Consider the following 144,179-nt stretch of genomic DNA (forward strand, 5'->3'; position numbering starts at 1 on the left):
TTCAGCTTTTCGAGCCTTACCACTCTTTAGTAGAAACCCTTCCTCTGGCATTAACTTGTCATGGTTTGTGAGTCATTCTCTTAAGTAAAAATGATGCATTAAAAAAGATGGATGGATCCACAATCTCTGGCACAGGTGCTGTCCCTGGAGATGGGTACTGTATTGCAACATGTGGCAAAGGCACTGTGTTGATATCATGCAAAATGTATGTGTTGTTTTCTTTTGGGACAAGGTCTCAAATGGGAGTGCTGGTTGGTCTGGAACTCTGCAGCAGGCTGGCTTTGAACTCGACAAGATCCTCCTGAGTCCTAGATTTACAGGCATGTGTCACCATGCCCAGCTCAGCTACATATTAAGACCATGTAGTAGTTGCCCTGTGATCTCTACATGTGTGCTGTGGCATGTGTCTCCCCGTCCCCAACTACCACAAAGCAAAATATGTGTAATAAAAAAAAGATGCCAATGCTTAACGTAATTATAGAGGTCACAAATGTGCCTTAATTTGGAAACCCGTGACTTCCCTACCATTCGAACAGCATAAAAGGCAAATCACCCTCTCTGCCAGCAATAGCTTTGTTCTGCATGGTTTGGGGGTATGTTCACTATACTTGCAGAAACAATTACCTTCCTGGGTGAGTTTTTGGCCTCCACATTCCAGCTGATGTGTGACTGGTGTGTGTGTGTTCCCTTCTACAATCAACACTATGGAAGACTACTCCAAGAGCTACTACTTTGGAATTCTGCCCCCATGAACGCTCTCAGCTTCAGTGATCACTTGCACAGCCTGATCCATTGACAGAGCACCGTGGGCTCCCCTGTCCCCCAGGATACTCAGGTGGTTACTGGTTGCTGAGGGGGATTTTGTTGGGTGGAGTAGCCACTTTCAAGCTGCCTATGCTCCTGTAGGTAGCCCCAATTAAACTCACTTTCTCCAATCTTGATGTGGTGAACTTTCTTTTGGGTCTGCTGTTGGACCCCGAGCTGGAGTGGCTTAATGTTTTTCTTCTGCCCCAGGAAAAGTTCATACAACAGCTTCTTAGCTTATTTTGAAAATTAAAAAAAAAAAAGGATCAAATTTATGTCATCCCACAGAAAGTGAGGCTAATAAAGAATACCACATGATTCAAACACTGAACAAGTGATTGTTTTATTATTTTTTTAATATTGTGGCATAAGTAGCCTTTTAAAAATTTGGGCTAGGGGCTGGAAGGCTGGCCCAACAGTTCAGAAGTCTTCCAAAGAACCAGGTTTCATTCTTAGCACAAACATGGTGGACCACAAACAATCACATTTTTTTCATTTTCAAGGAATCTGATGCTCTCTTTCTGGTCCCTTAGGTACCAGGCATCCTAGAGGTATATAGATTTACATTCAGGAAAACATTCATACACTTACAGTGGATAAATAAAAATCTTAAATGAATAAACAGATAAGCTGGGCTCATCCCAGGTTAACCCTGTGGTTTAACATTCCCACGGCAAGGTCCCCACGTAGCTGTTTTTTACTGAACTGCATATTCCATGCGGAGAACACACCGCACATTGGTCGCCTTCTTCTCTTCTCTCCTGTTAAACTTTCAATGATCACACGAATTCAGCGACAGAGCATTTTTTATTTATTTTTCAGCTACAAGGAATATGAATTGCTTCCTATCAGCCAAGAAGCTCAGAACAATATATGAAAAATGTATTAGGGAGGTCAAATGAATTGTAAAGATATTCTGAAACTGCTTATTTATCATTCTCCTTGGAGAGTTTCACTTTAAGCAAGGAGACACTCAGAAATCATGGCGAGGTTAAAAACCAGACGAGCTTTCAAGCCAACAAGGGCCGTGCTGACGGGTAGGCAAGGGCGCACTAAATATCCTGCCTCAACGTCTGAGGCATCAGTAAACGCAGAGCAGGATGGGCTGTGCTGCGAATGGCAGCACTGCTGACCTGCAGTTCCCTGAGCTCTGGAGGTCAGCGAGACTCCAAAATTTCCTAAAGGCGCTGAAGTCATACATTGGCTGGGCCACTTTGTAGATCATGGGACAACTGTGACACCCCCAGCCTTTGATACTTCTGTTGACCCATTTGTTAGGTTTGTTGAGATGGTTTTGCTACCTGTGGTAACTTTTCTCATTGTCCTTATCAAAACAAGGGAAGAATTATGTTTGCTGTTGTTTTGCTCTCCTGACACAGGGTCGCTCTCTTGGCTGGCCTTGAACTTGCTATGGTGAACAGGCTGGCTTGTGACTCATGGATCTGCCTGCTGCAATCAAGGGCCTGTACCACCAAGCTTGGCCTGAGAACTGTTTCTTGGTTCATGGTTTCAAAGGTTCCACAAATAGTCTTTAGGCCCCAGGTGCTTTCAGGGAGCCTCTGCAAGGACCTGCTTCCAAGGAAGGGACCCTGGACAAGATCTCTGCAAGGCCCTGGCTTCAGAGTCCTATTTCCAGAACCGGTTTCACAAAATAACACTACCAGCTGGTACCAAAGATCAACACCAGCCTTGGGGATGTGCCAAGCTGCACCACTGCACGGCCCAGGCTGGCCTTAAACTTGTAATCTTCCTGCCTCAGGTTTTGATCATTAGGATCACAGGTGTGTGTTACTATGCTTGACTCTCGTCTACCAGGGTGTCTGCTGTGTTTCTCCTGGAACTTTCTACACTAAAATAATCAGCTACAAAGTTGCAGTTTCCTAAATCCCTTTAAGCAGGGCAGTAAATGTTTAGCCATGGTTAAAGTAGACAAATTTAAAAGTTACCTTCTAGTCAACCCTCCGTCTGCACAGATGGACCTCCAGTTGCTTCATTCGCTCGATGTTTTCGATTTTAAAAAGTAAAGTCCTTGTAACCTCTGTCCTGCTGTGCCTGCCTTCTCTGCCGTGACAGTCATGAGTCCTAGGAGGAGCTGTTCTCTCATGGCTGCCACTAAAAATACATTTATTCCTTTCCTAAGTAGCTTTTCTACACAGATTATAAACCTTACCTCAATTTACTTCACCCAGATTTTGTCTCAACTGAGAAAACATGGTCCCTGAATCCTATCATTAAGTTAACCTGTTACTCTCAGAAACCTGGAAGCCCAGGACAAACTCTGCAGCAGGCAAGGCGCTGGGAGCCTTCTGTAGATGGGGGCTGGGAAGTACTGTTGTTAGCTCTGTGAGTGATCACCAAACTCCGACATGGGGAAGCAAGAGCCACTGTGTGCAGTTCAGATGAAGACTTTACAGCCGAAAGCCTGGGCATCCAGACAGGATGCACTGAGTACGAATTGCTCCTTGACTGTGCTTCTCACCACACTGGTCTCCTTCCAAGAGGACAGCAAGTACAGATGAACTCTGTGAGCTATACGTTCAGCCTTTACAAATGACTTAGGCTGGGCTCCATGATGGTGCTGGATGACTGACATGTCTCTCTATTTCTCTGGCTCAAAGCTCTGAGCAGTTCTGTTACACTTCTTCCGGGAGGAAGATGGGCCCTGAGACTAATCTTATACACATATCCACCCTAAGGGACAATTACCATGGGCCCTGAGACTAATCTTATACACTTATCCACCCTAAGGGACAATTACCATAAACTCCTCATGCTGCCCCCTGATAAAATCCCTTTCCCCTTCCCTATCTTTTGCCACAAGAACCCCAGCCTGAAGCCAATGTCTCACTATGTAACAGGCTGGCCTCAAATCACCGGGATCCGCCTGCCTCTGCCTCCTGAGTGCTGGGATGAAAGGGGTGCACCACCATGCTTGTCAAGGGGTTTAACACTTGAGAAATACTTTTTTAAATAGCAGAGAACGTTTGTTCACTGAAAGGAAAAAGGGGGGGGGGCTGGGGCATAGCTCAGTGCTGTTTTCCTATCATGTGTGAGGCTCAGGGTTGAATTCCAATACTGTAAAACAAAATAGGAAATCTGGTGGGTTATCCGCCTCCACTGAGTACAGTTCTTTGCTGCTGTCATCTTCATTCCACTCTTGTGTTGGAAGGAGCCAACACTGTCACCTCCATCCACTTACTGAGGCACTGGCCTGAACGCTATTAACATAAGCCTGCATCTCCATGAAGGGCTAGGAAAGACTATGCCCACATTGAGATCTGCAGCTGAATGGGAATCTACCTACCTCAGAGCTAGCCTGATCTCCTACTGACGTCCAGTTTGGGCAAAAACGACTGGCCTGCTGAAGCCATAATTTTCTTGACTTGTTAATGCCACAACTTCATGAAAACACTCAATGTGATGAAGAAACTTTTACTATTTTAATAGTTACACATTTTATTGGATATTTTTCATTTTTTCAACCTGAATATCATGATTTTACAGTACTAGCAGATGGATACATGGCCTTGGCACAAACCTGGTCTGTAAAGGCAGCATTTTAGATACCTCTATGCCAGCCTGAAGAGTAGTCTGTCACACCTAGGCTGTGCACTGAAGTTAGACTTCCCCACAATGCTAGGCTATGGCTGGAGAACACTGAGGGGTACAGCTGAGCTGCAGGTGAGTGGAGAGGACCACAGCACAGCCTCTGCAAACAGGATGTGTGAGAGCCGCTGCTGTGTCCCGTCCACTGGCTCCCTAGTCTTAAGATATCCTGATATTGCAGCAAAGAGTGTAACTAAAAACTGTTCCTCTAGAAAGGAAATCTACAGTGAAACACTGCTGTGTTGCTCATTATTAAAAACAAAATTTATAGTAAGAAACATATATATAATTTAAAAACCAGGACTATTACTGTTCCAAAAGTAAGCCAATTCAAATGACTCTCAGTCTAGCAGGAGAGGAAGTCTCTTCAGCTAATCTGGCCAAGCAGGCTTCTGTGACTAGGATCTCTAGGAGCAGAAGCAGTAGGAGGAAGGAGGGCACAGGCCTCCACTGAGCTGTCTGCTTTATTTGGGCTTACTACCCAGTAGCTGCAGGACCAGGAGCAGCCATGCTACAGCCCCGTGGAGCCTGCCCCTCCCGCTGACTGCCTTATCCCGCTTTAAAGACAGACAGTTGGGTGTGCTTCAGACTTTGTGGCAGCTGGAGACCATGACTGTCACTGGAGACTGTAAGTCTGAGTTGAACTGTTCAAGGTCAAGGTCACAATGAGGGAACGAGGATCCTTCTTGTTCTTGTGAACTGTGATCTTTCCTTTTAAGGCTTCACCTACAAAGAAAGGCACAGCATTTGATGAAAACAGGCTAGTGGAACACATACCCAGTGGTTCTCTTTCTGTGATCACGGGGGCACAAGACATGGCTGCTGGCCTTCAGTGTCCTGCCACTGTAAACAAGAAGACCCTCAGAGGTGCACCGTGAATACCCAACAGGTCTGTCCACTGACACCTGCAGCAGGGCAGAGCTGGGCTTTCCTGAAGACCGGAAGAAATGTCTACATGCCTGTTTAGTGTACAATCTCTGTGGAGTTACCGAAGCAGCAAAGTAAGGTGACAGTGACAGCCTCAGCTCCCCTGCTTTGATAAGATCACATCATGGATCCATGCACAGCCTCAACATGGACTGACCCAGGATGTAGGATGTAGGGAAGAATGTCTCTGTCTCTCTCTGTCTCTGTGTGTGTGTGTGTGTGTGTGTGTGTGTGTGTGTGTGTGTGTGTAACTGTCTGAACACTGAATATATGCCTCATTAAAAACGAAAGCCGTGGGGTTGGGGATTTAGTTTCAGTGGTGAGCGCTTGCCTAGCAAAGGCCCTGGGTTCGGGTCCCCAGCTCCAAAAAAAAAAAAAAAAAAAAAAAAAAAAAAAAAAAGCCGTGTACCATCTACTCCCCACCCAATACAAGATAAAATAAACAGAGCACTTGTTGGGATATGATGGTTTCATTACTCATATATTCCATGTGTCTTTGCAGTTAGGCAAGACTCAGACCAAAGGAAGAACCAGTGTGGCCAGGGCTCAATCCATTCTGCAAAACCTAGAAGAGACCTACATGTTGGTGTGTAAGTTAATGTGTGCCCGTGGCTCTGACACCTAATACTTCCTCTACGTTGTGATTGCTATCATTTGAGACAGGGTCTCACTCTATAGCCCAGGGCCAACCTGGAACTCACTATGCAGCTGAGGCTGGCCTCCGAGGCGTGAGCCAGCACAGCGGCCTTTTCTCTATTTCATTAAGAAAATGACATAAGTTGGCGTGCTCAAAACGACAGGAATTACCGTGACTCCTAGTCCTCCTTCTGGTTCCAGACACTCCGCCCAGCACGGGTTGATCACTGGTACATAACTGATGGGAATGTCCACTTCGCTTGTGCTCTGCACTAGGCTATCGAAAGGTGTTCACAGGTTCTCTTTCCCTTAACAGCTACAATACAGCTGTGAAGAAAGCACTGGCCCTCCTTTTTGGATGACATTCAGAGAGGTCAGTCCTGTCTCCAGGGCCACACTCTAGTCAGCGGGACAACAGGTTTTTGCTGTTGTGTTTTTCTGGTGCTGAGACTAACCCTACAGCTTTGCACTGCTAGGCCAGTGCTTTCCCACTGAGCGCCTACCCAGACCCAAGAACCAGCATTAATAAATGAGGTCATTTGCTTCTCAAGGCTGTGCTCCTCTGCTGTAGAGCAATACCTCACATCTATCTCAGAACAGTTGCTATGGCTAAATATACTAATGTGGACAGGAAACCCTCAGTTCCACTACCCAGTCACATCTTTCTGCAATAGCGTTTATATCTAAATGACACAACTGCATAATTATAGCAAATTATCTGTTGTGACATTAACCTAGGAAGAAATAAAGGCATTACTATCCTCACTAAATCTAAGAGAAATTGTAATTTAAAATGTATAATAATGCTGTTGGTTTATATGTACCTCTTGAAAACGTACTTGTGTGTAAGGAGACCAGAGGCCAACGTTGGGTGTCTTCCTCGACTGCTCCCCATTGAAACTGTTTTGTTTAAATGTTTCTTAGTCCTTTAGGAGTGTCACACAATATGTTTTAATCATATACCCCAATTCCCCCAGCTCCTCTCAGACCCATTCCCCCTTCCCTTCACACCCAACTGTGTGACCTTCTGATGTTGCTATTGTTCTTTTTGAGACAGGCTCCTAGAACTCATTATGAAAACTGGGTTGGCCTTGAACTCAAAGAGATCCACTAGTTTTGCTTTCTGAGCACTGGGACTAAAGGCATTGTTCTACAATGTCCAGCCTTTCTTTTTCTTATTCTTCCTTTTCTAAAACAAACAAACAAACAAAAAAACCAAAACAAACAACAACAACAACAACAAAAACAAAACAAAAAACCACCAAGTCCAATTTGTGTGGTTTATTTATCTTTAGATGTGTGTGGTCTTATATGGAGTATGGCCTATTTACTAGAAGTAAGAAAGCAAACTAACTGTCCTTCTCCCAGAAGCCATCAGTGGCCAGGCCCACTTAACTTTACTTTTGTTCTCTGAGACAAGGCCTCACTATGTAGCTTTAGGTGGCCTTGAGGCCATAGAGATCCACCTGCTTCTGCCCCCAACCCCACCCTATGTTGGGAATAAAAGAATGAATGCCCCATCCCTTCCGGTGCATCTTTATTATTTCTCTGAGTTGGGGAGTTCCCCATTATACCTGGAGCTCCTCGGTATACTGGGCTAGATTGGCTGGCCAGTGAGTGGCCAGGACCAGCCTGTCTCTGCCTCTTTGGAATTATGAGTATACGCGCTATCACAGCTGGCTTTTCACTTAGGTACTGGGGATTTGAACTCTGGTCCTCAAGCTTGCAGGACAGACACTCTACCAACTAAAAAAACTACTTTTGTAGTTTTAAACTGTTTTTAATACCAATAAAACAATTTATCATTTATTGATTCTGAAACTGAGAAGGTAACACCACTTCATGGTAAACAGGCTTGTTTTGGTACGTGGTAGATAGAAAATGGAACTTATACTATGTATTTATGTAAAACAATGAAACACTGCTACAGATCAAAATGAATGAGGAGGTGCTCGGGGATGGACTCAGCACTGTGTGGACCGCATTCTCCCCACGGATGGATCTACAGACTCAATGCAGCCTGCCCACACCCAGTGGAGTTTGAGAGCAGAAATGCAGATGCCTTTAAGATTTATCTGTAAAGAGAATCTGAACAAGTAAGAGGACCCAACATTTTATAAAGACGCTGTCTCCTGGCTTAAGGACAGACACATAGATCAAAAGAACAAAGTGTGTGCTGGGAAAGACGCCTGTATGCATATGGCCCATTAATTTTTGACAAAGGAGCCAAGGTAATTAAATGGGAAATGGACAGTTCTGTCAAGAAATGAAGATGGAACAACTGAAAGATGAATTACTAACTCTTAAAAGAACGCAAAATAGATTACAGACCTAAGTGTGGAGAGTGAATGTTCCAGAAGAAACACAATATCCTTGTCAGAATCAGCTCAAGTTTTAAGATTGGTACGCAAAGCACATGCTATCAGGAACTGACATGCTAAAATTCATTAAAATTTTCTATTTGGAAAGACAAGGCAGGAACTGGGATGAAGATATTAGCAATCTGACAAAGAACTTGTTTCCATTTACACAAACAATTCTTACAAGAAATTACTCACCTAAAAACCAAGCAAATGGGCAGGCAGGCTGTGGTAGCACCTGCCTCTTGTTAAGAACTTAAGGGGCAAAGGCATGGGCAGGAGGATGGCAAGTTCAAGGCCAGTCTGATCCAGCCAGGCAGGGATGCATAGTGAGACTGTCTCAAAGACCTAAGGTCTCACAAGATACAAATTCCAGTAAGAGATGAAATGCCATTACTAACCAGACAAATGCAATGATATATACAGACTCGGAGCGCTGCTGTGACCCAGCCATAATCCCAGCACTCAGAAGGCTTAGGCAGGAGATACCGGACCATAGAGATTGAGACTGTCTCAAAGACATAAAGCCAATTAAAAAAAGGTACAGATAAAATTATGCACCCAATAGAATTGTTAGAATAACTGGCTTTATTTGAAACAAACAGTTTCAAATAATAACAAGAACTCACAACACTGGTAGGAACATTAAACATGAAGTGCCTGAGATAAGAAGCAGACATGGCTGCTGCTCTCATGTTTGAAGATAAAACAAAAGATCTCTCTTCCATAGCAGTAATTTCAAAGATTAGGGTGCAAAATGCACATACTGAAGTTAATTAAATAGTGGGAAGGGTCACAGCGGTAAACACATAATTCATACCGCTGAGCCCCTTCAACTGTCCAAGCCTAACTAAAGTGCCAGAGCAGTGGCTGGCACCGTGGGCGAGATAAGAGTAATTAGTCAGTGTCAGGCAGATATATGACTGACGCTGCTAGGACTGCACAGCAAGCTCACTCTGTGTGTGTGTGTGTGTGTGTGTGTGTGTGTGTGTGTGTGTGTGTGCGCGCGCGCGTGCGCGTGTGTAAGAGCCTGAGCAAGCTCACTGTGTGTATGAAGAAACAGCCTGATCACAAGCATATTTTTTTTTTTTCTTTTTTTCGGAGCTGGGGACCGAACTCAGGGCCTTGCGCATGCTAGGCAAGCGCTCTACCACTGAGCTAAATCCCCAACCCCCACAAGCATATTTTTAAAACATGAAACAGATCGGGATTCTTAACACACAGTTGTTGTGTAAGCTGTGTTAACAAAACTGTGCACTATTTTCAGAGTGAAGAAACACTACACATTGAAAGGAAGTCTTCTCCAACTAAACCCTCCATCTGGGAGGCAGGCTTCCCACCAAGCTATTTGTAATTATTTTTAGAACTAGTTTGTAAATAAAACAAACAAAAACCTAGTGGATGTTTGTTCCTTAGTTAAATGGATTCTGAATGAATTCTTATTTCATACTTCTTAGTTGGAGAGAAATTTTTTTATTTTTTTAAGATTTATTTATTTTATGTGAGTACACTGTAGCTGTCTTCAGACACACCAGAGGAGGGCATCAGATCTCATTACAGATGGTTGTGAACCACCATGTGGTTGCTGGGAATTGAACTGAGTACCTTTGGAAGAGTAGTCAGTGCTCTTGACCATTGAGCCATCTCTACAGCCCAAGTTGGAGAAATTCTTTAGTCACACTTTTCTTTCCCTTTTTTTCCCCTTCCTTTCCTTCCTTCCTTTCTCTTTTCTTTTCCTTCCTTCCTTCCTTTCCTTTCCTTCCCCTCTTCCTCTGTCCCTTCCCTTCTCTCTCTTTCTTTTCTCTTTTCTTTTCTTTTCTTTCTTTCTTTCTTTCTTTCTTTCTTTCTTTCTTTCTTTCTTTCTTTCTTTCTCTCTCTCTCTCTCTCTCTTTCTCTCTTTCTTTTAAAATTGGATGCAGGGTCTCTCTGTCTAGTCCTGACTAGCCTGGACCTCTCTATGTAGACCAGGCTGGCTTTGAACTCAGAGATCTACCTGCCCCTCCCTCCCTACTGTAAACCACCAGGTCCAGTCATCTTCCTGCTTTCTAAGTATTCAGCCTATCCTCACATGGAATAAATCTAGTTTGCCAACATCACTGGCCATCGTTGAAGATATAAGCACAGACACACAGACATATGCACACAGAAACAGTCTAGGCAGAATAACTACATGGCTATGCTTACAACACATTACTTGATGGTATGATGGTGTACACCTGTAATCTCAGCACTCAGGAGGAGACAAAAGGTCAGAAATTCAAAGTCATCCTCAGGTAGTCTCTGAGTTCAAGGCAGATTGGAGGGTACTTGAGTCCCTGCTTCAATCAAACAAAAATCTTGCATGTTATATCATGGATACCAAAATTCATATATTTTAAATTTTCCTAAATAGACTCTTGGCTCTAACTTTACCTAAAAACCATGCCATGTATTGAACATAAAATCACACACAGAGAAATTATTTTCAGCCACACAAGATAAAATCCAAACAACCTGCTCAACTTCAGCAACGCAGTAAGAATCCCAAGCACACTGGAGCTGGCAAAATGGCCATGCAGCCCTGAGTCAAGCACCTTGACATGGTGCTACCCTCCACCCTAAGGGACTGAAGAATTCTTCTCTTACTATACTCCCTCAGCACAGAAATACTGATGTGACAAACACTGACATATAAAAACAAGAGGCTAAGGACTCGCGCCATGAGAACTCAGTACAGTGTGAGGGGATGTGGCAGCAGATCTGTGCACAGGTTGACCCGGAGAACAGAGTAGGGAGTCATTAACTGAGGACACCCAGTAAGACTCAAAAGCGAGCAGAGCTGAAGTGGAACTCACACAGAGAAGCCACAAGAGCTGTATATGTAGAAGAGTATCTGAAATAAATCCAAGAGAGTTCTTAAGAAGATAGGACAGTGAGCTAAGAAATGACCAGCCTAAGAGCTGCCGAGACATAGCTCATGGTAGAGCATTTCTAAAGGCTTGGGTTTGTTCCTTAAGTATCACAAGGCCCCAGAACCAGAAAATGTAGCTGGAGCATGAGTTAATCTGGGGGTCTTGAAAGGGTGGTGCTGGAAAGGAAGGATATGATTTCTTAACAAATGGTTTTGGGAAGAAATCTGAATTTTATCTGGACGAAACAGACCAATGAGGAGTTTAAAATTTTGATGGCATATACAGTTCAATCTTGCTAACATTCCCTTTCATAAGTCTGCCACTCCACAAGTCTCAAAAGATGATCTGTTGATCGTGTTTTACCGTTTAAGACTTTTACATTTACATCTCTAGGACTGACTGGCTATGGTGCAGGAGGGAAAAGCATTGCCACCAACCCTGGGGTCAACATTGTGGACTGAGAGAACAACTCCCCAGATCCTTTGACTTCGACATGAGCACTGGGCTATGTGTGCACCAATATACACAAACAAATAAAATGCGACAGAAGCTTCTGTTAAAAAACTGGTTGCAGGTTGGGGATTTGGCTCAGTGGTAGAGCGTTTGCCTAGCAAGCGCAAGGCCCTGGGTTTGGTCCTCAGCTCCGGGGGAAAAAAACAAAACAAAACAAAACAAAACAAAACAAAACAAAAAACCTGGTTGCATCTACAATCCACTGAGTGTGCTAAGTCTTTGTGTATAGTGCAGAGAAAGCACCAACCACACAGCGCACCTCTCCATCATTTAGGATTTAATTTCTCTCAATACTGACCTGTAGTTCTAAATGTACAGGTCTCACACATTTTTTTTTTCTTTTTAAAACTCCATCCATCCATCCATCACCCACCTATGTACCTATGTACGTATGTATGTATGTATGTATGTATGTATGTATGTATGTATGTTTGTATGTATGTATCTAATGTGTGTATGCAGGCACACATGTCTATCACTATGTGTGGTGCTCACCTGTGTTTGTGCACATGTGCAGATCAAGAACAGTGAGTTGATTCTCCCCTTCTACCATGTGGGACCCAGGGACTGAATTTAGACTGTCAAGCTTGGCAGGAAGCGCCCGTCCCCACTAAGCCATCCTGTCAGCTTTCTGATGTGAACCTGAGGCTTTTCTTTCTTCGTCCTCTCTATGCTTGGAATCTGGCTTATGAAGGTTTTTTATCTGTTGATCATGCTATTTGTTTTATGTTTGTGTTTATCTTAGGTTTTAATAGTCTTTAGTCTGTGTGTTCTGGTTATTATCAAGTGTAAAAGACTTCGCAATTCTGTCCTAACTATTTTCTGCCCTACTTCTCAGTGCTTCTCCCCAGGACTCCTGCTATTACACTGAAGACAGAGCACTTAGAACTTCCCTACATAGTGAGAAGCTCAACGTTTGCTAAATGGGCTTCCCCTTGTGTTGGCATTTATCATTCACCTACATCTATCAGACTTCTATCTATCTATCTATCTATCTATCTATCTATCTATCTATCTATCTATCTATCTATCTATATCTGCCTTAGGCATTTGCCAATACCCAGCTCACCTTTAGAGCACTTTCATTGACCGTCAAGTTTAATGACCAGTCCTGCTACTAATCCACAGCCTTCCACTAAGACACCTCTGTCTCCACCTCCACAGTGAGGTGTCTTCTCAAAGAAAACAGACCTATCTCAATGTGCGTCTCTGTTAATCCTGTCATTTCTGGGTCTTTATAAGTTCATTTTTTTCTGCATTTGGCGTATGAACAAACACCAGCTATTGAGGACTTAGTGTCACGTTTCATCATCCCCTCACGGTGCTTCCTGCAGTTCAGTCCCATGTGAGTCTCATTTCGAAGCTGTGTTAGCTGCATGCTTGGATATCACATTCCCACCACAAAGGGATGGTCCTTCTTGAGTCCCTACTGAATACTGCTCATATAGGCAGCACTCTGACTGACAGAAGTCTATGACCTCTGAGAACTTCTATGGCCATGGTAAACTGCAGTGCTCTGGTCTGTCTGTCTGTCTGTCTGTCTGTCTGCCTGTCTGCCCTTGTACACCCATCCTACATGCTCTCCCATAGCCTTCTACGCAGAATGTAGTTCTTGTTTCATTTGCTTGTCCTCTTTAGACCTCTACCCTACTACGAAGTTCTACCTTCTATTTATTACCACAGTAGGGGACAAGAAAGGGTTAAGTTGGTGGGGCTATAAGACAGCCTTAGCATCGCATTCCTGCTTCATGACACTAGGAAAAGCCCAGAGGTAAAGCATGGGGCAGTCAGCTTAGGGATTACTGGAAGAGGAAGCAGAATTTCAAACTCTTACCAGTTATCAAGTGTTGCATTGCAATTAGAAGAGAGAATTTGAAGGAGCAAGCCTAAAGGCTGTCTTCTCTGTCCATCGAGTGTAAATGATATGATGTGCAGGCCCACTGATAAAGTCCTGTGCCAGGATGGCAAGCTGGCTACAACAATATACCTTCAAGTTCCCATGCAGGGCTAACATGAGCTCCAAACATGACCGCTAAGCTGCTTCCAGGGCCTGGTCTGTGTTAGTCTCGGTTCAGCAGTGCTATGCGTCAGCTTTCTTCAGAGAAAATGACACCATCAAAGTCTCATTCCCACAGATTGCACTGAAACCTGAGTGAGAGGTGCCGGCAGGGTGCACAGCTTTCCCCTAACAGCCTCATCTGCACCCCATTATGCAGCAACAGTGAAAGCAAAGCCAAGAAGTGGAAGGAGACAGAGTTTAGCATTAGCATAATGGTAATATGCAGCCACCACTCGCTTCATCAAATCCTGACACTGGGACACAGATTCCTCAGTTTTAAAAGTAGCATTAAGTATCTCTGAGAAGCCACTTCCCATCTACACAACAGAACTCACCCACCTGTTGGACATTCAAGTCTGGATGTCCCTCCCCCACCTTTCCTGGATGTGTTCTCAACAGTCCCTCAGCACATGGTCACAGAAAAACAAGCTGAATGATGGCAGAGAAAAGGGCAGTAAGTATGGCAGCTGTGTGCAGGAAGAGCTAGAGCAGCCAGCATGCAGAGAGCTGAGACAGGAGGACTACTCTGAGCTTGAGGCCAGCCTGAGTTGCAGAGTGAGACCTTGTCTCAAAACAAAACGTGTGTCAGGTATGTAATGTGCATATAAACATTAAAAAAAACCACACACACACACACACACACACACACACACACACACACACACACACACACACACACACACGAGAAACTGAGTGTATAAAAGATTCCTCCAGGGCTAGAGAGATGGCTCAGTGGTTAAGAGCACTGACTGCTCTTCCAAAGGTCCTGAGTTCAAATCCCAGTAACTACATGGTGGCTCACAACCATCTGTAATGAGATCAGACGCCTAAATCTTTAAAAAAAAAAAAGATTCCTCCAATACCCCACATTTATGTGAGGTTTAAAGGTGTGAGTAGTTACATAAAAATAAGTGGAAAAGCTGAAGAAGCCACAGCACACAGAGACGACCACAGGCTTCCGCATAGATGCTTCCTTTCCTTTCCTCCATATGAAGTTGCCTTAAGTACAGTACCTCCTGAGTGAGTCTCACACATTAATTGCAGCAGTGGGTTAGTCACTAAGGAAATAACCATTTTCTCTTAGTTATGCATGTCATCACTGACTAGTTATCGACTAGAGAAACATTTCCTGGAGGCTGAAAAGACAGCTCGGCAGCTAAGCGCACTTGATGTTCTTGCAGAGGCCCTGGTCCCAGCACACATATCTGTAACTCCACTTCCAGGGGCTCCAACGGCCTCTTCCTATCTCCACTGGCATATGTACATATGTAGCCCACATACATATATCCAGACAAAATATCACATACACATAAAATAAAATAAATCTTATTTTTATGAATTAGTTTTAAGGTATATAAATACTCTATTTTAAAAAGTAAAAATTAGACCTTAGGGTGTCTGCAAAGGTCAAAAGAGAATGTTGGTGTTGGAGTTAAAGATAATTGTGAGCCACCAGATATGGATGCCAGAATATAAAATTGGGTTCACTTAAAGAGTAGCAAGTGCTACTGACAGCTGAGCTATCTTTCTAGCGCTTAAGGTATGTTTGGAATCGAATACTAGGATACTTTACACACATGCAGGGGGTAGCTCTGAGACCTCTAACCTCAGCATCTGCTATGTTCTAAGTAAGCAGACATGTGAGTGACCACCGTTTCCCCAGAATGAAGGCAATGTTTTGCCTGTGCCTGCTTTCTTACCTGCTTTAACGGGAAAAGGCTTTTCCAGAAGAAATATTGTCTGTTTCCAGTGTGTTTTGGTGCTCTGGGGGCCAGTAGAGAATACAACCTGCATTGGTGAAGTTCAGAAGGATCTGATGACATATATGATTCTTAATGTCATGGTACATTAATCTACTACATCAAATACAAGCCGCAATTGCTTACAACAGCAAAATGCAAACACCTTGGGGCACAAATCAAACACAGGACTCTGTATAATTAATCCTTATGAATAACTCATGATACTTACCCTGTTGTGACAGTTCTTCTCAAAATATATATCAAAGTACCCAGCAACCGCCTGCAATGTAAAAAAAAAACAGTATAATTGATCATTACAGTAATTACTTGATGTAGTCATTAACTACTCAGTCGTCTAAGACTTGAAAAACTAGAAACTATCTCAGAGCAGACACTGCACAAACTTGTCACTAGTTTTCCAGAAAAAGATGTTGTAAGTAAAATAAAAAATATAATTGGCTTTTCTCCATAGAACAGTGTAATAAGGCTAATCAAACAATCGATAAATGGCTTCTTATCAGAGAAATGCTCATGCCAGACTGTACAAGGTGAGAGGCTAGGAACAGAGGCCTGGCCAGCATGAAATGCTGGCAGACAGCAAGGCAGCCATCTTGCACCCTCCAGCTTGCTTCAGACTTTACACAGCTGCAGGAGGGCAAGCTGGGAAAGGCCAGAAGCAGCAGTCAGAATCTGGACCACACTGTGACTCACAGAAACCTGATCTACGGTTTGGTTTGGTTTACAGTAGAACTGCTCTGTCATGAAACTTTTTCTCATCTAGTTCACCCAGCTTTAAAGCAAATTACAATAGTTTTGTGATGGGATTATTAGGTACAATTTTAAAATGTTAACTATTTTTTAAAACTATAATGAACACAATGTGATTACATTACTCAAATAAAACCATGTTATGAAAATATCCTTTTATATATGAAGAAAAACATTAAAATTAACTCTAAGACTTACTGGGACAACACAAGAAAGTCTCTAGAAAAAAACTTAACAGATTTGGATAAATATATATTCGCCTTTGAAAAAAGATTTGTTTGTTTTATATGTATGTAGGATTGCATGTATGTATGGGGACCATGTGGTAATGATTTACATGAGATAATTATTGACAACCATGCTGATTAAGCCACTTGAAAGTTTTCAGTCTTTTTTATTGATGGTCAGGCCAAGGTGGGCTTGAGCCTTTGAAAAGTCTCATGGTGCCTAAACTCAGGAATACAGCATTTCTAAAGGCAAACCCATCCAGATACATCAACGTTCAGTGAGGGTAAGAGTAACTGAGGCATTCATTTCTGCACAGGATAGTAGTTTTAGACAGACTTTGCCAACATTTTTGGTTAATACATCTGGACCACACTCAAGGCCATGAAAACCTCAAATGTGCTGCCAAGGCAGACGTGACTGTAGAGGGCAGGAGGTAGAGGGCTGAGAACTGCCTAAGCAAACACCAAATGGAGTCAGACCAGGATGGCCTTACCTCAGTCATTTCAGTAGCTATGCCTGATGTCTGTGGGAACCAGAAGAGGGCACAGATCCCCTCAGCTGGAGTTACAGGGTATTGTGAGCTGCTATGTGTAACTGCTGGGAACCAAACCCTGGCAAGACCAGCACATGCTATTAACCACCGGGACATCTCTGCAGCCAAATTCCACCTCTGCTTCTTTAAAACTTAAATGCTACTATTCTAGTTTCCTTCATAATGGATTAGGTGGACTTAATCTGTTTTTAAAACTGGCATTAAATTAAACTTACAAAGTGCTAAAAACAGGACATTGATTATTGAAAATAATCACCACCAGGCCAATTTGTGTGCTCTGTTGCTTTTGTAAAGAATGTGGAATTTTATTGATCTTTGAGGGCTAATTCACACTGAGTCCAAAGCAAATCCAATACTTGACCTTCAAGTTCATTATATTTTAGACACTAAGAAGGGACGGAAATGCTGCTGAAACTTCTGCCAAACAGAATCACAGAGCACAGACTAGCCTAGAGAACCATGAGACAACAATGAGCTTCTATAACAAATCCCTGTGTCTCAAATACCTATGGTTCCTTCATGAATATAGCTAACTGCTTTAATAAATGTATTCCTGGACACTTGCCTTGTTCACTACTAGATCCTGGTGCCTGGTCCACAGAATCCAATAAAGATCAGCAGGGTGGCGATGAGCAGGTATAACTTGAGTCCACCACTTACCATGCTGATCACACTCTGTCCTAGCAGACTGCAGTCTGCTTAAGAGGATGGCTAGGATTTCTAGAATTCTCACCCAGTTCCATTTTATATACTTCTCAAACATTTTTAGTTCCCTGTTGTCGTAAATATTAAAAAATGCCTAACCTTTTGTTCCAAGCTATCGCTGGTACCCTTAGGGCCACGTGGCTCTGCTGGAGTGAGGGGGGGGATCTTGCACTCTCTCTCTAGTGCCAGCACCCGTGGGGCCCATGGCACTTACATGGAGCCAGATGTAAACAATCCTCGCCATGCATCCCTGCATAGATACAAGTTGTTATATTTCTTAAGGGATGGAGTTCTATAGGTCAATTTATCTTATCTAGGTGGGCAGTTTCTATCTTTAGCGATTGTGTGGATGGATTGTGAATTGAGAATTTAACATATAAATCTGACTGATAAATTACAGTTCACTGAGTCCTGATTTCACTGGGTAGTTGGTAGTTTATACCTTAACTACCAGGGGCTGGATTCCGGGACTGTGAGCAGAGTCCATGGCAGGACGCTTCGAAAAGACAGGCCGTGCTGGACTTCTAGAGCCTGATTTTACTGGCTAGCTGGAACCAGAAAGTTCGCGACTAGCAGAGAGCCGCTGGGAGAGATACTAATCAGAGATAAATTATGGTTAGTTCATATGGCCCCATGGGTGCTGGAACTTACTCCAGGGACCAGAGTGGCTAGGTGCCACACTGGAATGGCCCCTGGACCACCTCGGTCAGAGAGTACTTGGGGGCAGCATGGAGCCGCTGATAAGGATACCCCACAGTGCCATGTGGCCCCACGGGTGCCGGTGCTAGCACAGGATAAAAGGTTAAGCACTTTTTAATATTTACCACAGCACCCTGACTCTTGAACACAGCTAGCCTTACATAGTTAGGATAACTGACTAAGTCATTGTCCTTTGTACATTAAGGATTCATCAAAAGAGATAGAGATTTAAAAGCTGATAAAAAAAAATCAAATGGTTTTTGTTGTTGTTTGTTTTTAAAGCTGGTTTATTTAGAAAAGAAGGAAAATGACCAGGTACAATCTTCTCCTGGGAAGGGAGAGAGGGCCAGGGGCTGAGTTCAGTACTGGTAGTTTAAGATTAATCAACAACAAAATCTGCATTAAAAACCCCTAAGTAGGAGGCTGGTGGATACGTCTATGTACTGGGAGAACAACTCACACTACCTGTGTGACAAAGGCAGCTCGGGGGCTGCGGCCTTTCCACCCACTCTCTCTGTGTCTAACACAAGACTGGGAAAACCAAACTGCTGAGGATGGTAGAGCTGCAGTCTAGCATCAAAGGCACAGGAGAATGATCTCTGAAACGTGGGGCTATTCAGACGGAGACGTGGGGCTATTCAGACGGAGACCTTAACATGTGGAATCCGCACTAAGCCAAATACAGTAGTTCAGAAATTAAATCACAAGATATCTAGGTAGTGTCTACAATGGGAAGATTGGTGGAAACCTCAGATTGATGTTCAGTGTGTGGGCAGAGAAATGTTTTTGTTAGGTGACTACTGACTGGAGAAACAATCAGAACATACGACTAGGTGGCAGGCACACCCAATGTGTGACCACAATGCACCTGTGAAGATGCTCACCCAGGGTGGCAGGTGACAACTTTGTGCTATTCGTGTTTGCTCTATTTGTCTGTATTGACATTTCTAAAAGAAGCATCAGTTATAGGAAATAGGTAAATGTGAATATTATTCCTTTTACCTTAACATTACACAGACCTATACTTCAACCACCACCTTTGTGCTTCAGCTCTCCTCAAAGGCTAGACCAATCAAAGACAGTTTCCTATGTAGAAAAAAAGGGACTGACCTGAAAGAGTCACCTCTCCCCCAGTTAACACCACCACAATTACATTTTTCCAATGAAGAGAGAGCAGAAAGAAGGAGAAGAAAGTATAGCTGACACGGACTTTTTCATATCAAAGGTGCATTTAAAAAAAAAAAAAAGAAATCACAAAGAAAACCATTTCTCTAACTCTGCTTTTTATAAAAGCAGACTGTCAATCAATCACCTGCTGCAGTGATGCAATGACAGCTGCATCGCTGTCAGAATGCTCGTCTAAAGAGGGATCTGAAAGTACAGCATACCTTAGAACTCTCCGGAACCCCAGCTGTCTATGAATTTAACTTAAAAAAAAAAAAATCAAAGATGAAGCTAATCTTCCTACCCCACCATGAACAGTGAGGGAAATGCTGGTAAGTTTGGGAAACAGAACCGAGAAGGAAGAAGTATGGATGTTGTTTTGGTACCCAGCATTTGGAAGCCTTTGACCTGCTTGTTTTCTGGAAACTGCATCTTTCTCGGCTCCCTCAATCAGTGTGTCTTCTCAGTAGCAGTGGAGACTGAGACCACAAAGACATGGGAGGACTTAGGAAAAGACGAACAGTGTCTGCAGACAGCCTGCTCTTTAGTGAGCTTTCCCAGGACTGAAAATACAGAACACACTGGCTGTGGAAAGCTAAAGGGGGAGTTTCTGGGCTCCGGTTTGAGACAGGGTCTCATTATGTAGTGCGGGTTGGCCCTGAACATATGCTCCTCATGACTCAATCCAAGAGCTGGGACTGTATTTTGTTCTTAAATACATACAGCAAGATCTAGAATGTCCTTAGTCTCTCTTCTCATTGGCTATTTAGCAATCTGTCCTTATCATGTTTTTATTTATTTATGTGTTTATTTTAATTTCAGTGACTCAAGGTCAACTGTAATCTAAAAGTAGTAAATAAATCATTCTAGAAATAAGCAAACGTAAAGTAACTTCCTATAGTGTTCCCATAGTCCCTGCCATTGCTGCTGCCCTTTAATTATGCTTTGGATGTATTTACTTTACTGGAGACATGCATGGACGTGCAGACAGTACTTGGAATACCTTGGTTTGGGTACCGTCCAGGATTTCAGGCTGAGGGGGATTACTAGAGATATGATTCTAGAGATAGAAAGGAAAGACTCAACCTGAAATGCAATTAGGGAAGCCAGCTGGACTATGGCTGGACCTTGTATTTCTGCAGATCCATTTGGGCAGATTGTTCCTTTCAATCAAATGTCAGCTGGTTTGAGAATAAAACTATTGTCTAGAAATTGCTTTTCAATTACAGTTCCACCATCCTGTTCCTGTCATCATGGCAGGATGTCTTAGGTCCTCAAGTGCTAATCCCTCCTTCCCTTCTCTCTCAGATAGGGTTTCTCTATATAGCCCTGGCTGTCTGGAACACTCTATAGATCAGGTTAGCCTCAAACTCAGAGACCCTCCAGCTTCTACCCTCTAAGTGCTGGAATTAAAGGCACGCATCAGTACACCTGGCTCCAGGTGCTAATTTCAAAGAACCACGTTCTTCCCTTGGACGTCACTCAAACACAAGAATCCACCACCACCACAAAGAGTTGGAAACATGACTTTTAGGTAATAGCAGTAAATGACTGGAGCGAGCTTCGCAAGCACATTGGTAGATCAGGCAGGCACATAGATATCTTGTTAGCAGCAGCACTGGGGGCTGCTTGGGAGGAAGCATCATGAAAATCAAGTATCAAAGGTAGCTGACTAATCTACAAAGTCAGGGTCATAATTAAATCATGCCCCCCTGCCACTGTGCAATATCAGTCAGAAAAAGCTGATAAGCTTAAGCTATAAGTCTCTGAGGCTAAGAGGGAGAATGGGCAGCCACCAATAACCACCACAGTGAAGAGTGAGAAGGAAATGATGACAGAAGACATCATGAGAGGAACGATTGGCCTACAATGATTTCTAGGACGGTGACCACTCTTGACATTACCAGAATCTGAGTCTGACATTTGAGGCATGTGGGAAAGTAAAGTCAGTGTGTGGCCTTATAGTGCAGAACATTCCCGAGCACCAGAATACTGTTTCAGAGGGAGCTTCTCGTGCCTCTTGCGGGCGTCACAGAATAAGAGAATAAGGCAAAGCAGTTATAAACAGCATCATTTAAAGAAAAAAAAACCCAACACGTTTTAAGCCATATTTTTGCTTGTTTACTTTATATGCATAAAAGCAAACAGTTCATTTTACACTCATACATTTGAGGAATAATGACAGAATTAAACAAATGACTTTTTCATGTGTGTCAGTGCGGTGGGTCTTTTCACAAAGGGACACCCATGTGAGGAAGGAAGAAGACAGGAGCCAATGAAATGAAGTCAGTCTAGACTGTATGAGGAAGAAGGAAATTAAAAATCATCATGATCACTATCACCTGCAGGGGGTAATTCATCATTTCTGTTCCTCTCCGGTATCATGTTCCACCAGCGTGTGGGTACAGCTGATACAATTAGGCAGCTGGCCACAGACGTGGGGGATAATGTGCTTTTGATGGAGTTTATTCAAGCATAGAGAAACAGAGCTTGTAATCCATGCGGCAGCATCTCTGCAGCAAAAGCACAATTCATCTGCTGTGGAGTATTTCTTTCAAAATTTCAACACTGAATTTAAACGCCAACGGATGAAGGGTCTGAAGCAAGCGGCAGATAAGGCAGAGGGGAGGTGTTAGAGCTTACATTGTAATACACAAACACACAAAAACACAAACCAGGTGACACGGTGGCTGAGCAGACACGAGCTGTGAGGACCGGCACAAAAAGCAGCAAATGTGAGAGTTACAGCTTCCTCCCCAAGCTAACTATGCCTTAAATTATAGACACTTTCTTCTTCAATTAATTTCTATTTTATCCCAAGAGTGGATTTGCATCTCTGTTTGCTGTTGCGGTCCCTCTAGGGGACAATGCATGCTAAGTGCTGTGCAACTCCCAAGGGGCAGTGCCAGACCGAGTGGTGTTTAGAAATGGACTTAACAACATGGAAGACAGCAAACACACAAAAAGCCTAAGGAGACCTTTGTGCGAAAACTCGCTACAATACCAACTTATTCCAGACAATGGCTAGAAGGCCTTTCCAGGCTTAGATCATACCCTTCTGATTTTAGGAACAAATTGAATCATCTCTTCAGAGTCTAGAGTTGCCTTTTGGAAAAAAAAAAAAATCTGGCTATGTGGGCTCCGGTACTCTGGCTTCAGTCTCCTGAGTAGCTAGGTCCAAAGGCTCACCTAAACACGAATACCTGTAAGCTGCTACCTAAACACGCCTAATGTATATTCTTTTGCCTCTAAACAAAAGCTATTGTTCTGTATAGCTATTTTTACCTTTAAAATCATTTACTTTTAAAACACTATTACTATTTGGTTCTTTGGAAACAGGATCTCAGACAACACAGACTGGTCTTAAACTCACTAACTTCCTGATCCTGCTACCTCGATCTTACACGTCTGGGATTATGTCATCCATGCCTAATTTTGAAGTATCTTAATGTAGTATGTTCCTGCAGAAAAATGAACTGGAGCGCACAGTGTAGGGAGCTTTCAAGTCAACTGCAGCTGTGAAATTCAAATTCAATTAAGAACCAGGAGACAGCCAGGTGTGCTGGCACATGCCGTTAACCCTAGCACCTCGGAAGCAGAGGCAGGAGGGTCTCTGTAAGTTACAGGGCCGTCTGTTCCATTTAGTAGGTGCCAGAGCAGCTAGAACGACAAATGAGACTGTCTCAAGAAACAACTGAAAATGTCAGCATCCTAGTAGATGCTCTTGCACGTGTAGCCAGCCCTAGGCATCCCTGCGCCAAAAGAAACCACTGCCCTACTTTCCAAGTGCAGGCTAGCTTCTCCAGCAAACATATTCACAGAAAGAGGACCATAAATCATTTGGTCTTTTGTGTCTGGCTACTGTTCCCTGAGCTTGTTTGTGCTGCTATTATAAAATGCACGTGACATGGCTCCTCAGAATGGCTCCTGTGCTGTACTCATTTCTGTTCTCCTATGTTGACTGAAACCTTAGATGGGAAGACTTCAGATGAGGAGCTGGTGCAAGGATTTGCTCAGCCAGCAGACCCTCTGAAAGCTGTGAGGTTTCTCAGTAATGTAGCAAGTTGTTTACACTAATACTGGAGGCTGCTGGGTACACACTGGGCAGGCATTCCTACTGCTAAGCCTGGCTATCCCCATCACTGCCTGCAGGTTTTATCTGCACTGCACCATTTCTTCATTCTTTGAGACAGAATCCCCTGTAGCTCAGGATAGCCTTGAACTATGCAGCCAAGGACAGCCACGAACTCCTGGTCCTCTGAGGTTACAGGTATGCACCATCCCTGGCTTTCTCCATCATTTCCTGCATTTATCTCAGTTTGTTACTCATTCTTCCTGTGTGTTAATGATCATTTGTAGCTGTGGCTGACCTAGAATTCACTATGTGGAACAGCTTGGCCTCTAACTTAGAGACCCATCTACCTCTGCTTCCGGGTTGCTAGGATTAAAAGTATATACCACCACACCCAGCTGCTTTCTGTTTCTTAATTTGAAAATGAATTTCACAACTGTAGTTGGTTTGAGAGCTGCACTGTGTACCATCAACTGTGCCCAGTTGTGTACCATCAACTGTGAGATACAATAACCCTTCTTCCCTTGGGTGTTTCCAGGGTTATTTCATCACAGCAATAGGAATGGCAGCAAGGACACGTCTTGTCCTTGTATCTCTTGAGTTATTTTCTTTTGGCATAAAGCCCAGCTCACACATCCTTTTAACACTGCTGTATGCAGATCTGCTGCTAACTTGTACTCTACCAAGCTTTAGAATGCTGGTTCTTTTTCACATTGGGTACCTTATTTATTTATTTATTTTTTCTTTTTTCTTTTTTTCGGAGCTGGGGACCGAACCCAGGCCCTTGCGCTTGCTAGGCAAAGCGCTCTACCACTGAGCTAAATCCCCAACCCCGGGTACCTTATTTTTTTAAATATGTTTCAAACCCTTTTCTCCTGGACACGCCAAGTTTATTTGGACAAACTAGTACCTGCGGCAGCTAGAGCTGACTTTATTCCCTCCTGGTTCTTGGTCCATATTGTCTTCTATGTTTTAAAATCAGATTTCTTTAGATTATGTTCTATACACGGAATTTTTTAAAAAATTGCCAGTACACTGACTTTTTAAAAAATTGTCAAGAGAGATATTTTGAGGTATATAAGAATAATCTTCAAGAAAGTTTTTTTAAATTCATTTCAGATATGCCCTGGGGAACTAGCAACTCAATGTTGTTGTAGAGGGGATCCAGGTCTCCTGAATCATTCAGGGGCGTGAAGCTGGCTGCAGTCGTGACAAACCAGTCTCTGGTCTCTGCTCTGATGCCAGTCTTTCAGGATTCCCATCGCATAACCTTTGGAAGACGAGCACCCCTACTCTTTGCCCGGGCTCCTGTCTGAGGCCACGCAAGGGCAGCAGGGAGCTGCTCAGCGGCTTCCGAGCATCAGTGCCTGCAGGGCAGACACAGCCGAGTCCGACTCCTTTGGGTCTTCCTTCCCTCTCCCCATCACCCTTGTTTTCTTCCCACTCTATGTGACAGGCTACTGTAGACTGTCCTCAGACTCACTATGTAGTCACGGATGACTCTGCACTTCTCAGTCTTCTCTCTCCACCTCCCCAGTGCCAGGATGACAGCCTGGTTTATGCAGTGGGGATGGAACCTGGCCCCCTGTGTGCTAGGTAGGCACTCTACCAACTGAGTCACACGCCCCGTCCCCCTGTGGACTTTTTATTGAGTCTTGAATAGTCCAGTGAAACACTAATGCACATATAAAATCTTCCAGCATACAGTAGTTCAGACTCCCCCTTTTGTGCTGTTCTCAGAAAGAGGGTCTTCTGTTTCTAGTCCCTGCACAAGAGACAGAGTCTTCCTTGCATTGCTTTTCCCCACTTGAGGCTTCTACTTGTATCCCCCTCTCTACACTAACTCCTCATCGGTTATTGTCTCCGCCTGCACGGCCTTCTCTCACCACGATGTAGACCATGATCCACACTGACTGTCCTGTTCCCTGCATGAGCACTAGCCATGCTCAGCGCGCTGTTTGTTCAGCTGTAGGGACAGCGGAGACTCCTGTGCTCAGCTGTCCCCTGAGCTGCCTAAAACTACCACTGGGAAATGCTGAATAACTGTGCAGTTAGGACGTGACGATGTGCCAAGCCTGGCATGCTCAGGGGCCATGGAGGCTTCACTTTGGCTCATTAACTGTAGCCTAGCTGTCACTGGTAAACAGAGGCATGCTCAGGTCCTCCTAGCATGTGGGAAGGGAAAAAACAGCTTTGTGTTTCATATAACTTTCTATCTTTAAACTGATGTGTATGCAAACTAACTCACAGAAATAATCTCCGATGTCTAGACCAAAGAATCAGTGCAGAGTCACCACAGCAAATATCATGCTTGCAGAATTACTTACATAAGGACAACTAGCATGGATGTGCCAGCCACGAGTGGCATATTTTCTCATGAACCCCATTGTTTATTTGCATTATAGAACACAATGCTGTGTCATCTTCTGAAGACCATCTTGGGGACAGAGGCTATGTTTTCCCTTGTAGCACAAGACCCAGGATAGAGTGCAGGTATTCAGCACACACTGTTTGAATGGAAACTGCCTTGCTTGTGCTTGGGTTTAGTCTTGCAGCTCACTGCTACTCTAGGCCCCTATCTCCTGTTCCTTCTACATCATCAGTTTCTTGTGACTGTTACATTTTTCATGTTGGTCTTCAATGTTGTCCAAACACTATTCATGCGAGAGTCCACATTCTATGTCTAGCTTCTCAAATGGAATAAAATATCATCAGTGGTAGGGAATATTTTGTTTCCAACAACATAACTTACGAAGCAGAAGGTTGAGCTTAGAACCAAAGCAAGCCAAGTATCCTGGCACCGGCCTATGGTTCCTGTCCAGGAGGCCGAGACAAGGTTTGCATGAGGCCAGTTTGCAGGCCAGCCTGGACTACACAGCCAGGCTCTGGATGAGCATCACCATCATATCCAACACCCAAAGCATTATAGAAAGAACGTGGATATGGACTGTTGCAGGTCTTCAACAGAATCCACTAAACCTCCTGGGGCAGATGATCAAGTTCCAAAGATATTCAGACAGACGACAGGCACAGACTTACTTTCTTCTCCTTCCCTCCCCACCCCATCTCCTTTTAGAGAGGTCTTATTATGTAGACCAGGCTGGCCTTGAACCCACAGAAATCCACCAGTCTTTGCCTCCCCACCATTCTGGGTTTAGGATTTTCTTTACATGCCTTTGCCTGTGAAGACTAGTCTCTTGAGGTACTTAAGGGCAAATTATTTATAACTATTTAATCCAGATGGACTATTTAAATGCCATCTATGAGGTCACAAAGGCCTAAATCCCTATAAGCAAATTAATGTGTTAAAAATGAAATAAACATCAAAAATTCTTTATCTGAAAACATGGTATGAGCTGCATGAGATGGCACAGAATCATAAGCTAAGCACTCAGAGGGCTGAGGCAGGAGAATCATGGGTTGGAAACTAACTAGTCTTCTTAGTGAACTGTGGCTAGCGTGGGCAACATAGCAAGGGCCTGTGGAAGACCAGCAAATGTAGCCCAGCAGCAGAGTGTAAGGGAACAACTGGATCACAGACGGAGCACTGTCCGTGTGCCCGGCACAGCGGAACGTGTGTGCATGTGTTCTGTCAAACAGGGCCTTGGAAGGAGCTTAGTGGCATCACTTCCACTTCTGAAATGAAAAGCTCAGAGAAAATGGGCCAAAAATGGGTAAAAGCTTAAGGTCTGCTCAGAACTACAGCATCACTACAGCTCCTTTGTGACAACAGAAAGATGGACTGACTCACTTCTGTAAACATTATAAACCACACCGTGATTTATCTGGTTCCTGCAACAGAAATTCAGTTTTCAATTCTTGACTCATTTTCCATGATGTCTGATGCTATTGTCAATACCCACATTCGTATGAGACATCTGAAAACATCAACATGCTACAGCATTGACATACTTGAGGGCCGATATTCGCAATAGTTTCTGTTGAGAAGATCCGAATGGGTAAGATTATTTTCCCATATCATCACTCTGGGGATAAGAGCCTCTATCCACGAGGAAAACACCTGATCAAACACACTCACCATCATAATCCAGCATTGCTCACAGGTGGCCTGAGGGAAGAGGCAGGGCAGGGACCTGCTGACATAAGGTGGAGCCTGCTACTATTGACTATTTAATAACTATTCCACCCTTACACTGAGTTTGAGCCCTTATGAATACTTTGACATTACTGAGTCCCAGTATGACCCTGTCCCACCTACAGTCAAAGTAGCAGCTTTCAATACAGAGGCTGTTTCAGAGCAAATGACGCTGTGATGCCTCTCACAGTACAGTTCTTCAGTCTGCAAATGTGACCCTCAGAACTCTACCCCGATTCCATAGACAAGTCATTGTCAGCTCCAGGGTCTTGTGGACTCTGCATTCTCTCGGATGATGTATCAACAGTGATTCAAACGCTGTGGGCTATTCTAGTCCAAGAGAACACATGGCAGAGTTAACATGATGTAGGAAAGACACCTGACCTTTTAAAAATTAAGATTGCTTATTACAGTTTCCAGGAGAAAACGTAAAAGCAGAGATGAACTGAGTGGCCTGAACAGTGGGCCAGCAGATGAAGTGAGGGACTTAACAATGTACCGTGCTGGAGAGTTGGGGTCAAGCATCACTCACCTGGCTCCTATGAAGACAAGAAAGGTGCTCTGATACAGAAGCATGTGAGGGATAAGGGATGGAGAAACGGCCACTGGCCAGGCTTGTTTGGGGCAGAGAAACCATCCACACTCAGAAGCTCCTGTTCCTGGGGACCCTGCTTACTTGGATGTTCAGCAGTTGCATTATATTTGCACACGATGCTGCCTAAACAGACTTGCCAACAAGAAACTCAGAGCCTCAAAACCAGCCCTTCTTCTTCTGTTTCTCCCCTTTTGTCTCTGTCGCCCCCTTTCCCCCAAAATAAACCTCTCCTACAAAACAAAACAAAACAAAACAAACAAAACAAACAAAACAAGCCCCACTTGGTAGGGCACAGGACAGCACTCCCCTTACACAGGTCAAAAGGCACATATCAGCAGCCAAGCCTCAGATCCTTGCCTCTCAGTCTGTTCCCCTGTTTCTGTCTCAGTGCTGCGGTCCTTCAAGCTTCACCCGGGGAAGCCGTCTGTGACTTTGTGCCTTCTGGCTCTGTGGCTTTATGCTGCCTTTCCTTCATCTCCATTACAGATGTCATCCTCTTGTTTCATCTCTAGTTACTTTTTGGATATGTTCAGTTTCCCACCACCTCCTTTCTAAACTGCCCATGTCAATCATGGTCATTTCTTGGCTATGGGAATGGGCTAGCCTACCCACCAGCTGTCTGCATCCACTCTGGTCCCTTCAGCTCCATATTCCGCTAAAGCTCTTTTCCAAGTGCCACTCTTACTACATCCTCTGGCTGACAGAGCATCTTAAAACACTTCTTATTTCAGTAAGAGGAAAGCACAATGCAGCAGAGGATCTGGAAGGTTCTCCACCTCTGTAAATACAATGGTCTACATGTTCAAGCTAGGCTAGAATTCTTTCCTAAAAATTAACACATTATTTTTTTTGCCTGCTGTGTTCTCTGGTGCATACCCAGCTGCCCTGAGTGGCCTGATCCTCTACAACCTCCATTATCCCACCACCCTACACTACCCTGTCACCTTCATCAGACCTGCTGAGGGAAGCATACAGGCTAGAGTCTCTTCCCACACTCATCTTCCCTGCCCACTGAAACCTCTAGGGCATCCCCAGCTTCCCTGAGCAGCCTGCTATCCCAAAGGACTTCCATTCTCCTGCTACCTCTCAGCCCACCTTCATCAAACCTGCTGATCTGAAACTATACAGCCCAAGGTTAGCCATCAGAGGCCTGCCACACCAGGACCATCTAGATTAGCCCCTCCCAATACTACAGCAGGAACATCCAGGGACTAAATCCATCTATTTGGCTAAAGGCCCTCAAAAGAACTCAATCAGCAAAAAATGAGGGCACAGCTACCCTTCTACAGCAAGTTAACACAACCAAAGCACAAGAAAATGACCTTAAATCCAATCTTATAAAGATGATGGAGGCCTTTAACGAGGAAATAAATAAATCCCCTAAAGAAATACAAGAAAATACAATCAAACAGGTAGAAGTCATGAAAGAGGAAACAACTTCCTTAGAAAAATACAGGAAACTACAATTAAACAGGTGAAGGAAATAAATACAACTGTTCAAGACCTAAAAGTGAAAATAGAAGCAATAAAGAAAACACAAACAGAGGGAATCCTGGAGAAGGAAACCTAGGGAAGAGAACAGGAACAACAGACGCAAGCATAACCAACAGAATCCAGGAGATGGAAGAGACTCTCGGGGTAGAAGATACCATAGACAAGATTGATGCATAGTCAAAGAAAAGGTTAAACCTAAAAGATTCCCGACACAAAACATCCAGGAAATCTAGGATATAATAAGCTGACTAAAGGAGATCAAGTAGATACAAATTGGAAAGGAAAAAGTCAAAATATCCCTTTTTGCAGATCATATGATAGTATATATAAGCAACCCTGAAAATTCTACCAGAAAACTGCTACAGCTGATAAACACCTTCAGCAAAGTGGCTGGATACAAAACTAACTAAAAAACAAACAAAAAAACCAACCCAGTAGCCCTACTTTAATTAAATGATAAATGGGCAGAGAAAGAAATTAGGGAAACAGTACCGTTTCCAATAGCCACAAATAATATAAAGTATCTTGATGTAACTCCAACCAAATAAGTGAAAGATCTGTATGACAAGAACTTCAAGTTTCGAAAAAGAAACTGAAGAAGATATCAGAAGATGAAAAGATCTCCCATGCTCATGGATCTGTATGTAGGATTAACAAAGTGAAAATGACCATCTTACTAAAAGCAATTTACAGATTTAGTACAATTTCCATCAAAATTCCAACACAATTTTTTACAGACCTTGACAGAAAAATTCTCACTTCATATGGAAAGAACAAACAAACAGAATAGGTAAAACAGTCCTGAACAATACACGGACGGAGGCATCACCTTCCGTGACCTGGAGCTGTACTGCACACATAGCGATAGTAATAAAACTGCATGGCATTGGTACAGGAACAGACAGGTTCGTCAATGGAATAGAACTGAAGACCTTGAAATAAACCCACGCACATAAGGAAACTTGATTTTTGACAATAAAGCCAAAACCATGCAATGGTAAAAAAGAAAGCATCTTCAAAAGTTGGTTTTAGTCTATCTAGATGTCTGCGTGTAGAAGAATGCAAATAGATCTGTATCCATCAGCCTGCACAAAACTCACATCCAAGTGGATCAAGGACCTCAACACTGAACTGACAGAAGAGGAAGTGGGGAAGAACCTCAAACTCACTGCACAGGAGACAGCGTCCCGAACAGCACTCCATGGCTCAGGCACTAAGACCAATGATGGATAAATGGGACCTCGTGAAACTGAAAAGCTTTTTGTAAAGAAAAGGACACTGTCAATAAGACAAAACAGCAGCCTACAGACTGTGAAAAGATCTTCACCAACCCCACATCTGACGGGGGGAGCTAATATCCAAAATTTGCAAAGAACTCAAGAAGTTAGACATTAACAACCCAAATAACCCAACTGAAAAATGGGGTACAGGGCTAAACAGAATTCTCAACAGAGGAATCGAAATTACCAAGAAACACTTAAAGAAATGTTCAAAATACTTAGTCATTGGAGAAATTCAAACCAAAAGAACTCTGAGGTTCCATATTTCACTTGCCAGAATGGCTAAGATCAAACTCTGAAGGGACAGCTCAGCTGGCGAGGATGTGGATCGAGGGGAACGCTCCTATTGCGAGTGGGAGTGCGAACCTTGGAGACAGACTTGGTGGTTCCTCAGAAAACTGGACACGGCTCTACCTCAAGACCCAGCTATAGCACTCCTGGGCACACACCCAAAAGATGCCCCACCACCCCACAGGGACACTTGCTCACCTAGGTTCACAGCAGCTTTGTTCCTAAGAGCCAGAAACTGGAAACAACCAAGGGCTCCTGAACTGAAGAATGGATAAAGAAAATGTGTGCATCTACACAATGGAATCCTATTCAGCTATTAAAAACAAAGACATCATGAAATTTCAGGCAGATGGATGGAACTTGAAAATATCCTGAGTGAGGTAACCCAGTCCCAAAGGACATGCATGGCATGTACTCACTTATAAGTGGGCATTAGCCATAAAATACAGGAGACCCACACTATACTCCACAGACCCAAAGCTGAACTAGAAGGAAGGCCTAAGCAAGCATGCCTGAACCTCACTTAGAAAGTGGGAATAAAACAGTCTTAGGAGGCAGATGGAGGGAGAGAACTGTGTGGACGAGGGGAATAGGGAGGGGAATGGGTGGGAGAGGGGAATAGGGAGAGAACTGTGTGGACGAGGGGAATGGGGAGGGGAATGGGAGGGGGAGTGTTTCAGGATCAGATGTGGGGATAGACAGAGGAGATGACTAGATGGCCATGAGAATGAAAGGAAATCTGCAGCTGGTGGGGGTCATCTCGAGGACATAGCAGATACCTGGCATAGGGGAGGCTACCAATAATCAAGGGGAATAACCTTAGCTGAGATTCATAGCAGGGGTAGGGGTGGATATGGAACCTGAAGAAACCACTTCCTGTAGCTAGGCAGGAACCCCAGGAGAGTCATAGGAACATCAACCCACCCACAAAACTTTGGACCCAAAATTTATCCTGCCTACAAGAAATTCAGTGGCTCGCTATGGAGCAGAGACTGAGGCCATCCAATAACTGACCCAACTGCAGACCCATCCCATGAGCAAGCACCAATCCCTGACACTATTACTGATATTGTTATGCTAGCAGACAGGAGCCTCATACGGCATCCTCTGAGAGGCTCCACTCAGCGGCTGACTCAGACAGATGCAGGGATCTACTGCCAAATATTGGAGGGAGCTTGGGGACTCTTAGGGAAGAGTTGGGAGAAGGACTGAGGGCCCTGAAGGGGATTGGAACTCCACAGGAAGACCAACAGAGTCAACTAACCTGGAACCTTGGAGCTGTCAAAGACTGAACCACCAACCAAAGAGCATACACGGGGTGGAGCTAGGCCTCCTGCACATATATAGCAGATGTGCAGCCTGGTCTTTATGTGGGTCCTGAACAACTGGGGCAGAAACTATCCCTAAAGCTCTTATGGAATTCATTCCCCTACCATGGCTGTCTTGTCTGGTGTCAGTGGGAAAAGAAGCACCTAGCCCTGCAGAGACTTGATATGCCAGGGTGCAGGGAAACACAAGGGGGACCTCCACTCTCTCAGAGAAGGAAAGGGGGGATGGGGAGAGGGATTGTGGGAGGGGCAGACCAGAAGGGGGGACAGTGATCAGGATGTAAAGTGAATAAAAATAATTATCACATTTTTGTCACACATTAATGGGGTTGAGCAGAAGCTATTTCCATACATGCATATGATGTACACTGATGAAATATACCTACTCCCTGACAGGGAACTTCTCTCCCATTTCCCTTCCACCAAATCCCCTGGTGTAAAAAAGTCAAGTTAATTTAGCCCAAAATTTACAGAATGAAACTTTCTCCTCAGTGTTCTGAAGTGAACTTTACTCTAATGAGACTCATGTGTGTTTTGGCCACTCCTATTTTCCTCATTGCTATGTTCTCATTACATGTAATTACCCTAAGTTCTGTTAAGTGCTTGGATTGTCTAGTTTGAGGCAAGAAAGCTACAATAAATATTCTTACATGCATAGGAATGCACTTCTGTTGTTTTACAGCTGTAGAGGTTGATGAGTTTATAGAAATAGGCCTTTCTATCTCTACGGTGAGCTAGCTCAGTCGGTAAAGGTGTTTTTGGTCAAGACTGACAACCTGAGTCAGAAACCTCATGGTGAAGGAGAAAGTCAACTTTTACAGTGGTTCTGCGGTGTTTTGTGAAAGCAGATAAACATCATAAAACAAGTGAAACCGCGAATAGCTTTCTCCTTGCCTTGTCATCCATGCTTCTCAGAATGCTACCCAGCACAGCACAGTGAGACACTTGAGAGCACTCTGCTATATACATTTTCAAATGCAAATACCATTATAGAACCTTCTGGCAACAAGCACCCAACATCAACCAGTATTTGGCAAGTTACTTCTAGACACACCCTTTTCCATTTTTGTGCTTAACTATTTTGAAGCAAGTGCCTCATAGCATGCCTCTCTAAACAGGACATGGAGGTAATGACAGTGCCCTTACCACAAGCTACCAAATTGTCAGGAATTCGTTGGTGTTATCTAATATTCATGATGTAAATTCCATATCTGACTATCAGTAATGGCTGTGAACACAGAACTATCTGTTCGGCTCACAACATACCCGATGTCTCCAGCTCTTTAGCACAGGTCAGTACCTCAGAATGATGCTTGGGAACAGATGACAGGACACTAGTCTAGGCTCAAGTCCAGATAGTTGGCATGGTCATCCTGACAAGGAGACCTAACTGCAGCAAAGGAGTTCGTGAGAACCACTCTCCCCCACAACATAAAGCTTCGTTAAAGCAGCCTATTACAACATCTGCCAGCTGTCTCGCTGAGATCTGTGACGCAAGTTTAAGACAAATCTGACCATTTCTAAGCAGCACAGATGTGTTTTAATAATTAGTTTGTTTCGCTGATTAGCTTTGCAAGGTCAAACTTAGGTCATCCTATGCCATGGAGTGCCAAGTGCTGATTTATTACCGGGGAATAAGTTTGGAATTGGCTGGTTACCACCATCAGACTTGTCAAAAGCCCTGAAAGAAGATTTGAAGAACAATTGCAAAGAAATGGGCTCCTTCCTTAAGTCATTAGAAAAATGTAAAGCTTGATTAAAAAATAAAACAAAATAAAGGACTGACTATGGAATCCCTGAGGTTTGATGGTAAGCATTTTAGAGGTTATTCTCATGGCAGTGTTATCTGCTTTAAAAGGCTGAACAGCTTGAAGGTTTGTCTTGACCCAGTACCAAGGTCAAAACTTGTACTCTTAAAATAGCTTCAAGCTACTTAATAGGCACATCATGGAGAACTAAACTGGGCAGGATAAGGTTCTGCTTATCCTGCTTCACGTACACTGATTTCTTCTAACCAGTAAATTAAAATTCTAGATATGGAGGTAGATTTCTGGCAGATGCTCTGCCTAGCCATACCGACCAATCACCTTTTTTTAAGATCACAGCTGAAAAGAATCCAGTGTAACACTTCCTCCAGGCAGCCTCACCGGCCTGCTGGGCCCAGCCTCTGAGGCTACAGCTGTGATCCCCTCAGCACTGCTACTAAGAGAGGAAAAGGAACAAGTCATTTACGGGAAGCAGAGGGTAAGTCCAGTAACAATGACCTTGAACTAACTCTGGATCTTGGAGTAAGAAACCAACTGAGTAGAAAACAAGAATGCTTTTCTTTGGACATTTAATAAACACTAAGCATGTTTTAAAAGGGCAACCTCTTCAGAAAATGAATTTACATATGAAGGGCTTATTGTATACATCTGAAATAACTAATGGAAAAAACTAATAAACAACTAATGAAAAACTAGAAAGACCCTGTATGCTAAGTCTAAACCATCTCCAGAGCGGTATGTTTCTATATCACATAGAAACAGACCAACATTGCCTTCTGAGCTGAGGACAAATGCCGGGGACCCACACCTGGGTCTCTTGGGAAATCTGGAAAAGCACAAAGGTAGAGCCTGTGTCCTCAGGTACAGGATGCAATTGTGTGGTTCTAGCAGTACTCAGACCCCAGGGCCCAAACCATGTGTTGTCACAATTCACTGCCACAAGGAAAGAGCTTCATTCCATTCTCCATGTCTTACAAGCTCTTCCAAGACAGATGTTAGTAACAGACCTTTGATTAGGTCTCTCAGAGCCTATTTATAAGTAGCAGGTTCATTAACTAGCCCACTGCAAACTTTGCCAGGACAGGGCTGCTGGGTATGGTCACACACTCCTGTACTCTGGTACTTGAGAGGTAACACAGGACCACTGTAAGCTCAAAGCCATCTCTTAGTACCCCTGACTCAGGAAAACGAGTGAGTGAGCAAGAAGGAGAAACAGGGAAGTCAAGTAGCACTCAGCCTTCAGGGAGCACTTTGAAGCTCCCCACTTGCCCTGCCTACCAACTCTTCAACAGTCCAGTGCTGGTGAAGACTTTTCTCTGGCTGTAACCTCGGCCTAGTGACATACCCTGCATACTCAGGCTTGGCATCCCTTCCACAGTGCTGGTCAGACTGTCAGGGCAGCAAATTGTCAGCCTGGCCTTATTCTACTATATAGTAATTACCATACTTTTTTTTTACTTAAAATTTGTTTTTATTTGTGTGTGTGTGTCTGTGTATGGTATTTGCACATATGTGAGTATGTCAGGTGTGAGTGGGTGCTCAAAGATGTCAGAAGAAGGTGTTGGATCTCTTGGAGCTGGAGTTACAGATAACTGTGAACTGCCATGTAAGTGCTGGGAGAGAACTCAGGGCCTCTGCAATAGAAGTAAGCACTCTCAACCACTGAGCTCCTCTTCTAGTTTGTTAATTGTATTAAGTAAGAAATAGAATTGGGAAACTCATAATTAGAAGAAAAGCAAGAGAAACATAGTCAGGGTTGACTTCGAGTGGCAGTAAATATAGTACTTAAAAATGACCGCAAACATGGTGAAAGAGGGACTGAAGAGATGTTAAGAGCAGCGTCACCAGTGAAGAGCACTGCACTGCTATTCTAGAGGTCCTGAGTCCAAGTCCTAACAACCACATGGTGGCTCACAACCATCGGTTATAGGACCTGATGTCCTCTTTTGGTGTGCACAAAGGCAGAGCGAGCATTCATTCATATATATATATAATATATATAATATATATATAATGTGAATATTATAATATATATAATATATATAATATGAATATTAAAGAGAAAAAAATAAAACTGGTGCTTTAAGAAAACTGGTTTTGTTTGAGGCAGATCTCATACCAGTTTAGGCAAGGCTCAATCTTGCTGTAATACTCCTGCCCCAGTCTCCTAAGTGCTGAGATTAAAGGCACATGCACCATGCCCAGCTGAGATGTTCTTCTACACTGGTGAGGAGTTTACAGAAACTGCATTGTAAACTCGCCTGGCACAGTAAGAAAGCGCACAGGTATAGGTACACAGTGACGTTAAAGGCAAACTGGAAGACACGGAGGAGGCTGGGGAGATGCTCAGCGGGACTCAGCACTTCATGTGCAAGCAAAGACCCGAGCTGAGGCCCTATTATTATGAAGAAACCTGAGCACTGCTGGGTACCTTTACAGTAGGCTGGGAGGTAGAGGTAGGTGGATCTCTCTTGGCCTCAGCCTAGCTTGGAAGTTGAGCGTCTGCTTTAATGAGATACTTTTCTCAAGGTACCATGAAGGCAGGTGACTGAGGAAGACACCAGTGCTCGAACCCCCACCCCTCCCCCCCACACCATATAGAGAGAATAAAAACAAACAGCAAAAAACTAGAATTCACAAGATGAAGCTATTTGTTTTAGTTTATACTCAACAAACTCTAGTAAATTAAAATTGCTTAGAAATGTTCATTCTGTGTGCATATGTGAACAAGAGAGGGGGTTGTGCAAAGAAAAGGTGTCTGCTCATGGAAGGTTCTAACCACCTTGAGCCCTATCAGCCTGAAGCACACGTGCTATGGAAATTAAATGCAAGGGGTATCCTTGTTATTTTGAAAAATCCAATTTTCTCTAGTTTTTTAATTAGGTCACAAATTTGGGATCTCAGGAGACAAATGGTTGTTCATATATTTAAACATGATTAACTTCTTAGAAACTGTCTCTCTTGTCACTATGTATTCTAGTTTCAGAACGAAAAATCCAAAGACTTTGCTCCCTCTACTTAAAAACAAGAAACAAACTCCTGCTCACTCCCCAGGCTGCTCCTTAGCCCTCCCCCTCCACCATCACTGGTCACCGGCATTGCCTGTCACCGGCTCTGCCCATCACCAGCACTGCCCAAATAGAAGCAGGGCAATTCTAACCAGATACCCACCCTCTGAAATATGTCTGCACTGACTTATTCTTCATGCGCACAGGGGATGTCTCAGAGACTGCGTTGTACCATAGCTCCACACTACAGAGGGGTTTGCAGACACAAAGGGGGAGCCAGGCTGTAAAGGACAAAGCTCATTTAGGTATTAGGTAGGGATGTCCTACTCATGGCAGGCTACTGATCACGTAAGCACGTTATGAAGGAACAGGTTTGTTGGAAATGCAGATGCCTATCCGAACATCTCCGTCCTCTCCAAGGGTTTAAAATCTCAAAGATCTATATTTTTAAAAGGATTTTCTTATTATTATATGAGTGCAAGCAACTTGAGAAATCAATCCCACCTTTTACTTCTATATGAGTCCTGAGAATTGAACCCTTTACCATCAAAGTCATGACCCCAGTCCAGGATTTCCTTAGTATTTGCTGCACAGGAGAGATGCATGGCCTACTTACTCGCTAAACCTAGCTGTGTCTCGGTCTGAGCGCACACAGATTCTCCGTTCAGTCTGTTCAGCGGCTGCTGGACTGCTGCTCACTATGTCTGGAGTGTAACTCACTTCACCTGCTTCAGATGCAGTTGGAGCATGGCTCCTGCACGCCTGCACTTCTATGTGTTAAAGCCCCCTCATGCTCTTTCGGTGAGTTGGACAATCCCACTGAGGAACAAGGCTTGTTAGGGGTCAGGGAAAAGGTAGAGCACTTTGTGCATGTAAAACGTGACAGCAGTTTCCTGTCCTCATCAGTACAATGCAGCATCCTAGGCCAAGCCAATCTAAATGATCATGACAACTGAGTGTCAGAATGTCCCATGCACATGTGCTCAAGGGCTGTCACACTCCTGTCATCACAGGAAGATGCATGTTATCATAAATTCTGTGATGAGACATTCTCGGAGGCATTAGCACCATAGGAGTACCTGCCTCTCTGTTGAAATGTCTCATGATTCCCTACAGCTTGGGCTCACATGGCCTGGCCTCCTCCACACAAGCATGCGGTCCCTGCAGAGACAGAACTAGGCTACACGGTGAGACTCCATAAACAAATAGACCTACATCCCGGGCCAAACGAGTATTTGGATCAAATGTTGATCATTTACATCTAGATTAGGTGTAAAGACCTACTGGAAGGCATACAGTAATAATTTTTGTTTTTGAAGATAAAATAGAAAGTTCCCCATTGAGTATGATAGATAATAACCAAAAAAGGAAAGAAAAATAAAAAACCAAGATTGCCCACGTCTGTGTCCTAAGTAAACAGACTGTAGGAGACAGGGCCGTCTACTGCGGCCATCCTTCACCTCCTGAGGACGGAGACTTCAGACATCATCAGCAGACCAGCTGCAGTGACTTTTCTGAATTCTACTCATCTATTAAGCAGATCTGTCCAGTGAGAGCAAAGGCAAAGACAGACTGTCAATGGCAATAGCTGTTCCCATTTATCACAAGCCTGGTAATTAATTCATTACTCTGCCAATCAACCGCATTGCCAGTGGGATCTGTGGAAGCGGAAGGGTCAGCTTACCGTGCACATGGCCGTCTTTGTGGTTCTCAGGGTAACGTCTGAAGAAAACTCCAAGTCTGAGATAGATGTGGTGTGGCAATCTATACGCTTCCCATTGGAAAGGAGAAAGAAAGAGATCAGTAAACAGGACTAGCAAAGCCTGGCTAACATAATATTCCCTAACTTCTAATCATATATGATTCTGAGGATTCTTTCCAAGCTAAAGGAAGAGTCACAGTTAATGTTTCTCTAAATCACGTTGCTGTCTTCTACTTGGATTTCCTATAAGCAATAATATCCATGAAATCACGCTTTGATCTGTCTGCCATTTTGCTGACACACTAAAGACCTCCAAATTTAAAATCTAGTGTTCTGTGCTTGACCCAAGATCACCTTACATATTATCACCACACACCACTCACATCTACTGTGCTTCTGGTTATGACATTAATCTTAGAGGAAATGGTAACTTGAAAACACACGCTGGTGAAGGGAAAGACTGTCAGGAAAAATTCATCTCTCAATATTTGAAGGTGTTTTTGGATAGAAGGAAAAGCCACAATAATTCAAACCAAAGAGCAGGACAGAGGGTTCATCTTGGACAGAAACAGCGTATTTCTTTGTGTCCTGTCCTGGCTCAAGTTCTCCAAGTCACTTTGGGAAGGGGTGGCAAGTGACAGCCTGGGACACTACCCTCTTTATGACAGATAGTTGGAGAAACATTTTAAAGACAGTTATAGTGTAGGGCTGTTAGGTATAGGAAGAATGAGAATAAACATGGCTGCACAGGCAAGCTCGGTATCACAGCATTCTCAAAACGCGCTGAGAGTCAGCCCTAAACCAGCTGCCTCAACTACTCCAGTAGTTTAAGGGATCAAGCAAAGCCAGCATCCCCTCCCCCATTTCCTCCTGCTCTGCCAAGGTGACAGCAACTTCCCCTCTGCTCTGATCCAAACAGCTCCACAGGCCTCTTCCTACCAGAGTACCAGAGCGTGAAGCAGACCCACAGTGCACCAGGGAACCCAGCAGCTCCACAGTTAATCAGGCTTGCTTGTTGAGGAGGCTCCTTTATGCAGAGAACAGCTATATATTACAAAAGGAAGGAGACACTGCCCTAACCCACAGCTGAAGTCCTCACACACTTCACTATGTGTGACTCCTCCTACCAAGCTATGGTGAGCCTATGTAAAATCAACAGTCCCATAAATCCATAGGTTAACATGACAAAAATAAACACAGAAGAACTTAATGAGGATATTTCAACATAGCCATGTGGTTTCAGGTAAATTCATGCTAATTAATCTAATGAGGCTGGAAGAAGTCTGAGTAAGAACTTGACAGTGGAATATAGGATGAGAATGATGATCTGTGAGAAGTGAAGCAGATGCCAGCACTGAAGATGCAGGCTTCTGGCCCAGGAGGCTAGACTATGTATAAGTGATTCAACCAGCTCCTGGACTTGGATTTGAAGGCTGGTAAATGGAGTAAGAAGTGATTCTAAGCACTGATGGCCTAGAAGCAAGTTTGACCCTGTTTTAGAGTAAATCAACCAGAGGAGGCCCACATGGAAAGTCAGGAAGAAGGCTGTCTTCTACTTGGATTTCCTATAAGCAATAATATCCATGAAATCACGCTTTGATCTGTCTGCCATTTTGCTGACACATTAAAGACCTCCAAATTTAAAATCTAGTGTTCTGTGCTTGACCCAAGATCACCTTACATATTATCACTACACACCACTCACCTCTACTATGACCCATGTCCTTGGATCAAGGCAACTGTGAACTAAAAGCATTATATTTTTTTATACCTGAACCAAGCGTGTGCAGAGGTCTAGCTTCTCAAATGCTGTAAACAGTACAGTTTACTACTTGAACAGCACTCACTTTGTAATAAATGTAAGTGAAGTAAGTGATAATTTAAAATGTGTGCAGGCCACATGCAGACACTCCCTCATTTTGCATAAGGGTTTTCTGCACATTTATTAGACAGTGGCTTATGCAGGGAGTCTTAGCATCAAACCCCACAGACACAGAGGGAATGCTCACACACCTACCTTGATATCACAAGGGTCTGAAATGAGAGTCTTGTGATCTACAACTTCCACAACAGCTTCTGGTATAACTGCTTTCTTCATGCAGGACATGTTGAAGCCATAGACGTCATCCCAGAAGGCAATTCTATCGGCGTGTTTGCTCACATCACTCACGGCCACAAGGCTGATGGTGCAAATGTCAGGGTAGACTAGAATAAAGAAAATGCCCATATATGGAGCAACTTCGTTTCAATGAGAGGATGGTTTTAAATGGCTAAATATAAATATCAAACCTATCTATATGGATTACTTAGCAGGGGGAGATCAATGAAGACAGAGACAGAGACAACCGAGTTACCCCAGTGCCTATGCTTGTGATGGTAAAGTCAACATTCCAACGATAGGTTCCTATTAAAATTACTCAAACACTCTTGAAACAAACATACTAATATTAAAGCTAAAATATGACAACTTAAAACAGCCCTCTAAACTGCTATTTCACATATTCCCCTAAAGTAAAGAAAACTATCCAGAAAAGTATGTAGCACCACAGGGGGGAAATCACCCTGGAGTTTTATGGGCAGGTAGAGGAGCAGCTCATACTATACTTTAATATAAAATGATCATTAAGTATCTTCCAATCTAAATTAAACACTGTGGATACAAATTCCTACTCTCAAGAAATTTGTACTTATCTATTTATTTTGAGATGGGCTCTCATGTCACCCAGACAGTCTCAGAAGAGAAGTACAAGGCACTGTGAATCACCTACCAAAACCAATAAATTCAGACAAGGCTTTAACAGGAGAAGCTGGCTACCATGTAAGAATGGACACCAGCTCAGGAGTGAGGATAGAAAGAGTCATCTAACAGAGTGAGAGAGTGTGTCAGTCACCATTACAGGTTGGCACTTGCATTCTAACTAGACAACAGAGGCGCAAGGCTTGAAAGGGCTCTGCAAACCACTGAGTGAACTGAACTTTAGTTTAAAAATGATAACTCAGGGAGAATTTTACCTAGGGTAGCACTATGATCAGATTTTGGTTTTAGAACAACCATTTGAAATGCTATGTGAAGAATGATGGGGAGGCAAACAGACAAATTCAGAAATGTAATGATTTGGGTGGTGAAAACCAGGTCAGGCTATGGCATGGGGAGGAAATGGAACTGAAAAACAGCTGGGAGGTGGCACTCAGGAATGGCCAGCTGAGATGAGGAGGAATCGGGAACAGTGCCTGGCTTTAGCAGTTGAACAGACTGTCAGCTTTTACAGGGCATCAATATGGGCAGACCCGGGTGAATGAGAGCATTGCTCTGGACACCAATGAAAATGCCAATGAGAAGATGAAACATAAGAGGTGGAATTATCTGGGTCTGAGACACAGAACTGAAGACCATGAGCATGCAAATGGAAACACAGCAGAAGCCTATGAGACCTAGCACCAGATGTGTCACCAGTGGCAGAGTTTATGACACAAGAGAAACAGCAAAGGGGGCTGAGCAGAGAAGAAGACAGCTAAAGTAGCACTAAAGGAGCACTGGGGAATGATTTAGAACTGGGATAAATTCTGTGGGACAGTAAAAACATGTAGTTTACATATATGACAAACACAGCTCGGAGCTTCTCTTTCCTGTGACTTACGTGGAAATTTCTTATAAATAGCTCATGAATCCAGAAAAAAAAAAAAAGTCAGTTACATGTTCCCATATCACCAGCTCATCTTCAGACTTAGAGACCACCCTTACCTCACCCTTAGAAACTGTATTATCCAAAGACAACAGCTCTAAGTTATCTTTAAAATAAAGGCCAGCATGGGATGTACATCAAAGCAGGACACAGGCCTAATGCTGCCTCAGTTTGGCTTCTGCACAAGTTGTGCCTGCTGCACGGGGCCCTGCTCTCCTCCTCCTTTAGCAAGGCAAGCTCACTAACTAGCTCCATTCTGAAGAACATAAATTCCTCAAAAAACCTACTTTGCTGCTAGGATCTGACTAAAGAGAGACCCACTGAGGGTGCTATAGTCAGTTCTGAGCCACATCCTTCACATGTGAAACAGTGAAGACAGAACGGACATTGAGGCAGTGATGGGTATCTGGCTAGCTTCTCATACCCTTTATAGGCCTTCATGCTAAGCTGCCGTTTCTTACACTATGGCCTGAGGAACGCAGTAAGGCACAGTCAGATGCTTTGGTGAAGCATCACTTTAGGTCTTGGAAGCCATTTGGTTTTCTTTTGAGGTGACCACTTTCTGTGGTTATTATGAAAGCCGAATGACTGTGTTCTATAGAGCCTTGTTCACAAGACAGGCAGTGGGTCAGACCCAGAGATCCTGCCAGAGAAAAGAGGTGCAATTTCAGGCTTGTTGACTGTCACTACTAGAGCACCACTGCTCTATAGGTCACTGGAACTAAACATATTGCAGCATTCATTATACATGGCGTGGATAATCACATGACTTAGTATAGTTCACGAGGCTCTATCTCAGAGCATGATCAAAAACCTTCACTACGTTGTGTTTTGATTTTTTTTTAAATGCTATCATTGGGTTTGGCAAACCACAGCTTATGCATCAACACAGTCTGCAGCCTGGGTTTGTAAACTCGCTGTATGACCACTGCCCTAGCGTCTACCCGTTACCTACAGCTGCAGTGTGCTACAGTGCCAGAGCCAGAGCGAGGGCAGGGATGTGGCCTGTCACACTGAAAATATAACCTGGACGTCTGCCACCCCCTCAAGCTGTGTGGTGTGCTAGGGACACGATGGCGAACAAAGATGGCACCTTCATAAGGAAAACTGTAAAGGACGATTAGAGAAAAAGCCAAGAGCAGAATGTTGTTTCAAGTGCTGAAGCACAATTTTTAAGCTAATTATATTTCAAAGGTATAAAAATCCTGTGTGTTTATTTTGAACTTAAAAATGGTTTTCTCATCTCTCAGAAAGACATGAATATTTATAAAGATCTGTAATCGACGCTAGGTCAGTGGGGCTCAGCGTCCACCTCGGCACAGCGGCCTAACCTTGGGCCAGGCCAGAACCCCATGAACTCTACCTTCACGTTCTCACACATTTGTCACTTTTGGTTTTTTGTCAGATAGATGCTATAATTGAATAATTATGCCTGCTTATAGGTGAAATGGGCCAAGTGCTGATTGGACAAAAGCAGCCAGTTACCAGACCATTTATAAATCCATGGCTTTGACATCTGTGTCCTTCTCGATTCACTGCCCAGAATTCATCTGTCACAGGCACAGCTCATGAGGTGAGCAGAGTAAGATGGGGACTCCTTTATCCCTAGGGAAGGCCTTACAAACTTCCGGGCCCTAAAGGAGGTGTACAAGAATCCAGTTCCCACACGTGAGCACACAGGAGTTAAATCATTGTAAACTCTTGCCATTTTATAGAGCAAGAGTAACTTAGAAATTACTCACTTGGGACTTATTCCTTTATATTACCTCAAAAACAGTGACCAGCTCCATTAGTTTAGGTAGACTTAATATGTGGTTGGAATATACTTTGAAGAACTATGTACAGAAAAAAGTAAATGACATTATCAGGATATTTCTAGAAAAAAGAAAAAAGAAAAGAAATACACCAAAATAACAAATGTGGTGAAAAGTTGGAAAGACCAAGTAGATAGTATAGAGACGATCCAAGAAATGTTAAGCCCCAGAATCAGCCTCCATGGCTTTGTGTACTGCCATCTACGTGCCAGTGTGACACTCAATGTGCTGGATACAGGTGTCATGCTCAAACCCCTTTCACCACTGTTTAAGGCACAGGCCAGTGCTGATCTTGTTTTCAGCAAGAACACAGGAGGAGACTTAATACACATTGAAAAACCACGTCATACCAAGAACCTCATCAAGACTTTGAGATTTTCTACAGCTTGGCAATAATTATAATCTCCATTGTACAAAGAAGGGGACTGAGGTAGGGAGGTAAAGTAATGTCAGGAGGAGCAGTCCTCATTTGCTAAGATAGCCAGACAGCTAAGCAAGTCTTGAGGTCTGCCCACAGACACCACAGACTTCCCACTACATGCCAGCCCACTGCATTGCTCTTCAAACACAAGAGTTCCACCCTTATAAAGCAAATGAGCACTTGTCAGAAGGGAAAGCAGAGAGGCACTGTCATAAAAACGAAGTGAGAAATGTGGGCCTGCTCACAATAAAGGTGACAGTGTCATCTTCAGGCGCCCACACAGTGTAATGTGTCAGCCACAGGTAGTAGCCTCCACTCTGCAGCTCACAGGTCCTACAGAGTCCTCTTTCTGGCTGCATTACTCCCTGCCCTTTAACAAGTCCTTTTTCCATTGACTGGGGTGATCTCAGTTTCTTACGAGTCTTCTCACCTCAATGATATAAAGGGAAGCACTAAAAATAAATTCTCAGAAGCAGGGCTCTGCCTCTGGACTGTGTTCAAAGGCCTCTTCCATGAAGGCTGAGCATCCATATTTTAAAAGCCCCTCGTGACTGTCCCTGTAAAGCAAATCAGAAGCAGGAAGCTGGCACGGGCTGCTAGCCATCCTGCTCAAAACTGTATAAAAGCCTGAAGAACCCAAAATGCAGTGGGATTTTTAGTAGGAGGGGACCTGCTTTTACTGACCTGGACCATGTAATGACAAGTCAAAAAACAATTCCTTTCTGGTAATGAGAAGGATGCTGCTAGCAACCGCTTCTCAGTTCTCTTCTACTATAATGATTTCAGAGTCTATCGCTGATTTTGAGCCAATTCCATAAGAATTACTTCTACATGCTATTAACAGAATATGATTTCAATCTCCTCTGCTCCCCGGCATGTCAGTTTTGATTTCCCACAGTGGGTGCCTGGGCTTCCTTACCTGAACTGACTTGCTTTGCCCTGCTGTAATTAGCAGCTATTTTACCTATGATCTTTGAAAGCTGGCTCACATCTCATTCTTAGTCAAGTTCTAATTACTCATTTAGTCATTTGTACTAAAGGACCGTCCATTTCTTGTTTTTATCAAAGGGTTACAGGTAAGAAACCAGGTACAGAAGAGTAGTATTAAGACTCTTTGCAGATGACTGATTGTTTACACAGGAAATCCTTTTAGAAATAACCACCAGGCTCAGTGAAACTATAGGCCATAAGCTTAGTTTAAAAAAAAAATAATAAAGGGGTTGGGGATTTAGCTCAGTGGTAGAGCGCTTGCCTAGCAAGCGCAAGGCCCTGGGTTTGGTCCCCAGCTCCAAAAAAAAAAAAAAAAATAATAATAATAATAATAATAATAATAAAGGAATTGGATGTTCTCTACCACCAGCAGGCAGCTGAAAACCACCACAGAGCTCTGCACTTCGAGGACAGAGGTAAACACAGGGCTCAGTGCTGAGGCTCACTATTTTCTACCTGTTCTATTTATCAGATCCCATCCTAATTCCAAGTCTTTGTGGATGCCATGACCAAAGGTCCAGTGAAAGACCCTGCCTCATGAAGTAAGGTGGAGAGAACTTGAGGAAGATACATCCAGATCTACCCTTCCTCCCCCTCTCACCCCGCCCTTTTTCTCTGAGGACCGTAAGGTGCTATGATCTTGAAGTGAGTTCTTAAGCCTCAGCGAAAGCACTGGCACTTCCAGAGGGAGGAGGAACACCCTGTGCCCTCCACTTAACAGAGGCAGCACCTTTGCTTGTCTTCATGCTTTTCTGGGAGCTGTCACTCATCCACTGATAAGTTAGAAATTAAACGGAAGTGGGAGCTGGATGGATTCCCTGTTTTATTGACTGCTTGAGTACAGTCTGCTAAATGACCTCAACTGTGTAAATCATTCTTTCAGGACTTCCAAATTTAAGTTCTTAGAACTCCTCTTCTCTCAAGTCTAATGTGTTTGTAATCTCTCTGATTCACTGGTTAAGTTTCAATGTTCAATTTCCTGTCCAGAGTAAACTGTCTGGGGAAGGTTGTTTAAAGGCTTTAGTATGTAGCCTTGGCTAGCCTTGAACTGCAAGGCCTAAGTATTCCTCTTGCCTCAGCCTGCTAAGTGCTGGGTCTGCAAAAATATACCATTGAGCCTAGCTGAACCTTGCTTCATTTTATCCCTTTCTTTCTTCCTTTAATGAAAGGTCTTATATTGCCAAGGTTCAAACTCAGTGGATATAGCTGAGGCTGGACTTGAACTCCTGATCTTCCTGCCTCCAACTTCTAAGTGCTGGGGTTGCAAGTGTAAGCCACCATACTTTGCTTTGTTTTATTTTTAAATAATTATTTTTTAATTTGTTATTTAAAATGTTTTCCTATATCATAACATGTTCTAGTTACATCTGTGGCTATACCAGATTTCCTATTTTCTTCAACTAGTCTCCCACACAGGAATCAGTAATGGTTTTATTACCCAGACCTCAGGACGCACTTAACACATGGCAGGGCTCTTCCTCCGGTCCCTGCCACCCAAGGGCCTTGCTACTTTAATGGATTCTTGCCATTTCTTGTGTACTTTTCCACATAAATTTCAAAATCAGCTAAAATTGAGGACAAACTTGTTCATGCAGATATCAGTACTTAAAATTCTACTGTAAAATTTTTAACATTAAAAAAAGGGAAAATACACAAATTCTCATCTACCTTTAATAATTAGTAGTTTGGGATTTCACCATATTTTACAGTAAGTTTGGGTGAGCTGACAACTTCTGGCACTAATTCTCTTTATCCAAGAACTTAGTATTTCTTTACACTTGATTTAAATCTCCTTCGTGGGAGAGAGGAGGAGAAAGATGAACTTAGATTTAAGTCATGGACCCATTATGCTCCTGTGAGCCTATAATACCCATGCCCTCTTCCATAATGCAATCATTCTCTCTAAAACGTTTGCATTACCAATCGCTTGGTAAGGATTCCTTCTGAAAAACATAGAGTAAAACTTTACAATACAATGAGCATCTGGTAGCAATGATGGTTCACTTCACGTTGCTCATACTTTATTTCTTTCTCCTAATTATATTAACACATAGCATTCCAAAGCACTGCTCGGGCAGCTGGATGCCAAGTCTTCCCACTGCACCCTCAGATGATCCTAATGTTAATCAGTTATATAAAAGATGGACTGAGCTAGAATCATTAACCTCCCTTCTACCCTTCCAGCTGCCATGGTCCCGTGGCTGTGGGGGCCTAATGAATCTTACTGAGCACTCGATTTAAATGCATTAGCTGCTGTCAGTTCTTCAGTGAGATCAATGGACACCACTGGGGAGATATGGAGGGGGGCAGCCCTAGAACCCCACAGCAAGAGTCAGATGTTTTAAACCCATTTTAATAAGGAAAACAAGGTTTAGTGAAAAGAACATGAATATTGAATAGGTCAGACAGATTTGAACTTAAAAACCAAAAAGAAAAAGAAATGCAGGCTTGGCTGCTTAATGGCATTGTCTTCCTGGACACCTTTTGAGACTGTTCCCCAAATCTCAAGGGGCTGTGGTGAGGATTACGTATAATTTAAACAAGGGTGATGGCAATGGCCGCTAGAGAATCATCAAGTGATATTATTTCCTTCAGTCATGAAAAGATCACAATAATCACAGACTAGCAACTGTTTCAGGGTAAATAAATCCTCTCCAGCCAGGCTCACAGCAGAGATCAAGAACTGGTTTAAGGTAAATGCAGGGAATAGATAACAATGCACCTTGAGAAAGAGGGAACACAGAGTGCTACTAGAGTGTTCCACTGTCTGGAGGGCCTGCCCTAACTCTCCTGGTTTGCCCTGAGGGCTTTTAAACATACAGTAACTGCCTATACAACTGAAGGGTACTAAGGGCAGGAGGCTGAAGCAAGGCCCAGCACTCTGGATAGTCTGATAGGTCCCTGTAGTCAGTCATCTCTGGGCAGCCATTGTCAGCTCTGAGAGCAGAGAAGGGAGGGGAAAGTGAGGAGGAACAGGAAAAGCAGATGGAAGGGAGGCACTACGATTCCACACATAAGCAGTTTTTCCACTCTGTGTTCAAGAAACCATGCATTTCCTCAAAATAAACACAATCCCTGTTCATAAGGACTTAAGTCTTCTAAGCACAAGGTCCAGAAGTGCAGCCCTCTACCAGGATGGAACAGAACAAGATAAGGAAAAAAACACAGACATGGAAGAAAAGCTCCAAGTTGATAGGGGTCTTACAGTAAACTTACAGGTGAGGGGTACTTAGAACCTTTCTAACACTAAACTAAAACACAGAGTAGAGACGCTCATAAGTTAGTGAGGTAAGGAAAATTTGCCATTTAAGCAAACAGTCTCCAACTCAAAATGAAACATGCTATTGGCCTTTGGCTAAAATTAAGCAAGGAAAACAGAGTAAATGACAAAAGGTTAAAAACTAAAAAGATGCTTCTGACTCATTTTAATTTGAATACTAAAAACTTCCCATTATTATTAAAAACATAGTCCTTAGGTTTTTATAAAACAAACAAAAAACTTTTAATAGATGTCCTAAGAAACTATGACCTTGGACTCCCCATATCTTAAGTGACAAGGGCTCTTTCCAATGGAAACGTCTTTTATCTGTACTCAGACTCAGCCATGTACAGTGTCTCAGTGTTCAAAGGCTCATTTGGTTGTACCATCTTGAGATCAGACTAATACTGAAAGGCGTACTTACCCGATCCCCCTTTTGCCAAGTATTTGCTCTTTGCATAAAGGACAGAATCCAACATCGACTCAAAAAGAAGAAAATAGCCCTGCACAGAAAGGAAAAGATGAGTGTCAGGAATGGGCAATGCCACAAGACACCAATCGGAGCAGCTAATAGCCCTTTCAACAAGTACCTTCTTTTGCTGTGTAACTCTGTCATTGTATGTATAGAAGTTCTATGGAGGGTACGCACTGGAAAGCCAGGTCTGGGTGTGAAGAGGACCCAGCTGGTTTTCATGGTGGCAAGTATAGAATCTGCACCTATACCCCACTTTTCAGTATACTCTTTCTTCCTCAGCCCTGCAGCCTCCTGGCATGTTACACGGGTAATTGGGAGTACTGGTCCTGATAGACTTTATCTCTCTCAGCCTCACAGTGGAGATGAGGGTGGAAACACTGCTGGCATCCTCTGGGTAGAGACACAGATGTTACCACACATCCTGGCGTGCACATGACAGCCCACCTCAAAGTGCCACTTCCCAAAGCATTCACTATCTAGAGAGCTTTCATTGGTGTGCACACAGACAGCACTACCAGAACTCAGCAGGTGAATTTAAATCAAGGAGCAGAATGAGCATTCATTCATTCAGAGAGGTTCACAAAGGAAACTAGGAGTTAATACAACACGGTGGCTGCCCATATTCTGAGTAAGTGTTACACTTTCCCACTACAGTTTGTCTTCTACTTGCCAGACACCAGCATCTTCAAGAAATGGTGGCGTGTTCAGCTCAAGGAGCAGGATCCCATTGCAACCAGATTTCAAGAAACACCAGTGAGCCCTTCCCAGGGAAAGGAGACACTCTTGGGGTCCTAACACGCCATATTCTATTGGTACACACACTGCGTACTGTCAGTCACATGCTGCAGCTACTCTTCCCCTCCAGGGCCACATCCCTCAGCACAGCTGCACCTCACACCAGCCCTCCAACAGAGACTGTTTCTCCCTTGTTCTATGTACGCATTATTTTCTGGTGAAATAAACACTTAATTCTTTAACCGCATAAACAAACAGAACAAAGAAGGCAGCAGACCCAAAACCATCCCCATAGGTGAGTAACCCAGAAACAGGTCTGATGACTGCCTCTGCCTTGGGACAACCTCCTCTACACAAACTAACCCATGGATAAGAGACTGTCCAGGCAGCCATGCTGAGTTGCAGATGTGCTTACACCACAGAAACAAAGGCTCAGAAGGAAACTCTGAACAGGTATATCAGTCGTATGCTAAATCCTAAACAGTAGCACCTGTTACTATGCTCTCATGTTCAGGGAACATGGGATATATGACATTCTACCAACACATACATATACATTCATATACATCTATGCACAGGAATGACTATAAATGGACATCTTTGCATTGGCGAAAGTGAATCATTATTTATGTCAAGGAATTCTTAAAAGTGAGACATCTGTTTACCCAAGATTTAAAAAGATTGCCTAAAGTTGGGCATGGGTGGTGCACACCTTTAATCCCTTGGAAAGCAGAGAAAGGCCAATCTCTAAATTCAAGGCCAACCTGGTCAACAGTTAAGAGTTCTAGGACAGCCAGGGCTACACAAAGAACTCATGTCTTGAAAAACCAAAATTCAAAATAAAATAAAGTAAAAAAATAGAAAGAAAGAAGAAAGAAGGAAAGAAAGAAAGGAAGAAAGGGGGTTGGGGATTTAGGAAGGAAGGAAGAAAGAAAGAAAGAAAGAAAGAAAGAAAGAAAAAAAAAAAAAAAAAAAGAAAGAAAAGAAAAGGGGGGAAAAAAAAAAATAAAAAGGAGGAAGGAAGGAAAAAGAAGAAAGGAAGGAAGGAAGGAAAGAAGGAAATAAATAAAGGAAGGAAGGAAAAAGAAGGAAAGAAAGGAAGGAAGGAAAGGAAGAAAGGAAGGAAGGAAAGAGAGAGAGAGAGAGAGAGAGAGAGAGAGAGAGAGAGAGAGAGAGAATTGAAGTCCTGGAGAGATGGCTCACTGGCTAAAAGCACTGGCTGATATTCCAGAGGACTGAACTCAATTCTCAGCCATGACATGATGGCTCATCACCATCACTAACTCCAGTTTCAGGGAATCCAATGCCCTCTTCTGGCACCAGTAACACATATGGTATACAGACATACATGGAGACAAAGCACTCATACATAAAACCTGCTTTCTTCCACAACTCCAGACCACCTGCCTATGGTACACTATTTACAATGGGCTTGGCCTCCCAAATCAATCATCAATTAAAAAAAAGTCTTGCTGAAGAGATGGCTCTTCCAGAGGTCCTGGATTCAATCTGCAGCACCCATGTGGCAGCTCGTACCTGTCTGTAACTCCAGTCCCAGGGGATCTGACACCCTCATACATACATACATGCAGTCAAAACACCAGTGTGCAGAAAAGAAAAGAGAATGCCACACAGAGAATGCACAGGCCAATCTGGTGGGGTTGTTTTCGCAAGTCAGGTGCCTTCTTTTAAAAGGACCCTAACAACTGTCAAGTTGACAAACTAGCCAATACCCTCATAATACATATTTCTTGAATTATTCAATCAAACTAGGCAGAAACATAAAATTTCTCAAAACATCTTTATAATTATAACCAAGAAATACAATTTTAAGCACAATAAAAATAATTTGCTCAAACTATCAGAATCAGTTCAACTTCCAACTCTGAGAGTCTCTTCTAAAGTAATCAAGGGATGCAACTACTTGTGCACAAATACCCTCCATACACACAGGATCCCGTTCTACTCAGTGGTTAATAGAGACTTCCAAAAGCAAAGAAGCCAGTGGTCCATACACAGCCCTAGGCATAAAGCACCTGGCAGCCATGGAGACCAACATATCTTTCACAGAGGCGGTGGTAAGGGCTTTTTTTTTTTGGTTCTTTTTTTCGGAGCTGGGGACCGAACCCAGGGCCTTGCGCTTCCTAGGCAAGCGCTCTACCACTGAGCTAAATCCCCAACCCCGGTAAGGGCTTTCATCAGTGCTGCATGGACAGAAGCAAACAGCTACAAACCACCTCTTCCCATCTCCACTTCACCTTCTCTCTCTATGGCTCTCTCTATAATCAGTTTTCCATTCTAATTCTGTTCCCATATGAGCTTCTATTATGCCAACATTGTTGGTACGCCCTAAATGAAAGAACAGGGGAATTGGTTGAGTGTGATGAGATGTACCTTTAATCCCAGCACTTAGGGGGATCTCTGTGAGTTCAAGGTCACCCTGGTGGACATAGTAAGCTCCAGGGCTGCCAGGACTACATAATGAAACATCACCATCACCATCACCATCACAAACACACACACACACACACACACACACACACACACATACAACACACACACACACACACACACACACAAAAACACAAACAAACACAACATTGGGGAGACAGCCAGCCAATGGGAAAACATTCTCTTAAACAACAGATATACATGTCTCAGTTGGAAGCTCTGTCATGCTACTGAAGACTCAGAGCTTGACAATTTCACTGGTTACTGGTTTTCCTGGTACTTATGTAATTTCTAAATTGTTAAACATTAAAGTAGATTTCTCTGATGCCACTATGTATGCTCCCTTCTTTGTCCTTCATCTGCATCTATTCCTTGACCATTTTTTCTCAGCCAATCATAAATGGCCCTGCAATGTCAGCTCCACAGCACATGGTCCACACTGTCTGAAGCAAGAGGTTCTGAATAAGAACAGCAACGTACGCATATATAAATATATATACATATATATATATATATATATATACACACACACACACACACACACACACACTGATAAAATAAAGGAAGCTTGCTTTTAAAATGTTCTGGCACAAAATAAAATAAGGTTACCTAAAGTGACAGTTTCTTTTTTAAAACCAAAACTGCTAGTAATGGTGTTGCCTGTGCTTTATAATGCTCACTTAACTATCTCACAAAATACACTTGCCACAGCCATCACCTAAAGAAGAAACCAACGCTTAGAAATGGAAACAGTTCAGACACACACACACAACCCAGTCACATCGATAGTGAATGAACTGAAGCAGAATGTGAACCTGGTTTGATGACAGAGGCCAAGGTCTGAATTTCTATTTGATTTGCCTGACTGGGTGATTACACATTTATATTAAGATGACATGGGTACTGCAGGACGGAAGTATTCTAAAATAAAATCTTCCCAGAGAACACGTTAAATGGGGTCAGAATTAAAATTATTACAGTGGCATCTTGGTAAGCTCAGAAACAGTGGAAGATTATGAGACATGCAGATTATCTGTAGAACTAATACGTAGATGGCACCAAGAAAATTAACACAGCTCATTGAAAGCGAGTGGGTGAAGACGGTGTATGAACTGTTAACAGCAACCATCCTTCCTCTTAACTTTCCAGTTTGCTGAACTTCACTCTACTAAAGGCTTCCCAGGTGACTAACAGCCTTTAACTTCCTGGGAACTGTCCTTGGTTCTGAACCAAGTCGTTTAGTACTGATAGCAGAAAGCTTGGCTCCTAACGCCCCACTCCTCTGCAGTGCAATTCAGAGTACAATTTCACAGGCTGCTGCCTCACCTGTGGGCACCATCTGGAAGGATTACACCTGGTATTGCCTCCTATGACGCTCACGGGGCAGTCTGCCTTCATAAAATTAAATACTGCGTTTGCCCTTCAAAACTTAAGAGCCACAAAAGAACACACAAAAATTAAACCATGGTTGCGGACTCACATTCCTGAAAACAGGAAGCTGACTCCTAACATGTTCATGATGTCTTCCCGATACAGGTTCATAGGTGATTTTAAAAAGGCAGATAGATACAAGCATCTTTCCTAATTTCAAATAACCAAATGACTAAAACACCCCTAAGCAAAACCAAGTTATGAGAGAGTTTAAAATAATCAGTTACACTGGAGAAAGACTGATGAGAGTCATCTGAAGTGATTTAGAGGAAAAAAAAAATAAAAGATTGCTTTCAACAAGTAACAAGCCTACAGGATCTAACCCATAACACAGCCATGGGACCTAACACATCTACTGAATTCAGAGCACATTCAACACTACACAGTTGGTGTCATCAAACTGCCCAGCAAAAGGCCCAAGAGTGGATTTAAGACTGAGTGTAAGGGGGAAAGGAATTTAACATCAAAACTCAGACCTCATAAAAAGGCACAGAAAGAGATATGGAGTATACTTACTCAAGTGGTGGGAGTAGGATCTAGTGTAGCTACTGTGGAAATGAGAAGGGCCTCAAAAAAAAATTACGTTTGAAGACTGGAGAGATGGCTTGGTGTTTAACCTCACTGGTTGATTGTGCAGAAAACCTGAGTTAAATTCCTACAACCCAAGTGGAGGCTCATAACCTCCTGTGACTTCAGCTGCATTGGATCTGACATTTTTTCTGGCTTCCATTGGCACTAGACATGTACATGTTACACAAAGACACATACATGTTGCATGTACATACAGACACGTGCATGTTGCACATATACACATACATGTTGCACATACATACAGACACATACATGTTGCACATACATACAGACATGTACGTGTTGTACATACATACCTGAGGCAAAACACCCATTAGCATAAAATAGATATTAAAAAAAACCCAAAAAACTAAACCATATCCACAATATGATCTAGCTATGCCCCTGCTATGCAAACACCAGAAGGATTTTTTTTTCTTTTTTCTTTTTTTTTCAGAGCTGGGGACCGAACCCAGGGCCTTGCACTTGCTAGGCAAGCGCTCTACCACTGAGCTAAATCCCCAACCCCCACCAGAAGGATTTTAAACATAAAGTTGACAAGTCATAAGCTGGGGTATATCTTATTTTAGGAATCATCTGTATTTTCTACATAAGATACCCACTTAAATATAGAAACAGTTTAAAGGGAAGGACTGGGGATGTGGTTCAGAGGTCAAGGACTTGCCCAGTGTGAACAAGACCCTCGGTTCAACCATCAGTATCACAAAAACAAAAATAAATGGGAAATGGCAGAAATACATATGGCATTCTAATATAAACATTGAAAGAGTCCAGTAAGACTAAAGAACCAAAACTATGACCATGAACCAAGCGCACTTCATCATGGGAGAAGCCACCTTTTATGAGAGCACAGAGCCACCCTGATGGATGTGCACGTGATAACTGCACAACACTGGAAACGACCTACAGAGTAAGAAGCCTCCATGGTTGACTTGAACATAAACGTAAGGCTGAAATCAATGTTATTCAAGTGACGCATCGCGCTCCATTTAAAGACAAGGAACACATGCGCCCTAAACCAGAGAAGGACAGTCCACACGGCAGATACACAATCATGAAGCAGGCGTGAACAAGTCTGAAGGAAGACAGTAGAGTCTGCTCCTTTATCACAAAGAAAATGAGAATCAATATGGTGCCCACAGGCCTCAGAGCGTTTGCTGAGAGTTGAAATTCAACACTGCTGCAGAAGCCACAATCACAGCAGAAGCCATGACCACAACAGAAACCAGGATCAATCACAGCAGAAGCCACAGAGGAACAGTTTGAAAGGAATACATTTAAAGGCTGTAGCTACAGCAGTCAGTAGAATCAACATGTGGGTTTAAAGAGATGTATATTTGAAAAAGGAATAGAAGAGTGTGCAGAGCACTGCGCTGAGCACAACTGCAGGTCTGTGTGCACGGTGCCCTGCTCTCTACTCTGCCTCAGAATGGAAGTTTAACGAATGAGCATTCCATGGGCTTGAGATGCACATTTCACCAGGGCTTCACAGATTCTGGTGGAAGATGGGACAGGTCCTGAATAACGGGAAAGATGAAGGGTAAGTTTTTAATATTTTTATATTAGCAGTAATCAAAAGATGGTGAAATTATACCCATGTGAAATAACCATTTGTCAGAAGAGCTACTGTTTCCTATTCCTTTAAGTGGTTACTACCTTTGTGTAAGGGAGAATGAACATGGCTACTCCTGCTAGGAACCTTGTATGTGCTGGCCACTGTCATGCAATACCAAGGCCCTCCTGCTGACCCCGACCACACAGCACTTACTCTCTAGTGCCATGGTGTCTGGAGAGCAAGGCGCCCCTCCTCTTCTTGGTGCTTCTCAGTTTGGAACCCTCTAAAGCTTAAAAACCTTCCTCCCACTAGATGGCACTCTGACCTGATCAGTACAATACCCTTCCCCTTACACCGGTGGTGTTTAGGAAACTATAAAAAAGCATCACATCTCAAGATCTCAGAACACATGCACCTTTACCCCAGACTCGGCTCTCAGGCTTAAGGCCATGACGCAAATCTAAAGCAAGAGTTCACACAGCAAATTCAGGGGAATGATTAATCATAACCAAGCAGCCCACACTTAGAGAACAACCAAAGTATAAGTCAGCACCTTTAATAAAGACAATCATATTAGAGAGACCTAGCCGAGTGTGCTAGGATCCAATGTGTCTCCCCAAATTCATATATTAAAGATAAACCAACAATGTACTGCTATGAAGTAAAATAAGAAAGGCAAATAAATTTTTCTCTCATATGCAAACTTTGTATTTAAAAAATTCATACATAGGACAAGAAAAATCGATGGAACTATAGAAGAGGGAGGAGCCTACAGGAGGGAGAGTAAGGATAACAGGAAGGACAAGTTCCGTGCTTTCTCTCACATGAAGTCAACCTGATTTACACACACACATTTACTTGTTATATGAATGACATGAGGCAGAAGGAAGCCACATAGAGGAGGAAAGGGACCAGTAGGAAGGCAGGCCACTGTGGGATTATAAGCAACATACCATGACATACATATGTGAAAATGTTATAAGAAAGCCATTTATTTTGTATGCTAACTAAACATTAATTGACTGCAGGAGCTGGAAGGAAAGCCAGACGTGACAGAGCATGCGTACAATCCCAGCACACGGCTAACGCAGGTGCACAGTGAGCTCCTGAGTTCAGGGCCAGCCAGGGCTATACTCTGCCAGTGTGAGGCCAGTCTGGAAGACCTCTTCTCAAAAACATGGAACTGGAGATTTCTATAAAGTAATTGAGCCGTGAGAAGGAAGCCTGTCACACTTGAGGTGGTGGGCTTGCCCTCTTCTATTCTCATCTATGTGAAGACAGTGTCTGTCCCTCTAGAGCACACACAGCAACAAGGTACTATTTTTGGCAGCAGACACCAGAACCTGACAGACATGTCCTTGACCGTGGCCTTCCAGCTTGAAACTGTGAAATTTTATAAAATTTTATTTTCTCTATCTATAAATTACTTAGCCTCTAGTACTTATACTATAATACCATAAACACACTAGATTACATACTAGATACACATGCATACACACACACAAACACACACACATACAATTTTAAGGCTAGAGAAAATGTTAACTAGCAGTATGATTAGAGAGTAAAAAGAACAAGACCTCAATTTTCTAAATACAACAAATATACAATAGGAAAAGGCCATCTTGTTAGATGCATCAATAAGAATCAATCCTAAGGGCATTTGCTAAACCTGGTAAAGAAGCTTGGGGTGCACTTCAGTGAGGACTCCAAAAAACAAGGCCAGACATGCAGTGAATTTAGGAGCCCACCCAAACAGCTTGGTACCCTGTGGTCAAACACTTCCTCCCCACTCCACCCACTTCGAAGGACTTTCAAGCACAAATCAGCCTCAGGGAAATGCAAAGCCCCAATTTAATGCTTGATGTGGCTCGAAGATCTGAGCCAAAGCCAGTAATCTATAATCCTGCCAGAGTCAATAAGGTAAATTCCTTGTGTGCTTCCTGTGTTTCAAGTTGACAAGGGGCTTTGTTCCACTGTGTGAGTGGAAGTTCCCAAGAAACTGTACCTACAAAGGCAGAATGACTGAACTCCAAGGATGTGGGAAGTAGGAATGCTGCAGGTCCAGAGCCAAATTAGCTTTGGAAGTATCAGGCCCTTAATAGCCATGTTACCTATCTGTACATGACTCAACAGTCTGTGAATGTTCATCTTAGGTAAATCTTTCAAATTCTTGAATGGAATCAAAACTTCAAAGACCTTTAGGGAAGGAAAGGGAGATGAGCCTTGAGTGCCCCTGACTTAGAAAGACACCACCCTCACACTGTTTCTTGGAGAGATGATCCAGGAAGGAAAAGATGGTCAGGAAGTCACCCACTCATCAATCAGAGCAGTCGGCAGAGTACATACATATGCAGAGGTAGAAAAACAAAAACAAAACAAAGCAAGGCACAACAGCTACACAACATTGCGTGGCAGTTCCATCCCATCATTTTACACAATAAATGAGAGAGAATAAGGTGCAAAAAGACATAGATTCCAGCCTGGTAAGGAGCACGACTTATGGGCACATGAACATTACTTATCATGAAACAGGAATGGAGTTCAAAGACAGAAGGTAAAGCAACAAGATGAGATGCTGAAAAGGCTTGAAAACCAGGGAAATGAATCAAGTGAAGAATTAGCAATCACCATATAAGACAAAGGCAGCAACAATCAGGAAGGACTTGGAGAAAAATGTAACCCAGAGCAAGGACTAGAAACTGAAACAAAACAAAACAAAAAACCTTACCAAGAGACCAGACACTCGGCACTTGGGGTCCTGAAGCAGAGGCTATGACAGGGCAGATGTGTCAAAGACAAGGCCTAAGATGATCAGACAACTGCAGCCCAAAAGAATATGGCCTCCAGGGAAACTGGACAGATTCAAATACATATTGATGAGCTACTTACATGAAAACAGTTATCTGCAGGGAAAGAACTCAGGCTGGAACCAGTTCTTCCCAAGACACTGAAAAAGTATGACCCAAGAAACTGCCCAGCAGCTAAGGAAAGAAGAAGATGTTCACAGCCATTGAATCAGGGATACAGGACTGAAGGGCACATGAAGGAGAACTTGTGAGTGTGCTCATGTTTAAGAGATGACTGAAAAGTGAAGCACGGAGAGGTTACTGTCAAAGGGCAGCTGGCACTGACATTCTGAAATACAGATTTGCTAAACAGTGAACAGTGGTTAAGAAACAAACACTAAGATCCCACAACATCTACAAGACAGCATGTCAGCCACAAAGAGGAAAGCACGGTGCAGGTGCCACTGTCCTCATCATCCAGGACACCAAGGTCACAGCTGCTCTCCAGAACTGAAAGGGGTTGGTAATAGCAGACAAACCTGGGATGACTCGAATGTCATGTCTGAAAGGAAGGAGAACAGGATGCATCCTGGCACAGTATCTGCAGGGCCTGCTGTCCAGTAGAGCCATCTGGGCAGTTACTCAGCCATCCCATGCTTCACAACCCAGTCTAGGGACTCATTCACTCGCTGTGTTACTGTCCGAAACCGAACAGCTGTTTCCAGAGCCATCTTGAGACGTCTGCAAGCAGCAGCTCATCTGATTGTCGCTGAAGCCCACGAAGTGAGTACTGCTGTTTCCTCATTTTACAGAGCAGGAAACCAAGGTACTGAGAAGCTCCATCATGCTCCAGAGGTAAAGAAAGGGGCTAAGCATTCAGGCCGACTCACAGCAACGCCCTCAACCTGCCATACGTCATCTGCCTTCGCACTTACACAGGAAATCACAAACACAACTGTGTCGGGGCCAATGAATTTCTGTCAGGACAAGCTCTCCTATGAGGAGAGGCCGCCATCACTTATTCACACTGAGACACGTGATGGGATCTGCCAGTACTGTGTGAATCGTGGCTCCTCCTCTGGAGAAACGAGGTTTCATAACAACAGACGCTGTGATGGCTGTGACAGAAGGTTCGACTAAAGCACAAAAGCTAACCATGTTTCAGGTCTGAAAACAACACACGAGGAACATTATGTAGACTGAGCACACGTATGTATCTAGCACACACTCACACGCACAACCATACACACCCACACACGGGCATACACAACTGGGACAGGTTGGAGAGATAAAAGAAGGGCACAATGATGTAATGATATAATTGCAATAACAATTTATAAAACAGAATAAAATAAATGGAGAAAAGGGCATGCGGGAACAGACGGCATGTGTCTCTAAGGAGCCGACAGCCAAGGCAAAGCACTCCCACAAGTGAAGCCACAGAGAAGTAGGAAATGAAAGAGACCAGCAGCACGTATAGGTCTTGTCTGTCCTCACCCTGACCACAGCAAGCCACGTGAGATTACTTCAGGAAACACAGCGATAAGCAAAGTGCGTGTAAATAGATGGGTGTGCTTAACAATCATTTGCATTATTACTTAAAAATTGTGCAGTGATAATGCATATATGAGTTTCCATCCCTTAGGGCAGAGGAGACAAGAGAAGAGCACTCGTCCTCACAGCGCACGCTGCAGGGGCGTCCCCAGCTGAACACAAAGCTCAACCTCCAACAGCCCGAGGGAGACCAGAGGGCTGCAGGGCCTGCCTCCCGGAACGACACGCTAGGCCACAAACATATGGCCACACCCATGTGACACTCCCTCCAGACTGGACACTATTAAATCCTAACACTTCAAAAGCCCCCAAAGTTACTATTTTGCTGTATTGTCACTATGCCCACTTTAAAAAAAAAAAAAAAAACTACAGAAAATTTATAACTTAAGCCATTTTGAAATTGTTTTGATAAAAAATTATCACATGACAATATACTATCATGTAATAATATCAAACAGACCTTTTAAAAAGCCTTCAATTTCCCACACAGGAAAGCTGCAACTTTTCAGATTTCATCCATTTGTATCAATATGTATCAATAATCCCTATCCACTGGTAACTACCACCAGTTAGCTAATCATATAGTTAGGTATTCTGCCCTGACCAAGGCTTTAACATACTCTATGAGGCTACATAACACAGGAGAGAACAGTGGGCAGGATGGAGACACTTGGACAGCCCAGCCCCAGCACATCCTGGTCAGTCCTCAGTTATCCCTACAAAGCTACCCAGCAGAAGAACAGGTCTGCAACAACTGCAGAGGCCACAAAGCCAGCACCATGTGAAACCAGCCACCACACAGCTGCTGCCATAGTCATCATCAAATATATGTGTAAAAACTCCTACCATGTTCATTTAAAAGTTCTCTTTTTACTTTACTTACCATCCACTCTGATATAATAACATCCACCTTTTCCACAGGAAGACTCACTTCTTCGATCTTTCCTTTAATTAGTACAATGGTATCTTCAAGTTTATTTAGCCTGAAAGTTATAATGAATTAGATTAGCCTGTTAAGTGTTTTACAAACTGTTTAAAGAAATATCATCATATTTTACTTAACTCACAAATGAGACACTGCACAGCTGGATTAGTGTAGCTGCTCCAACACTACCCACTTGCAAACTCTACGTCTCAGGGAACTTCTGCGGTTAGAAAGGCCATTCAGAAGCCAGAGGGCTTCACTCAGGGTTTCACACATTCACTATCAATTAAATTTTATGTACTTACACCACAGAAAGGAAGAAAAAACAATGATGGGGTTGATACTGGGGCTGGGGTTAGCTTAATGTCCTTTTCCACAATTCATGTTCTCTTACCTGCATTCTCTTTCCTCACCACCTAACATAAAGCTCTCTTGGTCTCCTTTCTAAGCTATACTATATCCACATATACATATAAACACTATACATTATAGGCTAGAGTCTACAATGAGAAAACAGGAGGACTTTTGTCTGAGTTTGTATCACCTCGTTTAATATTACGCTTTCCATCCATTTTCCTGTAAATTTTCTTTTTCTGTATAGATGAGTCATATTCTACTTTGCACATATACCACATTTCATTCTCTCTTCATCTGCTGGTGGGCATCAGAGCAGTAATGAACACGGGAGTGCAAACACCTCTGCAGTAGGCAAGTGCCTGGGATGAACGGCTGGTTAGACAGTAGCTCTACCTTTAGGTTTTTGAGCCCCTCCAACCTGACTTTCTTAATATTTGTACTAATCTGCACCCCCACCAGCAATGAGTAAGGGCTATCTTTCTCCGCATCCTCTCCAATATTTGTTGTCAGATTTCTTGAGGGCAGCTAGCCTGGCTAAGGTGAGGTGAGAGAAGAGTAGTTTTAATTTTTTAATTTGCATTTCTCTGATGCCTGGGGAGATGTTGAACACTTTTTAAAGTAATCATTGGCCAGTTGTATTTCTTCTTTTGAGAACTCTACTTCATTAGCCCATTTGTTGTCTGACAGTTTTACTCTTTTGGTGTTTAGTTTTTGCATTTTTTTTTTTTTTGTAAATTCTAGGCGTTAGCCCCTATGTGACTGACACTTAGCTAGCAAAGCTGGTCTTCCATTCTGTGTGCTCTGCTGATAGTTTGCTATGCAAAGGTTTTTAGTTTCATGTAATCCCATCTGCTGACATCAGGGACTAGTTCCCGTGCCACTGAAATTCTATTCAGAAAGTCCTTGCTGACCCTATGTGCTAGTTTGTTAAACAATCCCTGAAAGCTGGTTACATGCCGTATTTTTTTCCAGAATAGTCATGCTGTTTGTTGAACAAAGTGCCTTTTTAAAGTCCCTTTTCCTGTTGTGTTGGTTGGCTGATGAGTGCCCAAAAACATCTCTGATTAACAAGGCAGTAACAGTAAATTAACAACAAAGACTTCAGACTGAAAAGAAATCTGCATTTATGAAGAATATATGCCTTTATGTAGCTACATCTTTAAAAACAAAGAGAAAGAGGGAAAACAGAGCAGCAATGACAACAGAGGCAGGATTTCCCCAGAATTCAAAGCTACAGCAGTCAGGGAGTTAAAAGCCAGGGCCACAGCACCAAGACCTTCTTGGGTGGCTGCATACACTCACCAAACTCGATAATCTCCCTGGGCTAGTGTAATTATGGGGAGACGCTACACTAGCGCCTGGCCTGCTCACTACACACTTGTGAACACCAGAGACACATCTCAAACATGGCACAGAACAGCAAAGTCACTATGGTGCAGAGAGGCTGAGGATCTAGACCAGTCATAAACTATTTTTAGACACAGTATGGTGATACAAGTTTGCTATCATAGCACTCAAGAGGCTGAGACAGGAGGATTGCTACAAGTTCAAGAGGGGTTTGGATTAAAAACACCAAACAAAATCAACCAACCAAACAGAAAATAAAACCAACAGAAGGAAAAGAAAACTTATTATAACCTTGCCCTATATATATGCTTAATGACTAACATGTGTTTTCAACCCCCCTTTTCTGTGACTTAAGATGACAGAATTAAAATGACCATTTTGGGAAGTAGGCTGAAGATTAAGTTGCTATCTAATTAAACCAAGTTCTCAATTAGAGAACATCCATTTTAATTACATGGGAGTTTTTCCTGCATAAAGAAGAGATGCCCTAACATCATCAAGGCATTATTGTTACACCAAACTATTCATTTTAAAGTACATTTTTTTTTTTTTGGAAACACTTATACTTGGGTGGCCATAACACATGAAAGGCTGATTACTCATTTTCAGAAAGTCTATGTCCCTCTCCTCTCTCCTTCTTTCTCTTCCTCTCCTTCCCCCGCCCCTCTCTCCATTCCCTCCCTCCCCCTCTCTTAAGACAGGGCCTTGAATTTCTAGTAGACTTTTCCCTCACCCTTTATGAAATCTTGAGTCTACAGATTCATACTTGACTGGCTTCTTACAAAACGCAGGCCTATGTAGGTAGGTGGAGGATAAGAGGGCTTCCCATCTATAAGTTAGGTTTTCTGGAGGCTCTCCTACAGTGAAATTCAGACTATAATGTCATGGCTATCTTTAAAAAAATAAAAATCTATGGAAGGAAAGAAAGGACACACAAAGCAACAACTAGCTCACCAAGAGGGTTTAGCAGTTTTGAGGAAGAAAGGGAGCAAGGGGATTACATGGGCCCCTACAAAGGTGTACTTGTAACCCTGCAGATTCTTCAAATGAGAATTGTTATGTGTGACTGAGCCAACGCAGACCAGCATAACCACGTTGGAAGCCAGCCAAGTGAGCGCTTAGGACGTCAGCAGGTGCTCTCTCCTGATGACTCTCACTCTGCTCGTAGGTTTAGATCGCATAGACGTATGTGTGGAGTTGAGCAGTCATGGCAGCCTGTCTAACTGGGGAAGGGCTGAGGATGAAATGGCTTCTGAAGAGCAGGTGACGGTTAGGCTCTCTTCCTGGTGATGGTTACCACTGTATGTTAATTTTCCTCCATGATTATGAATACTTATGCATTCTATTGCTCGCTTATGCTTCTGTATGTTTATATCTATGCAGTATTTGATATAAAAATAGAAAGAGGAGAATTTGCTTAGTTTTGAGTTTTTCAAGGGAATCCTTAGAAATTACTATAGCTGCTCGCTAGTTTCTAAAATACTAAGGCCTTAGCAGCCATAAATACTTTATGCTTCTTAAGGGAGCAGGACCCACCTCCCCACACAGACACATCTTGGAAAGGCTGTGTGGAGACAAGGCCTGCTCTGAGAACAGCTGTCTGCTTGGCCCATTTATGATTTGCTGCTAACATCAGCAATTGCTTGCTTGGTTATGGACATAGAGAGAACATGATCCAAAAATACACAGAAGAGACAGGCCCATCGTTCCCAGGAACATGGGTTTGGACTGCTCCACACATTTTTCAGCACCAGCTAACTCCCTATTCGAGGAAGACCTGCAGACGAACCTAGATACCCAAGTGTGCCCCAGTCTTACTTTAGCCTAAAAGCATTCTAAATGAATCAATCTCTTTAGCCAAATCTGCTGCCCAGCTACCAAAGCTTCAATCTTTGCAAATATTTCCCTGTAGTAAGCCCTTTAAGCAGCTCTCGCAACTAACCAAATAAGCACTGAATTACCAGTTTGTTTTAGTGTAGAAATCATGCTACAGCAAAACCCTCTCTGCTTATTTCCTGTCTTCAAAGCAGCAGTCTCATCTATTGTATTAAGACACTAGAGGAGGGAAGGCAAGAGCTGCATACACCAGTGCCCTCAGGAAGACAATCAGAGGAGAGGAGGACAGTGAGCAGCACAGGGTACAACGGGATCTCCATGACGGAGCTGGCTCTGGTAGAAACCCCCATATTCATTCAACTTCCAGTGTTTTGGGCAGAAAACACACTGATTTGATAAAGAACTGTATCAAAGAGCTCTTACAGGGAGCTGAAAGGTGCGGTTAATGAAGTCAGATTTTCCTTAATGACAACAAAGAACCATTTGTGTACCTTTAGAATAAGTAGTACACAATTAAGTTTGCAATTCGGTTTGCCCAGTGACTGAGATAAACAGACCAGTTCACATTTTAAGAAACATGAGAAAATACACAGGTAGAGAGCACAGAACAGGGTTGGGATTTAGCTCAGTGGTAGAGCGCTTGCCTAGGGAAGCGCAAGGCCCTGGGTTGGTCCCCAGCTCTGAAAAAAAAAAAAAAAAAAAAAAAAAAAAAAAAAAAAAAAAAAAAACAGCAGAAAGAGAGCACAGAACATAGTAGGAATTCACAATCAAATGAGTGACTTTTAAAAGTGGTGACAAGTATCCTAGAAATCACAGAAAAGAATATCGGTATGCCAACAAAAGCTGAAAGTGACAGTGTGAGAATACTGTAATAGGTACAGCCCTCTTGGGATTTCAATTCAGTGTCCAAACCACACATTTGATCATCTTTTGTTATCCAAGCATATTGAATGATAATAAATTAAAACTGTAATACAAAAGCAGAGATATTATAATAGGTATCAGACCAAAAATTCTGGTAATTTGGTGGGAGAATAAAGAGCGAATCAGATCAGCAGGCCGGTTCATGCATTCAAGTGCACAGCACACAGCAACACAAGCCCCAGAGGGGAGCACAGAGGTGCACAGGGTGGGAGTGCCAAAGGGGCTGAAGCAGGACTGCAAGAATGATTCCCTGACTAGGACTCCTTCTCCACCCCAGACCTCAGACACTCCCCAACTAGTTTCCTTAGCCATGGACACATAATCAATTAAAAACAAATACTATATGGTAGATAAAAGGGGGGAGGGGAGATATGCAGCTCAGAGCAGGGCATGAGCACCCCACTCAGTGCATCCATTTGCATGTGGCTGTGGAACAACAAGGTAACTAACCTCTGCTACAGTAAAGACAGTGCTGAAAAGAATCATCAGATTCACGCAGATAAGGGTCTCAGGCCCCCGAGGAGGACAACTTAACTGACTGAGTATGTGATGTGCTGCTAGGTGTTGAAAATTCATTAATCTACTCACTCACCAGGCAGGCGTTCACAGGAGCCACTCGTGTCCCTGCCAAACCAGGGGGAGCTGGCATTTCAGGAAGCTTTTATCAGTTCAAAGCCTTTGCTAACAGTCCATCATCGATCTGCTTTGCAGGTGTTAGGGATAAAAGATGAGAGAGCTCTTGTCTTAGTCTAGAAGGCACTTATATTAACGTGACAGCAGGTCAAAACAGCCCTTGGTTTTGTTTTTATTCTGTTTGTGGTGCTGGGGTCAAAGCCAGGCCTCATATATGCTAGGCAGGGGCTTGAGTGCTGGCTGGGCTATCCTGCCTCACTAGGTTTTTCTTATCTTGTTAATATGCTAGACAGAAGCATCTCTGAATGTGAAATAGATCATCTCTCTCATGACAACTCTCCATCTATGTCAAAGTCTGAATGATGAGACGAAATGGCAAAATACATCCAGCAGAGATCTAAGAGTAAACGCAGTACATAACTGTCTGGCAGCTGAATAGCTTTCTATCCTCAGCTAAGTTTATGTTTCTGAATGATTACTCTCTGTGTAGTTAAAAATATAACAACAGGAAAAAGAACTCTCTTGCACGTTTTAGTTTTCTTGCCATCAACAACACTCCTGAAACTCTAAGTATATTTTTTTCTATCAGCAGCCTCAGAATAGCTGGTTGGATGGACTATTTTAGATTTAACACAATTTAATAAATAACTAAAATATTCCTCATTCTAAACTCAACAGAAAGAATAAAGGAATGTTAGCAATTTATTGTTAAGTGGAAGACCCCAGTTTGAGCACTGTTAGTAAGCTGTTATTAAATAATTTGAACTACTAACATTCAAATTCATGATTGACTGATAACCCATTTACCAATTCCATATATTAGATTATGTTAAAATGAACGGAATAAATAACAAGACAAGGCTGTGATAGACAAGAACATAGACAGAACTCCTGCAACTGGGCGTGTGATCCACACGTCATGTATGGCTGAAACAGGAGTAGGCTACACAGCTGAGAGTCTCAAAAAAAACCAAAAGTGCAAGTTTTGGAAAACACGCCTGGTTTCCTCTCTAATAATTACGGCACTAATAAGGAGTAGCAAACAATTTCCTCTATGTAACTTAAGCAAGGCCACCTAGCACAGTGAGACAAGGCTTCACAAGCATCAGTACTGTCATACAAATATTGCCTCTGATAATTTCCATCAGAAAAAAACCTACACAGTGACAAGGTTTTTCATTCAACAAGCAACTAGGAGCAGTGGCCTGCCACAGCGCTAAGAACTGTGGTGGGAGTTACTTCATTGCCTTGGATGTCCCCCTACCTCTCCTCTGATTGAGAAGAGGAGCATGCACAGGGTCACCACACTCTAAACTCCACTGCCTGTTCCTGGAGACATCACTGCCACTCTACATGAGTGACAGGGCAAGTGTCGAGATGGTCATGAAGGAAAAAAGACTTTCTGCTGTGGTGCAGTGGCTGTGTTACCAGCTAGCTCTGCGAAAGTGCTTGGGTAATGAAGGCACAGCATTCATCAATGGGTAAATCTACATCACGATGTCACGACAACACGGGACTAAGAAACATGTACTAACTGGAAGAAACAGGTCACATTTTGAAGAAGAGAGCTTGCCCTCTGGTCTCCCCTGACCCATGCCATCAAGGGAGGTTTCCTCCACAGTATCTGCTTCAACACCAGCACAATAACACAAATCTAGGAGACCCTGAGCCACAACCTCTGAAATACTGAACTGAATTAAACTCTCCTACAGAACAGAGCTCATCACACAACTGAAACCTGAACATATGCACAAAAATTAGGGTAGGAATGATGGCTCCGCAGGTAAGAGAACTGGCTGCTCTTCAGAGGACATAGGTTCAGTTCCTAGCATCCACGTGGTGGCTCGCAACTATCCCTGGTACAGTTCCAGAGGCTTAAAAGCCTTAATCTGGCACACACACACACACACACACACACACACACACACACACACACACACACACACACACACACACACACACACACACACAGGCACGCACACACACACACACGCACGCACACACACACGCTAACAATCATATACCTAAATTTAAAAAAAAGTAAAAAAAAATTTAAACCATTTTTCTAAGCTTTAACACTATACCTTTGAGTTTTAAAGTTCAGATACAATGGATGTGAACTTGATCATAGGCAAGCATGCTTCTTAAACCCTTGGGAACTGGAACAAACTTTTCCATTGTTTCAATAAAATACAAAATTCAACCGAAAGCATGGGTAAAATCAAGCTAATTGCTAGCTCACCTGCTGAGCATGGCTCATGCTCTAATTTTTATGTATATGTTCAGGTTTCAGTTCTGCACGAGAGCTGTTTCAGAGGTCATGACTGAGGGTCACCTTGGTTTGCGTTACTATGCTGGAGTTGGTGCAGAACACTGTGGTAGAAGGGTGTAGATCAGAGGAGAAGGGACAAGGTCTCTTCTTCAGGAGCAGGTCTTTCACACCAGTTGTTTTGCCAGGGAACTTCTGGCAAAAATGCCTTTCCATAATCTTACTACTAACAATGAGTTTTTGTTAATTTTTTTAGAACAGTTTTTCACTCTCACGTGGCTCTCATGTTTGTTTGCGAGATGCCTGCTAAGGAACCCTAGAACGGCAATGAGGTTTAACTGTGCACCATATAAATGGGAAATAAAAACCTTTATAGCCTGACTTCAATTTGCTTCTAACCATTCCAGAATTAGCATAAAGGAAGAAGGCTGATGTCAGAAAATAAAAACATAGGCTTTAGTCTTTGTTATTTGCCAAAGAAGGCACTCCTGACAGACCTCCTCTGAGGAGTGTTGTGTTAATACCATTCTATAACGGCTCCTGGTCTTATACTATAATCATCGTGCTCTGGGTCAAAATAGCATAAGAACAATTCCAGGACAACTGTCAGGATGACTCAGCACACGACTCCAGCACACCAGCCCAACACAACTTAAGATTGTATTATGCTGGTAGATTTTTACAAAAAGACAAATATCTTGACTATTTTTTATTAGATAGTTGCTAAAAGGTAGGAAATATATAAACTTTCAAGTTCAAAATTAATTATAAATTGAGCCTTAAATGTGCACCTACCTTATGATATCCATAGCCTGGTAGAGGATTTCAGACTGGTCAACTGCAATCACTTTCTTCGCCCCAGCTTTGGCAGCAAACATGGAGAGAATTCCAGTTCCACAGCCAACATCCAGAACAACCTGAAAGATAAAGTGGCTACTGTTGGAAAAACCCCTATTTCAAACTGCACTCATGTGGGAATATTTGAGATAGGAGCAACTTCTAATAAAAGTTTAACTTTGTTGATTAAATATTGTAATTTCTATGTGCAAAAAACAGCATGTTATGGGTTATTTAAAATTAATAACATTATAGTTGGCCACAGTATTCTGCAATTAGGCCAACAACGCTAAATTAAGAGACACTTTTCACAAAGCAAGCAACTCTATGGCCAGCATAAAGATACTTTACTCCACTTATTGCTAGAGTCTAACTGAGGCTCAATAAATCTGCATTTGGGCAGAAACATACCTTTTGAGTTTGAGCAAAAGGAATTAAAGTAGACCCAATACAATTTAAAAACAGTTACAAAGGCAAAGGGGAACGTGGCGTATGAGGGGAGGTGACCAGAGGGAAGGAGTGGGACGTCAGTTGGGAGAGGAATCTACCAAACACTTCAGTTAAGAATATCATAGTGACAGCTAACAATGCCTTCTATGCTAACCTGAGAAATACCAGAAGGTAACCTGTGTGCTCTTTCATTGACAGTGACAACTCACAAATGCTATAAATTTGTCCAAATATGCACCATTCCAGAGCCCATGTATATTAAATACCTGGTTTTTATAAGCACTGGGATTATAGGAACATACAACCATGCCATGTATGTTGAACACCCAGTTTTATAAGCACTGGGATTATAGGAACATACAACCATGCCATGTATATTAAACACCCAGTTTTATAAGCACTGGGATTATAAGAACATACAACCATGCCATGTATGTTAAACACACAGTTTTATAAGTACTGGGATTATAGGAACATATAACCATGCCTTGCTCTCCTAGTCTTTGACTTAATAGTTAACACAAACTCTTTGGAGAAATGAACAATAAATGAATAAAAGAATATAAAATGCCAGGCAGTAACATAATAAAAAAAATGGGATGAATATTAGAGCAGGGGGAAGGGGATATACTCTTTTAAATTGTAAATAGAGAATCGCTCTGACTCATACGATTAGAGAACTGAGACTGTGCAGTATAGGACTGTGCTATACAAAGATCTGAGGACATAACCAAGCTGAACTCCACAGGGCTAGTCCACTCACCACTACCTAGCAATTTCCTCTGAGGTAAGACTATGGAACACACACTTAGGATGTGTACCAATAGCATCCTCTGTGTTTATTTATATGTGAACTATATAACAGTATTGTTTTCCATTCTTTCTGTTCCCATTCTCTTTTCTTTCCAATGTATCCACATTGTATCAGAGTTCTGGGGTTCAGAGATATAGTTCAGGAGGAGAATGCGCACACAGCACTGCCCTGGCTACAATATCTCATAACAGAAACAAAACAAATTCTTTAGAAGTTAAAGATTATTTACAACATGACTCAGCTGTTGTGGGAGAACTTTCCCTGAGGAACACAATTATATTTAATCCCCTTCTTGAGGACACCAGCAACAAACCAAAGTTCAAAAGTCCAGCTTGGGGAGCAGTGAGTTTATGGTGCTTGCTTACAGGGTATGGTAAGTCCTCCCCCACCCCCCACCCTTCAGTTAGTTAAGCTTTTTTTTTTTTTTTTTTTTTTTTTGGTTCTTTTTTTCGGAGCTGGGGACCGAACCCAGGGCCTTTGCCTTCCTAGGCAAGCGCTGTACCACTGAGCCAAATCCCCAACAAGCTTCTTTACTCTATATGCTCTAGCACCTCCCCCAGACCACAAGGCCAGTGCGATTAGAACAGAATTACCATACAAATGTCAAAAAGATACAGGAAGGGATGGCTGAAATCTCAGTGAGGGCCCAATGACCCTCCCCACTCCTTCCTCCTATAAGGCAAAATCAGTAGTCTCTAAGAATTTCCTTTTAATGTACAATCAATAATATCATTACAAACAAATTCTGTTAAGTTCCACATAAAATATAATAAACCAAAACAGAAAGAAAGCAGTAAAACACAAAAAGTACAAATGTATAGTGTGGCAAAAGCTCCCAGAGAATCTCATTTTTGTGGTGGGGACTAAACCCATTTCATTGTCCAAAACTCATTACAATTCATAAAATGAGAAATAAAAATAAAAGCTTGGGACCCGCAGATCCCGGCCCGCAGCAGCTCTCTGCTCCCAGACCCCGTGGGACAGAGACCTCACCGCCTGGTCAGGTGGGCACTCCTGAGGCTGCAGAGCGGAAGAGACCACTAACACTGCCCACCCCTGCCCACATCCCTGGCCCAAGAGGAAACTGTATAAGGCGTCTGGGTTCCTGTGGGGGAGGGCCCAGGAGCGGCAGGACCCCTGCCTGAGACACCGCCAGAACCTGAAGGAAACAGACCGGATAAACAGTTCTCTGCACCCAAATCCCGTGGGAGGGAGAGCTAAACCTTCAGAGAGGCAGACACGCCTGTGAAACCAGAAGAGACTGCTCTCTGCACACATTACTGATTCCAGAGGAAAACACCAAAATCCATCTGGAACCCTGGTGCACGGAGGCTCCCGGAAGGGGCGGCGCAGATCTTCCTGGTTGCTGCCACCGCGGAGAGCCCGTGGGCAGCACCCCTCAAGCGAACTTGAGCCTCGGGACCACAGGTAAGACCAACTTTTCTGCTGCAAGTGACCTGCCTGGTGAACTCAAGGCGCAGGTCCACAGGAACAGCTGAAGACCTGTAGAGAGGAAAAACTACACGCCCGAAAGCAGAACACTCTGTCCCCATAACTGACTGAAAGAGAGGAAAACAGGTCTACAGCACTCCTGACACACAGACCTATAGGACAGTTTAGCCACTGTCAGAAATAGCAGAACAAAGTAACACTAGAGATAATCTGATGGCCAGAGGCAAGCGCAGGAATCCAAGCAACAGAAACCAAGACTACATGGCACCATCGGAGCCCAATTCTCCCATCAAAACAAACATGGAATATCCAAACACACCAGAAAAGCAAGATCTAGTTTCAAAATCATATTTGTCCATGATGCTGGAGGACTTCAAGAAAGACGTGAAGAACTCCCTTAGAGAACAAGTAGAAACCTACAGAGAGGAATCGCAAAAATGCCTGAAAGAATTCCAGGAAATTATAAAAAAACAAGTAGAAGTCCATAGAGAGGAGTCACAAAAAATCCCTGAAAGAATTCCAGGAAAACACAATCAAACAGTTGAAGGAATTAAAAATGGAAATAGAAGCAATCAAGAAAGAACACATGGAAACAACCCTGGATATAGAAAACCAAAAGAAGAGACAAGGAGCTGTAGATACAAGCTTCACCAACAGAATACAAGAGATGGAAGAGAGAATCGCAGGAGCAGAAGATTCCATAGAAATCATTGACTCAACTGTCAAAGATAATGTAAAGCGGAAAAAGCTACTGGTCCAAAACATACAGGAAATCCAGGACTCAATGAGAAGATCAAACCTAAGGATAATAGGTATAGAAGAGAGTGAAGACTCCCCAGCTCAAAGGACCAGTAAATATCTTCAACAAAATCATAGAAGAAAACTTCCTAACCTAAAAAAAGAGATACCTATAGGCATACAAGAAGCCTACAGAACTCCAAATAGATTGGACCAGAAAAGAAACACCTCCCGTCACATAATAGTCAAAACACCAAACGACAAAATAAAGAAAGAATATTAAAAGCAGTAAGGGAAAAAGGTCAAGTAACATATAAAGGCAGACCTATCAGAATCACACCAGACTTTTTCAGAAACTATGAAGGCCAGAAGATCCTGGACTGATGTCATACAGACCCTAAGAGAACACAAATGCCAGCCCAGGCTACTGTATCCTGCAAAACTCTCAATTAATATAGATGGAGAAACCAAGATATTCCATGACAAAACCAAATTTACACAATATCTTTCTCACAAATCCAGCACTACAAAGGATAATAGATGGTAAAGCCCAACATAAGGAGGCAAGCTATACCCAAGAAGAGGCAAGAAACTAATCGTCTTGGCAACAAAACAAAGAGAAGAAAAGCACACAAACATAACACATCCAAATATGAATATAACAGGAAGCAATAATCACTATTCCTTAATATCTCTCAACATCAATGGCCTCAACTCCCCAATAAAAAGACATAGATTAACAAACTGGATACGCAACGAGGACCCTGCATTCTGCTGCCTACAGGAAACACACCTCAGAGACAAAGATAGACACTACCTCAGAGTGAAAGGCTGGAAAACAACTTTCCAAGCAAATGGTCGGAAGAAGCAAGCTGGAGTAGCCATTCTAATATGAAATAAAGTCAATTTTCAACTAAAAGTCATCAAAAAAAGATAAGGAAGGACACTTCATATTCATCAAAAGAAAAATCAACCAAGATGAACTCTCAATCCTAAATATCCAAATACAAGGGCACCTAAATACATAAAAGAAACCTTACTAAAGCTCAAAGCACACATTGCACCTCATACAATAATAGTAGGGGATATCAATAACAACACTCTAATCAATGGACAGATCAAGGAAACAGAAATTAAACAGAGACGTAGACAGACTAAGAGAAGTCATGAGCCAAATGGACTTAACAGATATTTATAGAACATTCTATCCTAAAGGAAAAGGATATACCTTCTTCTCAGCTCCTGATGGTACTTTCTCCAAAATTGACCATATAATTGGTCAAAAAATGGGCCTCAACAGGTACAGAAAGATAGAAATAATCCCATGCGTGCTATCTGACCACTACGGCCTAGGAAGCCCAGGGTCCTGCTAAGACTGAACCCCCAGTGAACTAGACTGTCGGGGGGAGGGCGCCAACGGGGGGAGGGGTGGGAGGGGAACACCCATAAGGAAGGGGAGGGGAGAAGGGGATGTTTGCCCGGAAACCGGGAAAGGGAATAACACTCGAAATGTGTATAAGAAATATTCAAGTTAATAAAAAAAAAAAAGAAAAAAAAAAAAGAAAGCTTGGAAGGAGACTGAGAAGTTTGATCACACACTGCTTCAGCTGCTGATGGAAGGACAGGCTGGCACCAATACCACTGGAGAAGACCCATTACGACCCAGAGTCCACTTTTTAAAATTTCTGCCACACACGGATCAAACCCAGACCAGATGAGCACCTAACCTTTGGTTTTCTGACACAGGGTCTTGCTAGGTAGCTTGCCGGATTGTCCTGGAACTTTTCATGAAGGCCACTGAACCTGAAAATTCCTGCCACAAAGTTGGATGTAGTGGCACAGGCTTTAATTGAAGCAAATGGAAGACGGGCAGGGGGCAGGGGGCAGGGGCAGGGGCAGGGGCAGGGGCAGGGGCAGGGGCAGGGGCAGGGGCAGGGGCAGGGGGCAGGGGCAGGGGCAGGGGCAGGGGCAGGGGCAGGGGCAGGGGCAGGGGCAGGGGGAATTTGAGGTTTGCCTGGTCTATAAAGCAAGTTTCAAGACATCCAGGGCTACACAAAGAAACCCTCTCAAAAACCAACACCAGTACCACCAAAAAGAAAAGGAGCAAGAGGAGGAAAAGGAGGAGGGAGAAGGAAGAGAAAGAGAGAGTAAGGAAGGGGGGGGGGAGAGGAGGGAGGGAAAAAGGGAAGGAGGAAGAGGGAGGGAGGGAAAGAGAGAGAAAAGAAAGAAAGAAAGAAAGAAAGAAAGAGAGAGAAAGAAAGACAGACAGACAGACAGAAAGAAATTAGTAAGTTAATGTTGTAGCCTACTGAGTGCTAGGATTGTATATAGGCATACCTGCCACCACACTCAGCATGAATAAAAAATAAGTTATATTCTCACACACATACATATTACATGAAATAATATTCTAGTATAAATATTAAAACAATGTATAGATGTTCTTATATATGAACAACTAAAATGTATCAGGGAAAGATAGTCCACACTGCCAGTCACTGGAGAAATGGCCATCTGAACTATAAAAACCTCTCAGACCCATTAGAATTGCTACAGGACAGAAAACACATATCAGAGTTAGCACTCAGAAGTGGAGCCCTTGTGCATGGCTGGAAATGGAAGAGAGAAAACCCACTTTAAACAAAACAAAACAAACCACCAAAAAAAAAAAAACCAAAGAAACAAACCTATGTGGCATCTCTTCAAGGACTAAAAAGAAACTGCCACAGGATGTGGCAATTCCACCTCTGGACACACCTCCAAACAAGGAGGGCAGGTTCTGAAAGGGCATCTCAACATCTATGTTAACAGCAACAGTATCCCCAACAGATAAAGCGTGGACGTAAACTGAGCATCTTCAGACTGATGAATGGAGAACAGGGTATATATAAATGCAATCAGTTTACCCAGTCTTAAAAAGGGAATAATTCTAAGACATGCTCCAGTGAGAAGTCTTTGGAGCCACTGTGTTAGGTGAGACAAGACAGCTTCTGATTCAACTTATATAGTCACAGCAAAAGGAAAAATAGTGACCTTCAGAAGCTGAAGGGAGGGGAAATGGGGAGTCACCAATGGGTAGTCAGCTTTGTAAAATGAACACAATTCTGAAGATAAATGGTGTGATCAGCCATAACATTTTGACTATACTGACTACTACTCAACTTTTGTCATTTGTTACTTAATGACACTGGAAAAGGGGAGAAGGAATAATTTCTGTAAAAGTAAATGCATAAAAAGATTTAAGCTATATACACAGCACAGTTCAATTAAGACTCTGTTTGCAGGCTGGAGAGACACAGTGCAGTGGTCTCTGTGCTTGCTGTGCGGTCATGAGGACTAGCGTTCAGATCCTGGCAGGCCCAGTGTGCGGGCAGGCCTGCAACCACAGCTCTGAGAGGGGACAGGAGGGCTTCTGGGACTTGCTGGCTTCCATCCTAGCCAATAAACTGGGAGATCCAGGTTCAGAGAAAGACTCTGCCTCAGGGAAATTGGGGTGGGAGAGGTGGGGGTGGGGTGAGGAGTGGTGATACAAGAAGATACTCGATGCCCTCTTGGCCTTGGGGCCTGTGCAGACAGAGACATAGAGCACAGGTTTCTTTTTCTTCTCTCTCTCTGTTTCTCTCTCTGTCTCTCTCTCTCTCTCTCTCTCTCTGTCTCTCTCTCTCTCTCTCTCTCTCTCACACACACACACACACACACACACACACACACACACACACACACACACTTTTTATTTAATCCTCATTTCTCAAATGAGGAAAGTAAATTCCAAAGAGAGGAAGAAACATGTCCAGAACCCTACAGTTGAATCATACAACTGGCTTCTAGCACAGGTCAATGTGCTTCCAGAGCCTCATTATACTCTCCATTGAACTTTTGTAGTTAATTACATCTAGATGATAACTGAGTGATCAAGGCCGGCAAAACTCCACAGACTCAGAAAAAGTGGTGAGAATAACAAAATAAATTGATGGTATTCTATCAAATGATAACATAAGTTGATTTCCTCTTTTCTAACAAACAACAAACAAAGTGAACAAGCAAACCTTAGCTGTAGATAGAAGTCAGCAGCATAAAGGCGGCACCTGACTGGGGATTTCCTCAGTAGACTCCAAACAAATTAATTATGAGTATGTGAGAGGATGATTAAGTGTCACCCAAAGTTAAATTAATTGAGCTACCATATGGCCTCCACAGGAATTTTGAGAACTGAAGCAATATTAAGAAAGGAAACAAGCTAGGGAGGGAGCAGGAAGGAAGAAAAAGACCATTTTTAATTACAGCCACCTTTTAAAAAACATGAACACGACTGTCCTTGTGTGTTTGTGAAGATGTGTGTTCCACAGCAGGCATGTGGCCCTTGTTTGGAGCATCTCTTTAGACACTACTGTGCCTCAGGGAGCTTCTCGGAGTCTCTTGGCTCTGCCTCCCTTTTGCCAGAGGGGCTCTTGGGTTACAGACTTGCTACTTCGTGTGGGTTCTGGAGATCCAAACTCACTCATGCTTGCATGTGTAACTACTAGGCCACGCCCTAATCCCATAACAATAATGTGAAAGATACATCTCTACTTACTATGCACTATGAAGTATGTATGACATAGCATGAAGTCTACTTAGCACATAAAAGAGGAAAGTCATAAAACACAGTACGTCTCGTGGACTTTTAAAACAATGACCATAAATAGTTACAGGTAGCGAAAACCACATGTATATGTGTAGGTGGCCACACTGTAACAAGTCCTACCCTAACTACCACTCTCCAGCACTGACACACCCTTGCTCATTATGGAGAACAAGACCTGCAAGCACTTGACTAGAACTCAAAGCCTGGGGTTTTTAGTTCTGTGTTTTGAAGACATCAATTAGCCTCTCTGTTTAAAGTAAACGTAAAACAAAGCAGAGTTGAGCAGATAGCCCCTAGTTCCATGGTGTGACACAATGACCTATGCATTACCAAATGCACTTAAATGCATAGCACTGCATCTTCTACAGCCACAGCCACAGTGCAAGGAGATAGAAACTGCACTGATATTCTCAGTTACAAAAAAAGTATGCTTTAAGACCCTAATATTTTAATTACGGTGACTTCTGAGAAACCACAAGTGTCAAACAAAATTCATCATACTGGTAAAGTTAATGGCTACCGCCTCTGGCAAAGCAGCAACATAAGCAGCCCACCATAGCTTGCTATCCTTTCCTAGGTAGGCTCTCTCAGTGGCAGGATAGAATGCCATCAACTGACTTCACATAGTTTGCCATGGTTTGTTGATAATACAAACATGGTAATACAAACATGGAATGTTTGGTTGTGTGTGCATGTGTGTATGTGCATGCGTGTGCATATGAGCATGCACGTGTGTGTTCAGATGTGCATTTATGTTTATGTATGTTTGTACATACAGGCCAGAGATCAACGCTTGGTTGTCACTCTCGCTCTCCACCACTGAGCACAGAGCCTGATGATCCGGCTTGTCTAACTAGCACAGGGAACCCATCTGCGCCTCCAATGCTCCTGGATCACAGGTGGGCTGCCATATGGATGCTGGGAATGTAAACCCCAGCTTTCTGTGGTAAGTGCTCTATCACTGAGCCATCTCCCAGCCCATACACATACACAAAACACAGCACTGCAAGAAAGAAACTAGAAGCAATCCTGCTGTGAGCAGGTCCACCAACTTAGTAAGAGCTCTTCCTAATTACAAATACTTATTTCTAAAGACTAAAATTCTCTGTAACAAGTATTTGAACCTTTCTGGGATTTCCTTACTACAGGATAACAGTCTAGTCCAGAGTACACTGAGAGAAAAACCTCTAGCTCACCTCTTCAATCCCTAGGGCATTCAACAAAGACATGAGAAGATGCCTGAGACCTGAGGGTGCTCTGACAATAGCAATGTCATTCAGAAAGGACCTGAAGGAGTCTGCAAGTGAGCCACAAAAGTGGCTCTCACAGTGAAGGTCTCCATTCTCTGCTCCTCCAAGACAGAAAGCCCAGGAGATGTCTTACAGGAGCTTAAGATGTAGTGAGAACTAGAAATATCTACACATTCTCAGCGTAGAGCCTTGAAAGAAGAACAATTCTGGGCAAAGGTATTCAGATGGCAGAACTCATAACTAAATTAGTGGGTTCATGGCTAATAAAGAAAAATAAGGGGTTGGGGATTTAGCTCAGTGGTAGAGCGCTTGCCTAGCAAGTGCAAGGCCCTGGGTTCAGTCCCCAGCTCCAAAAAAAAAAAAAAGAAAAAAGAAAAAGAAAACATCACGCTTTGAGTAACCACAGCAATGGGGAAAAGGAGAGAAAAGACAGAGCGGGGAAAAGAGAATGTGAGAACTTGTGAGGAAGGACTATTCCACAAACACACAGCACATGTACACACACAAAGAAACACACACACACTCAGATGTGCACGAGCTCATATGTGCATGAAGAGAAAGCAAAACAGATACACACAAACACAAGCAAAGCATATGACCACCTTTCAAATAAAGAACATGACTGTCAAGATGGTTTACCAGTAAAGGTGCCTGCCACCAAGCTTGGGTCTGATCCCTGGGAACCATGTAGTGGAAGGAGAGAACAAACTCTCACAAGTTGTCCCTGAACTCCATCCATGCTCCATGTCACGCACATGCCTGTGTGTGTGTGTGTGTGTGTGTGTGTGTGTGTGTGTGTGTGCATTCACCCACACACAACAGGACTAGTGGCATGGCTCAGTAGACAAAGGCACTTGCTGCCAAGTCTGACAATCTGGAGTCTCTAATGTAAAGATAGAACCATCCTCAGACCAACACGCTGTGGTATGCATATGCCCACCCTGCCATACACAATAAACGAATTTAAAGGAAAAAAGATTAAATAAGTAAAATATAATAAATTGTAAATAAATTAGACGGTATTAAAACAAAAAACAAGATGTCCAATAAAGAGATATATTCACAAGGGACTAAACAGTACAGAAAAAATTCTAGCTTTCATATTTTACTCTAGCCAACATTACATATTTTTAATTATTCAACACGGAATAATAATTAAAAGTGTGCTCTGCCATGGGGCTTATCTGATACATTCCAAACACACAATCGCAATAAGTCAAAAACTGTAGTTTAGACTAACTGGATAGGGAACAGCTCCATCCGGTGATGAACGACTTTCAGCTTTATGAAAGGTGCCTGAATGGCAGCCCCATTAGCAGCTGGGTTATCAGGATGAAGCACCGGACAGCAGTTCATCTAAGGCTCTGGGAATCAAAACCTGAGTCAACTGTCCAGGGACGATTCAGTGACCATTCACTCACCTTATCTTTGAAGATGTGTGGATTTTGGTATATGAAATCTCTGTAGCTTTCTGTGCGCACTTTGTCCTAGGGCAGAGAGAGCAGACCACCATGTTTACAGGGACAGTTTGAGCAAATGAATTCTTCTATGAACTTATCCTACTGTATCACACACTGCTAGCTTCCACAGCTATATTCTGCCTGGAAATCTGAGCTACTGACTTTTTTTTCCCTCTAAAAGAAAACAATAAAGAACATAAATAGCAGGGTTGGGGATTTAGCTCAGTGGTAGAGCGCTTGCCTAGCAAGCCCAAGGCCCTGGGTTCGGTCCCCAGCTCCAAAAAAAAAAAGAACATAAATAGCAACAACACAGAAACCCTTTTATTAAAAAGTATCCGTGAATGAAGGATCTAGCCATTAGTTTGAAATGTGTGTGTCCTTTTCTTTCCACACTGGTCACCGATAGACTCAAGAGATGGTAAATGCTAAGTGAAGGTGCCCTTTAAGCCGAGCCTGGCTCCCGGCACTGAAGCTACAAGAACATAAAGAACAATAAACAAACAAACAAACAAACAGAGAAAAGAAAAGGTGAGGTGCACAGGGATCGTGAATCCACGCCAAGGAAGTTCTAAGAAAGTTACATCAGCATCTCGTTTACAGTACTGTTTGTTTCTAGAAATGTCTGCAGTTGGAAACTATGCCCAGAAGCACGTAGGTCTAGAAGGAAATCCTGTGAGCCCCACAGCACACACTACCAGAGTCCATGCTCTGGAGTGAGTCTCTCGTGAACTATGAGCATGCAGGCCCGCAGCATCCTCACATTCCTGCTGGCTGGTGCACCCTTAGGTCAGACATGCACAGCCTGCAGATGAGGTGGGGGAGGGCTCTGCAGCCAGTAAGGAAAACTGCATATAGTAAAAACAGGTGCCACCAAGAGAGAAATTCTAGCTTTGGTTTTCACATAGAGATAAAATAGTCACCCTTCTGTTACCTATGGGCCTCACTTTTATAGATCCAGACAAATAAGGATGGAGAGTACCTCAGACACATAACCGCATCTGTCCTGAGCCCTGTCCAGAGCCTGTGTGACCTTTTACCTTTCCCTGAACAATGTATGCCACAGTGACCTGTCTTCTCATTTTCCCATAAAATAAACAGAAAACCTACAACAAAAATTCCTCTAAGGTCTTCTCCTCCAAAATTCACTTCCTTTTTTTTTTTTTTTTTGGCCAGGGATATATATATATGTATATCTGTGGGGGTGGGGGTGGGGGGAGTATTAGGGGGGGTCACTAAGTCCAATTTCCAATTAGTACTGGGAGTGGGGCAAATTAGGGGAAAAAGGTGGTGGGTAGGATTATGTTTTCGTTGTATACATATACAAAGTTCTCTAGAATAAAAAAAATTATAAACAAAATGTCCCTTTAAGTGAACACCATTTTGTACATTTTCTGCTGCAACAAGAGAACTCAGAGTGGGCATGAGTCACGGGTGCAGCAGCTCAGAATGCTCTCACCCATCACCCTGCCTCTCCACCCTCTAACTCAGCAGCATTCCAACTTCAGTCCTAACAGTACACAATGCTACCCAGCTGAGCTACGCTCTTCCCAGTGCCTCTCGTCATATACATCTGTATCTAGCAGAGCCTAAGCTGAATAACTCATGTTTTGCTAGAAAAAAACCCACAATCATGAACAGGAAAGCTACTAAAGAGATCGCCTTAAAAACCATTTCCAAGCCAGGGTGGCAGCACATGCCTAAGATCCTACAATCCAGGCAGTGAGGGCTGAAAGGTCATGAGTTCAAGGTCATCCTTGGCTACATAGGGAGTGTGAGGTTAGCCTATGCTACATGAGAACCTTTCTCAAAATAAACAAAACAACAACAAAGGAAGGCCTCAAAACAACAGAGTTCCAAAGATTTACTCTAACAAAAGACTAACGTGAAAATACAGAATAAACCTTGGAAGCTATCTTTCATACAGATCAAACACAAAGTAACGAATTACAGCTATGATACAGGAGCTGTGTGTACATCGGAGAGGAGGATCTCAGCTCTATCCTTCAAAACAAAACCACTGCAGCCCAGCCTCAGGCAGAGAAGCTGCACACTACAGTTTTCATCCACACAAAATACCTCAAAGTGCACCACCTAGGCAAGGTGACTAAACTGACAGAGACTTTAACCAACCAACCAGGCTTAGACTAACACTCCTTTCCCACAAATAGGAAGCAAGCCCATTTCCTACACAGATTTCCTCACTTATATGATTTATTGTCTGTAATGCTATGCCAGCATCACCCAGGGGAGAGCAACTGTGGTATAGCATTAATAATGCCATGACATTGCTTTACAGTCCTTGGGCTTCCTTTACGCAGAATAATCTTGGGAGGGAGGATTCAGAAAAGGAATTTTATTGAACGATTTTAAGAAAAGAGAAGGTAGCATCTAATATTCCTGGAGGTAAACATTTAAAAATTTTTGTAAATCTTACAATTCAACCTTTATTTTATGTTATGCTAGTCTGGGTATAGTCAGTTTTGCTGAGTTAAAACTTACTATTGTGATCGGTAATATCTGATAAAATGTACAGTCAGTAGATGAAGTCAGAAACTACTTCTATCTTACATGGGCACGATCACTATGACTGTTAAAACTGAAGAGACAAAAGCATCAGGTCTGACCGCACTAGGAAACATTTCCTTATGATCAGTGATTCTGTGGGTTATAAGTCATGCCACGAATACTGTAAGAACTATTTTAAATTAACCTTTATAACATCATTACTTGTGCAAACTAAGTCAGCACTACTATTTTAAAAACTAAACTAGTTTCTTTTCCATTGAAGAAAGTAGGCCTGCCATTTAATTACTGTGTAACAGAGAGCTCCTGGGAAGACCTGAGCCATCAAGCAGTTGTTTGCTCCAGTGCTCAATTTCAAGGAAAAAGTGGCTTCAAAAGAAAAATGAATCCTGATGTGCATAGGATTTATGGGGCTTTGACACCTCTGTAAGCTTCTCATTTTGGAACTACACACGCGCACACACACACACGCACACACGCACACACGCATACGACTATTAAGAAAAAGCCTATTCTGTAGGGTTCTCCCTTTGGCAGATGTGATGCATATGCACTCTGTCCAACCTTTAGCATTTCTTCATGTATCCCATAATGCCCATAGGAGCTGAAGTAGACGCCATCCTCGTCCTCCTGCAGGTCTGCAATGGTAGTCGTGGAGGAGCAGGTTCTGACATCTACGTTCATCACAAAGTCCTGAGCAAATTGTCTGTAATCAATTTGAAATACACCCTTGAGACAGATTTATTGGACCATGAGAAAAGGCAAGGCTGGAGGGTGATAAAGGGGAGGGGGAGAAGGGCAGTGTGCCCAGCATCTTACAGCCTTCCCTCTAGCTGAAGCGCCCCACAGCGCCCCCTGCTGGATCAGAAGCAATACACTACTTTATCAAATGTATTTCCCCTACTGTCCTAAATGTCCTTAATGGAGCCCATTTCAACTATGAATGTTCTTGAAATGGGTTATATAGGGTATAGGGAGAAAGAAGACCCTATCCTCTCCAGTTCTCACACCCAGGTGTGATCTACAAGGTACACAAGAGGGAGGAAGTCAAAAGGGCAGAAAGTCAAGCTAGGAACTAGGAACTCGGATGGACTCTGCTCTCCCTGGCACCAGACACTCTGGCCCGCCACCAAACAGAACTCAGGTACTGTCAAGCAGCTCACACACCCTGCAGGCAGAAGCTGGGCGGCACACATGCTACGGATACACATGTGAAGGCCTGGGCCCACCTCCACACTAACATCTGAACTCACAAGTTCCCCAGGAAATGAGGGACTCCAGGAGAATGCCTGTCAGTGGGAAAAAACTGTCCCCATCTGGTCCCTTGGTTAACTTCTACACTACTGCCACATTCACATTTTGGTTTTTTAAAAAACATTTCAACATATTTTTCCAAAACGTAAAAAAATAACAATCCTTCCATTTCTGAAATGCTAGGACGGTTAAGGTGAAGGAACCAACTAGAGACAAGGAAATCGAAGGGCAGACACGAGAACAGCCACGTGTGCAAAGCAATTACGAGGTTTCTACAAGTACAGAAAAATGCAATTCTACAGCACACCACGGGATGCCGCACGTCATCAATACTCCTAAGGTAAGCATCTACGCTGAGTGTCTGACACCCCAGGCGTTCCTAGCAGTAACTATCCCATGCGCCACCTAAAGCAGGGTTTGGCTGGATAAGAACTTACTTCATCTTCTGCAGATCCTCACGCGCCCGAGCCAGAGCCGCCTCAGCAGACAGCGCCCGGGCCTCCATGAGCTTCAATTTCTCAACAACAGATGTGTTTTCGCTGAGTCCATTGGGGTATGTGAAGGGAGCAGACACTGGCTCATAAAGATCTTCTACATCTAAAGGGTGAACGGACATTATTATCAGGCCACCTCACAGCAGCACAGCGGGGACACACAGGTTGGAAAGAAACAGGCCTAAGGGCCTGTCTACCATGGTCAAGTGAGAAAAAGTATTAAGAGCACGTTTTACATACTTGGTGTCCAAGTTCTTTGATTTGATATCATGGAGTAGGATAGTCTGCTTCTGATCAGCTAGCTAAACGGAACATATGCATGTATGCAAAAACTAAACCAAAAAAAACAAAAACCCTAATGTTTATCATAAGCTTTCAAGTGTGTACACAGTACGCCACATCTCATGTTCAAAACAACCTGAGGCGCAAATAATTACTCCTGTTTTGGACACAGGGAAAATAAATTTCAAAAAAGCTAAATGACCAATTCAAAGTCATATAGTTAGACTCATAGGTCATCCTGCTGGGTAAAAGAATGAACCTGGAGGGCAGTGTGTGAAGGATAACAGGCCAACACTAAAGGGGCAAATGCAAAAATCTCACTTACATGTGCATTTAAAACAGCTCTTACAGGGGCTGGGTCTGTAGCAGAAGAGCCAGCAGCAGGGTGAACCAATCAGGCTTAAGACCCCACAGCTGTGCCCCACTGGAGCCATGATGATGTGTGTGGTACATATTACCACCAAGAGCCATGTAGATGTTATGGTTTGTGCTGCAGCCTGAAGACACATTATCCACAGGCCGTGCTGCCACTGGGGGCATAGTGATGTGAGTAGCCTTCGCTGCCACCTGAGGCCATGGTTATGTCCAGTTCCTTGCTGCCAAAAGGAACTGGGTCTGAAGCACTACTGTAGCTGGGGTCTGTGTTGATGTCATATCTGGGTCTGAAGCCCTACTGTAGCTGGGGTCTGTGTTGATGTCCATGGTCCAAGTTAGCACCAAAGGCCTTGCAGATGTCCTGAGTTTGTCCAGCAGCCTGAAACCATGTTGATGATGTCAGTAGGCCATGCTGCCACTGGAGGCCATACTGATAAGAGTGGCTTGAGCTCCTTCCTGATTCCAGGGTGATGTCCAGGGTTCAAGAAGCCTCTAAGGCCTTTGTGTAGGACCATGGTCCTACTGTGGGTGAGTGGTGGTGCATGTACATGGTCTGTACTAATGCCAGTAACTGTGTGGAAGCCCATGATCCATTCTCCACTGACTATGAAGAACATAGAGGCTACTTTGACTATTTTTGCTATGATATTGATGACTTTAAACACATAGTTAAGAGGGACATGGAAGGCTTCTGTGACAATCCCACTTCCTCTCCCTCTCCCCTACCTCCACAGTCAAGCTAGCCATAAAAAAAAAAAAAAAAAAAAAAAAAAAAAAAGCCACCAAAGAGACTCTTAAAAAGGATGATGGGATGCTCCCTATAACGGAAGGCTTCTGACAGAGGTGGGAGGGGAATGACTCCGTTCAATTTAAAGATCAGAGTACAGAGGGTACAAGTGGGGGACCAGCATAGGACTGGGATGTGATGTGATATATGATGTGGAACTCCCAGAGAATCAATGAAAATGTTGTGGGGGTGGGGAAAACAGCAATCAAGAACAAAACACAGACCTGACAGAGAGAGAGAATTGAGAATTGTGCTGCCACAGGCTAGGGCTGTAAACTTTCACTTCAGACCAGTACATTCAGAACGTCTCACCAACCATGTGACGACAGGTAATGCCTTGGTGTGTGTGAAATGTGCCAACGCAGCAGAGCAGAGTGATGTGCTCTTAGCACAATAAAAATGGTGGTGGCTAAATTGCTGGATGCTAATTTGCTTGACTGCAACAGCCATTTCTCAATGTCTTTGTTCACAGGCTCATAACCCTGAACCAGAAGGTCACATTCAATCACACCTTCATCAAATACGGAAGAGAAGCCTTTCCTTAAAGAGAGAGTACAGATAAGGACTCCTATATATCCAACACCTTCCCATCCCAGGCAAGACACAAATATTCTATTATTGATCCTACAACACAGCCAAAATCTTAGGTTTAAAAAAAAATCTCGATTTTCAAAATTTCATCATTAATTTCTAGTGTGTAAATAACTCTGCAAACAGAGATGGAACCAGTGAGTCTTAAGAAATCCCAGATTCAGCAGGAGATTTCATTAAGATTACCTAAAGCAACAAACACTGCTGACGCTGTTTCCTCCTCTGTGCAGCACTGGGACAGTGCCTACCCTCATTCAGGCTCTGTAGTAGTGATCTTTATGGAAACTTCAAGGTTGGGACACACAGCTAAGCTAACCCATACACACTGCTCCTCTGGGAGGCTAGAGCCCAAGCCGCACCAAACACACAGTGCAATCACTGACCTCCCTTCACATCCGGACAACAGAGCTATCTCACGTTTGAACACTCAATCTCCAGCTGGTGCACTGTTCAGAAAGCTGTAGAACCTTTAAAAAAGTAGAACCCAGTGCAAATAACATTTAATTTTTATTTATTTGTATTTGTGTATGTGTCAGCTAGTTTGCATGCGGACACACACACACACACACACACACACACACACACACACACACACACACACAAAGGCCAGAAGGGAATCATAGCCCTTGGAACAGGAGTTATAATTGTTAGTGGGCTGCATCTGAAAGCTGGGAACAGAACTGGCAGTGTGTTCTTAACCTCTGTGCCACCTCTCCAACCCTACCTAAGCCCGCCTGCTATGCACTCTAGGCTTTCTGCGTAGACCCAGTGTAACCAGCTGCCTACGCAATGTCTTCCCTGCCAGTGTGGAAGCAGAGTAAGTCTTTCCTCCCTTCATTTGCATCTTCTGGGTATCTGGTCACGGCAACCACAAAACTAGTACAAATCCTTACTTTGTACTTTGTTTCCAAATTCAAGCTAGTGGGCAAACGGTTTTATTTCTGCTACAATAAGAATCAGTCATAATTTAACATTAATATGCATCGCCATTCAGTGATGTTAATCTTACAAACTGAAAGGGAGAGAGGAGCAGTCCCAGCCCCTGGAAGGTGTGGTCTTTACTGCACAAAGCACTGAGCTCTGACAATCCTCTCAGAGTCCACAGGGATGCCTGTGCCCTTCAGAGGGATCTACTGCGCCAATGCGGATGCCCACAGTTTACCCTGCCACTCATTTCTGAGACAGTACGTAGCTCCCTTCCCCACTCTGAAATAAGCTACAGTGCTGTCTATACTCCGTCTATGTGTCTGGAATTGGGAGGGTCAGTCTATACCCTGACCATGGGCATCGAGAATGCAGTCTTGCTGAGGCTGGGAGTACTTCGGGGTCAAACCTACAACTAGTTCATGGCAGGCAAGCTCTCATTGGCTCAGCTACATGCCCAGACCTGTGATTCATCTCTGTGTGAATGCTGAGGTCTTTAGAGATGAAGCCCTTATCCATGGAGGATGGATCTGTAGTGGATGCCTAAAACTGAACCGGCTATGACCCATGTTTTCCATCATAAAGTTTAATCAATATCCATCATACAATGTAATCAATAAGTTGAATACAGAAAAAGACTTAATGATTAACAATAACTATTAACAAGATGCAATAGGAGAAAGGATATGAATACAGTCTCCTTGAACATGAGCATGTGGTGCTGCAATAGTCAATCCTGTAACTGCGACAACAAAGTGGGCACACACAGGAAGCACACGTCAGGAAGAGACAAACTGACACAATGCTTCATCAGGCCTCCCAGAACAGCGGCCATCTTAAAATTTATAAACTGGCTACTTTCAGAATCATCTACTGTTTAATCAACCACATAAAAATGGAAAGCAATTTGTTGAAAGTCTACCACTTGATAAAGGTGAGATGTGGTGCATGCTTTTATCTAGAGTTTTATGTGGAGTTCAATAATGAAAAATGCCACTTCCCACTTTTGCAATAACACCAAGCAATAAAATTCTCCAGGTATAAAAAAAAAAAAAATGGAAAGCAAAATCACTGCTTGAAGGGGAATGACTAAGGTCCATTTTCACAGCACACTTCATTTGCTGTAACAAACAGCCTGAGGCTAGTTAAAGCAGTTAGAGAAGGTTCATCTTACCAAACTGAAGCAAAAGGTCATCTTCCAACACTGGCTTCAGGTACTCATCTTTTTCCCAAGGCACAGGGTTGTATATGGAATTCATGTACTCAACAGTAGGATTCTGGGCATGAAGATAAAGCACATTGTATTCACTGTATGCAATGACAAAGCTCCCAAAGAAAGAGTGAGGAACTTAAGCAAAAGAGAACTCAAGTCTGCACAAGACTGGTGCACCTGTGTTTACCCGCCATTTTAAATGGCTACGGTCGTTCTTACATTGTCTAATGCTGAGAGAGTGACATCAGTTCAAACATTCATTTCAATAAGACAAAGAACAAAACATTTGAAAAAAATTAAACAATGCAGGACGGAGAAATGGCTGAGAGGTTAAGAGCATTGGCTACCCTTACAGAGCAGCTGCGTTCAATTCCTTGCACCCACATGGTGGCTCACAACCATCTCTAACCCAAAGTCCAGAGGATCCAGACATCCTCTTTTGGCTTCTGTAGGCATTAAGCATGCAGGCAAAACATTCATATACATAAAATAAAATAGACGTTTAAAAAAAGAATAAACTGTGAAAAAAATTTTTTAAAAAAACCCAATATCCAAAGTACTTGAGTCAGACTAGAAATTATTTGATTTTACTGATAGTTTTCCTTTTATCTGACACTGCTTTGTGCACAGTACTGATCCACTTAGTTAAACACGACAGGGGACACCTCCACCGGGAGCTTCAAGGCACTCTTTCTTTCTTCATGCCCACAATTCCCACAATATGAACAATGTCAAATTTTGGGCTGGAGAGATGGCTCGGGGTTAAGAGCACTGAATGCTCTTCCAGAGGCCCTGAGTTCAATTCCCAGTAACTACATGGTGGCTCACAACCATCTGTAGTGAGATCTGATGCCCTCTTCTGGTGTGTATGAAGACAGCTACAGTGTACTTCTATGTAATAAATAAATAAATCTTTAAAAAAAAAAGTGTCAAATTTGTTAAATAATCAGCACAGCGTCAGTCTCTATGAACTCTAAAAATTCCTAAATAAAATTATTAGGTTTCCAACTTACCTTAAGTCTAATAAAATTTATTAGTTTAATGTATCCATAAAATTCCAGTCCTGTGGGAAAAGAGATAATTCACTGATTTTAATACAATGTTTTAACTGATCTTTAACTCCTCTTCCAATGAGGTGTCTCTGACCTCTAAAGTATCACTTATTATTTGGACTTTTGCATTAAGGATTAGAAACTGCAACTTTGATACTTTTAAATACTTAATATGAGAACTGACCACAGGTAACAAGTTTTAAAATGCTTCTTTGTATTTCATTAGAAAAAATTTTTTATTATTAAAATGTATGTAGGGGAGGGAGAGTGTGATGTGTGTACATAGGGTATGCTACAGTACACAAGTGGACGTCAAAGAATAGCTCTGTATATTGGCTGTCTTCTTCCACCTCTGTGTGAGCTCTGGGAAGCAAACTCAGGTTGTCAGACCTGTGGCCGAATGGGTAAGAGTGCTCACACAACAGCCATGAGGACGTGATTTCGATTCTCAGCACCATATAAAACACCAGGCCTAGGTGGTAGCCTCTTGTAATGCCAAGGCTTGGGAGGCAGAAGCCAGGGATCTTTCTCAAAAGCTGGCTACCGAGGCCAGCTGAGTCAGAGAGCTCCAGGTTCAAGTGAGAGGCCCTGCCTCAATACATGAGGTGGAGTACAACTGAGGGAGACACCTGACGCCAACTTCAGGGAAACACACGCAAAAAAAATAAAGGGTCTGGAAAATTAAAAATTTGAATCTATATTTCACAAGAAAACTTGTCTTTACTCTAAGAGATACTCACCATGTTTGTGGACCATACCATCAATATTAAATTGATGCTCCAACTTACAGTGTGAAAACGTTTCCTCAGCAGATGTGAAGAGCCTGAAGAGACAAGCAATAGCCTCATGGGACAGTCTCAGAGGTCGTCAAAATACTGGATGTTAGCACTTCCTCCAGGCCCCGCCCAACAGTTACCTAGCAACAGCCTCCCCTTTCCCTCTCCCTCTCTCACCTCCTGTCACCACCTTCTCTCTCTCTCCATGTTCTCGTGTTTTCTCTCTCTGTCTCTCTGTCTCTCATATCCCATGTGTCCCCAGCTGTCCTTTTCCCCTCTTCTTCTTTCTGTCCTCCTGTCCCCCTTTCTCTGCCTCTTCCCCCTTCCCCATGTCTCAGATAAACTCCCTTTTACACTAAGCCTGTCCTATGGCTGATTCCTCAGGGGGATGCCTCTGTATGGGCCCGCTGAGGTACTCCCTCCCTCCTGTATTACACTGCAGCAGCTGGTTTATAAAACCACACTGAACATCCCAAATTTACCCCGAGCCTTCTGGGTAACAAAGCTCTCTCTGATATATTTGGTTTCTCTAAAGTCACAAAAGTCCCCTACTTGAGCGAGCCTCCTTCTTCTCCCTCTGAACCCAGCATAGTGTTTTTAGACACAAAGCACACAATTATGCAGCTGGCACACTGCCAAAGTGCCAGATTTCAAGTGACCTTGGTTGTCCCACAGCACCTGCATTACAACTTGAAGAATAACACTTCTTTTGTACGTAACCTCCAACACTGAAGGACACGAACGAATAAACTGCAGAGACTCCGCACTTCTCTTCTGTATGCCTAGCACACAGGCAACTCTCAACAAACGTTTGTCAAGATAGGTCATTTGGATCCTCTTCGCAGCCTATCACAGGGCATTGCACCACGGATGCGCAATAAATATGAGTGGGCAATCATTCCTCCAACGAGGTGCCACGTAGGAATGCTAATATGCTACCAGCCAGCACCATACAACCGACACAAGGGGCGGGGACTCAGCGCTGATCAATGTCAATCACTCCTTTTTCAACAAAGTCACTTCAATCTAAAATGTAAGGTTTCAAGTGAAAAGAGGTGTGTCCTAAGACTATAAACTGCAGCTTCGTGACCTTGAACAAGTTGGTGGCTCTTGCTGCCTCATCTCCCCTAAGTGCAAAAGGGCATCAATTCCTCCCTAAATCAGGGAAATGATCTAGGCCTGTTTAAATAGCTCAATTGAATGTTACATGAGAACATTACTGGTCATATTATAGGATGGCAGAAATGGAAGCGCTCTTCCAGACCATGCGCCTTCAAAGTCTGGTACCCAAGGAACAGAATAAAAACCACCCAGACAGTGTCTTCATGGAATCAAAGGACTGCATCCCTAATTTAGGACTAAGGTGTGGAGTTCAGATTTTTGGGGGGTGTTTTCGAAAGAGTCTAGCTAGGTGACTCAGGCTGGCCTGGGATTCGTGACCATTTTCCTGCCTCAGCCTCCAGAAAGATGGTTTGCCAGGCCTGGCTTGGTATCTGGAGGGAGAAGGGGTGAGAGGTGGGGTTGACTGGGCTGCAGAGGCAAACCCAGTGCGGTTCGCGGCTCCGCCCCCCGGACCACAAGAACAGCCCCTTGTCAATCAGTCGTCACGCGAGGGCCGGAACCTCAGGCCCGCCACGTGCTCGCTCGCGCTGCGGCGCGCTTCCCACACGGGCACGAACCTGTCACAGAACAGGCAGGGTGTGTGCTGCCGGCCCTGCGCGGGCTCAGCGTCCGCGTCCTCGTCCTCCCAGCCCGCGTCGTCTCCGCTGTCCGACAGCTCCAGGGGCTCCGGCCCCAGCTCCGCGCCTTGTCCTGCAGAGCACACACTGTCAGCACCGGGACCCGCGCCCACCCACCCTTGCCCCGCAGCCCACGCGAGGGACCCACCGTTCCCCGCCGCCAGCGAACACATGGCCGCCGACCAAGCGCGCGACCGCACAGCGCGGGACCGGAGCTGGGAACGAGCGCGGGCGCGCGGTAGCCCCAAAGCAACCAACACGCGGACCGTGAACCGGCTGGGAAGCGCTTCCGGGTCACGTGGGCCTAGGGGGCGGGGCACCGCTTCCCGGCATCGACGCTTGCGCAACCGAGGCAGCCAGAGCTTGCAAGGTTGAACGCTACTTGTCGCAGCGCCCTCTGGTGGCCAATGCAGGCCAGGCTTGGAGGCTCAGGGAAGATAAGGAAGCTCCGTTAAACTGTATGCTGATGTCACGTGAGGCCAAGCCCCAACCGCTACTAAGGGTGCTAAAGTGATGAGAACCACTTTTGTCTTTACAAACACCCCTGAGTTTGAACCGCATTTCTGAATAGCTAGAATTCTAAAATAAATCTTTTTTTTTAATTAATTTATTTTTTTTTCTATTTTTCGGAGCTGGGGACCGAACCCAGGGCCTTGCGCTTGCTAGGCAAGCGCTCTACCACTGAGCTAAATCCCCAACCCCAATTTATTTATTTATTATGTATACATCATACAGCTTTCTGCCTGCATGTATACAACTACAGGCCAGAAGAGGGCACCAGACCTGACTATAGGTGGTTGTGAGCCACCATGTGGTTGCTGGGAATTGAACTCAGGACCTCTGGAAGAGCAGTCAGTGCTCTTAACCTCTGAGCCATCTCTCCAGCCCCGAATTCTAACATGAGCAGGTAGCCTGCCTTCTCTCAGCCTTAGCTTCCTGACTGATAAAACAGGCTCATGACTGCAGTAGCCTGTGTGTGAAAAGTTTGGCATTTGCTTGAGCCCATATCATGGAAACAGGTGGACTATGTGTGATGCGTGCCAACAAAGGATGCCCTCTGCCTGCCTGTGGGTTAGGGAGCATACCAGGGTTCCTGCTTCTTAGGCTGATTCCTCTCTAATATGCCTAGTATCTAACCGTGGAGTTCCCTCAGGCAGATGGGCAGCAGTAATTCTGGGTAGGTAATGCCTCCAAGCTGCAGCTGAAACTGGACTCTGCATGACCAGTTAGGTCTGCATAATACCTGACAGCTCAGCTCAACTTCCCACCATGCACATCCTCAAGCCATTGTACTACTGATCATTGAAGCTCTTCAGTGGGCAGTTCCTCCTCTCCCCTCCCCCCACAGGATTTTGCTCACATCACCATTTTAAGAAGTATTTTTATTGAGAACCCCATACAGTGTATTTTGATCATATTCTCCCCACCCTTCCCCTAATTCCTCTCAGATCCATCCATCTGCCCCCATGGTTTTAACCCTCACCTTTGTAGCCTTTTAGAAAAGTAACATGGATTCCAGTTTCTGGGGTCCACATATTCTGGGTGTGGGGACAACCACTGGAGTATGGCCAACCTACCAGAGGCTACAGTCTTAAAGAAACTCCCTAAGAAACATCCACTGCCCACGGCTCCTCAGTTAGGAGTGGGTGCTTAAGAATCCCCAGCCACTCCATGTTAGAATGTTGACTGCATATCTTGTGCACACATCCACGGCTGTAAGCTTTATGAGTGCAGAGGTCCTGGTATGTCCAGAAGACAGTTTCCCTTCCAGTCCTCCCCATCTCGTACAGTCCTCCTACCCCTTGTGATGGTTTGAATAAGTATGACTCCCACAGAATCATGTGTTTGAATGCTTGACCCATGAAGAGTGGCACTATGAGGGGGCGTGGCCGGGTTGGAGTAGGTGTGGCCTTGTGAGAGGAGGTGTGTCATTGTGGGAGCAGGCTTTGAGGCCTCCTATGCTCAAGCTCAAGGAAGCGTAGAGTCCAATCCCCTTCTACTGCCTTCGGATCAAGATGTAGAACTCTCGGCTCCTCCAGCACAATGTCTGCCTGCACACTACCATGCTTCCCACCAAGATAACAGACTAAGTCTCTGGAACTGTAAGCCAGCCCCAGTTACATGTTTTCCTTTATAAAAGTTGTCTTGTTCATAGTGTCTCTTCACAGCAATAAAACCCCAACTAAGACACCCCTCTTCCCTGTCACATCACCACGTCTAAAAACAGGTTATGTTGCTCCAGGCACAGCCCCGTGTCTTTTTTTTTTTTTTTAAATCGGATATTTTTTTATTTACATTTCAAATGGTATCCCCTTTCCCCACCCACCCACCCACCCTACCTTTCTTCCTTACTGCTACCATTTATTACCTTCTTCATCTCCTCTCCCTCCTCTTCCTCTCTTCTTTTTCTCCTTTCCCAAGTACCACATTCCGCAGTCCGGCTCACAGAAGAGAACAGAGTCTATCACATGTCACCTTCTGAAGCTCCCTGACATCCCAGGACATTGCCAGAAGTCTGCTGGCCCTCCTTGGCTAGCAGACTGCTCACTGGTCTATTGCCATCTTGATAAGCACCTCTGAACAAAGTAATGAATATACAGCCTTTCTTATCTGGGTCCATCCAACTCTCCTTGCATAAACTTCTTTCCCTAGCAACCGCATTCTTCTGCTGAAGGAGCCTGCTGAATCATAGTGATGCCCAAATGTTAACGGTGACAGTAATGCCAGTCTGGAGGGCGAGTGGGCCAGAACCCTCTGTGAGGCTGACATCTCCCGACAGTGTAGGGCTTAGGCGTGGGCTATTTTTCTCTCCTAAACATGAAGATAGATCCTTTTACTTTCACTCTACTCTGTTATTGAGATCTGACTGTGGACTTGCTCTCTCCTGAATGTTTGATGCGCAGAAACAGTAGAGAGAAATTTAAAACTGGCCACCGACTCTAGCCGCCTTCAGAGCCCCCAAGGCTCAGTGTATTCTTACGGGTATCCCCAAAGCTTCTCAAAGCCCAAGACTGTTATGGTGGAAACACATCCAGGCTCCTCCAAGCCCAGCCACAAGAGAGCCCCACCAGCAGGAAGAAAACTTCTGTTTTTGAGATGGGGTTTTACTATGCAGTCCAGGAAGACCTTGATCCTCCTGCCTCAGCCTCCCTAGTGCTAGGATCACAGGCATGCATCCAGCTCTGCCTCCTTGAAGCTCACATGCCAAGATCCCAGTCTGCTCGCGAAGACTGAACACTGGCAATGTCCATTGTCTTCCAAGAATATAAAGCCATACCACAGGGAATGGTATTCACTCAACAGCACCCACCAGAAGTTGAGGTGTGATCGGGACAATAGACAGTCATTGAAGTCAAGTGACTTCGTTACCCCAGCACAGAAGTTGCACCTGTCCCATGATGGAACTGGCACAATGTGCTCCTCTGGGCACTGACCCCTCCCCTCCCTGTTTTCCTTTCCTGCCTGTTTAACATGGATCACCTCAGGCTGGTAACATAGTTCCATTGGTAGACTTCTTACCTAGCCTGCATAAAGCCTTGGGTTCAATCCCAGCGCTACAGAAACCAGGCATAATGGGGCAAATCTATAATCCCAACACTTGGGAAGTAGAGGAAGAAGAGTCATAAGTTAAGGTCATCTTGGACTGCTTGTTGAATTTGAGGCCAGCCTGGACTACCCAAAACACTCCCCCAAAGAAAAAGAATAGAAAAGTGCACCACAGGGTTCCTCCATTTTAGAGTCTTTCCCAGTTTAGTGTCTGAGAGTTTTAGATTAACCACTGTTTGCAATTGCAAGGGCCTGGGACCAAGAGAGAAACACGAGAATTTCAGTTTTATGCATACACAATATCCTAAGTTAACTGGAAACCTCTAGAAATAGATGGACATGGGGTACTTTAACAGAGTGGTTAAAGAAGCAGCTGCAGGGAGCTGGGTAGATGGCTCAGTGGTTAAGAAGACCTGAACAATGTGTTTCTAGCACACACATAGGTGGTCTGTAACTCCAGGTCTGGGGGATCTGATGCCCAATTCTGGCCTTTCTGGCGCGTGCACACACACACACACACACACACACACACACACACACACACACACACACACAGGCACGCACGCACGCACGCACTAAATACAAGCAATGGGATCAGGCTGAGTGGGGTTTATCCCGGCCCTGCCACTTCCTAGCTTTAGAGCTGTGCCTCAGACTCCCCATCTGCAATATAAGGATAAGAATAGAGATTTAATAGAAGTTTAAATGAGAAATAAAGATATGAGGGTAACAGTATGGCTTTAGAGGATTGCTGCAGAATTATTAGAGAACATACAACCTAAAATTGTACAGACACCTGCTCTGTTAGGGACTGTGATGCCATCCCCAGGGGCCTTCACTGTACCGTCCCCACTAATACCCCCACAGTTTTTGGCACTGAAACAGCACGCAGGGTTTCTCCATTTATTTTTATTCCTCAGTGAACTACAGAAGCTTGTTTAACGGCCTCTGTGTTGACACAGAGTCGAGGCACAGTGTTCACTCAGCCACATGCACCATCAGCACCGTGCCACTAGGAGACCAGACTGGTAACAAGCTTGAGCATCGCTCACCTGCCTGGAGTGCCAGGGCCCCTCTGCTCAGATGGCTCTGTAGGAGTGCTTCAAAGTTGGTCTTACAACCAGAGAACCAGAGGCACCGCACCTCCGGAGATTCCTGTTTGCAATCTACAAAGTATAGGCATGTGATATAAACCTGTTCCCCAGAAGCTTCCTGGGTGACTTACATGAACAACGGGACTCTCAATAACTGATGTGGGGCACTGCCATTTCCTGATGGAGCTGCATGTCTGAGGAGAGGGATACCACCAAGGACCACAAAGAGTCTTTTTATAGACCCCAAAATAACTGATTTGGTGACAGGCACTGAGGTTTTCACGAACGTCCTCCGGCATGGTCACGGTTTGGGTCCATCACTGTCTTTCCCCAGGTGGAGGATGGCCTTATTTTCCAGAAGTTCCATTTGTCCACTGCCGGGACTCACCAGGTTGTTCAGCATCGCTCTAACCACCGTCACCACAGGCACAGCGTACCCGCTGGCCCAAGAGTCTGGCAGAGAGCCGAAGAATTTCCTAGCCAGCCATTCGCCTGGACGAGACTCTTGCCTGTCACACAGCAGGACTCTAGGAGACAGAAAGGTAGAGGAAGAGAGGGCATGTACATTTGGACCATGTTGGATACTTCAGACTGAGGCCTGTTCCCGAAACCTATCAACTGAAGCCCAACCCCCAAGGTACCTGTATTTGGGGATGGCCCTTATGGCGGTAATTAGAGTTAATTGATGTTGAGGATGGAATAGGGCTGCTGTCCTTCCAAGGAGAAAGGACATCAGATATCTTTCTGTTCATGCACAAGCGAGGCCATGTGAGGCCATGTAGAGAAGGTGGCAGTCCCAGTGAGGAGGGGCACCTCGGCAGACACCAACCCCACTGACACCGCTATCTCAGACTTCCAACCTCCAGACTTCAAGAAAAACACTAGGCTCATGCGGTGGTTGGGAAGTTTGATTTGGTACAAAGAGACAAAACCCGTGAAGTGAATAAAATTTAACATGTAAGGGGGAAAAAATGCGTGTAGAAACTACTTCCAGGAAGTTCCAGGTGATTCTAAAGCAGCCCCAAGCTACTCTTTTTGTCTTTTTTTTTTTTTCCCGGAGCTGGGAACCGAACCCAGGGCCTTGCGCTTGCTAGGCAAGCGCTCTACCACTGAGCTAAATCCCCAACCCCACTACTCTTTCTTTCAAAGCTGACGGCTGGGTCCTTCAGAGAAGCCATTCACCACTAGCTGACCTTGTTCACAAATGGATGAACAAGATGTTCTCAGCTGTCAGCCTCCCTGCTTACTCCTGGCAGCATAAAACTTACCCTGGCCGGAACACTGACAATCGATCAAACTTTAATTCTTCAACCTTGGCTTCCACTTCTCCCTGGTAAGATTCAAAAAAAGAATTTTTTTAAAAAAAATAAAATAAAATAAAACCGGTGTCTGACTGAGACCAATGCACTCGGATAAAGCCTGACAGGGAATCACTGGGCTTGAAGATAATCTGCCTCTGCAGCTTTCGAGTCTCACGTCAGACCCAACCGACAGCAGCCTGAGCCTTAAGTCCAGACCTGACCAAAGAGACCATTTGATCCTGGAGCAATGACGGTGAGCTGCTATTGGTCCAAGTGCAGAGCACAGCTGCCAATGGAATGTTCAGCTGCAAACGGGACATCGGCATCACCCCCAAACCCCCAAGGCTCAGTGATCACAGCAGGGGAAGGGAGGCAGGAAGACTGTGAGAGACAGAGGTTCAGTGAGCAACAGTGTCTTTCGGACACGACAGCACTCAGCAGCTGTAGCTGCCTGCACAAGATCAAGCCAGGCAACATTCCAGCCTGGAGTTGGCTGCAGACAGCCCATGACTTCTCAGGGAGGGACAATGAGTCCTCTTTAAGGGTATGGCCCCTGGTAGGTCGGCCACACTCCAGGGCACTCCCCTCACTTATCAGTGTCAAACGAGATCCAGAGAGGGTAAATGAAGCACCAGTTCAACCCCTTTCAGTTCCTCCTCAGAGCTCCAGGCCTACAGCCACCTTTTGAGTGTACGGGCAGGTGCAATGGGTCAGAAAAACATAGCGGTCAGGAGGTGAGCCACCACCCAGTGGATCATAGATGACCCTCTGTGTCAAGCACTTCTGAGCATTTGCAACCTCCACCCAGATCTCAGAAAGTGAAATTATAAATAGAAGAGGCTTTAAATTAGAAAGCCATGAATTTTCACACCAGGGATGTAATCAAGAGAGGCCAGGGGAGTTATCAAGGTCCACTCAGTAGAGAGACCAAGGCAATGAAGGCAGTAGACATAGGAACCAATAAAATAAGGGGGCCAAGAATTCAGGGTGTCATGCCTGGAAAAAAGTGTAGTGAAGGCAATGAGGATCCCTCAGTGATGTCTATAACTACAGTGTGGAACTGCTGAGGGGCGTTTACAAAGCGTCCACTCCAGTCCAGAGGAGGACTTTAAACAAGTGCCTTTAACCTGGGTGGCCGGATGAAAGCCCCTTCTGCTGGAGGTATTTAGGGGAAAGGCAAGCGTGCTTCTGTGAAAGGATTCCACACTGAAAAGTCTGTGGCTCAGTAACCGCTAAGCACTGCTCTCGTCTGGAAGGCAGATGACCGTGTCCTGAGACACGGAGCCCAAAACCAGGTCTGCCCTCCTGCAGCAGCAACTCCACTTCAACATCAGCAAATGAAAACTTCTAGTTAAAGTCAGAACCAATCAGGCATTGTACTGGCAAAAGGCACAGATATTCTGCCCTCTTGGCCACAAGAAAAATGGAGGGCAAGTCTCCGTAGCTGAGAGGCCAGGGTTCCCTCTGCTCCACCCACTTTACTGAATAATCCATGGCGAAGACACCAGAAGTGGTCTCTTAAAGCATAATTGTCTTCTAAGAATGCTTCTCCCAAAACAGTTCTCACCGCTTTGAAAAATATACAATACAATGTGTGTAATGCTTTTTAAAAAATTATACTAGTTACTAGCATTGTCAATTTCCCCACGGCCATGGAAAACGGAACACTCACAAACCTTTACTTGTAAGTATAAGAAACTGCTGGACTTATCGGCCCCCCTGGAGGACAGCAAGTTGAAATGTTTGCACCCTCCTGCTTTCGCCAGCTCTGCAGACTTCAGCACATAATCTCGGTCGACACGGACAAATCCATCCTGGGGGCAAAAGGACCTGAGTTATTTCCTAATGCTACAGGCTGGGAGGCCTAGGGGAAATGGAGCTGTAAATAAAGTGCATTTAAGCCATAGTTGAAAGCCAGGCTTATACTCTGGGAAAGGCTCAAACTGCAATTCTCCAGATGGACCCAAGGGCTTCAACAGCAAAGATGAACGGCACAACATCACACAAGTGACACCACACGAGTGACACCACACGAGCGACACCACACGGATGGCAGTGAAACCCAGACACCAAGCAAAGCCACCATGAGCCGAGGAAACAGCACTGGCTCGGTGGCAGGCCTGCTCTGGGTCACACGTGCTCCTCTTCTTTCGTTATTATGTATTTATTATTTATCTACTGATTGATTAGTTGGCCGACTGTGCTGCTGCTCATCCCTGAACTCGGGGCCTCATCCACCACAAGCAAACCCTTCGCGTGGAGCCACAACCCCAGCCCATTTCTTTTAACAATTTTACAACTTTGCTTTTTCTTTTTTCTTTTTTTCCCCTGCATCCACCATGCTGGGTTCTCCAAAGTATCACACAGGAACACCTAGGCAGGATGAGAATGGGAAATTTGATATCCAGCTTATGTGGAGCCTTTACAAAATACTTCAGATTTTAGATGGCAATGCACTTTCAATTTTTTAAAAACTGGCAAGCGTATAATCAAAAAAAATGTTAGAAAGGGACCTATCAAAATGACTTAGTGGGGAAAGACGCTTGCCACCTTGAACCTGTCGATCTTCAAACCTGTGTGAAGGTGGGAGGAGAGAGCCACCTCTGCAGATCTGTCCTCAGGCCTCCATTACATGTGCTTGGCGTGCTCACTAACACACACGCACACACACACACACACACACGCACGCACGCACGCACACACACACACACACACACACACACACTTTAAATGTTTAAAGAGGGCTGATCTGAATCTGAAGACAGCCTGAGTTACAAGAACAAGGCTGGAAACTCCCTCTCCCCACACTGCCCTAGGTTCAGTAAGGACAGTGCTGAATCTTCATTCTTAAGTCACGTCACAGAGTCAGTGATATGAATTCAGAATGTAAGATATATTCATCCAAAAACAACTGAATAAAGAGGTAAATCCAGTTAGGATTAAAACAGACCAACAGAACCAAAAACAGACCCACAGGGTCATGGGGAAAAAGGGACAGGGTTGTCCCAGAGGCTCACTGAAAGATATTCTTTCCCACCCCAGAGTGAACTGAACCCAGGTCCTCAGGTGAGGTGGTGCGTGCCCGTAGTCACAGCGCTTGGGGAGCAGAGGCAAGAAGATCATGGCAAGTTTGAGGCCAGCTTGGTTTTCATAGCAGGTTCCAGACCAGCCAGGGCCAAGAGCAGGGACCATGTCTCCAAACACAATAAACAAATTAAAAAAAAAAAAAAAAGTGAAGCAAACTAAATTTTAACACATAGGGGAAAAAAGAGTGAGAAAGTTGATTTCTTGATTTCTCAAAATGGACATTTTAGATATGCTGAGAGTAAACGGGAAAAATGCCAAACTGAGAGAGAGCCTCCCTGGGTCTCATATTTATTTCTTTCCCTTACTCTAATTAAAACCAACTTTAATAACTGCTTTATTATTCACAATGCATATTTGGCTAGTAACATAAATTTTGTCTTGCCTTAGCACAATGCTTGGATTATTTTAGCTGTCTGTGTCCCAATGCCTTTTTCTTTTTCCAGCAGTTTCTTTAAAAATAAGAGAGGCTCAGCCAATCACAAGCCTCCAGACCGACGCTATCTCTCTCGCTTAATCCAGGGCCAGGAGAGGGATAATTTGATTAAACTGAGACCCTAATTTATTTGGCTTTAGTTCTGGATCAACCTCCCCTTAATAGAGTGCTGTCGCCCCCAATTGTTTGATGGGAATTAAAGTGACATAAATACCATGGGACTCTTTCAAGCTGATTAGTGGGCGAAGGCATATCAATACCACCCCAGCCAGCAGGCTCTGGCGTCCTTCCTTTCACCAGCCCAGCTAGCAACTGACAACAGCCCCTTGAAGGACCAGCACCCACGCCAACGTGTGGAGCCCCGCCCCCAGCCCATCATCCCGACTCAATGGGCTCTGGTGACAAGGTGCCCACACCTTTCTCCAGGGCCGTTCTCCAGACAAAGCTAAATATTGTTTTATTAGCAATCAATGGCTGTTAATCCCAACCGACTTCACAAATCCTCTGAGCCCTCAAGCTCATTATAAATACGCACTTTTCCAAGCACACTAAATTTTAAATTTCACTTCCTTCACACTGACGGCATGGCCTTTTAGCTGCTGAATGAGATGCTAAAGCGAAAGGGTCAACGGCTTCCAGGGACTCAGAAAACAAGCTCGCGGAATGCTTGGGGACACCGATGTGTGCTAGGGTGGGGGAGGGTGGCATAAGGAAGATTCTAGCTGTACGCAGAAGGATTGATTATACGTGGCTTTAATATTATACATGGCTTTATTTAATATTACTCTCTACTGCTCAAATTAAAAGCAGTAAAAAAAAAAAAAAAAACAAACTTCAGAAGCTACTCTGTACCCTAAAGACAGTTTTGTGGAAAAACTACCTCACTGTCTAACCACACACACAGAGAATTCAGGCCTCTCCTCAGAGAGTATTAATTCCATTATGCTAGTGAGTCTTCAAATCCCATGGCCAATGGTCCTACTCCAAGATGGAGAAACTTTCTAGAATAAGGAATTAAGTTTCCACTGTAAATTTCTTTCCCAGGATCTACTCAAAAAAATAAACAAACAAAAATGCATACACGTAGGCAGAGATGGGCTCAAGGACCACGCCATGAGCATAGACAAACTGCCCAGATACTCTTGAGTCTTAGTAAAATACAAAATTAAAAAAAATGCATCTTCACTGGCCATGCTAGTGCACCCCTTTAATCCTGGCACTTGGGAAGCAGAAGAGGTGAATCTCTGTGAGATCGAGGCCAGCCTGGTCTACAGAGAGTTCCAGGACAGCCAGGGCTACATAAAGAAACCCTGTCTCAGAAAAACAAAAACAAGCAAACAAACAAACAAAAATGCATCTTCTAGTCTTTTTTTACCAATATCTGAAAAACTAATTAACAACACTACAATTCTGTGACTCTAGAACAACCCATCTTTGTCATTTTCTTCTTGCTTTGAGATAGGATCTCACGTAGCTCAGACTGGCCTCACACTCACTACTCATGTAGCCAACAATGATGTTGAAGTCCTAATCTTCCTGCCTCTACCTCCCAAGTGTGAGGATTCCAGGCCGAGAACAACTCATGTCAGGAAGTGGGATGGTTTGAGTGAGAAACGTCCCCCACAGTTTCAAGCATTTGAATACTTGGTCTCAAATTGGTGGCACTGTTTGGGATGTGACCCTTTTGGAAAAAGTCTGTCACCGGAAGCAGGGTTTAAGGTTTCAAAGTCTTTCACAGTTTCCAGTGGGCTGTTTCCTGCTTGTGGTTCCAAACCTGAGCCCTCAGCTTGCTGCTCCAGCCTCCAAGCCTGCCACCTGCTGCCTCTGCTGTGCCACCATGGACTCTAACCCTTTACAACCATAAGCCCAAATAGTCCCTTCCATGAATTGTCTCAGCTACAATGTTTTACTGAAACAATAGAAAGGTAACTGATACAAGATATCTAAGAACGGATAGTGTCAGAGAACATTCTAGTACAGTCTCCAGGCCCTTCCTGAGGAGGAAGGCCTATCACTGTGTAAATGGTCTCAGCTGTGATCCTGTTTAGGGTTCTTGCTCCTTCACCTCTTCTCAGTTCAACCCTAAATCGGAGTGAAAAACAGATGCCGATAGAGAACCGTATCATCCAAAACCCCGTGCGCATGCCCTGGATGGCCTCTCCCTATCTGATGTACAGAAACGAGAGACAGCTCTTTCTATGAGGAAAAGCACAGAAACTCAAGCCAAACAGCCACTGAGGATTCCTGAGCCCATCACTGCACTCATTTCAGTCACTGCAGGCGGGAGGGAGTTGTGTGCTGGACAGGAGGGGTGCTCGGCTGACACTAACCTGCATACTCTAGGCTACACAGCTACCTGTTTGCTCAGAGGACCTGTGATCTGAGTCCTTGGCACCATCAAGGACTTTACCATTCCACAAGCCTCCTCCTGAACATCAAATATAACAGTGGTGCTCCCAACAGGTCTGGGCATCTTATCCTGGAAAGGAACAGGAACAAATATGCTGGCTATGAGGGCTCTGCTAACTCCCATCTGCCATTACTGCACAGAATGCTATGGATGACATGAGGTTCAATGAACCTGACTGTGTTCTAAACAGGCTTTATCCTTGGAAACTAAAATTAGAACTTACTGCGTTTTCATGCAGCATAACATTTAAGTCAGCCACTTAAGACCCATCTGTCATCCACAGGCCATACAAAAATTGATGGTAGGTGGCACTCAACGCCCAAGCTGGATTATCAGAGTATATTATCAGGATCAGAAGCCATGAGCGTCTACAGATGCCTAGTAAATGTTGCAATGGCTGCATTAATCACTTTAACAGGATCAAGAATATGACAATCTGGACTGCTAGAGTCTACTGCTAATAGGGGAGACACATGGGTGGTGGGGTAGGGATGAAACCGCCCAAACCTGATACCCAAATCCTTCTCATACTGTACACGAGGGACCTGCGTTATTCCCAGCAGCGTCTTTGACTTTTGCTCTTAAAGGTACATTCGCTTCCCAAGGGTACCCCAGCCTTCACTTGACCAAGCAAGATTATTAGAACTACAGCTCTTAGAAAAGCAGAAGAATATAGCTCCATGGGCCCCAGCAGCAAGTCCAACAGGGGAGCAAGACCAGCTGTACCAGATCTCCCAAGGAACCTGCAAAACAGACAACACGCTTCTAACCCCAGAGACGCTCATCCAGCACGTCTGGATTAGAGCCGAGTCAGAAAGCCACTGCTCCGGCTACACAGCTGTGGCCTGTGAGTGTGGAAGGAGGGCAGCATGTAAGCAGCCACTGATGAAAGAAACTGGTTCCCAGACAGCTACAGAAAGCTAAGATGTCTGCCTAGCGTCGGTGCTAGTGGAAATCCATAGGTTTAAGAATATTCTAGGGGTTGGGGATTTAGCTCAGCAGTAGAGCGCTTGCCCAGCGAGCAAGGCCCTGGGTTCGGGTCCCCAGCCCCAAAAAAAAAAAACTAAAAAAAAAAAAAAAAAAAAAAGAATATTCTAGATCCTAACCCTGGTACCTGAGCACGCAGTCTCACTTGGAGAAAGACTCATTGCAGAGTCAATTTGTAATGATGAGGCTGGGCTGAGTCAGTTCCCCCTCATACGATGTCAACAACTCCTGTCCTCATCACACAGGACAACATGGACACAGACACACGCACTAAGGTCTTACAAAGACAACCATCAGAAGACAGGGGGAGAGCCCAGAAGAGAACACTTCCGTTGAGGAGCCACCCAGTGACGCCCTGGCCTTAGACTTCTAATCTGCAGAGCTGAGAGGCCACACAGGCTGCTGTTTACCCAATGCGAGTTCGCTAGGAGCATCTTGGGAGACTATTCCACAAAGGCTCACAGAAGGACTTAGCCATCTTCTCACAGGATCTGAACAACACTTCTCTGACCAACAATCTGACCAAGATTGTTGAGGCAAAAAGTATCCCTGTAACAAACAGCTCCTGAGAGAGATGAGGCCTGCCAGCGGCCTCGCAGTGTCCATCTGATTAACCACTTGGCCAGTCCTTCTCCAAAGAGGTCCAGTGACCCAGAATCCCAGCAGCGCGCAGAAAGCCACAAGCCCCTCTGAACCATGATTCCTAGCCATTTAAGTAACTGCAACCTCCAAACAGTGTTATAACTCTGAATCTAAATTAGCTTTTTTTTTTTTTCTTAAAGGTCTCTGTCCTTTGCTTTGGAGACAGGGTCTCACAAACTCCAGGCTGGTCTCACACTTACTATGTAGCCTTGGACTCTTTGGTCCTTCAGGTGCTGGGAATACACGTACATACCACCATACCAGGCCTTAAAAGACCTGGTAATCTGAGTCTGACACCTAAAACCTACAGGAAAAACGAAACAAAACAGATGAAGCTATGCCGTGTATTACTAAGGTAAGATAGGACGCAGAAACAGGAGAATATCCTGGAAACTTGGGAGGCCAGCTAGCCTGAAGTGTGGTAGACAAGGTGGGAGAGATTCCTAAAAGTTGTCCCTTGACCTCCACATGGGCACCCTAACACATGAATCTGAGCATGGGTCGCACACACACACACACACACACACACACACACACACACACACACACACACACACACACACACACACACACAATCTTTCTAGAGGTAGAAACAACTTACTACCCTGCCAGCATCCTTTTGATCCTTTACCTACTAACTCATTTCTGAGGCTAGTCACCTGGCTGCTCTTTGCCCTTTTGTACTCATTAATTACCTTTATCTTTTCAAGCTGATTTTAAGGACTGAGTGGCCTGTGGGAGCCACCTTGATTAAACTATCTTCTTCTGATTAGAGCTACAGCTTCAGCGCGACATTTAACATTTCCCCTAATAGCGTAGATGTTTGCCTCGCCCTCTGCTCAGTGCAGCAGTTCTCTTTGCTGAGTCATCGCCAAACCCAGGCTTGAGCCTGAGGCTGAAGGCTGCAGTGAGCGTGCTTTAGGAGGCGCTTATTATGACTGACAGGACAGAAAGGACCACACCAGCTGAGCAGGAACATGATCCCTTCTAGAGGAAGAAATGCATTCAGGAAGCAAACTTCCCTGTAATCTATCTAGTTCCTACCCCTGTGCTTCCAGGTTGGACGTGTAAAACTGCCCAGGACACAAATGTCCACCTGTGCTGGAGACATTTATAGAATTGCTTTCTCTATCACCAAGAGGCCTAGAGAGACACAACCGAGCCGCTATTCTGCTGGTCGAAACCCACAGTTCACAGCCACAGCATCTACTGGTTCATAACAGCTACTGTAAGTGGGGCTTGGAGAAATGGCTCAGCAACGAAGGGCAGGTTCTTAGTCTGGGTTTTCAGAGGGCCTGAGTTCAAGGCCCTCTGAGAGGGCCTGTCCCAATACCCACACCAGGAGGCTCACAACTGCCTCTAACTCTAGTTCCAGGAAGCTCCATACCTCTGGCCTCCATGAGCACCTGTAAACACACACACATACACACTACACACACCACACCACACACACACACACACACACACACACACACCACACATACAACACACAAACACACCACACACACCACACACACAACACACACACACACACACATACATACACCACACCACACACACACACACACACACACACACACACACACACACTTTGAAAGATAAAAATGGAATCTTGAAAACAACAACAACAACTGGTATAAGTCACTGAGTCACTGTAGAGGTTAATGCTGTCAACTCGATCTGGGCATGTCTGTAGGGCATTTCTAGATTGGGTTAATTTGAGGTGGGAATCCCACCCTCAATGCAGATGGCACTATTCCATGAGCTGTTCCAATGAGAACAGAAGGAAGAAAGTGAACTGGGCCCTGGCATCATCTTTCTGTTCCCAGACTAAAGCTATGATGACCATCATGTTCCCACCACCAGGTCTTGCCCACCACGCTGGTGAGCCCTCGGACTGTGAGCCTCACCTTCCTTAAGTTGCTTTGCCAGGTACTTTGTCACGGTGATGAAAAAAAGCAGCTAATACAATCATTACAGCGAAATCAATGTCCCACATATTTAATAGATATATGGACTCCAGCAAGCAAATCCTGCCGGAGGAACAAACCATATTCAAGATCTAAACTGAAAAGGATGTATAAAACATTTGCCCAGGATCTATACTATAAACAATGACTTTTAACTATGCAGTAAACTACAGCTTCTGGATAGGGGCTGACTCAATTTCGTACACCATTAAAGAGAAAATAAAAATATGTATTAAAGCAGTTTTGCGTCAGCGAGGGCTGAGTCATGCCTGGGCTGAATCACTGCTGGTGGCTAAGTCATCACGGGGGCTGACTGAATCGTGCCTCCTCTGGGTTCTGACGATCTAGCTTCCAAGTTTAAAGGATGGCTGGAAAGCAGGTTGGAGCAAATAAGAGAGAAAATGCTTCAAGCCTAAAACATTTATCATGGAGAGAAATATAAAGCTTGCCGCCCACAGCCTGAGCCAACTGCGTTTGCCCAGAGACTGTCGGCTGCCTCTCTTAGTCAGGGGACGTTGTGATGATTACAATGTCTGCCATCGGCTCATCACCTAAGTCATGCATCTGACATTCAGCCTTAATTCAGAAGCTATTACGTAGAGATGATGACCCTATCGGAAATACCCCATGTATAATACAGACGGGACAGCAGATGGACTCTTAAGCACATCTTTACATTTAAGCACTGCAGCATAAAAGAAAAAGAAAGAGTAAGCAAGAAAAGGATCCTTGAGGCTGTCGAGATGGCGCGGCAGTTGGGATCTCAGAGTGCTTCCGCGGAGGACCCACAGTCCCAGTCCCCCTGCCGGGTAGCTCACCAACACCTGTAACTCTTCTGAAGTCTGTGGGCACAGCCCCACCCCCCTATACACACTCACATAAAAGAAATAAAGCCAGTCTTTGAAAGGAAGGAAGGGAGATATCCTGAGTCCTGGCCAGTAAAGAATAGGGTTAATTTCCTGCTCACCGCTCCGGCTTTTCTCCTGGTGGTACCCAGGCAGCAGAATCCAACATCGTGACCTTGAAAGGCAGGGGCGTACTCATCCAGCTTTTCGAAATCCACCACCTCTTGATTCTAGACAAGGAAGGGCACAATGGCATGTAACTTCATACACTTCCAAAAAGAGGCAAAACCCTTTGAGACGTAAAGAAGAGATGGCAAATGATTGCCGGAACCTCTAAGCTCGTGACATCAGATTTGCCAAATTCCCCTTTTCCTACAAAACACAGTAATGCGGAGTTGAGTGTGGATGGCCACTCAGGCCAAGTGCTTCCAAGACACGCGTGAGGCCCTGGGCTGGGTACCAGGCGATGAAAATAACTCCATCAGAACTGATAATCAATGATTCGCATGTACGTCCACAGAACACGTAACTGCAGTAGGGCGAGTCGGATTTCAAATATCAAGGTCATGTGTACCTTACCTTTGGGAAAACAAAGTATACCATTCTGTGCCTTACCAGGAAGGAAACCATTTGGGTAGGATGTGGAAACAAAACGGTAATTAGAATCTCAAAGAAGATCCAGCTTCGGATCTTAGGCCTGGTGCCCACAGATGTGCAACCATGGCAGAACGTTTATTGTTTTCTTTTTTTCTAAGTTTGTGTGTATGGGCACTTTGTCTGCCTCCATCCACGTCTGTGTACCACATGTACACACTGTCAGAGGGGCCCGGAGGAGGGCGTTAGATTCTCTGGAACTGGAACTAACAGATGGCTGTGAGCCACTATGTGGGTAAAAGCGGCCTGTGCTCTTAACTCCGGAGCCATCTCTTCCAACCTGTGGCGAATCGCTGATCATGTGTATGTCTTGGTTTTGTTCAGCCGTAATGTCTAGGGGCTACTCTTCAATTCAGTTCATGGACTACCTTCATTGGAATGATCCAGAAGGAAGCTGAGACAAAGGCATTTTCTTAGGACTCTTGCCAACACCTGTGAGTCAGCCTCTGCAGCTGTACAGCTCCGTCCTCGTCCTCGGTGTCTCTCCCTCTTCCCTCTCCTCCCTCTCCTGCTCCCTCCCTCCTTTTCTTCCTCTCTCTCTCTCAAGGCCAAACCGGCCTCAATCTTCCCACGTACCTAAGGCTGACCTTGAGCTTCATCCTCCTGCCTCTACCCCCCAAGTGCTAAAGTTGCACGTGTGCTCCACCATATCCAATCGCAGAGTTCGAGGGACTGAACCAGGGGCCTTAACCGTGCTCGGCGTGCACTCTATCAACCGAGCTGCATCCCTAGTGCCATGCGTTCTCCTCTGTGGCATTTCTAATCTCCACTGAAATTGGCAAGTTAGAAAGGAGCCAATGGCAGAAACAGAGGCAGGGGACCTGAGTTTAAGGCCAGCCTTCCCTGGTTAAGGAAACACTGTCTCGAACCTAAGCCACCTATATCTAAGAGTATAGGAGTGCCATCAAGGGTGCACTGTTATGTCACACTGGAGTTCAGACGAAATCTTGGACTGTCCCTACCTTCAGTTCCTTCTGAAGGATTTTCCTGGCATGGTATATATGACACTAAAGAAAAATTAAATTGAATTAAGTACGGCCTGGTTAAGAGGTGTACCACCTGCTCTCAAAGAAAATTGCAATCTTAGACTCTACTTGCCAGGAATCTCCCCAGGGTTCAGGAAACTAGACCTTGGAGTTCGCCCGGCACCCACCTTTGCCCAAGCAGAGATGTCTATTTTAATCAGCCAGTTCTGATGCACCAGGCATTTGTAAAACAAAACAACCAGGAAATCAACCACCTGCATTTGCAAGTGTGCACACCAGGCAAAAACATGTAGGGCCCATGGGAGACTGACTGCCTCGAGGTCCCAGCAGCACACTACACTCTTTAATTTGCTGCGGTTGATAGGTAACTCTTGTTTACTGAGAACAGAATGGCCACGACTCTCCAACTTAAGATACTTGGGCATTATTACCAGATGGAAGTCTGACATTACCATTTGCTGTTGACTTACAAATAAGGCAGTATGTGTTTACAAACACACAAGCCGGGGTTGGGGATTTAGCTCAGTGGTAGACCGCTTGCCTAGCAAGTGCAAGGCCCTGGGTTCGGTCCCCAGCTCCGAAAAAAAAAAAAAAAACCACACAAGCCTGGGGTGTCAAGCGAGGAGGATTCCTGCTTGGGAGAAATTTGGGAGAAAAGTCCTTGTCACACTTTCCCACTCTGACAACGTGAAGCACACAAGTAGGCAAAATGTTCAAGCGCTGCGCTCTAGAAACCATAAACAGCACCTTTCTCTGACTACCATACCCCATTCCAGTCTAAGTTCCGAACACCAGACAGCATTGCAGGATGCTATCGTAAAAAAGGCAGGCCTGCAAGCAGGCACAACCCAGGGCTTGATGGAAGGGCTCTTCTAGATCAATCATGCCCAATTTTGATCATTTCTCCATCCCCACCACCACCTGGCAACTGTCAGCCTTTGGATATGGACACCTTCCCCTCAGCAAAATGATTGAGGCTACATTCCCTTTTAGCCCCAGCTCAAATACCCACCACATTTTTATAAGCTTCCTCCTCAAATGTGAGCTTCCTCCGACCAATGAGCGTTACTTTGGAAAACAGGTTCTGTCCCAGGATTTCTTTTAAAAGTACTTTGCCGGTTTCCCCGCTGGCGCCCAAAATAAAGACGGATTTATTCTGCATCTTGAAGTCTTCCCGAAGCTTCAGCAGTGTTTCCTTGTCCGCCATGCTGGGGAAACAACACCCACCGGTACCTGTCTCAGAGCGCTAGGGGACACTCTTTACCCTGGGGGACAAGGGTTGTTAACTGTTGGGCAGAAGAGACTTACTCTACACAGTACCAACCCTGGGGAAGTGCTGAGTCACACAGCCAGTGACGGTGGCCAATCCGGGCACCTCACAGGTACCCGGCTGGATGCGCCCAGGTGTCTACACCACCCAGCCTCGCTGACCCTGGTAACCCAGCCCGCTTGGGCAGGGCTGCAGGTCCCGGCTCCATTCCCTACCCGGGGTTACCTGGGGGCAGCCCCGGACCCCTCGTCCCCACGCTGCAACAGTAGCATTGAAGCCACCAGCGCGGCTACCACAGCGCCCAGCACGGTGGAACTGAGCATTGCTCCGCCTGCAACCCCTGTCGTCTCCCCTCCTGCCAAGGAGCCCCCAGGAGGTCCAGCCGGAGCCTACCCGCCGGCGCCTTCCGGGTGACAGTGTGCTCGCGGCCCCGCCCCACCGAGGGCTGGAACCCAGCGCGGGCTCCGCCCCTGCGCGGGGGCTGCATCCAAGGCTCGAACCACTCCCTGGGGCTGAGCTGCAGCGGGGGCCGGGGCGTGGAGACCTTTCTTCTCATAGCCTGCCTTGCAACTGCGCTCTTCCTCTCTGGGGGCCAGAGCCTTCAGGTTTTAGCTAAAAGGCAACCCAGACTTGACCCTCGGTCCCCGAAGTGTAATTTCCATCACATATCGGAAGGCATCATCTCACCCCCACGTTAAAAATGAACCCCTTCTCAGGCTAGGGACGCAGCATGCAGCTCAGTTAATCAAGCGCTTGCCTGGCATACAGGGAACCTAGGTTTCACGCCCAGCCGTGGGTGAAGTTGGACGTGGTGACACAAGCATGCAATACCATCAGGTAGAGGTAGGAGGATCATCCTCCTTGGAAACTCTCAAAACAGATGTGGAAAAGGGTGTTGCCCGGGTGAGGAAAATCAAAATATATAAACATATGAAATTGTCAGTAAAGTAAACATTTTTTAAAATCCTAGCTCCATTTAAACACTATGAAAAACAAAACTATTTCTTGCCTCTTTTAAGGACACATACCCTATTCTCTCAAGCCACTAGTTTTCAGGTTGATCTCCCTGCCCAGATCCTGGACCCCTTCTGGTTGGTTGGGACAGGAAGAGTTTCCAAACCTGATCCTGTGATTTGATGTTCAATACACAACAGGATCAACGGTTAGGACACAGCAATCCACACTGGGCCTGCCCTGGATCTAATCTCTTTGGATGCAAAGAGATTAAAACGAATGATATGACTCTGAAATATTTTTTTAAAAGATTTATTTATTTTACTTATATGAGTACACTGTCACTGTCTTCAGCCGCACCAGAAGAGGGCATCAGATCCCATTATAGATGGTTGTGAGCCACCATGTGGTTGCTGGGAATTGAACTCAGGACCTCTGGAAGAGCAGTCCGTGCTCTTAACTGCTGAGCCATCTCTCATATATATTCTGAGGTATTTTTAAAATTGCATTAATTAATTAATCAATTAATTAATTAATTAATGTGTGTGTGTGAGTGTGTGTATACAGGCGTCATGATGGGTGTATGGAGGTCAAAGGGCACCTTGCAGGATTCAGCTCTCTCCTATGAGTGGGTTTGCATGGTCTAACTCAGCCTCTCCCAGCCCCAAGAGCCTGGTGATCCTGAGCAAAGATGGATTGGGCTGCGAGCATGCCAGCATGATGCTCCGTCGCTCAATCTAGAAGTCAAATGAAATGTATGTTGCTCCTTTTTGCTGGTTAGGTGTTGATATATGAACATCTGGCCTAGGCATGGCATTCAAATACTTCCTCACAGGTCTTTCCATTTTTGGGGAGCAATACAAAGATGCAATAAAGACTAGGGGGAGAACTCAGTTAGGCAAGGACAAGGAGCTCAGGATGACAGATCACATCCTGGGAGCCCCTGCCCAGGTTTGCCTGCCTTGACTGCTGCCTGTTTGCAGAGGCTGTACTGAGGGCTTCCTGTTTATTGTGCCTATGAAGTCCTTTTCTGACTCACTCCAGTCAGATGGACGCTGCTGCTTGCAGTTTAAAACGGAGGCAACCAAAAACACTGTTGTCCTTCCCCACTAGGCAGTCATAGTGCCAGGCTGTCAGAATGCATAGGCTCTGCCTTGCACCTTCTCAGAGACTGTCATATGAAAAGCCACCCTGAGATCTTGTCAGCTCACGTGGGGGACCCATGCATTAAATTTCTTCTAGAGATTACTGACCGTAGCAAGATCTTTCCTTTTCAGACTTGTAATACAATATACTTAAAACAAAATGCTTAGGGGGTTGGGGATTTAGCTCAGTGGTAGAGTGCTTGCCTAGGAAGCGCAAGGCCCTGGGTTCGATCCCCAGCTCCGGAAAAAAAAAGAACCAAAAAAAAAATGCTTAGGTCGTTAAGAGTTCAAATCATGGTTCTAGAACATTGTATAACAAGGCTAGGAACACGGCCCAGTTCAAGCTCTAGAATATGTGTTTGTTCTTCTACTGGGAGGCCAGAACTTTCCAGTCTGCTAGTTTTGCTTGCTCAAGAATCACAGGGCACCTACTCCTGTGTCTTAGGGTTTGGAGGTTTTGCTTTGTTTGTTTTACCTAGTGTACTGGCTGGTTTTGTGTGTCAACTTGACACAAGTGGGAATTATCACAGCGGAAGGAGCCTCAGTTGAGGAAATGCCTCCATGAGACCCAGCTGTAAGGCTTTTTCTCAACTAGTGATCAAGGGGTGAGGACCCAACCCATTGTGGGTGGTGCAGTCCCTGAGCTGGTAGTCTTGGGTTCTATAAGAGAGCAAGCTGAACAAGCCAGGGGAGGCAAGCCAATAAGTAACATTCCTCTATGACCTATGCATCAGCTTCTGCTTCCTGACCTGCTTCAGTTCGAGTCCTGACTTCCTTTGGTGATGAACAGCAACATGGAAATGTAAGATGAATAAACCCTTTCCTTTCCAACTTGCTTCTTGGTCATGATGTTTGTGCAGGAATAGAAAACCAGACTAAGACACCTAGTTTGTGTGTTTAATATCCATCGCTGTTTATAGGGCTGTATAATAAATTCCACGAGCCTTATTCATTTCACGGGGACATTCCCTTCATTAAAAACATACACACAGGGGGCTGGAGAGATGGAGAGATGGTTAAGAGCATAGTCTGCTCTTCCAGAGGTCCTGAGTTCAAGTCCCAGCAACCACATGGTGGCTCACAACCATCTGTAATGGGATCTGATGACCTCTTCTGGTGTGTCTGAAGACAGCAATACATAAAATAAATAAATGCATCTTTAAAGAAAAACATATAGCCTAGAATGATGGCACAGGCTTTTAGTCCCAGCACACAGAAGACAGAGGCAGGAGATTTCTATGAGTTTGAGGTCAGCCTGGTCTTTAGAGTAAGCTCCAGGACAGCCAGACTTCCATAGAGAAACCTGGTGTCAAAACACAACAGCAGAAAAAAACCATGTAGGGCGAGAGGGTTCCACATGCAAAAGCAGAAGCCCCTCATGGCTGAAGGAAAGAACAACTTGTCCTCTGACCTTCATATCTTGCCACTACATGCCTACCCCTTCCAATAAATAAATAAATGTCATGTGACCTCCCTTCCCTTCCCTGACCACAGCTACAAGGGATCTTTAGATTCTAGACTACATGCAGAGTAAAAGGCTAGTCTCAAGAGGGATTCCAGCATGTAACTTCATGAAGCCACCTCCCATGATAGGGTGCATCTCTGTGTGTGGTGATGCTGCCACTGGGAGTCACCCATACTCCTGCAAGTAACTCTACACCCAAGTTCTGTACCCCTTGCCCCAATAAACTCTTCAGTCTCACCAGGTTGGACTTTAGTAAAATCATACCTGCCCATCTTTTATGCCCTTTGGGAGTAAACAGAGAGGAGAAATGAATACTGCAGTTGTGTTCCACTCTTCCAGAAGACTAGATTCACCCACATCCCGCTTGTAAAGGTTAGGTCTGCTTCCATTTCTTTCTGTCATAAACAAGGATTTGAACATTTCACATTAGTCTCGCCGTGGTTGTGTCCTCATCGCTCTCCCGGGGCGGGTGCACCGCTTCAGATGTCACCTACTTGGTATCATCCTTAGTGGTTAGAGGCCAAACGGCTGCCCATCGTCCTTTTAGCCAGAGCTCTCCGTTGTGGCACAGGCAGATGCCCATTTTGAGTCTGCCTTTCCCAGGGTCACTTTCAAGCTGACCGTGTGACTAAGATCTCATCCAGGAGACGATCCATAGCCTTTCCAATGTTGGTTTTTTCCCATCAGTGGAGTTGAATGAGGACGGTGATCTCAGAGCCTCGGAGCTCCCACTGGATCATCGTGAGAGGGGTCCATAAAGCACCCACTCTGCTGTTCACCAGCAGCAGAGAATGGCCATTAGTAATGATCTTATTGCACTTGGAAGCTGGAGCACACAGTAGGGGTTTCTGCTCTGTGTACTTCAGGGCATCTCTTTAGAAAATAAAGCTGCCTGGGCTTGCCCATGACTGACTAGCTCAGGATCGGTAAGCGTTTGTTCTTATTTGTCTCCTGTTTCCAAAGTGTTTGTGTCTCTTTCTGTGTAGGCTATGTGTTTTTGGATGCCTGGAAGAAGACAAAAGAGGGCATCAGATTCCACAGAGCTGGTTACAGGCGGTTGTGAGCTGTCTGATATGCTCTGCTGCTTGGAGAGTTTCGTGTATTCTTTACCACTGAGTCATCTCTCCAGCCCAGGAGCCGCTGCATTTAAAGCTGCTGAAAGGAGTTTGCTACTCAGTTGCGAAAGAATTTCACCATGGGAGGGGAAGTCTTAAGGATCTAGTTCCTGTAGTAGCCTGAAAGAAACAGTCTTCTGCTTAAGGAGGGTGCATGGTGACTGGAAGAAAACTGGGCTTCAGGTCTTCCACTTTAAAAAAATGTAAAAACAAAATGCATAGTACACAGTACTGTTTAGAACTTAGAACTTGGGGATTTAGCTCAGTGGTAGAGCGCTTGCCTAGCAAGCGCAAGGCCCTGGGTTCGGTCCCCAGCTCCGAAAAATAGAAAAAAGAAAAAGAAAAAAAGAACTTAGAACTTTATATATTGCTGATTTAACACTTGTAGCATTTGAAGACGATTTAGAAGAGGGAGAAAGGAACCGAGAGAGGGGTGGAAAAGGAAAGAGAGGGAGAGGGAGAGGGGAAGGAGGAGAGGGAGAGGAAGAGAGAAGTGTCCTTTTAGAAACACACAGTAGACAAAATTCATTTTACAGGTTGTACAGGAAGGAACAGAAGGAAATTGAGACAGATGAGGGAAAGATCAGGGAAAACGGCTACGGAAGCCTTCACAGTTCTGACATGACACTGAGTAGCTGGAGTTCAGGCAGGAAAGCCAGGTCTCCAGGGCGTGCTCTGTTTAAGCTCCCATGCACCTGCGGGTACCCAGCAAACACATTCAGTCCAGCCTCAGCTGCTCTGGAGTAATTGCAGATATCAAGCAGCAGAGGGCGCCAGAGAAAGCTAAAATGCTCGCTCACTCAGATACCCAGGTGGTCCAAAATGCCTTCCAATCTCTATTTATAAGGAAGCTTGTGGTTCTCTGGGTTGTTAACCGATGAAACAATTATGCGTGCGAGTTTAGTGTCTAATACTTTCAGTCTGAGCAGGGTAGTTCGTAAGTAAATAAACAATGTGGGAGGATTCAGAAAACAAAGGGACGGCCCTCTGACGCATGCGTACATTCACTCAGCAGCTTTCTCTGCGTGCCTGGTGGTACTGTTAAATACCAAAGGATAGAAAGACAGGTGGAAACACATTTTCTGTTGAACCCGTTTGTAACAGATATTTAAAACTTTATGCTACTTTGCTAATTTTTTATTTGAAATTCTTACACCCTCACGTACTAGACTCTTTAGGGGAAGTGTGTGATGGTTGAGACAGGCAAGCTCAGGAGGAGGTGTAGGCTGGGACTCTATTTGGTTCGGGTTATGCAGTCCGCCCCCTTCTTCTAATAATGCATTGGTAGGTTATACCCTGACCCATAGATTCTATGTATACATCCTATCCAAACAAGTCGCCTAGCAACCACAGGACTCCCTCAAACCCTCACCTACAAATAGGAGGTTGGGGGTGAGGGGGAGCCTTTTCTCATCTATGAACAACATAAACATTTATTCACCTCTAGGAACAAGGTTTAAGCAGTTTCTGTTCAAATGTATTCCCAGTTCATCCCATGAAGAATAGAAGGTTCAATCAGGCCTAAACTAGCTATGGATGCATACACAATAAGGCAAGTATGCCCTTTAGTCACTTTTTTCTGGGAGAATCTCTATTTACCGTCAAATAGAGAGCCACCCAAACCACAAACCTTAGGGACCAGCATCAACCACCCCCACCCCCGTGAAGCAAAACAATAAAAACAATGGCTGGGGCCCTGAATATATTCACACACTTGGTGCTCTATCAATTTTGACAGTTTCTGATCTTTACCCAAGATAAAAATATCTTGCTGCTTTTGCAAGTCTCTCTTAGCCCTTCCTTTCAGTTCTTTGGCTAAGAAGCCAAGAACATGCCAACACCCAGGCCAGACCCTGAGCACAGGTGACAGTGACAGAGAGGCTTTGGCGGGAGACAGCTGGGCCCCAGTTTCACTTGTGCTAGTTTCTGTCAACCCCCCATATGTCCCGGGTTCCTCATCTGTGAATAGTTCCTCCTGCCCAGGGGCTGTGAAGATTGAATGAATAATCCACAGAGAGTGCTTGAAATTATGTCCTAGTTAAGAGTCCCAGGCTCCGCTATTCTTCAGTTTCGCCTAGGCTCAGAAACCCAGCTGCAAAGACTCACTACAGAGTGGAAGGGGAGTCATGCCGATCTGACCCATGCAGCTTACAGACAAGAAGATGGAATTCTGCCACCTGCTGGCTGTGTTAGCACAGTGAAATTTGTTGGTTTTTTTTTTTTTTAAATGTGAAAAAATAAATTTTCTTTTTTAATTGGATATTTTATGAATTTACATTTCAAATGTTATACCCTTTCCAAGTTCCTCTCTCTCCCATTCCCCCTCCATCTGCCTCTGTGATGCTGCTCCCCCTCCTACCCACGCACTCCCACCTCAACCCTACACTGAGGAAACAAGCCTTCACAGGACCAAGGGCCTCTCCTATTGATGACAGACAATGCCATCTCTGTTATATATGCAGCTGGAGCCATGGATCCTTCCATGTGTACTCTTTGGTTGGTGGTTTAGTCCCTGGGAGCTCTGGAGGGTCTGGTTGATCGACATTATTGTTCTTCCTATGGGGTTGCAAACCCCTTCAGCTCCTTCAGTCTTTTCTCTAACTCCACCACTGGGGTCCCTCAGTCTGATGGTTAGCTGCAAGCATCCTCATCTATATCAATGAGGCTCTGGCAGAGCCTCTCAGGAGACACCCATATCAGCCTCCTGTCAGGAAGCACTTCTTGGCATCAGCAATAGGGATTGGATTTGGTGGCTGCATATGGGATGGATCCCCAGGTGGGGCAGTCTCTGGATGGCCTTTCCTTCAGTCCCTGCTTCACTCTTTGTCCCTGTATTTCCTCCCGTGAGTATTTTGTTCCCCCTTCTAAGAAGGTCTGAAGCATCCACATTTTGGTCTTCCTTCTTCTTGAGCTTCATGTGGTCTGTGAATGATATCTTGGTTATTCCAAGCTTTTGGGCACAGGAGCATAGTGAGTTGTTTTGGTTTTTTTTTTTTTTTTTTATTTTTTTTTTATTTTTTTTTTTTTTTCTTCTAAGCCTCTAAATTTAATGAATCCTCAAAGCTGCTGCAGGAATTAGCCGAGGTAACATACACGAAGCTCCCTGCAGTACTCACGCCAGTGCTCACCTCTGGCTTAGTTGCTTTTGCATCATGGTCACCATAATTCCTGACAGAAGCAACCTGCTCCTGGCGCTAAGGGTTTCCAGTCTGCCATCCCGGGACGGTACAAAGGTGTGGCTCGGACCGTGGTGACTGAAGTGTGCAGCAATGGCTGATCACATCACAGCGGACCAGGATGCGGCGACTAAGGCCAGAGCCACAGTCTGGGCTACAACTTTCAAAGGCCAGTCCCTAGTGATCTCATCCAGCCGGATGGGTCACACCTCCTGAAAGTCCCACAGCTTCCCAAAATGGTTCCAGGGGCATGAGGCTGTGAGGGATATTTCAGAATCTAACTAACGTTCACTGGAGCAAACTATAACCCGGAGAAAAGCTGGTTCCACGTTGTACAATCACGTTTCTCATCAAATCAAACCAATGATAAACTGCCAAGTCTATGCCAGCAGCCCTGGAGGGGGAGCAGGGGCAACTTCACAGCTTATCTCCAATAAAGATGGAAACACCTATCCAATCCCCCCATGTAGTTTGGCTCGTTCTTTCCATTGAGAAGCATCTGGGGATTGTGAGGTAGACAAGCAAGAGGAAGGGCTGTGGAATGGCCCTTGAGGTTAAGAGTCCCTGTTAACTCTGAGGTGAGATTGTTTTCCTCGTAGAAGAGAAGGTGGAAGAGATCGAGAGGCTGGGTGTCCACAGCTCACCGTGAGCAGAAGCTTGTGTGGTGGGGAGTGCCTCTCACGAACTCCAAGAAGTTAGGACTGAATCAGGCACTACTGTGTGGCCACCAACCACACTGGTACCTGGCACTTAGTAGATGCTCAGTAAATATATCAGAGTATTCTTTACAGCGTAGAGAATGCAATGTCCTTGCAGGCAAAACACTTTTGGAAGTCGAAAGATCAGAAGAAGTCAAGGTCGTCCTTGGTCATATAATACAGCAAGTTCGAGAGTTAGTCTCCAGAAAACAAAAGCAATTTGGTTGAGGGAAATTGAGATTGGTTGACGGGAAATTGAAGTTAGAGCTAGTTGGCCAACTAGAAGTCTGGAAAGAAAGCTTAAGTTCCTCTGCCATTGTTTTACGTAAATCCCCTTAATTGACTTTAGAGGAAGGATCTTTTTATATCTTTTTGCCCTTTTCACCGTAAGGAGTCAGGGCTGAGACTGTATGTAGCTCCATGGTAAAATACCAGCTTAGCGCATGTGAGGCCCTGTGTTCCATGCCCAGAATTGCAAACACAAACAGATAATAAATAAATAATAAATAAATAAATAAATAAATAAATAAATAAATAAATAAATAAATAAATAAAATTCCTGTGGTTCTGATATTGCTGTTCAAGGATACCTCTGCTCTGAATCGCTGGAGGCCGCGCTTTTGAGCAGACACAATTCTTCTCAATAGATCCAGCTAACATTGAGTAGTGACTCTAACTGACTAATTATAAAAGTGTATTACCAAAACATAGGCAGTTCCTACACTTGATACTGTTTTCCCTTCAAACACCTGAGCTCTTAGAAACCTGCTGCTGCTTTGGAGTCTTTTTTTAAAAATCACTTTTATGCAGATTACTATTGAAGAGAGCAATGAAGGGGAGAGAGATCTCGGCGGGCAAAGGAGGAAGCGACCAAGCGGGATTCCCGCAAGGACGGAAGCGCTCTTATCTGTCTGTCAATAGCCTTTTAGAACTCTCCATTTAAATTTAAAACTAGCCAGCTAGCTGGACCGTTGAAGCAGGCGTCAGACTGGGTGGGAGGAAGACATTTTAATGAAGGAGTGCGGCTGTAAACTCTGCCTAACACTAGAGGGCAGTGCAGTGCTAATATTTCGGCAGCCAAGCTGGACTGACTCCTAGTGTTAACATGCAGTTACAGGGTACGTTTCAGATCATCCTATTTACAAGGTCGTTAACAAAGTTAATACCAGTAAGGATTTTATTATGAAAACATTATTCACAAAAGTAGCAAGAACCTATGCTAAAATTCTAACCCCACCTCCACCCCCGACACCCCCTTCATGTTTCTTAGTATGCCCCTTTCTCTAACTTGTGTCTGGGTATTCTATAAAGCCACCCCAGACATCATATTTACTTTGTCCATGATGGCTTCAGGGGCTACCCCTGCAAGGTACGAAATGTTGGGGTTTTTTTTGTTTTCTTTTGTTAATCAATGTTAATAAAACTCCTCTTTATGACCTACCAACCAATTTATAATTAAACGATTGCAATTGTCTCAAAATTCCCATTTTGCGGCTTTGTTTGAATCAGCAATCAAAGAAGAATATTCAGATACCCTATCTCTGAAGGCTATTTTAGTCTAGATAGACTAATGTTTACTCATCCCTTTTATGCTTACATATATATTATATTGAATATATTATTTAAACATTAAATATGTATACATTAATTTAAACAAACTGTTTAATATACTGTTATTATGCATATGGCATACATACAGATGTTCAGAAAGCACATAGAAATAAAATAATTTTAAAATATTTTAAATTTATGTATTTTATATGTCAGTGTTTTGTTTGAATGGGCTATACACCGTGTGGTGTAGTACCCCAGAGGCCAAAAGAGGGCATCAAATCCATGGAATTGAAGTTACGGACGGCTGCAAGCCAATATGTGAGCTGAGATTTGAACTCAGGACCTCTGGAAGAGCAATCACTGAGTCATCTCTCGAGCTTTTTATATTTCTAAGAATGAATCATTACGGCTGGAGAGATGTAGAGATGGTTAAGAGCACAGGCTGTTCTTCCAGAGGTCCCGAGTTCAATTCTCAGCAACCATATGGTGGCTTTCAACCATCTCTAATAAGATCTGATGCCCTCTTCTAGTGTGTCTGAAGACAGTGACAGTGTGTTCATGTATGTAAAATAAATAATAATCAATTTTAAAACGAATCATCCAATTTTCTTTTCTTCCTTTCTCTCTTTTTCCTTCTTCTTCTTCCTCTTTCTATTGTGAGGAGGAGGAGGAAGAGGAAGAGGGGGAGGAAGAGAGGAAGAGGAGGACTCACCTTGTGGCCTGATGGCCTGGAACTTGCTGTGTACACTTGTGGCAATCCTCCTGCTTCCACCTCCCTAGTTGATAACATAATGCTGTTAATGGAGCACTTTAGAATTAATTATTAGAGCATTGGGGTTATAGTTCTTGGTTTTACACCTTGTTGCTCTAACACTAAAGGATACAAGATTTGCAGGCCAAAAAAAACTGTGTTCAAGTCCAATTCAGCTAGGCCTTGCCTAGGTGTCTGTCAGTTTGAACCCTGTGTTCATTCTTTGTAAATTCTTATGATATGGAATTATTAGGAGAATTAAATGAGATAGTGTAGGGCAAGGTTTTGGGACTGAAAAACTGCAACATCATCAAAAACTAGAATTATCACCCAAATTAATTTTCATAATACTTAGCATTCCTGAGCAAGACAAAACATGGTCTGATGAGAAGTGCAGACACCGTACCTCATCATGACCAGCGGAAAGTGTTTTAGCTCAGACTCCTGCATTTTTTTTCTCAGGCTGGAAAATACTGCCATCTTTATGGGAATCAGTGTAGCTGACTTGAAATCAGAAATTAGAGTTCTTGGGCCAACGATATGGCTCACTGGGTAATGGAGCTTGCTGCCACATCTGGTATCCTGAGTTCAATTCCTGGGACCCACATAGTGGAAGGAGAGAGCAGACTCCTGAAAGACGTCCATTTGACTTCCTCGTGGGTATTGTGGCACCTGTGTATGTGTGCACACATAAGGAAACAAAGAAATGTAACAAAAATAAGGACAGAAATTAGAGTTCTTGCAGGATCACAGAGGATGAAGCGGTTCTGCTCTGTGTTAAGATGTTGAAGAAAGGTTTATGAGTAGAGTCCAGCCAGACAAGAATTCACGGCGCCATGTTTTCTTGCTGCATCCCTGCTCCCCCGCCCAATAACGAAGGGAAAGATCACAGTGTTGTCTTACTTGGCCATCAAGATTGCCAAGTCTTAGCTGGTGAGCAGCATTCACTCATACATCCATCAGGCCTAGCAAATGTCAATCTTGGTAAACCCCAGGGTGGTGGATGGAGCACTCGCTCAGCCAAGAATTCTTGGTTGGTGAACATTCACAAAGACAGACTCCAAGGGTGGAGTCTGCAAGCTCCCCGGAGACCAGGGATCATGGTGTGAGACTCCAGTATTTCAGAGTAGTCAACGTCCTGAACCTCAAAGAGCGCTGTCCCTCCCGTGGCCTGTATGGATTCAGTGTGAAACGGACGTTCATTTGAGAACTGAAAATAGAAAAACCATAAACCTCTTTTCAAGTTTTATAGGAAAAGGAAGAAGGTACAGCAGCTGGATCTCAAGTTGACTTTGTGGGCCCGAAATGGTCAGTTTATAAATTTATTTCTTGTTGACGTGGGGCGTCATGTAGCCCAGGCTATCTTTGATCTCCTGACCCACTTCCCTCTTCCTTCCACCGTCTAGCTGCCGGGGCTACAGGCCCGTGCCATCACTATTGGAATATCGAGCAGAGACAGGAGAGACCATCCTCGAACAGGGCGGAAAGAGTCTCACTTTTCATTGAGTCATAGAATTCTGCCTCAGGTCCTTCTAGGTGGAAATGACTAAATTTCAAAACGAGCACAGAATTACTATGCTACACTAATCTTGTATACTTAAGGAAAAGCACCCGAAGCCTCTTTTTGAAGGTGAGGAAATTTGGCAACTTTCGCTACACTAATACAACAAATAACACACATTTGGCCATGCTACCCTGGAGAGGATTTACTGCTGCCCAGAGTAACTTCAAAAATATCTGCTTCAGTTGGCTTTCCTCACAGTAAAGTAACTGCTTTTCTAATATGCCACAAAAATAGATATCACTACTAGGGTATGAAACAGATTATGCTTTTTTTTTTTTTACAGTGAAATCCATGACAGAAGTGTATGAGGGGCAAAGACCAAATATAAATGACTGTGGAATAGAAGAAAATGCACTATTTGTGGAAATACTGAACTAGGATCTAGTTCTCTCTCCGTGTGTGTGTGTGTGTGTGTGTGTGTGTGTGTGTGTGTTTGTACCTGTGTGCATATGTGTGTGCATGCGTGTGTGTACAAGTGTGTACACATATGCACATGTTCTGTGTACAAATGAGCGAGCAACAGGATATACATGCAGGGACAGACAGCAGTCAATCCTCTTGCTGCCCTGTTCGAGGATGCTCTCTCTTGACTCTGCTGCTGTCCTTTATTCTCCAGGCTGGTTAGCTGGCCCAAGAGCTTTTGGGTGATCTCTGGTCTCCAACTCCCTTCTTGCTATAAGGACCTGGTCAGCAGTTTGCACAGCCAGGTTCTTTGCCCAGCCCAGCTTCATTGTTTTTCCCCTAACAAACTTGTTAAAATCAAAACTAGTCTAATCCAAAGGAAAGAAAAATTATCATCTCTACAGCTGTAGTCAGTTGCCACGGAAATGCCTTCACGTGCAGACCAAATTCCCAAGTTCAAAATTGTATGGCGCCTCTCCAAAGGGTCACACATGATCTACGGTACCAGCATGAGCACAAACTCTCTTTCCTGGAGCAAGATGCATGGCCAGGGAGCATAAGTCCTTCTGTGGTCACTGTTCCAAAGGCAACCTGATGGCCCAGAAGCCATGCTCCCACACAGATGCTTCCAGATGCACAAGTCACTCTGACAATGTAATCAAAGGCCTTGAACTGTTATCCATCTTTGAATAATGTATTCCCAAATCCCAAAACTTAAGAGTTAGATGAGGCTTTAATTGTGGCATTGCCTATAGTTAAAGTGTCTTTTCTGACCCAAGCACTGCTCCCAAGGATGGAAATGCTGTTCCCATCTTGCTAGCTGATTCCGCCAATACAGAATCTGTAGTCCTTTCCTGGAACCAAATGTGACTCTGACACTCTTGAGTAGTCCCCACCAACGTCTAAATATATGAATTATGCTGCGCTAGAAAGGCTTTGTCCCTAGAACCAAACTCACGGGGCTCCACTTCATCGTTGCTCTTGGATACGTTCTTTCTCCTTTATGAGGCCTAGTTCCTTCTCTGTAACTCATAACTAATGATTTTTACAACTCTCAGAGGAGTCAGAAGACTCGAATGCAAAGGTATTCCATAACGAACAATAATTCTAGAGTCGCAGGTTTCGTCTTGAGCCTGGAGGCATTGAAGTGCAAAGAAAAGTAAGGAAGACCCAGAGTTTGGGGGCTGGAACAGTAGCACGGTGGCTGAATGCTCAGTTAGCATTTGATCCCTACCCCTGAAAGAAAAGCTTGGCATCTGTGTAAACAGTTCTTCTGTGGAGAAGTCGGCAGTGGTTGCTTTTCCATCTATAGCACATAGCTATTAATTCAGGGCTCAGAACTTCAGGCCTGGAGTCTAGCAGACTTCTATATCTTTATTCTAGTGCTCTAAGTTTGTCATAAGTGTTTTGTAAATTGAGTCAAGACACAAATCAAGCTGTTATGAAGATGATCAGTGCTGGGAAACCGCCTATGGGGAAGCCTGTGCCTACACTGCCTACGAGGTCTACATTGATCAAATTCTTCCTGACACTGACAAGCCACAGCCTTTCAGAGTAAATCCAGCTTCCAAGAACCTTGACTCCCGAGGGGCTCAACATCTTAGAGTCAGCACCCCCAAAATCAACGGGCCATGTGAACAAGCAAAGCTTCGGTGAGATTGTCTGGTGTTTATACAATGAGGTTTCCTAAGTTACTCCATCCATCACAAACAGAATCTCTAACATGTCTTTCCTGGCAGGAACACCCCGAGGGGCGGCCAAGCAGGCATTAGACCTAACCTAATGATAAATGCATCGGGGGAGGAGAAGAGGTGTGTGGAGCAAAGAGGGTGCTGAGTCTTTGGGACTGGGGTTACAGGCTGTGTTGGTTTGAATATTCTTGCCCTAGGGAGTGGTACTATTAGGAGGTGTGGCCTTGTCAGAAGTGTGTCACTGTGAGAGTCAGCTTTGAGACCCTCCTCCTAGCTGCCTGGGAGACAGTCAGTCCTTTCCTGACTGCAATTGAATCAGGATGTAGAACTCTCAGCTCCTGAGTCAGCACCATGTCTGCCTGGACACTCACTGCCATGCTCCCACCATGATGATAATGGACTAAACCTCTGAACCTGTAAGTCAGCCCCATTAAAAGTTGTCCTTATAAGAGTTGCCTTGGTCATGGTGTCTGTTCTCAGCAGTAAAACCCTAACTAAGACACAGGCAGTTGTGGGGTGGCCAACATGAGCGCCGAGAGTCAAGCAGGGGTCCTCTGCGAGAGCAGCAAATGCTCATAACCGCTGAGTCCCAGACGTTGGAATTTTAGACATGTCACGGTTAGGTTAGTGCGAGCAGTCTTGAGGACATGTGTGAAGTGAGAATCTCTAAACTGCTGCCACTCAAACCACAATCCCTGAAGTTAAGAGCAGGTACTGTGCTGTCCTGTTGCCGGTCTTAGTTTGCATCGAAAACCCAGTTTTAGTGCATGTGTGTGTTCTTGATGTACTAAAAGGCCCAAGTGATATTCATCCACATTGAAATCATTTCCTGAGCCCAGACTGGGTGTTGGGAATTATTAGGACCCAGATTTGAGCTTCTAGTCTGGAAGTCGTGGGTTGGCCATCCACTGGGATTCCAGGGATATCTGTAGGCTTGTTACCAGCAGTGGTGTGCACTTAAGAAGCAGACTTCACAGGGACTGGGGAGATAGCTCAGAGGGTGAAGTCGCTGCCCCATGAGTTTGAGGAGCTGACTTTGGGTCCCCATCACCCATGTAAAAGGCTGAGTGTGGCAGAGCTTGCTTAACACTCAGGGTGGATCCTGGGGAAGCTCCTTGGTCAGCCGGTTTAGCCCAAACAGGTTCAGTAATAATCTGTCTCAGTGAATTAACTACCTTAGAGGAATTAACTACAAAAGAGGAAGACACTCAGCGCTGATTGTCTGACCTGCTCGCGCGCACACGCACATGCACACACACACACACACACACACACACACACACACACACACACACACACTGGATATTATGGGAAAATTTGGCCTAGTCTTTATGTTTGACTTTATCAAACGAAATCATGCAGAGAGCACAGGCATTTGGGGCCTGAAATGATTTGGATCAGTATTGTACTAGAAAAATACTGGCTCCATGGACTAATAAAATCCCCGGAGGAAATACACAGAGCAACTCAGAGGCCTCTGGGAGGTCGGCTGGGGGAGATGCCCTGTGCTTGAGGGACAAACAAGCAGTGGGTTTGCTGGGTTGCTTTCCCATACCCATGCCTGGGTTCTGGTTCTAGCGCACCATGAAAGGTAAAGCTTCAGGTGAGTACATGGAAGGCCTGCCCTTTCTAGCCAGATGACCTGAGCAGGAGTCATCTTCCCTTTCCTGGTTCACTGTAAAGGAGAGTGAGCATGGACACAGCAGTTCTCCCTTCCCATCAGCAGTAGTGGCCACTTGAGGAGTGACTCAAGAACAAGACCCTTGAGAGTCTACCTACCCATCACCAGGCAAGCTCAAGCACCCAAGGGCCACCATCTCTCCTACCACAGGTATGGTGGTGGCCACACTCGGCAGGATAATGACCACTCCAAAGGGAAGTTGCCAAGATTCCCCTTCGGTTCTGATCAGTGATTTGGGATGGGCACACCTTATCTGAATCGAGAAACCTGAGTCCTTTTCCCCACACTATACACAGAGCCAAATAAAAAACGTGGACTATAACAATAAATGGTTTTAGGTTCTTCGTATAATTGTGGCAATGGGGAAGACTGACTCCCACCTGCATTCCCTACTTCCATATGTTGCATTCACCATCTGCTGGGATGCAATTCAGAGGCAAGACATACCCACAGTTCCCATCCCAGGTGGTGGAAGCTAAGGTGACTGGAGTAGGAAGATGATGCTGGAGCAGGACTACTGCTAAGGGACAGACCACAGACATTGTCTCATTAAAGAACCGTGAACCCAAAGCTCTGGCTTTGGACCTCAGCCCTGGTCACCAGCACAATTCTAGCAGGCTTGTAGCCTAGGTGGGATCTGAAGAGTTGGCACCAGCAGAGAGGCTCTGCTGGACCCACAAAACAACAGCTTGCCATCGATTGTTCTTATTTGCCTCCCTGAGACCCCAGAACTCATACCAAGAAGAAGAAAACCACTAAAACAAATAACTTTCAGACAGGAGTTCCCGCCAAACGTGGAATGTCTGCCGAGGTTAAGGACAATGAGTTCCGGTTGCTTGCAATTAAAAACAAACAAACAAACAAACAAACAAACAAAACACCTTTAGGAAACCTAGAAGACTTGCGGCTCTCTCTTCCTGATTAGGTTGTGTCAAGATCCCTTGGGCGTGCACCCCATAGCTGCCCCAGCCCTGGGACCTCCTCCGTGGATCACCCTGTTCACCCAAGAGTAAAACTGGAAGCAGAGTAGAAAATAAGACCAAAGGTCATGGTGTTTCAATCCACCCTAGACCACTCTCCTACCTAAGAAATACCCTTGCTTTGGAAAAGTTCCTACTTGTGTTGGCTAACGTTCATTGACTGGATCTAGAACTACTTAGGAGATATCCTCTAGACACATCTGTGAGGGGGTTTCCAGATTACTTTAACTGAGGTAGGGAGATACACCCTATATTTGTGTGGATATGTATATATGGGATATATATATATATATATATATATATATACACACACATACACACACATATACACACACGGGTTTTATATACCTATATATATATAGGATCTATATATAAACGTATATGGAATATGTATAGGTATGTTATATGGTATATAATATATATTGACTGTAATGGACCCTCAGTGTGTGAGTTCAAATCAACCCTTTCTTTCTAGAGGTCTTGTCAGATCACCAAGAAGAGCACCCGATTGATAAGCCACTAACGGCAGCTTCCTCTATATCTATTACAATGACAGTTTAAGCTACATGTCTCCAGCTCCTTCCGGGCTAGGGACTCAGGCACATTGCCAGCTATGATGTTCCCCATTGGAGAGAGAGGCCTTATGATTCCCTGGACCAACGTCCTGAGTGCGATGGGCTTCCTCGTGGTTATCTCCCTGCATCCTGGTCATGAGACAGAGCCTTGACTGCTTCCTTGTAGGTTTGTCCTGCTTACTGCTCTTGCCGTGGGCTCTTGTCGCCTTTTGATGAAGGCCTTAAGTTAACAAGCTCATTTCACACCGACAACTAAGACATCCCTTCTTCCTGTTCCCATTGCAAATGAAGGCAATTTCATCCCTATCACTCCGAGAGATCCCTGGTGTCCGAAAGCCCAGATACCAATTAGCCTCCATTGGAGATTAATAAACAATACAATAATGACAGATAAAAAGACTAATTCCTTGGCCAGGAGAATCGCTTTAATTAATTTAATCCTGGCTGAAAGATCAGCTGTGCCCAGGCCTGCTCACCAGCAGGGCCATTTATCCCAGTCTGTCCTTGCCCTGAAAGCCGGGGTGTGCCTGGGAGCCCGCACTTAGACCACAATGAGAAGCAGATTGTCCTGTCAGGCTTCATTAAAGGTGATCATTAGCGAGCTCTGAAGACCCGGCACCGCTCTCAGCCCTTCTCCGAGTCTTTTCTGGTGCATTGTGAAGTTCGGTTCAGCTGCGAGACATAAAAATTCTCTCCGGACTCCCTGGAGGCTGAGGACGGCTGCTATTTGACGCCTGTCCTTCTGCAGCTTAAAGGACGAATCTCCAGGGAAGGGTTGGTCCCAAGACTCTTATTTGAGAAACTAGTCATGTGCATCTGCCTGTCTTTGGGATATTTTACAGGAACGGAATTTTCTAGGACTCAGCTACGGCAATCAGACACCGGGTAGTCTCGCCACCCTTCCGGAGCCTATTCTAACTCTGCTGGGGTAAAGCGGACAAAAAGTGACAAACAGACCGCACCATCCCAATCCCAATCGCAGTGGGAAACGGGAGCCAGAGGCTTAGAAGAGGGAGGGACGTGATTTAAAAGTCAACAGCTCAAAGCAGTTTCCGCAGACTTCGGGAAGTGCTTTTCCAAGTCTCGGACTGGACTTCGTACAGGCTACATCTTAATGTTTCCTCTGCCTCTCCGTTTCACTCTGTCTCTCTGTGTCTGTCTCCTGTGTCTGTCTGTCATCTGTCTCAGTGAATTTTAACTACTTTTTGTTTTTTTAGATCGTCTAGTGCAAGAAGACACTAAGAAACAAGACAAAACCAAACAAAACCAAACAAGCAAAAATTACCCACGAACAGAGCCACAGCCCTGACTCTCATTTTCTACAGCCGGGTCACTTCTACTGGGCAGAGCTCTGCCACTTTTCCTTTCTGTTCATTTCATTGAAAGCTTTTTGGTTTTTTGTTTGTTTGTTTTTTTGAGGAGGCTTTATTTATTTTGCTTCTAATCCTTTTGAATTTTCAACATTTTGATTCATATTTCACTTGGTATCATGCCACACGGTTCCCTCTTTGAAATGAAGTCTCACAAATCAACCCCCCGTCCCCGCAATGAACCAACCTCCCCCACTTTCTCTTCTTCTCCCTTTTCTTCCACATCACCTCCTGTTTTTTCCTCTTCTCCCTTCTAGCCCTCCCTCCTTTCCCCTCCCTCTGTTCTCCCTCCTTCCCTTCCCCTCCCCCTCCCTTCCCTTCTCCACATCGCTTCCTTCCTCTTCTGTTCTTTTGTCTCCCCCCACCCGCTCCGCATCTCTCCACCGTTCAGATTATCAAGCAATGTGTTGGAGAGATACATTTAAGATAGGAATTACTGACTAGAACTCAAATTTATCACAGAGGACCATTCTCCAGCTCCCTGCTCTTCAGTCAGAGGCAATGACCAGCTCTGACCAGTCTGAGCCCTGTGGCCAAAGGCGGTGACAAACAAATAAACTGCACAAGGGCCTGGGGTGGGGCTGGGGCTGCTTAGGGCATCAAGAGGCTGTGGGTGAAGTTGGGGAGCTGAAAGGGTGACTCAGGACCATACCCCATTTTTACCAAGAGCATTTTACCATAATTCACTTTGTATTCTATGCCTTGAAAAAGGGAATCTGAGGTAAAAATATCCTATTAGCTTTCTAATGACTTTATAAATTGGACTTTTTGGGATTCCATGGATTTTCTCACTAGACAGAAATCCAAATCTCAAACATCAAACCACTGCGGGAATCGCAAACATCATTGTCCACTGGGCCTTCCTGTGAACCACAGAGGCCCTGTTCACCAGTAATGAGACAGTGAGGATGAGGATGGCTCAGGGGCTTCATCCCCCAGCCTTGGCAGCTGTCAGTGGGGCAGGCTTATGAATGTGCGCACCCATGCTCACTCAGACGCAGGAACTCTTTTCTAGACTGTTTCTGCTTTCCCTGGACTCCCTGCTGTGGGTGTCACTCTTCCTGTAGCCTTGGTAAGAGGGTTATCTTGTCATTTCCAGGTTCAGTCAGTTGTGAGACCAAAACAAGCAAGAGCAATATACCTTGCAAGTTAATGGAAAACCAAAACAGCAAAACTACACCTTGAAGAATAAGGGTTCTGTGTGCAGTGGGAGAATAAGTTCCAGTTTGTTTGTTTGACCCATCTGCCTCGGATGTGCTTGATCACATTGAGCAGGAAATACTCAGGCAGGAAGTACGTCAGGATCTATGCTTGCCCCTGATAGGACCTAATGGAAAATACATACAATGTTACTTGTGGCAGTTTCCTGGGAACCGTGGAATAGTCCTGACCAGAGCCCATCATCCTGGCCAGCACTTCATTAAAGCTTGCTTCAAATTTGGCTCAAAAATTGTGGAACTTATCTTTCTCTTCCAATTTTTAAGTGAAAGGCCCTTTCTCAAATAATAAAGTGATAGGCTATTGAAGAAAATACTGACGTCACTCTCAGGCCTCCACATGAATGTACACATCTGTATACATGCACCTCTTACAAACACACACACACACACACACACACACACACACACACACACACACACACACACGACGATATCCCAAGACTACAAAACAATCCACTTCCTGAGTCTCTGGCAAGTCCCCCAATGACAATGTGTGTGTGTGTCAAATGTCTGAAAAGGTTTACAGCACGTCTCAGACAATCTCTCTCTGCCATTGGCATAAGAGTGAAGGCATTTGTATGTTACTGAATGGAAATAAGGACATGACTATTGATGTGTTTATAAAAAGATAGAGTGGGGATATGTTCTATGGAGGTGTGGGGGGAGGGGTGCCTCTGTGCGCCTATGCTGAGACATCCCTTCCCCCTGAGGGACCAGCCACATGATGGTATAATGTAGAACAGAGTGTATGGGCATGGGGAGAGGAGTTAAGAGGGTGGTAGGGGCAGAGAGAGAGAGAGAGAGAGAGAGAAGAGTAGTAGAGGAGTAGGGCTGGCCATGAGCACGGGGAAAGGAGGGGAAGGAATGGAGAGGAGTAAGGGAAGGCAAAAGCAAGAGAGAACAAGAGAGCAAGAGAGTGAGAGGGGGAAGCAGCCCCTTTTATAGTGTCAGGCATACCTGGCGGTTGCCAGGTAACTGTTGGGGTGGAGCTTAGACAGAATGCTCACAACTACTGAGGAGGAGGTTTTTACTGTAGAGATGGGGGAGAGGTTCAGTCAGAGGCATTTGGAAGAGTCCGGACAGAACATGGCCAATAGAATAGCCTGGGTCCTGAGAGGAGAGAGAAACAGGGACAGTGAGAGAGGTAGAGAAGCGAGAGGGAAGAGGAGAAATATGAGGACTGGGAGGAAGACCAAGAGAACACTAGGCTAAAATGGCTGAGGTTATATAGGAAAGAGAAGCTGGGGGAATAGAAGCCCAGCTCAGAGGCTGGAGAGGTTAGGGTAGGGGGTGGGGGTGAGAGGTGCTGAGAGGACTCTGTAACAGGTATTTGTGGGGCTGAGGGCCCAGTAGCCATTGTCTGCTTTGAGATGTCAAATGGACACCTCAGTTAGCCTTTTGTCTAGGGTTTCTTTGAGACCCAACAGTTACCAACTGGTAGGTGGTGGCCAGTAATGGTCATTCGCCTGTGGCTAGAGGTGGACGGGCATCCTCCCAGCTACTTCCTTCTCAAAAGCTACTTCCTGATTAAAAGACCTTTCTTTTATGTGTATGAGGCCTGCTTGTGTATATGTGCATCGTGTGTGTATAGTGCTTGCCGAGGCTAGAAGAGAACACAGATCCCCTGGATCTGGAGAATCACTGTGAACTACCATGTGGGTACTAGGAACTGAACAAGGCCTCCTGGAGGAGCAATCAGGTTCTCAGTCACTGAGCTGTCTCTCCAGCCCCAAGAGCACATCTTTTTGTTGTGTTTCGTTGCCGTGTGGGGTTTTGTTGTTCGCTTTTATTTTTGTTTTGACATAGTCTCAGGTAGCTCAGGCTATCCCCGAACCACTCTGTGACTCAAGCTGGTCTTGCTGATCCTCCTGCCTCCACCTCTCATATTCCAAGAGACCTCATCCTGGCCCTCTCACATTCCCCTACATAGTGCTCAATTAGTGGTAGCAGTTTGATTGAATGAAAACGGTATCAGGTAAGCTAATAGGCCACTTTTCACTATTGAGAGAAAGCGGTGGTTATAACTGAGAAACACACACACACACATATTTGCACAAACACTTTCTCCAGCCACACCTCCTCATACACCCAAACACATTTGCTTGTACACGCGCTCACACGCACACTTTCTCACACGTGTGTGGACACAGGCAAACGCATATGTTTACACCTGCGCATGCAGGTGCACGTGTACATCCAAACGCACTGATCCTTTACAGAAGTAGCTCTCTCTGAATTGCCCTGGCTCGTTGCACTTGAGGCTTAACAACCCCCAGAGTTAAAATGCAAAACGAAACCAAAGAGCAGCCAGATGAAAAGCATGAGTGGGTTTTCCTGGGAAATTTCGAGCCTCCATAGCAAGCCTGTTTTGAGGATCAAAGGGAGAATGTTGTGTGACAGTGCTTTTGAACACTTAAAGCGCCACACAAATGGAAGAGATCATTATCTTACCACACTCGAAACACAACAGCCGACTTTCCCCAAAACAGTTCCGCTCCAACGCGAGTCCGCACAGGCAGAGTAGACACGCCGAGAGGCAAGCCTTGGGCGCCACGGCTTTCCCTGTGGTCAGAGTTCAGGGATTTCTGGGGCAGTTTTGTTGTTACACTGTGTATGTACACTGTCCGCGTTCCTCTTATCTTACCAAGGACATCCCAAGACCTGCGTTTGTCCATAAGCACTATGTGGTGAGCCTCCCTTCTGAACAGACCCTGCAGAGCACGCACTCTGCTCGGGACATTTGCATTTATCTTGACGATAATTAATTCACCGCTCAACACATGAGCAAATTCCTCAAAGAAGTCTTTGTGCTCTGCTTAAGATGAAGGGCACTTCTGCCCCATCAAAGCCAATTCTACCGAAAATCAGTTTCTCTGAGAGGCACACACAGTGAGTTTCCAACACCATCACTCTGTGTGCTGACTTAAGGTTTCTTTTTATGCAAACTGGTAAAAAAAAAATGCTAAAGACATCTTTTTAAATGTGGTCACCTCAGGGGGACCCACATGTTACGTTGCAGAAGCGAGGACCTCAGTATATCATAGCCTGGTGGTAGAAGGGGGAGGACACTTGGCCTCCCTCAGATGCTCATGTTTTACGGCTCTGTGGTTCTTTATCCGGAGACACTTGAAAGAGCAAATGTGCTACACCCACAAGGTGGGCTCCTACAGAGCCCTGAGTGCTCCAGAGGGAAGCATGCTTCATCCCACCCTCATCCCATCCCAGCTGGAGAGAATCCCTGCCCCATGGTATAGTATGGCCCACGCTGTACTACAGAGTCATCTGGAATGAATGGTTAAAGAACCATTCTCTTCTAAAGATCCTTAGACTTTTTTCTTGTATTTTGTGTGTGTGTGTGTGTGTGTGTGTGTGAGAGAGAGAGAGAGAGAGAGAGAGAGAGAGAGAGAGAGAGAGAGAGAGAGAGATGTATGTAGGTTCTTGTAGAGGTCAGAAAAGGGCATGATATCCCCAAATCTGAAGTTATAAGTGGTTGTGAGCCTTTTGATGCGGGTGCTGGGAATCGAACTCAGGTCCTCTGCAAGAGCAACATGTGCTCTTAACCACTGAACTATCTCTCCAGCCCCCTCTTCCTTCTTATAAAGGAACTCTGTGTGGGTGAAAGCAAGTAAGTTGTGTGTGTGTGTGTGTTTATGTATGTGTGAATGCATACATGTGAGATTGTATGAGTGTATATATACATTTCTATGAATGATAAGTGCTTATCTAGCACATACAAGGCCCTGCCTCCAAGACTAAATAAAAAAAAGGTTTTTCCCAAACTCCACATTTTGTATACGGTAAGCTCCACTAAAGCATGGAGGTCAGTAGAAGAGGGGTTCCTATCAGTCCGCTAGGCCTGCTAAGTTGCTTCTTACCAAAGTATATCTCTCTCTCTTTCTCTCTCTCTTTCTCTCTCTTCTCTCTCTCTCTCTCTCCCTCCCCCACACACACACACACACACACACACACACACACTGCATTTATGCTGCTGACCCATGCATGTGATCAAAAAAAAAAAAAAAAAACAGCAAAAGGTAGTCTAGCAAGAAAGTTTACAATTTTATTGGGCCCATTACATAAGATTATTAAACCAAAAGTGCTCACCAACCGTAAATGCCATGTCTGAACATTCATTCCTTCAGAACATATATTTAAGCTGCAGACTACCGCAAACAGCATGTTAGGAGACTGAGTGTTGAATAAAGGAAGGCCCCTGTTTTAGTTAGGGTTTCCATTGCTGTGAAGAGACCATGATCATTCAATGTCTCATAAAGGACAACATTTAATTGGGGCCGGCTTACAGGTTCAGAGTTTCCGTCTATTATCATCCAGGTGAGAGCATGGCAGTGTCCAGGCAGGGATGGTGCTGGAGAAGGGCTGAGAGTTCTACATCTTGATTCAACTGTAGTCAGGAAAGGACTGACTGTCTCCCAGGCAGCTAGGAGGAGGGTCTCAAAGCCCACCCCCACAATGGCACACTTCCTACAGAAAACCACAGCCCCACTGTCATAAAATACACCTGACGTGTGGCATACGACATGTAACATATGATGCACGTGCTACACAGTCTCACGAGAAAAAGGAAATAGGAATTGTGGTGAGTGTTGTTCTGGGAATTGTTTGGGGTGCTCTAAGAGCAGAAAGAATATTGAATGGCTGTCCTAGTCAGTTGAAGCTGTCACCCTGATCCAGCTTAAAGTCACTGAAGGGTGTCCCAGATGAGGGATTGTCCACATCAAATTGGCCTTGACTATTAATTGATACAGGCGGGCCCAGACCACATTTGATATCACTAATCCCTAAGCAGGAATTCTGGGTTGAAAAGTGAGCTGAGCGCAACTTGTGAGCAAGTGAGAGAGGGACAGTAAGTACATGAGGTTCCTCTGTGGTCTCTGCTCCAAATTGCTGCCCTGACTTCACTCAGGGCTGGGCCATGACCTGCAAGTATAAGCCAAATAAATCCTTCCTCCCCAGTTACTTTATTAGGTCACAATTTTATCAGCCATAGAATGAAACCAGAACAAGGACTCCCTAGTGGGTGGGCAGATAGGGGATCCAGGGTCTAAAATGAGAGCTGGAGGAAGAGGAGACAGCAGGCAGAGCTCTGTGAGTTTGAGGTCACCCTGGTTGACACAGCAAGTTCTAGGTCACAAGGGCTACGTCTTGTCTTGAGGACCCTCTCTCAAAAATCAAATGAACAAACAAAAACGAAGGTGTGTGAGGTGTCTTCGCATGAAGGAATTGCTGTACAGAGGAAACCCTTGTTTTTAGTTTTTAAAAATATTCTTCTGAGAATACCTTTCTCATATTTTAAATTTTTATTTATTTAGCCAATAATGCATAATGATCCAAAACTGCAGATTACGGAGTACCATGTGTTATTTTGATGCATGTGCATGCAGGGTTATGTCATGTTTAAGTCAGAATAAGCAAGTCCATCCCAGCCCAAACACTTGGCATTTCTCTGCAGGGATGTTTCTAAACTTTGTAAAGTGTGAAAATAGCATAAATATTGAAAGAATGTAAGCAAAAAAAAAAAGTGACAAAGGACAAGTGGGTTTTCTCTTTCCCTCTGCCTTGTACTGCTTGTCTGTCTTACCAGCAAGGACTGCTTTTGTGTGGAGTTCTGCAGCACTGTTCTAACTGTCCTAACTGGTAAGCTCTTGTTAAAATGCTTAGAGGTGGGTGGGGTGGGTGTTGATTAGCTTAACTCCCGCCCCTGGAACTGCCAATTTTTAAGATTGAGATGTGGATACTCGAACCACTTCAACAATCTTCACCTCTTTTTATTGGCACAAGTGCACCTTGTCATTAGCACAGGGAATACCAGAAAAGGATATTTATGAATATTTGCTTTTTTAGGAAAGTAGAAAATAAAAATGGGCTCCCCATGGTAAACTTATATTTCATTATCGCTCACCTAAATTCTATAGGAGGAGGATGTATGTGCATGTGTGTGTGTGTGTGGTATGTGCATGCCCCTACACACACACACACACACACACACACACACACACACACACACACACACACACACAGGAGACTAAAGGACACATTGTATGTTCTGCTCTATCACCCTCCACTTTATTCCCTTGAGTCTCTCACTGTGACCTGGTATCCAGCAGATCCTCTCGTTTCTGTTCTCCACACCCCTGGAAGGACAGGTGTTATGTGCATGGCCACGCATGGCTATTTATACCCTTTTGAAGATATTCCATTTTCCTTGCACAGATAAGGTTCCAAACCTCAGTGAGGGAGAATTCCAGGATGTGGAGGCAGAATCAAAGTATCCTTTCCATGATTCTCACTGAGAAGAGTCACTATAGAGTGAGAAAGGGTGGGAGATGCAGAACACCATTGTGCTGGATGGTTTTGTCTCAATTTGACGCAAGCTAAAGTCATTTGAGAGTAGGGAACTTTCTTAGTTAGGGTTTTACTGCTGGGAACAGACACCATGACCAAGGCAACTCTTATAAAGGACAACATTTAATTGGGGCTGGCTTACAGGTTCAGAGGTTCAGTCCATTATCATCAAGGCTGGAGCATGGCAGCATCCAGGCAGGCATGATCCAGGAGGAGCTGAGTTCTTCATCTTCATCTGAGGGCTGCTAGCAGAATACTGACTTCCAGACAGCTAGGATGAGGGTCTTAAAGCCCACACCCACGGTGACACACCTACTCCAACAGGGCCACACCTCCACATAGTGTCACTCCCTGGGCTGAGCATAGACAAAGCACAACAGGAAACTCAATGGAGAAAATGTCTCCATAAAATTAGGCTGGAGGCAAGCCTGTAAGACATTTTCTTAATTAATGATTGATGGGGGAGGGCCCAGCCCATTGGGTCTAAAAGAAAGCAGGATGAGTAAAACACAGGGAGCAGGCCAGCAAGCAGCACCTCTCCATGGTCTCTGCATCAGCTCCTGCCTCCAGGTTCCTGCCCTGTGTGAGTTCTTGTCCTGAGAAAAGTTTTCTTCACTGATGAGTAGTGATGTAGAAGAGTAAGCCAAATAATCACTTCCTTCCCAGCTTGCGTTTGGTCATAGTGTTTCATCACAGCAATAAAAACCCTAACTGAGACAATTTGCTACCAGAAGTGGGATATTGATGTGAGAGAATTGACCATGCTGTTTTGGGGGAGGATTGTGGAAGGACTTTAGAAATTTGGGCTAGAGAAGCCACTGAGAATTGAGAATTCTGTGGGATGTTCTGAAGGAGCTTGGATTGTATATAAATGTTGAGAAAAGTACAGACAGTGGAGGCTTGGCTTATAAATTTTCAGAGGGAAGTGAAGTCTATACCAGGCCTTGTGTGCAAGGAATCTGTGGTGTCTGGTCAGCTGGAACTGAAGAATCAACTGAGATTCACAAGGTACTGGAACAACTAAAGTAAAATCTTTACTTTGCTGGAAAAATGGGTGCTGGTCAGATCCATTCACTCATCACGTGAGTGATCATACACAATCAGTTATGATTAAAAAGAGACCACCATCATTGAGCTGAAGTCTTTTGGAAGTGTTTCCTCGGTCATCACATACACGCTGTGTTCCAGAAGTGGTCAAGGTTGTACCATGTGCTGGTAGCTGAACTTGATAGTGGAAGAGTCCCCCTTGTGATGGTGATTCTGAAGGCATGAACCGGTCATGGAGAACAGCTGAGATTTGGCACTGTATGACAGACTGAAGTCCCCAAAGAGAGCCCAGGAGAGGCTATGGGTGAAAATGCAGCCCAGTTGCAGGAAGGGGTCCCAGCAACTTTGGAGATGCCAGCCCCATGGGATGACCATCGAGAATAGCAGCAGAGGTAGAATGGACATAGCTACAGCCTCAAAGTCAAGCTGTGTGTGTGGTGAGGAGAGGTGAGCCAAGACTTGACTCATGCCATTTAGAGGAGCCCAGAAGACAGGGGTGAACCCCAGATGTTGGATATTGAACTATTCAGACTGTTGGAAGGTGGGGGTGCTTTGATTTAGTTGTGACCGTGTTTTGGTTCTTCCTTCTTGAAGTAAAAATGTATTTAACTTATTTTTGATTTTATAGGAACCTACAGTTGAGAGACATTATATTTTAAAAGACTTTGGATTTGAAAAGAGACTGGATTTTTTTTTAAAAGAGACTGAATTATTAAGTGTTTGAATTTTTAAAGTCTATGGGGCTTTTTAAGTTTGAAAATGTTTTACATTGTATTGATATTAATGTGTAACCTTGGGGGTGAACAAGAAAGAAAAGGTTGTGGTTTAACGGCGATGTGTTTGTGTGTCAAGTAGACAAGGGGTCAATTGTACTGGATATTTTTAACTTTTTAACAAGCTAAAGTCATCTGAGGAGGGAACCTCAAGGAAGAAAATGCCTCCATAAGATCTGTCTGCAGGCAAGTCTTTAGAGCATTTTCTTAATTAATGATTGAAGACAGAGGGCCCAGCCAATTGTGGATAGTGCCACACTGGGCAGGTGTTTCTGGTTTCTATAAGGAAGCAAACTAAGCAAGCAGCATTCCTCTATGACCGCTGCATCAGTTCATGCCTCCAGGTTCCAGCCCTGTTTGAGTTCCTGTCCTGACTTCCTTCAGTGACGAGCAGTGAAGTGCACGCGGATACTTCTCATCACTTTCTTCCCTCCCCCGCTTGCCTCTTTGGTCCTGGTATTTCATCGCAGCAACAGAAACCCTGAGACTGCAATGAGGAATGGGTGGGAAGCTGCAAAGTGAGTCAGCAGTTCAGAAGTCAGCAGCACAGATCCTTAGAATCCAGCTGTGTGAGGAGTGCATCAGGCCACAAGCACCAGTCAGCCAGGAGCACAGGTCTTCTCAATGAGGGACAGACAGACAGACAGACTGACAGACCAACAGACACACACACAGAGACAGACCAACAGACAGACAGACCAACACACACACAAACACACAGAGAGAGAGAGAGAGAGAGAGAGAGAGAGAGAGAGAGAGAGAGAGAGAGAGGAGCACAGGAGCACAGGTCTTCTCAATGAGGGACAGACCTACAGACCGAAAGACACACACACACAGACAGACCAACAGGCAGACAGACCGACAGACACGGAGAGACAGACCGACACACACACACACACACACAGAGAGAGAGAGAGAGAGAGAGAGAGAGAGAGAGAGAGAGAGGTTCCTCAAGCACAGGTGCAGGCACTAGATTCTCAACTAGGGCTTCTACAGCTCAGGAAGTGAGGCAAGGCCCTTGGGATTGCATCAAATCAAACACATCTGCATGGCCAAGGAGTGAACATCCATCCCACAGTGTGGGTGGGAAGACTCTCTCAGCCCTGCCTCTGCCAGGGAACCTCACTCTTAAAAGAGAGATTTCAAAGGGGCTGGAGAGACAGAGGTTGGGCGGTTACGGGCAGTGGCTGTTACTTCAGAGCTTCTGAGTTCAATTCCCAGCAACCACATGGTGGCTCACAACCATCTCTAATAGGATCTGACGCCATCTTCTGGTGTGTCTGAGGACAGTGACCGTGTACTCATATAATAAAATAAATCTTAAAATAAAGTCTTCAAGAAGCTCAAGGAAAGAATACACAACTTGACTAATAAATGATCTAAACTGACATTTCTCAAAACACAAAAATGCACAGTCATTTTGTATGACAAAAGGTTCAGCCACTTTAGCCACCAGATGAATTAATCTCAAAACTAAGGCGGGCAGTGAGTTCCAGGCCGGCCAGAGTGGTATAGAGAGACCCTGTACCAAAACAACAAAATTAAAACAAAACCACCACCAAAAATCCACACCGAGATTCCATCTCACATGAATCAGAATTGCTATGGGAAAAAAAAATCCTTTCAGATATGTGGCAGTGCTGTGGTGGTAGACAGCGGTGCTGGTGAAAATGTAAGTTTAGTGCAGCCACTTGGATGACAGCAGAAGGTCCCCAAAACTGAAGTCTAGAGCCACCTCATGATCCAGGTCCTGGGTTTGTACTCAAAGCAAATAAAGCCAGAAGCCATAAGGATGTAGGGAGCACTGCAATAGGGAGCACGGCAATAGGGAGCACAGTAATAGGGAATAATCCCCATGACAACCCCTATGCTTGCTTTGGCTGAAGTTGAGGCAGCTCTGCCATCCAGCCAGCTTTGGTTACTGGATGAATGGATGAGGAGAATGTAGCATGTGTATGCACTGCAATAGTAGAAACAACGAAGAAAGAGGCCAAGTCACATGCAGAAAGAATAGAATTAGGAGATTTCATGTGATGTGAAATCAGCCAGATGCACAGTGACCATTGGCTTCCTTTAATCCTCAGAAGCTGGTGTGATAATAAGAATAAATACATGTATGAATTCTCAAAGAATAAAACGAACCACAGAGGCCAGAAAGGAATAGGACAGAGACAGCAAGGACGAGGAGGAGCAGAGATGATGAGAGAGGGGAGTTAGGAAGCTGACTATGGAAAAAAGGATGAATGGAAATGGCATCATGGTATTATTAATATGCAAATAATATTCATTAATAATTATAATTATAATTATGTGGGGCTGGAGGAATGGGTTACCAGTTATATAATTTATATTAGAAAGGGATTTGGGTTTCTTTGTGTTTGCGACAGTGTCTCACGGTATAGCTCTGGCTGTCCCAGAACTCACTCTGTAGACCAGGCTGGCTTTGAACTCACAGAGATCCTCCTACCTCTGCCTCCAAGTGCTGGGATTAAAGATTATATATATATATATATATATATATATATATATATATATATATATGTCAGGAGACTGAAATCTCGTCTTTGGGGAGATTAGTTTCTGGTAGTTTTACACAGAGTTCTTAGAAAGTAAAGTTGTGTCATCAAGGTTGCTTCTGTTTTCCATTAAATAAATATGCCATGTTCCATATGAATTAAGAGATAATGTTTTAACTTAGTCTGTCTAGAGGCTGAATAAAATTCTCTCCAGCAGACACCCTCATTCATTTCACTATTCACCCCTAGTACTTCTAATTTTATTGTGTTTTTTAAAAATTGTATGTATATAGATATTGTGCCTACATTTATGTCTGTGTGCATGTCTGGTGTCCACGGAGGCCAGAAAAAGGCATCAAGTCCCCTGGAACTGAATGAGAGATGGTTGTGAGCCACCATGAGTGTGCTGGGATTCAAACCCAGGTCCTTTGGAAGAACAGACAGTGCTTTTAACCACTGAGCCACCTCTCCAGTCCCTGCATTTCTGTTTCTACTGTTACTAATGTTTGCATGTGGCTATGTGACTTCAAAAGGAAGTCTCTTTCTTCATGGCTTCTAGGTTTGCTGCTTTCTCAGGGAGATCTCATTAAAGATTTTACATTTTTTTAATTTTTAAAATTAAATTTATTTAATTGGGAGGAGGGGCATGTGCACGCCCCGATGGATGGATGGAGGTCAGAGGGCAGTTACTGAAAATTGGTTCTCTTCTTCCGCCGTGTGAGCCCTGGGGCTTGAATTCTCAGATTCGGCAGCAAGAGCCTTTACCTGCTAAGCCATCTCATCTGGACCCAGAACTTCTAATTTTATTTTTATATTTTAATTTACAAATAATAATAACATTTATTAATATTATTTGTGGGGTTTGTTTGCTTGTTGTTTGTTGAGGCAGCAGCATCTCACACTGTATACAAATGCTTCCCTGCTGGAACACATGTACCATGTGTGCGTGAGGA

The 144,179-nt window shown here is 44.3% G+C and overlaps 2 protein-coding genes across 2 annotated transcripts; both read right to left on the reverse strand.

The window, feature by feature from the left end:
* Nucleotides 1-4,234: 4,234 nt before the first annotated feature.
* Prmt3 (protein arginine methyltransferase 3) lies at nucleotides 4,235-93,246 on the reverse strand. Its single transcript, XM_032893541.1, has 16 exons — nucleotides 93,110-93,246; nucleotides 92,902-93,034; nucleotides 91,187-91,269; nucleotides 90,408-90,457; nucleotides 89,356-89,458; nucleotides 85,166-85,325; nucleotides 84,039-84,180; nucleotides 80,913-80,978; nucleotides 70,122-70,243; nucleotides 61,919-62,018; nucleotides 49,879-49,957; nucleotides 41,305-41,492; nucleotides 39,270-39,356; nucleotides 15,768-15,818; nucleotides 15,497-15,584; nucleotides 4,235-5,136 (listed from the first exon to the last, which is right to left on the reverse strand). The coding sequence occupies exons 1-16, from the start codon at nucleotides 93,132-93,134 to the stop codon at nucleotides 5,027-5,029; spliced, it is 1,587 nt and encodes a 528-aa protein (XP_032749432.1). The 5' UTR covers nucleotides 93,135-93,246; the 3' UTR covers nucleotides 4,235-5,026.
* A 4,150-nt stretch (nucleotides 93,247-97,396) lies between these two features.
* Nucleotides 97,397-112,575, reverse strand: Htatip2 (HIV-1 Tat interactive protein 2). The gene is made up of 6 exons (XM_032893542.1): nucleotides 112,412-112,575; nucleotides 111,929-112,124; nucleotides 109,399-109,506; nucleotides 100,579-100,716; nucleotides 98,870-98,931; nucleotides 97,397-98,128 (listed from the first exon to the last, which is right to left on the reverse strand). Exons 1-6 carry the CDS (start codon nucleotides 112,507-112,509, stop codon nucleotides 97,903-97,905), a joined length of 828 nt encoding a protein of 275 aa, XP_032749433.1. The 5' UTR covers nucleotides 112,510-112,575; the 3' UTR covers nucleotides 97,397-97,902.
* Nucleotides 112,576-144,179: the final 31,604 nt, after the last annotated feature.

Source organism: Rattus rattus, chromosome 2, assembly GCF_011064425.1.
Source record: "Rattus rattus isolate New Zealand chromosome 2, Rrattus_CSIRO_v1, whole genome shotgun sequence".
NCBI classification, from domain to species: Eukaryota; Metazoa; Chordata; class Mammalia; order Rodentia; family Muridae; genus Rattus; species Rattus rattus.

Bases quoted from the DNA above. Each gene is read 5' to 3' on its own strand.
- Prmt3 (XM_032893541.1), bottom strand. From the start codon at position 93,134: ATGTGTTCGCTGGCGGCGGGGAACG. The intron at 93,035-93,109 runs GTGGGTCCCTCG...TGTGCTCTGCAG, and splicing joins TTCGCTGGCGGCGGGGAACG to GACAAGGCGCGGAGCTGGGG. The intron at 5,137-15,496 runs GTAAGAAAGCAG...CTTTCTTTGTAG, and splicing joins GCCTTTTCCCGTTAAAGCAG to GTGAAGCCTTAAAAGGAAAG.
- Htatip2 (XM_032893542.1), bottom strand. From the start codon at position 112,509: ATGCTCAGTTCCACCGTGCTGGGCGCTGTGGTAGCCGCGCTGGTGGCT. The intron at 112,125-112,411 runs GTAACCCCGGGT...TTGTTTCCCCAG, and splicing joins GGGTCCGGGGCTGCCCCCAG to CATGGCGGACAAGGAAACAC. The intron at 100,717-109,398 runs GTGAGCAGGAAA...TTTTGCCCCCAG, and splicing joins CCAGGAGAAAAGCCGGAGCG to GATGGATTTGTCCGTGTCGA.